Source organism: Lissotriton helveticus, chromosome 10, assembly GCF_964261635.1.
Source record: "Lissotriton helveticus chromosome 10, aLisHel1.1, whole genome shotgun sequence".
NCBI classification, from domain to species: domain Eukaryota; kingdom Metazoa; phylum Chordata; class Amphibia; order Caudata; family Salamandridae; genus Lissotriton; species Lissotriton helveticus.
This window is the reverse complement of record NC_136071.1, coordinates 1,130,386,238-1,130,530,416: the sequence shown is the minus strand read 5'-3', so window position 1 is coordinate 1,130,530,416 and position 144,179 is coordinate 1,130,386,238. Positions and strand designations below refer to the sequence as shown.

General features: G+C 47.1%; 1 protein-coding gene across 1 annotated transcript; it reads left to right on the top strand.

Moving 5' to 3' along the window:
• The first annotated feature begins 32,337 nt into the window (after positions 1 to 32,337).
• CMTM8 (CKLF like MARVEL transmembrane domain containing 8) lies at positions 32,338 to 113,643 on the top strand. Its single transcript, XM_078663934.1, has 4 exons — positions 32,338 to 33,215; positions 102,591 to 102,764; positions 107,379 to 107,501; positions 110,411 to 113,643. The coding sequence occupies exons 1-4, from the start codon at positions 33,072 to 33,074 to the stop codon at positions 110,486 to 110,488; spliced, it is 519 nt and encodes a 172-aa protein (XP_078520060.1). The 5' UTR covers positions 32,338 to 33,071; the 3' UTR covers positions 110,489 to 113,643.
• The last annotated feature ends 30,536 nt before the right edge of the window (positions 113,644 to 144,179 follow it).

Sequence of the window (144,179 nt, the reverse complement as noted above, 5' to 3'; positions counted from 1 at the left end):
TCAGTGCCACTTTCATGGTGGGGTAGTGGGTCTGCTCTCCCATGTCTGGGCATACCCGTCCCACTGGAGTCAGGCTATCCTGGCTGATGAGGGGTGAAACCCCGAAACCAGTCCTAGGATGCTTGTTTCCAGTACAGGGAGGACCTGGCCTGGCAGTTCGGGCTGGACTGTTCCCATTGCACACAGGGTCAAGGCTGATTTGCATATGGCTGGGTTCAAACTGGAATGGCACAGTGAGCAAAAAACTATGGATTTCTGCCCAGATCTCTGGACTGGGGTGAATGTATGACATTGTTCTGCATTCTGTCCATCAATTGTTGTTTTTGCAGTAACAAGGATACATTCTTGGCGTTCCCCATAGTCACTGATGGGCATTAGAGAGGCAGGGGTGAGGGCTGGTCACATTGGTCAGGGTAATGTAAGAAGTGGACAACAATAAAGCTTCATACCAGAACAAGTGGGCTGTAGATAGGACCTGAGTTTTTGTAATGATGCACAGCGACACTTATAAAAAACTTAGCACAACATTTTCAGAAGATTTGACAGGATTCACGGCCTCCACTACAGACCTTAAACATGACAGGAGCCCAGCCATAGCTGGGGTCAAGAATTGAAAAATAATATGCTATAGGCTTTTTTGAGACCTGTGACTATGTACTAACATTCCAACTGCAAATCCATTACATTCATGAAAATATAAAGTAAAAGATTTGGCATAATCAGGGTGTCCAAAGACAGATGTGGAGGCTAGTACCGGTCCCAGGATGCTTGGCAGTTCGGCTGGACTGTTCCCATGGGAGCAGGGTCAAGACTGATTTACATATGGCTGGGTCCAAACTGGGGCGACATTGTGAGAAAAACAACGACGGATTAAACCCAGCTCTGTGACTGGGGATAAATATTGATTTGTTCAGCATTCCATCCATCATTTGTACTTTTTGCTTCTGGCACCCTTAGTAGGAATGGGTAAGCCCAGATGTGGGTCCTTTACTCACTATGTCTCTGGATTCAAGCCAGCCTAGCTGATGAGGGGCGATATCTTGAAACCGGTCCCAGGATGCTTGTTTCCAGTCCAGGGAGGACCTGGCCTGGCAGTTCGGGCTGGACTGCTACCATGGGTAGCAGAGTCAAGAATGATTTGCATTCGGCTGGGTCCAAACCGGGGAGACGTTGTGAACAATAGAATGATGGATTAAACCCAGATCTGTGACAGGGTGAATATTGATTTGCTCAGCATTCCATACATCATTTGTTCTTTTTTGCTTTTAGCTACCTAAATGGGAAGGGTAAGCCCAGATGTGGGTCCCATGCTCACTGTGCCACTGGATTCAAGCTAGCCTGGCTGATATGGGGTGATACCCCAAAACCAGTCCCAAGATTCTTATTTCTGTTCCAGTGAGGACATGGACTGGCAGTTCAAGCTGGACTGTTCCCATGGGGGGCAGTGTCAAGACTGATTTGCATATGGCAAACTGCGATGAGTAAAGAAATGATGGACTGGGAGTGAATGTTTGATTTGTTGAGCAATCCGTCTATCATTTGTTATTTTTGCTCTTCAAGCCCTTAAACATAGCAGGACCCTAGCCACAGCTGGGGTCCAGAAGTGAAGAAGAATAATGATATGGGCTTTTTCTGAGACCTGTGACTCCGTACTAAAATTGAAAGGGCAAATCCATTACGTTCATGAAAATATAAAGTAAAATGTTTGGCATAATTAGGGAGTCCTAAGGCAGGTGTGGAGGCTAGTGCCTGCTTAGTTTTCACAAATTTATTTTTGGCTTCACTAGACCACTGCAAAGATTCAGGTGTGGCTTTTCTGACAGTGACAGAATCCAGCAAGGGCTCCACTCGTTGACATATTGGACCAAGGGGAGAAATCAACATATCTATATTATTCTTCAGGACCTGGGAAAAGTATCAGGGGACCCTGTAAATCCTTGAGGAATTTGGGTCCTTGAAAGGTGAGAGACTTGGAAGGTGAACGAGAAGAGATACTGCCTCGCATCATGTATGGAGAAAGACAAGAGGAGTGAAGGAAAGGAGAGTTGAGTCTGAATTTGTTTCCTGCTGATCCAAAGGTCTAAAGGAGGCATGGTTAGTCAAGCGACTTGCCCCATTAGAGCTTGCCTGTTGTGAAGCTGAGTACAGAAGGTAAGGAGAGAGAGTCCAAATCCCATGGAACTGGCCATTTCACCTTGTGAGCCCTTTATACATTCACTCCTGTAGATGGAAGCATCCTTCTGCACCAGAAGATCCAGGGATCATAGAACGCATGGCCTGTGTGCTGGAATTCCAGTGGAACAGCTGCAAATGGACATCTTCATGTGGACCTAAAAGCAGAGATGTGGGAGGCCTGCTGCAAGTTGTGAGTTTCAACTGGGGTTTGAGTAATCAGTAATGAATATCAGAAGAATTTTCTTCATGGTTGCAGTGTTACCTGAACTTGCACAAATGTTTCAAATTACAAAAATGTTCACATCTGAAGTACTAGAACAACCTGTCAAATAGGACATCAAAAGAATCGATTTAAGCCCTTGTGCAAGGGCGCGCGCTTAGGAGCCGAGGCGCCAAATGTCAAACCTCGTCATACTACACATACACACAACTGCACACACACACAACCACACACACTAACCACACACACACACAGCCATACCCACAGCCACACACACAACCACACACACACACAACCACACACACACAACCACCCACACAAGCACCCACACAACCACAACCACACACAACCACACGCACAACCACACAACCACACACACAACCTGTTAGAAAGGGAGATCCCGGGGGAGGCAGAAGATGTCTGACTGACCACCCCTAGGTCCACCTCTCCGTCGAGAAGCAGCCGAGCGTTATCGAGAGGCCTCCTGGGTGAGGGTCCTCTCCTAGGATCGTACAGCGGAGTAACCACAACACTACAAATGGACACCACACAAGAGGTTAAGTTCTTAAGCTTTATCAGGGATAAAGGTTGCTGATTCTCAGCGGTAGGTACAGGCAGATCGAGGGATCTGTAGAGTCTCGTAAAAGGGGTAGGGTAGCGGGACAGTCTCAATATGGGTGCAGGAAGGGATACCCTGCGCACAGCTCTCAATCCTCGAGCCGGGGGTCCCGAGAAGCCGAGCCGCGGCAGCGCCAGCAGGACTCAACAGGTGGTCGGTAATGGAGAGGAGGCCGCGGCAGCGCCAGCAGGCCTCGAGGTGGTTTCAGTGAGGATGGGCCGCGGCAGCGCCAGCAGGCTCTCAAGATGGTTCAGAAAAGGTGGGCCACGGCAGCGCCAGCAGGCTCTCAAGATGGTTCAGCAAAGGTGGGCCGCAGCAGCGCCAGCAGGCTCTCAAGATGGTTCAGCAAAGGCAGGCCGCGGCAGCGCCAGCAGGCTCTCAAGATGATTCAGCAAAGGTGGGCCGCGGCAGCGCCAGCAGGCTTTCAAGATGGTTCCGCAAAGGTGGGCCGCAGCAGCGCCAGCAGGCTCTCAGGGTATCTTCAGGTTACAGGGAAATGAGTTCTTCTGGTGTCGGCCGTGACAGCGTCAGCAGGGCATTCCAGTCCAGGATACAACTGGCGTCCTACTCCGGGGCTGGCCCAGATACAGGAATGGGGTCCTTTGATGTCCGGACCCTCGCGCCTGGGGACCAGAGGGGCCGGGATGATGGTGTCCAGACACCCAGCAGGGGGGTGGAGCCAGCGCCCAGGGAGGCCGGAGGGCGATCGATACCAGGCGTCCGGGGACAGCTGGAGGGCCATCGAAACTCCCCTTCCTCCGGGATCTGTCAAGTGGCCACTCGACCACCTGGGTGGATCCTGGTGCCTCGATGTCGGGCTTCGCTGGGGCCTGGGCCGGGGCCGAGGCCACGTGTTCGTGACGTGGTGGGCCCAAGATGGAGTCGGGCGAGGCCTCGTGCTCAGGACATGATGGGCCCAAGATGGAGTCAGGCCGGTAGGGGTAATCCGGGATGGTAACCGGACCGGCAGTGTTGGGGCGTGCAGGGTCGGGCAGACGGGGCTACCCGAGGCTCGGTGGAGGGCCGATGTCGGTCTGGGTCCGCCATGCGGGAGGGGTAGGACCACGCCATGAGGCCGGGTCCAACACGCGTCCCCCCCAGCTGAAGGCAGGGGAGAGTCACCAATCTTCTTGGGGATTCTCCTCGCCGAGGCGGAAGAATCGGGACAGGCCGTCAGCATTGGCGTGGTCGTTGCCGGGGCGATGCTCCACAGTGAAGTCCATCCCTTGCAGGGAGATGGACCATCGCAACAGTTTCGGGTTTTCTCCCCGCATCTGCATCAGCCACTGCAGGGGCCGGTGGTCGGTCTGGACCCGGAAGTGGGTGCCGAAGAGGTAGAGCCGGAGTTTCTTTAGAGCCCACACGACGGCGAAGGCTTCCCTCTCGATGGTGCTCCACCGTTGTTCTCTGGCCAGCAGTCGCCGGCTGATGAAGGCAACGGGAAGGTCGGCTCCCTCCGGATTTACTTGGGAGAGGACCGCCCCAATGCCGTGCTCCGAGGCGTCGGTTTGGACCACAAACTCTCGGCTGTAGTCGGGGGCTTGGAGCACAGGGGCGGTGCACATAGCGGTCTTTAGCGTGTCAAAGGCGACCTGGCACTCGCGGGGCCAGCGCACCTTTTGGGGTAGTCTCTTGGAGGTTAGTTCTGTGAGGGGCCCCACAATGCTTCCATAGTCCTTTATGAAGCGCTGATAATATCCTGTGAGCCCCAGGAAGGCTCGGACGGCTGTTTGGGTGACCGGGGGCTCCCAGGCCCGGATGGCGTCAATCTTTGGCTGGAGGGGAGCTACCTGGCCGCTCCCCACTTGGTGTCCCAGATAGGTCACGGACCCTTGGCCTATCTGGCACTTGCTGGCTTTGATTGTCAGTCCGGCCCGTCGGAGGGCCTAGAGGACCCCCCAGAGGTGGGTCAGGTGCTCGTCCCAGTGGAGGCTGTACACCGCAATGTTGTCTAGATAGGCGGCGCTGAACTCCTCCAGTCCGGCCAACACCCGATTCACGAGTCTCTGGAAGGTGGCCGGGGCGTTTTTCATGCCGAAGGGCATCACCTTGAAATGGTAGTGGCCATCAGGGGTCGAGAAGGCCGATCGTTCTTGTGCTCCAGGGGTGAGGCCGATCTGCCAATACCCGGCTGTGAGGTCGAAGGTGCTGAGATACTTTGCGGCCCCCAGGCGATCGATCAGTTCATCCGCCCGGGGGATGGGATGTGCGTCGGTCCTGGTGACTGCATTCAGCCCTCGGTAGTCAACACAGAACCGGAGCTCCGGGGGTGTGCCGGGGGCGGCGGCTTTGGGGACCAGGATGACGGGACTGGCCCAGGGCCTGTCGGAGGGTTCGACTACCCCCAGAGCTAGCATCTTGGCCACTTCGGATTTAATGCAGGCCCGAACTCGGTCGGGCACTCGGAAAGCTCGGTGTCTTACGGGCGGGCTGTCTCCGGTGTCCACATCGTGTACACACCACCGGGTGACTCCGGGAGTGAGGGAGAAGAGGTCTGCAAATTGTCCTAGCAGTTTCCGGCAGTCCTGGTGTTGTTCTGGGGTCAGGGTAGAGGAGAGCGTGACCCCTTCGATAGAGCCGTCTTTCTCGGTGGTGCTCATGAGATCTGGTAGTGGTTCGGAGTCGTCTTCCGCTCCGTCATCGGTCGCTAGCAGCAGACTTAGTTCAGTGCGGACAAAGTGTGGTTTGAGCCGGTTAGCGTGTAGGACCCGGAGGGGGTTTCTGGGGGACTCCATGTCCACCAGGTAGGTGACGGGGCTCTTGCGCTCCACCACTTTGAAGGGCTCCGTCCATTTGTCCTGGAGGGCACAAGGTTCAACCGGGGACATGACCCAGACTTGCTGGCCCGGCTCGAATTCGATGGACGAGGCGTTCTGGTCATACCAGCGTTTCATCTCCTCCTGGCTAGCCTCCAGGTTGGCCTCGGCCAGTTCCCGGAACTTCCGAGTCTGTTTGCGGAGTGTCAGGAGGTACTGGTAGACATCGGGTGGAGCCCCTCGGACAGCCGTCTCCCAGCCCTCCTTGACCAGGCTGAGGGGGCCTCGGACCGGGTGCCCATACAATAGTTCAAAGGGGCTGAACCCCAGGGACTTCTGGGGTACCTCGCGATATGCAAACAGGAGGCAGGGCAGCAGGACATCCTATTTGCGTCGTAGCGGCTCCTCTAGGCCCTTGATCATTCCCTTCAGTGTTCGGTTAAACCGCTCCACAAGTCCATTTCCTTGGGGGTGGTACGGGGTGGTGAACTTATACGTGACCCCGCACTGTTGCCACAGGGACCGCATATATTTAGATATAAAGTTGGTGCCCCGATCACTCACGACTTCTCGGGGGAAGCCGACTCTGGAGAAGATCCCCATGAGGGCTCGGCCTACTACTGGGGCCGTGATGGTTCGGAGGGGGATGGCTTCAGGATAGCGGGTGGCATGGTCCACTAGAACGAGGATGAAGCGGTGCCCCTGAGAGGTGCGGGGGTCCAAGGGTCCCACGATGTCGATTCCTACTCGCTCGATGGGGGTGGTGACCACGGGAAAAGGCTGGAGTGGAGCTTTGACTCTTCCCCCGCTCTTCCCGCTGGCTTGACAAGTCGGACAGGATCGGCAGTGATTATGCACATCGTTGCGCATTTTCGGCCAGTAGAAATGGGTCACCAGGCGGCTGTAAGTTTTGTCCTGCCCCAGGTGCCCGGCGAGGGGCACGTCATGTGCCAAGTTCAAGAGGAAGTCTCTAAATCGGAGGGGAACGACCAGCACCCAGCTGGCCCCTAATTCGGCAATCTTCTGCTCGCTGTAGAGAAGGTCGTGGTCCCAATAGACCCAGTGGGACCCCGAGGGGTCTCCAGCGGCTTGAGTGGCAGCTTGTTGTCGGATTCCCTCGAGGGAGGGACAGGTTCTCTGTTCCTGCCGGAATTGTTCGCGGGTGGGGCCACCTTCTTGGCGCCATTGAGCTAGTTCTGGAAGGTGGCCGAGCTCGGTGAGGTCTTCATGGCTGGGCCCCTGGGGGCCGGGTTCAGGGTCGGCGTCCTCGGGGACGGCGGGCGGTGGAGGTGCGGGCCACTCTGGTTCCTCGGTCGGGGCATCCTCCGTTGGGGCGGAGGCTCGGGCGGACATGGAGCGGGTGGTCGCACAGACCCACTCTGTAAGGCCTAGCATCCCCAGATGCTCTCTCCACTCGACGCCGGCCCAGGGGGAACTTTCCAGGTCGTTCCCGAGGAGGCAGTCCACGGGGGCATCGTCCCGGACGGTCACCTTCAGCATACCTGACACCCCGCCCCATTCAAAGGGGATACGGGCCATCTGGCATAAACTCTCGGAGTTGTCCGCCGTCCGCACTGGGCACAGGACATTGGGGAGAATTTGTTCTGGGGTCACCAAGTGGCAGCGGACCACCGTTACGCTGGCTCCAGTGTCACGGAGGGCTTCGGCCCGGCGTCCGTTGATGGTGACCCATTGGCAGTATTTCTGTGTGTTGCCTGGGATCGGGGCTCGGGGGATCAGGTCTCGACCACCCAGGCATGCCAAGATCATAGCGGCGGGCTCCCACTCGGCCTGTTCGGGGTTGTTGTCTTCTTCCTCGCCTCCTTCTGTACCCAGGATGGCTGCCGCGATCTGGCGGTTCGGGGGGGCGGTGGTGCCGGGTCGCTGGTTCATCGGGCAGAGGGGGTCATTCGCATAATGACCCTGTCGCTGGCATCGGTGGCACGTAACATTTGGGCGGGGCCCCGGTCTTGCTGGGGGGACCCCCCTTCGGCCCAGGGATGGCGAAGTGGAGGTAGGGGAGGACCCCGTGGGGGCGTCTCGGCCCCTGTTCTGGCCTCCTCCGCCGCCTCGTGGTCGGTGGTTCCCCGGGGATCCCCGGCCGTAGTCTCCCATCGGGCTCCGTGGGACTCGGGTGCTCACCCATCTATCCGCCTCGACAGCGAGTTTTCGTGGCTCTGTCAGTTTGCTGTCGAGGAGATGCTGCCGGAGTTCGATGAAGCAGTTGTTGGAAAGATGTTCCCATATAATGAGGTCGACCAACTGCTGGTAGGTGGTGACCTGGCTGCCTTTGATCCACCCCTCGAAGGCTCTGCTGTAAAAGTTCACGTACTCCACCCAAGTGGTACCGAGCATTTTTTTACAGTCTCGGAATCGCTGCCGGTACATTTCGGGGGTGAGACCGTAGCGGGTGAGGAGAGCGGTTTTCATGTGTTCATATGAGGTCATCTCGGCATCGGGAAGCTCTAGCAGGGCGTCCCTCCCTTCGTTGACGAACTTCCCCCACAGGCTGGCGCCCCAGTCCTTGAGGGGTACTCGATGGGCGGTCATGACTACTTCGTATGCTTTGAACCACTGTTGGATGTCGTCGTTCTTGTGGTACTCTTTGACGACATCCTTGGGTATGTGCACCTTCGTGTCCACCGGCGGGGGCGAGGTCTTGCCCCCGGAGGTGCTGGTCTCGTTGGTCTTGGCCTTGATTTCTAGTTCCTTTAAGCCGCGCTCATGCTCGAGCATGAGTCTCTTTTCCTCGAGGTCTATTTGTCTTCGTTTCTCCTCCAGGTCTCCTTCTAGCCGTAGTTGCTCGAGTGCTATTTTTCTTTCCGCCAGCTGCAGTTCTCCATCCAGCCGGAGTCGGGCGAGCTCCAATTCGTGGAGCCGGTTCCTCTCTCGTTCTCGGGCGTCTTCGTGGGGGCCCGTGCCTGGATTTGCGGGTCTCTCCCCCCCTGGGGTCGTGTCGGTCTCCGGGCTTCCGTTCGGGCCCGGGTTGTCTTCATTCTGGGGTGGCGTATCACCGGCGTCCGCCCATGCCTGTAGGGCCGATTTAAAGTCTTCCTTGGTGCTTAGACCCGTGGTAGCGATGCCCAGGTCTTTGCAGAATTGTTTTAATTCCTTGTGACTGTAGTCTTCCATTTTCTCTTTCTGGAATTCCGTAGTCGGTCTCGTTTCTTGCGTAGTCATGCTCGCGGTGTGTTTTTCTCGGTAGTGAGTGACTCACTCTCTGTACGATCTGCATCGGCTCGGATCCCGTCGCTTGCCACCACTGTTAGAAAGGGAGATCCCGGGGGAGGCAGAAGATGTCTGACTGACTACCCCTAGGTCCACCTCTCCGTCGAGAAGCAGCCGAGCGTTATCGAGAGGCCTCCTGGGTGAGGGTCCTCTCCTAGGATCGTACAGCGGAGTATCCACAACACTACAAATGGACACCACACAAGAGGTTAAGTTCTTAAGCTTTATCAGGGATAAAGGTTGCTGATTCTCAGCGGTAGGTACAGGCAGATCGAGGGATCTGTAGAATCTCGTAAAAGGGGTAGGGTAGCGGGACAGTCTCAATATGGGTGAAGGAAGGGATACCCTGCACACAGCTCTCAATCCTCGAGCCGGGGGTCCCGAGAAGCCGAGCCGCGGCAGCGCCAGCAGGACTCGACAGGTGGTCGGTAACGGAGAGGAGGCCGTGGCAGCGCCAGCAGGCCTCGAGGTGGTTTCGGTGAGGATGGGCCGCGGCAGTGCCAGCAGGCTCTCAAGATGGTTCAGAAAAGGTGGGCCGCGGCAGCGCCAGCAGGCTCTCAAGATGGTTCAGCAAAGGTGGGCCGCGGCAGCGCCAGCAGGCTCTCAAGATGGTTCAGTAAAGGCGGGCCGCGGCAGCGCCAGCAGGCTCTCAAGATGATTCAGCAAAGGTGGGCCGCGGCAGCGCCAGCAGGCTTTCAAGATGGTTCCGCAAAGGTGGGCCGCGGCAGCGCCAGCAGGCTCTCAGGGTATCTTCAGGTTACAGGGAAATGAGTTCTTCTGTTGTCGGCCGTGACAGCGTCAGCAGGGCTTTCCAGTCCAGGATACAACTGGCGTCCTACTCCGGGGCTGGCCCAGATATAGGACTGGGGTCCTTTGATGTCCGGACCCTCGCGCCTGGGGGCCAGAGGGGCCGGGATGATGGTGTCCAGACACCCAGCAGGGGGGTGGAGCCAGCGCCCAGGGAGGCCGGAGGGCGATCGATACCAGGCGTCCGGTGACGGCTGGAGGGCCATCGAAACTCCCCTTCCTCCGGGATCTGTCAAGTGGCCACTCGACCACCTGGGTGGATCCTGGTGCCTCGATGTCGGGCTTCGCTGGGGCCTGGGCCGGGGCCGACGCCACGTGTTCGTGACGTGGTGGGCCCAAGATGGAGTCGGGCGAGGCCTCGTGCTCAGGACATGATGGGCCCAAGATGGAGTCAGGCCGGTAGGGGTGGTCCGGGATGGTAACCGGACCGGCAGTGTTGGGGCGTGCAGTGTCGGGCAGACGGGGCTGCCCGAGGCTCGGTGGAGGTCCAATGTCGGTCTGGGCCCGCCATGCGGGAGGGGTAGGACCACGCCATGAGGCCAGGTCCAACACAACCACACACACAACCACACACACAAACACACCCGACCACACACATACAACCACACACACACACAACCACACACACAACCACACATGCAACCACACATACACACAATCACACCCAACCACACAAACAAACACACAACCACACACAAAACCACACACACAACCACACACTCAACCACAACCACACACACACAACCACATACACACAAACACACACAACAACACACACAACCACACACACAACCACACAAACAACCACAAGCACACACACAACCACACACACAACCACACACACAACCACCCACACAACCAAAACCACACACAACCACACAACCACACACACACAACCACAAACAACCACACACACACAACAAGCCCACACACAACCACACACAACCACACACACAACCACACGTACAACCACACACACAACCACACACACAACCACACACAACCACACAACCACACATACAACCACACACACAACAACACACAACCACACACACAACCACAAGCACAAACACAACCACCCACACGCAACCACCCACACAACCACAACCACACACAACCACACGCATGACCACACAACCACACACACACAACCACACACACAACCACACAACCACAAACACAACCACACACACAACCACACACACACACAACCACACACACAAACACACCCGACCACACACATAAACACACATAACCACACACACACACGCAACCACACACACAACCACACACATACACACAACCACACACAGACACACACAACCACACCCACAGCGATTCACATGCAACAACTACCACACAACCACAAGAAACCACAAACACAATCGCACACACAACCACACACACACACAACCACACACACAACAACCCCACTGTTAGAAGGGGCGATCCCAGGGGACAGGATGTACTCTCCCGATCACCCCGGAATCCTCCTCTCCCACAAATACTGCTGAGTCTTATCGTGGGGTCCCCGCCGGGGGAGGACTCTATGATCGTACACACTGAACTCACACCACACTGATGAACGGACACCACACCGTGAATCTTGAGTAAGCACGTTCTTTATCACAGATAAAAGGAATCAATATTTACAAAGCTTGATGGATCGCAAAGTCTTGGTTGGAAGAAATAGGGAAGCGGGACAGTCTCTGTAGTAGGCCAGTACGTCTCGTACCCTGCGCACAGCTCTCAATCCTCGAGCCGGGGGATACGGAAGTTGGAGGTGGTACTGTCGGTTCTACTCACTTCGGTTTGAGTCAGAGCGTGTTGGTAGCGTCGATGGTCCAGCCGGACCAGAGTACTCCTCAAGCCGTGACGAGGTCAGCAGGGCTCGATCCGGAGAGCACAGAGGTGTGGTTTGTTCGTGGGGAGCCGCGACAGCGTCAGCAGGGCTCAAGATGTTCAGCGAGTTCTTTTAGAGATCCAAGGATGAGCCGCGACGAGGTCAGCTGGGCTCCGGGATCTTAGTTCCTTTGGTTCGAGGGGGAGCCGCGACAGCGTCAGCAGGGCTCCGTGATCTTAGTCCCTTCTTTTCGAGAATGAGCCGCGACAGCGTCAGCAGGGCTCGCAGGGTACAGAGTTCGGTCTCTCCTCAAGGTCAGCCGCGATCAGATCAGCAGGGCTTTCTTGTCCAGGATACAACTGCCTGCTAGTTCTGATGCGGCCCTTCATATAGTCCAGTGGCCCTTTGATGTCCGGGCCCTCGCAGGAGGGGACCCAGTGGTCCGGGGACGGGTCAGCCGAGTGTTCCGTCGGCTGGCTCTTTGATGATACGAGGCCGCTTCCGACCTGTTGTCCTAGGTAGATCACTGATCCCTGTCCTATTTGGCATTTGCTGGCTTTAATGGTGAGGTTCGCTCGCCGCAGGGCCTCTAACACCTCCCAGAGGTGTTGTAGGTGTTTGGGCCAGTGGGCACTGAACACCGCGATATCATCGAGGTAGGCTGCACTGAACCCCTCCAACCCGGCCAGTACCTGGTTAACCAGCCTCTGGAAGGTGGCGGGGGCATTTTTCATACCGAAGGGCATCACTCTGAAGTGGTAGTGACCATCCGGGGTGGAGAAAGCGGATCTTTCCTTGGCTCCTTCTGCCAGTACCCACTGGTCAGATCAAAGGTACTGAGATATCGAGCCGACCCTAGGCGGTCGATGAGCTCGTCGGCCCGGGGAATGGGGTGTGCGTCGGTCCTGGTGACTGCGTCAGTCCGCGGTAGTCTACGCAGAACCTTAGCTCGGGAACAGCGCCGGGGGCGGCTGCCTTCGGAACCAGGACAATGGGGCTAGCCCATGGGCTGTCAGAGGCCTCGACCACTCCCAAGGCTAACATTTTGGAAACTTCCGCCTTGATGCAGGCTCGGACGCGGTCAGGGACACAGTAGGCTCTGTGCCGTACCGGAGGGCTGTCCCCGGTGTCTACGTCGTGGACGCACCAGCTGGTGACATCGGGGGTGAGGGAAAAGAGGTCAGAGAACTGTCTCAGCAACCGGTGACTCTCGTCACGTTGCTCGGGAGTGAGGGAGGAGGAGAGGCCTCCTCCCTCTACGGAGCCATCTTTTTCCTTCGCACACAGGAGATCGGGGAGAGGCTCCGTGTCCTCTTCCGCTCCGTCGTCGGTGGCGAGGAGCAAACCCAACTCGGACCGTACCAAGTGGGGTTTGAGGCGTTCACGTGGAGAACCCTTAGGGGGATTCGGGCTGACTGCATATCGATGAGATATGTGACCTGGCTTTTGCGTTCCACCACTTTGAAGGGCCCGGTCCACTTGTCCTGAAGGGCACAAGGTTCCACTGGGGCTATTACCCACACCTGTTGGCCCGGTTGAAACTCGACCAGAGTGGCGTTCTGGTCGTACCAGCATTTCATTTCTTCTTGGCTGGCCTCGAGGTTTGCCTCAGCCAGCTCGCGAAACTTTCGAGTCTGGTTCCGGAGGGCCAGAATGTAGGTGAATATATCTGGGGATGGACTCAGGGGGGCCGCTTCTCAACCTTCTTTGACCAGGCTGAGGGGTCCCCAGACGGGGTGTCCATAGAGGAGCTCGAAGGGGCTGAACCCCAGGGACTTTTGGGGGACTTCCCGGTAGGCGAACAGGAGGCAGGGTAGGAGGATGTCCCACTTGCGCCTCAGGGGCTCCTCGAGACCTATGATCATCCCTTTGAGGGTGCGGTTGAATCGCTCAACCAGGCCGTTACCTTGAGGGTGATATGGGGTGGTGAACTTGTACGTCACCCCACATTGTTGCCACAGGGACTTCATGTACTTCGAGATGAAGTTTGTACCTCGATCGCTCACCACTTCTCGCGGGAATCCCACCAGGGAGAAGATCCCCATGAGGGCCCGCCCCACTACAGGGGGCCGTCACCGTCCGGAGGGGAATGGTCTCGGGGTACCGGGTGGCGTGATCTACCAAGACAAGGATGAACCGGTGGCCTAAGGAGGTCCGGGGGTCCAGGGGTCCCACGATGTCGATCCGCACTCGTTCAAAAGGGGTACTGACCACAGGGAAGGGTTGGAGAGGAGCCTTGCGCTTCCCCCCGCTCTTTCCGCTGGCTTGGCACGTGGGGCAGGATTTGCAGTGAGTCTCCACATCGGCGCGCATGCGGGGCCAATAAAAATGGGTGACTAGGCGCTGATAGGTCTTGTCTTGGCCCAAGTGTCCCGCCAAGGGCACATCATGGGCCAGGTTCAGGAGGAAACCGCGGAAACGTAGGGGTACCACCAGCACCCGGGCTGACGCTAGTTCGGCGGTTTTCTGCTCGCTATATAATAGGCCATTTTCCCAATAGATGAAATGGGAGCCGGACTGGTCTCCGGCAGCCTGGGCGGCGGCCTGCTGCCACGGCCCAACTAAGGAAGGACAGGAGGTCTGTTTCAGGCAGAACTCTTCTCTGGAAGGTCCCCCTTCCTGCCGCCACTGGGCTAACTCAGGAAGGTTGTTCTGGGTTTGGTTCGGTTCGACGTAAGGCCCGAGGGGACCGTCGTCAGGGTCACTTTCTTCGCCTGGTGGAAGGTCGAGGACCTCAGGTCGCTCGTTGCCCTCCAAGGCGTCAGAGGCGGGGCTCGGGATCTCGGGTTCCACTTCCCCAGGGGTGGCCCTTCTGGCCATCATGGCTCGTGTGCTCATGCAGGCCCAGTTGGGCAGGCCCATCATCTCGAGATGAGTCCTTCGTTCTACCTGCTTCCATAGGGAGCTCTCCAGGTCATTCCCCAGTAGACTGTCCACTGGCATGTCAGTGTGGACCGCTACCCGTAAGACACCGGAGACTCCCCCCCACTCAAACGGGACCTGGGCTATCTGGCAGGTGCGGATAGAGTTGTCAGCTGCGATCACCCTGCAGGAGGCGTGGGGGATGATCTGGGATTCAGTGACCAGGGTGAACAGTACAGAAGTGACGCTGGCTCCCGTGTCGCGGAGGGACCCTACGCTGCGCCCGTTGATCATGACTTGTTGACGGTATTTCTCAGTGTTGTCGGGCAAGGGGTCTTCTGGGACCATCTCTCTATTCCCTAGGGAGACTAATACCATGGCTGCGGGCTCCCACCCCTGGGGTCCTCCATCCCTTCTTCCTCTATCGCTACGGAGGCTAGCTGGCTCGTGGGGGGGCTTGCAGCTACTGGTCTCTTGTTCAGGGGGCACTGGGGATCACCGGCATAATGCCCTGGTTGCTGACACTTGTAGCAGGCTACGCTGGCGCGGGGGACCTGTCTATTTGAGGGAGGAGCTGCCCTATTCAAGTGAGGGGAGTTGGGTGGCTGGTTTCGGGGGGGACTACGCTGGGGCCCTGACTGGGACCCTTGCTGCCTACCTCGACCCCCCCCCTCTCTGGCGGGAAGAGCCTTGGTCGTTCCTGTTGTAGTCCCCCACAGGCCCCCTCTGGACCCGGGTGTTCACCCAATGATCGGCCTCGACAGCCAGCTTCCGGGGGTGGGCTAGTTTGCTTTCCCGGAGGTGTTGTCTCAGTTCCACAAAGCAGTTGACGGAAAGGTTTTCATAGGCGATGAGGTCGACCAGGCCTTCGAAGGTAGTTACTTTGCTGCCCTTGATCCACCCTTCTAAGGCTCGGCTGTAGAAATTCACATACTCCAACCAGGTGGTGCCGGAGATTTTCTAAACCGCTGGAGATACATCTCGGGAGTGAGCCCGTAGTGGGCTAGTAGAGCATCCTTCATGTGTGGGTAGGAATTTAGTTTGGCTGCGGGCTGGTCCAGCAAAGTGTCTCTTCCCTCACTGAGGAAGCGTCCCCACAAGCCGGCCCCCCAATCTTTCTCTGGGATCCGGTGGGAGGACATGGCGACTTCGTACGCTTTAAACCATTGCTGGATGTCGTCTCCCTTGTAATATTCTTTCTGGGGGAGGCAGAAGATGTCTGACTGACCACCCCTAGGTCCACCCCTCCGTCGAGAAGTAGCCGAGCGTTATCGAGAGGCCTCCTGGGTGAAGGTCCTCTCCTAGGATCGTACAGCAGAGTAACCACAACACTACAAACGGACACCACACCAGAGGTTAAGTTCTTAGGCTTTATCAAGAATAAAGGTTGTTGAGTCTCAGCGGTATATACAGGCAGATCGAGGGATCTATAGAGTCTCGTAAAAGGGACAGGGTAGCGGGACAGTCTCGGTATGGATACAGGAAGGGATACCCTGCGCACAGCTCTCAATCCTCGAGCCGGGGGGTTCCGAGAGGTCGAGCCGCGGCCGCGCCAGCAGGACTCGACAGGTGGTCTTAACGGAGAGGAGGCCGCGGCAGCGCCAGCAGGCTCTCAAGATGGTTCAGCCGCGGCAGCGCCAGCAGGCTCTCAAGATGGTTCAGCCGTGGCAGCGCCAGCAGGCTCTCAGGTGGTTCAGCCGCGGCAGTGCCAGCAGGCTCTAAGGTGGTTCAGCCGCGGCAGCGCCAGCAGGCTCTCAAGATGGTTCAGCCACGGCAGCGCCAGCAGGCTCTCAGGTGGTTCAGCCGCGGCAGCGCCAGCAGGCTCTCAAGATGGTTCAGCCGCGGCAGCGCCAGCAGGCTCTCAGGTGGTTCAGCCGCGGCAGCGCCAGCAGCAGGCTCTCAAGATGGTTCAGCCGCGGCAGCGCCAGCAGGATCTTAGGGTCTCTTCAGGTTACAGGCAATGAGTTCTTCTGGTGTCGGCCGTGACAGCGTCAGAAAGGGCTTCCAGTCCAGGATACAACTTACGTCCTACTCCGGGGCTGGCCCAGATATAGGACTGGAGTCCTTTGATGTCCGGACCCTCTCGCCTGGGGGTTGGAGGGGCCGGGATGATGGTGTCCAGACACCCAGCAGGGGGGTGGAGCCAGCGCCCAGGGAGGCCGTAGGGCGATCGATACTAGGCGTCCGGGGACGGCTGGAGGGCCATCGAAACTCCCTTTTCTCCGGGATCTGTCGAGTGGCCACTCGACCACCTGGGTGGATCTTGGTGCCTTGATGTCTGGGCTTCGCTGGGGCCGGGGCCGGGGCCGAGGCCACGTGTTCATGACGTGGTGGGCCCAAGATGGAGTCGGGCGCGGCCTCGTGCTTAGGTCGTGAGGGGCCCACGATGGGGCCAGGCCGGTAGTGGGGGTCCGGGATGGTGACCGGACCAGCAATGTTGGGGCGTGCAGTGTCGGGCAAAAGGGCTGCCCGATGCTGGGTGGAGGGCCGCTGTCGTCCTGGGCCCGCCATGCGGGAGGGGTAGGACCACGCAATGAGGCCGGGTCCAACAGACATCTTTAGGGATGTGTACTTTGGCTTCCACCGGGGGAAGCGTTTCTCTGTTTACTGGGGGTCGGGTTTCTACAGTCCGGACTTTCAGTTCTATTTTTTTCAGGCCGCGCTCATGCTCGAGCTGGAGTTTTCTTTCTTCGTGCTCCCTCTGGAGCTTCTTTTCTTCTAGCTCTCCTTGCAACCTTAATTGTTCGACGGGCAATTTTTTCTCAGCCAGCTTGATCTCTCCTTCTATTTTGAGGCGCGCTAGCTCTAGTTCTTGGCTTCTGGTTCGTTCTCGGTCAGTCATCTCCTCTGATGACAGACCCCTCTCCGTGCTGGGGCTGCGGTCCAGGAGGTCGGTTCTCTCACCTCCCGTGGTGCTGGGTTCGGTCCGTGGTTTCCTCCCTTCGCCGTCGCCTTCTGGTGGGGGACGGGGGGTCCCGGACTCTACCCAGGCTGATAGAGCTTGTTGGAAGTCTCCCTTTGTGCTCAGACCTGTGCTAGCGATGCTGAGTTCTTTGCAGAACTGCTTTAGTTGTTTGTGGGTGTAATCTCCCAAAAGGTTTTTGTCGAAAGAGGTCTTCTCGCTCATTTCTGCGGAGATCATGGTTGCTTCGTTCTCTCGTTGCTGTTGTGCGTTCGTTCAGGTAGTGTGTCAGTGGTACGATCTTTTAGACGTAGGTTCGTATCGCGTCGCTGCCACAAATGTTACAAGGGGCGACCCCAGGGGACAGGATGTACTCTCCCGACCACCCCGGAAGCCTCCTCTCCCACAAATACTGCAGAGTCTTATTGTGCGGTCCCCGCCGGGGGAGGACTCTATGATCGTACACACAGAACTCACACCACACTGATGAACGGACACCACACCGTGAATCTTGAGTAAGCACGTTCTTTATCACAGTTAAAAGGAATCAATATTACAAAGCTTGATGGTCTTGGTTGGAAGGAATAGGGAAGCGGGACAGTCTCTGTAGTAGGCCAGTACGTCTCGTACCCTGCGCACAGCTCTCAATCCTCGAGCCGGGGGATACGGAAGTTGGAGGTGGTACTGTCGGTTCTACTCACTTCGGTTCGAGTCAGAGCGTGTTGGTAGTGTCGATGGTCCAGCCGGACCAGAGTACTCCTCAAGCCGCGACGAGGTCAGCAGGGATCGATCCGGAGGGCACAGAAGTGCGCTTTGTTCGTGGGGAGCCGCGACAGCGTCAGCAGGGCTCAAGATGTTCAGCGAGGTCTTTTAGCGTTCCAAGGATGAGCCGCGACGAGGTCAGCTGGGCTCCGGGATCTTGGTTCCTTTGGTTCGAGGGGGAGCCGCGACAGCGTCAGCAGGGCTCCGTGATCTTAGTCCCTTCTTTTCGAGAATGAGCCGCGACAGCGTCAGCAGGGATCGCAGGGTACAGAGTTCGGTCTCTCCTCAAAGTCAGCCGCGATCAGATCAGCAGGGCTTTCTTGTCCTGGATACAACTGCCCGCTAGTTCTGATGCGGCCCTTCATATAGTCCAGTGGCCCTTTGATGTCCGGGCCCTCGCAGGAGGGGACCCTGTTGTCCGGGGGCGGGTCAGCCGAGTGTTCCGTCGGCTGGCTCTTTGATGCTTTTAGAAGATGCGTCTGGGGATTCCCAGACACCCATCAAGGTCTGGAGCCAGCTCTCGGGGAGGCCAGAGGTGTGATCGAAACCAGCCCCCAGGGGCAGGCTAGAGGTGTGAGCGAAACCAGTCTCTCGGGAAGAGGCCGGACGGGCCATTGAAGTCTTTGGTCCCTCTACCCCCCAGCCGGGTCAGGCGCGTCTGCCGCCTACGTTTCTCCGGGGCCGGGGTCGGCCAAGGGTTGCCGAGCCAGGGCCGGTGGGAAGGGAAAATGGCGGCCGGAGGGCCTGTGTGGCTGTTGGACCTGGCCTCGTGGCATGGTCTTCCCCAATCCTCAGCACCCTGTGCGCACAGCCCTGCACCCCGAGAACCACTGGTCGGCCTGTCCCCGGTCCGCCAGAACCTTACACCACACCACCCGCATACCCTGACCCAGTGCTGGGTGACCCGCTCCTGCATCCCTACACGTGGCCACTGAACACCATTATGGCCACACAGGCCCTCCGGCCACCATTTTCCCTTCCCACAGGCCCTGGCTCGGCAACCCTTGGCCGACCCCGGCCACAGAGAAATGTAGGCGGCAGTCACGCCTGACCCGGCTGGGGGGTAGAGGGCCCTCCAAGTACCCCGGACCAAAGACTTCAATGGCCCCTCTGGCCTCCTCCCGAGAGACTGGTTTCGCTCACACCTCTAGCCTGCCCCTAGGGGCTGGTTTCGATCACACCTTTGGCCTCCCCGAGAGCTGGCTCCAGACCTTGATGGGCGTCTGGGAATCCCCGGACGCATCTTCTAAAAGCATCAAAGAGCCAGCCGACGGAACACTTGGCTGACCCGCCCCCGGACCACAGGGTCCCCTCCTGCGAGGGCCCGGACATCAAAGGGCAACTGGACTATATGAAGGGCCGCATCAGAACTAGCGGGCAGTTGTATCCTGGAAAAGAAAGCCCTGCTGATCTGATCGCGGCTGACCTTGAGGAGAGACCGAACTCTGTACCCTGCGAGCCCTGCTGACGCTGTCGCGGCTCATTCTCGAAAAGAAGGAACTAAGATCACGGAGCCCAGCTGAAGCTGTCGCGGCTCCCCCTCGAACCAAAGGAACTAAGATCTCGGAGCCCAGCTGACCTCGTCGCGGCTCATCCTTGGAACTCAGACCTCGCTGAACATCTTGAGCCCTGCTGATGCTGTCGCGGCTCCACACGAACGAACCGCACCTCTGTGCCCTCCGGATCGAGCCCTGCTGACCTCGTCGCGGCATGAGGAGTACTCTGGTCGGGCTGGACCATCGACGCTACCAACACGCTCTGACTCGAACCGAGGTGAGTAGAACCAACAGTACCACCTCCAACTTCCGTATCCCCCGGCTCGAGGATTGAGAGCTGTGCGCAGGGTACGAGGCGTACTGGCCTACTACAGAGACTGTCCCGCTTCCCTATTCCTTCCAACCAAGACTTTGCGATCCATCAAGCTTTGTAAATATTGATTCTTTTTAACTGTGATAAAAAACGTGCTTACTCAAGATTCACGGTGTGGTGTCCGTTCATCAGTGTGGGGTGAGTTCAGTGTGTACGATCATAGAGTCCTCCCCCGGCAGGGACCGCACTATAAGACTCGGCAGTATTTGTGGGAGAGGAGGATTCCGGGGTGGTCGGGAGAGTACATCCTGTCCCCTGGGGTCGCCCCTTCTAACAGTGGCCATAATGGTGTTCGGTGGCCACGTGTAGGGATGCAGGAGCGGGTCACCCAGCACTGGGTCAGGGTATGCGGGTGGTGTGGTGTAAGGTTCTGGCGGACCAGGGACAGGCCGACCAGTGGTTCTCGGGGTGCAGGGCTGTGCGCACAGGGTGCTGAGGATCGGAGGAGACCATGCCACGAGGTCAGGTCCAACAGCCACACACAACCACACACAACCACACCCACAACCACCCACACAACCACCCATACAACCACACACAACCACCCAACCACACAACCACACACACAACCACACATACAACCACACACACAACACACACAACCACACACAACCACACCCGACCACACACACAACCACAAACACACACAACCACACACAAACACACACAGCCACACACACACACACAACCACCACAAAAACACACACACACACACACACAACCACACACGACACATACAACCACACACAACCACACACAACCACACACACAACCACACTCACAACCACACACACAACTACAACCACACACACAACCACACACAACCACAGACACAACCACACACACAATCACACCCACATCCACACACACACAACCACAACCAAACAACCACACACACAACCACACACATAACAACACACATAACCACACACACAACAGCACATACAACCACACAGACATAAACACACACAACCACACACACAACCACACACAAACACACACAACCACACACACAACCACACACACACACAAACACACACACAACCACACATAAACACACACAACCACACACACAGCTGCACACAACCACACACATAACCCCACAGACAACCACACACAACCCCACACACAAACACACACAACCACACACACACCCACACACATACAACCACACAACCACCGTTACAACTACACAATCACACACATAACAGCACACACAATCACACAGACATAAACACACACAACCACACAAATAACCACACACACAACCACACACAGTCACACACAACCACACAAACAACCACATAGACATAAACACACACAACCACACACACAACCACACACAAACACACACAACCACACACAACCACACACACAGCCACACACACACCACACACACAACCACACACAATCATACACACAACCACACACACAACCACACACATACAACTACACACACAACCACACACACAACCACACACATAACCACACCCATACACCCATACATACACACAACCACACAAACAAACACACAACCACACAACAACAACCACACAACGACAACCACACACACAACTACAACCACACACAACCACACGCACACAACCACACACACACAACCACACCCACAACCACACAACCACAACCACACACACAACCACACACATAACAACACACACAACCCCACACACATAAACACGCACAATCACACACACAAACACACACAACCACACACAGACAACCCCACACAGCCACACACAACCACACACACAAACACACACACAAACACACACAACCACACACACACAACCACACACATACAACCACACACAACCACACACACACAACCACACAACTACACCTACAACCACACACATAACCACACCCACAACCACACATACACACAACCACAACCACACACAACCACACAAACACACAACCACACAACCACAACCACACACACAACCACACACACACAACCACATACACATAAACACACACAACCACACACAACCATGCACACAACCACACACATACACAACCACACACACAACCACAAGCACACACACAACCACACACACAACCACACGCAACCACACAACCACACACAACCCCACACACAACCACAAACACAACACACACAACCACACACACAACCACACACACAACCACACACACAGACAACCACAACCACAACCACACACAAACAAAACCACAACCACACACACAAACGCACACAAACACACACAACCACACACACACAACCAACCACACACACATAAACATGTAACCACAAACACATAAACACACACAACCACACACACAACCACACACACAACCACACACACAACCACACACACACACAACCACACAGACACACAACGACGTGCAACCACACAACCACAAACACAACACACACAACCACACACACAACCACACACACACAACCACACACAACCACACACACAAACACACAAAACCACACACACAAAACCACGCATACAACCAACCACACATAAACACACACAACCACGCATAAACACACACAACCAAACACAAACACACATAACCACACACACACAACCACACACACAATGATACACACAACCACACACACAACCACACACACAGCCACAAACACACAAACACAACCACACCCACAACCACACACACAACTACATGCACAACCACACACACAACCACACAATCACACACAACAACACACAACCACACACACAACCACACACACAAGCACACAACCACACACACACAACAACACACAACCACACACAACCACCCACAGCCACATACACACAAACACACAACCACACACCCTGCACACAACCACACACACAACACCACACACACAACCACACACACACAACCACACCCACAACCACACACACAACCACACACAACCACACACAACCACACACACAACCACACATACAACCACACACACAACACCACAAACAACCACACACACACAACCACACACAACCACACACACAACCACACACAACCACACACACGCCCACACACAACCACACACACACAAATCACACACACACAAACCACACACACAACCACACATACAACCACATCCACACACAACCACACACAAACACACACAACCATACACATGCCCACACCACAACCATATACAAACAACCACACACACAACCACACACAACCACACATACAACCATACATACAACCACACACACAACCACACACACACACAACACCACAAACAACCACACACACGCCCACACACACGCCCACACACACAACCACACACACAAAACCACACACAGACAACCACACACACACCTACACACACAACCACACACACACCCACACACACGCCCACACACACAACCACACACACACAACCACACACAAACAACCACACACACACAAACCACACATACAACCACAACCAAACACGAACACACACAACCATACACACGCCCACACACACACAACCACACACAACCACAACCACCCGCACAATCATACACACAACCACACACACAACCACATACACACAACCACGCACAACCACACACACAACCATAACCGCACACACAACCGCACACACAACCACACACACAACCACACACACACACACACAACCACACACACACAAGAACACACACAACCACACACAACCACACATACACACAACAACCACACCCAACCACACACAGCCACACAACCACACACACAACCACACATACAACCACACACACGCACCACACAAACATACAAACACACAACTGCACACACACACAACCACACACTTACACAACCACACCCACACAAACACACACAACCTCACACACAACCACACATACACACAACCACACCCAACCACACACACAAGAACACTCACAACCACACACAAAACCACACACAACCACATACAACAACACACACAACCACAACCACACACACAACCACACACACACACACACAACCACACACACACACAATCACAACCACACACAGAACCACAACCACACATACAACCACACTTACAACCACACACACAACCACAAACACACAAACACACACTCAACCAGACACACAACCACAACCACACACACACACACACAACTACACCCAACCACACAACCACACACAAGCACACACACTCACAAATAAACCCACTCCCACACACACAACCACATACACACAACCACTTACACACACAACCACACACGCAACCACAACCACACACAACCACACACACAACCACACATACAAACACACATACAACCGCACACACATACAACCACACACACAACCACACCCAGCCACACAACCACACACAACCACAACCACACACACACAACCACAACCACACACACAACCACACACAACCACACACACAAACACACCCAACCACACACACACACACAAACACATCCAACCACACAACCACAACAACACACATAACCACACACACAACCACACACACACACAACCACACACAGCCACACACACAACCACGCACATAACCACACACACAACCAGACATTCAACCACATACACACAACCACACTCGACCACACACACACACGCTTTTACCGGGCACAAACACCACCAGCCGTCAGTGCACGCTTCCACCAGGCACACACCACCAGACGTCAGTGCACGCTTTCACCAGGCACACACACACCATCAGCCGTCAGTGCACGCTTCCACCAGGCACACACACCACCAGCCGGCAGTGCACACTTCCACCAGGCACAAACACCACCAGCCATCAGTGCACAATTTCTACAGGCACACACATTACCAGCCATCAGTGCACACATCAATTGTTAACGCATGCACAATTAACTATTGTAGCAATCGCAGTATGGCGCACTTTACTTTTAAACATATTCATCTAAAGCGTAGCATGCCACCATTGCTACAAAAAGAAATACACATTTTTTGGGCCTACAATTTATAGCCTTTTGTTGCAATTGGTGTTGCAATATTTAGCAATGCCAATAGCTCAATCTTAATTAATGCGAGACCTATTGCATTGCAAATGCTTCTTTATTTAATCTGAAGGATGTTAGTTTTATTGATGGCATAGAGGTCTGCGGCTCTACTGCTAGCAAACGTCTCTTGTGGTGCAATCATTAATTGACACACCACAGGAAAGGCCCAAACAGGAAACAGAGGGGCAAATAAAGTCTGGCAGGGGGGCATTGAATGCTCAGCACTGGCAGAAGAAAAGACCAGGGAACTTATGTGATTTTACCGGCCAGAGTACTGTCAGATAAAATCTCGTCCCAACACCCGGGAAAATCAAGTGCAGGAATATTGGCCTACTTATTATTAGCAGGAGGAGCAGAACTATGTACACTAATTCCAGGCTCATAATCTGGGCCTTAATCAGAAAAAGTGTATTGTTGTAAAAGCTTTTCATCGTTACTTGGACATCCTATAACAAAGGCATTTTGGAGTACAAAAAGTAACACGCCTGTAGAACTCCTTTATGTACTCTCAGAAGCCTTCATAAATTGGCCCTAAAATATCTAAAATTGGAATCAAATGACACATTTATTTTCATGAAGAAAGACAATTGAGAAGGCCAGATATTGGTCTATTTAGCTTTTCCTATATGTCATAGTCAATATGCTGGCAATTGTATTAGACTTGTATCCGGGACTTTAGGGTTAGGGAAAGGCTAGACAGTGATCACAATGCCCTTGAACTTGACCTCACCCACCCCGGGCGCCGAACTCATGTGGCATCAGGGGAGGGGATCCAACCTGAACTTCTCCTGGAAAACAACAGGAGAAGGATCAGGTGGGAACAACTGGCCTCAAGTGAGGAACAACTTACGAGGTTTTATGCAGGGATATTACCCATTCTGGAAACTGTGGGAGACTTGGCTACCGAGGTGGGAATTAAGGACTCACAGGCCAAATTACACCAGGCCCATGAGGATCTCATAAAGGCTGTGGCTCCCGTCCTCTTTAGTAATGTGCAGAACTCAAGGAGGGGGCAGCCATGTAAATCCTCATGGTACAACGCAGCCTGTAGAAGAGCAAAGGGGGAACTCCTTAGAGCGATCAAGGAGGGTCTAGGCGGGGAACAGCTAAGAGAACGCAGATGGGCATATAAAAAACGTATTGCCCACGCCAAAACTGAATGGGAAGAGAGCCAATGGGAAGAGCTCACTAAGTCCCTAGTGACACAGGACCACCGAATGTTTTGGAGAATAGTAAGCGGGGGGTCGGGGAATCTACACTCGGCAATTGAGCCAAATATTGCACCAGAGGTGTGGCAGACACACTTTCAATCCCTTTACAGCTCTGAACCGGGAGAACCCACCACTGACACCGGTGTTGGTTGGCCTGATTATGAGGGAGATCCAATAACACTGGGCGAGGTTAGGGTTGCAATAGCAGGACTTACCTCTGGAAAGGCGCCAGGATTGGACGGCATACCCGGGGACCTGTTCAAGCAGGAGCCCAATGTTTGGGCGCCCTACCTTGCCACGTTGTTCAATGGAGTCCTCAGCGGTATGGAAATCCCTAGTACTTGGCTGGGGGCGGAGGTGGTCCCCATTTTCAAAAAGGGCTCGCCTCTTCTCCCAGCCTACTACAGACCAATCAGTTTAATTGATGTGGCACAGAAGCTGTTTGACAGGGTATTGTTGAATCGGCTCCAAGATTGGGCAGAAGAGTTGGGTGTCCTTAGCCCGTATCAGGCGGGATTTAGAAAGGGTGTTTCCACGGTGGACCAGGTTTTTCGATTGAATATTATTTACTGGAGGGCAGCGGTATTCGAAGGCGGCAGCCTATACACAATTTTTGTGGATCTGCGGGCCGCGTTCGACTTGGTGCCCAGAGGGAAACTGTGGAGCGTCTTGGCTGAGATGGGGGTTCCCCCGGACATCCTGATATTCTTGCAGAGACTGCATGAAAATAATTATGCTTGAGTGAGGTGCGGGAGGTCTGGGGCTCTGACAGATAGATTCCCCGTTGACCGAGGGGTTAGACAGGGTTGTGTGCTGGCACCGACCCTGTTCTGCCTCTTTGTCAACGGGGTGATCGCCCACTTAAATGCAACTGAATACACTGACGCCCCTAAACTAAACGGCAGTAGGGTGCCTGCAATTATGTTTGCAGATGACACCCTGCTGCTGTCCAAAACCCCAATGGGGATACAGAGGATCCTCGATTCATTTGTGGCCTTTTGCACTGACAGAGGCTTAGAAATTAATGCGGCCAAAACTAAGTTTATGGTTTTGAACCCAAGTCATAAATTGCGCCCAAATCCGCTATTGGGAGCCTCACGGCTCGAGAGAGTTTCCACTTTTGACTACCTTGGTGTAACTCTCAATGAAACTATGTCTTGGGGATCACACCAGAGCAGGGCCAATCTAAAATTGACACAGACCACAGGGGGTATCACGCGGATGTTAAATGGTTCCACATACCGACCACTGGGGTCGCTTATCCAGATCTACAAAGCGCAAGCCAGGGGTGCTACTATGTATGGGGCGGAATTGTGGGGACACACATCATGTCGTAGTCTGTCTCTAACAGAGAACAAATTCATCAGACAGATAGTCGCACTTCCACCCAGCACCCCGCTCCTCCCTCTGAGGCTAGATCTGGGCTTGCGCCCCATAGCTGACGAACTAGGCTTGAGACCTATAGCCTTCTGGCGAAGGCTGTGGAGTAGCAACGAACTTCTCGCCTATAGGGCGGAACTAATGGAGCTATTGACCCACCCGAAAGCGCTATTGATCCCCTGGATAAAATACATTCAAAATTCTTGTACGGTACTGGGGTTCCCCGACCTTTGGTCTAACCCTGCTAATGCCTCATTAAATATCTCAAGGAAAGGTCTGGCTAGCGCTTATCATGAACATAAAGTAGCCACGGCCTTAGACAGTCAGTGTGAAGGGTCACTAACTTCGGACTTTGTGCAAAGCAAGGATTTGTACAGGCAGGAGAGAGTTTTAGATGCCGTTCCTCCCGTGTTGGCCAGGAAGCTGTTTCTTCAATGGAGATACGGCACACTGCCTTTACGATCCTTTACCAGTTCCTGGTCATCGCCTCCCTCCACCAAGCAGTGCCCGGCTTGCACTGCGGCAGAGGAAAGTGATTTACACGTGGTTCTGTTCTGCCCAGCTTACAAGGCAGCGAGGAAATACTGGCTCTTACCATTGATCAGAAATCTGGGTGGTAGGGAGTACCTCCCAATGTATAGAATCCTAAAAACCGATGTCTCCAGTTTAACTGTATTTGCACTAGCAAAGTTCCTCACTAATGTTTGGCACACTCGCATTCGCATTTTGAAGATGCAGGCTCCCTCTTAATCTTAAGGTTCACAGTTTTTAACGTAGTTTTATTAGTATGTAATTTTAAGGCTTTATACTGTCATTGATTATGTATGTTGATTTTATAGTGACTATACATGTTTTACTGTATATCTTTGATGGCCAACGGCCGAAATAAAGATTGAATATTATAATTAGACTTGTATTATTCAATGAGAACAGTTGTTGCAATACATTTCATTTTTAACTGTAATGTTTGCTGTACATCAGCCTTTTGTTTGTATAGATGATGGTTAAAATCATGTGTTTGATTTCTTCTAGAAAATGAATCCCCAGATGAAGGTCCACACGAGGTCCAAATGCATTGGGATTGGTGTTAATACACGATGAGATTTATATATGGTGTCAACAAAGTTTGACGCTATCAAAAAGAATAAATAAATTGCAAAAGTCATTGGAAATGTATGACTTTAATTGGAAGGACAAATATTCAGTTCAAGAGATTCTTGACTACAGGAGAAGCTTTATGATGGCCACAATGTGATTTTTATTAAGTTCAAGTATTGAGGAACACCTTATTTGGGGGAACATTTGTAGTGCAGAGAGGAGACACTGCTCCCGACAAGGATCAGCGCAGTACTTACATATTCATTTACACCTAAGATCAGGAGGAGACACCTGTCTGCACACATAGCCCTCAACAAAGGTTTGAAGTATTCATTGTGAAAAAGGAGTGCACTGCCATTGACATTATTTTGGCTGCAGGTGTGTGTCAGTTGATGTGTTATGTATCTGGATGCAATAACAGAAAGTTTACAGAGGAACTAAAATACTGTTCGGGCGGCGCACTATGGGAGTCATGGAAATTAGTTTACATGTTCACGCCACACTCTTAATTTCATAGGCCGCGCCCCTTTTAGAGACCCCTTGCTTTTTTCATCCCACTTAAAGCCGTTCGTATCCGTAATGATTACTGATAGTCCTCGCGATCTCTGTTCCAGGGATGCGTTTTTTTTTTATATAGCGCAAACTCGACCCAAAGGTTTTGGAGCACTTTACACGAGCACCAGTTACATTACTACCACAAGGACGCATTCTTTCTTTTCTTTTTTCTTTTTTGGTAGGCACGGAGAGATTACGTGATATGCCCAGAATCACAAGATGTTGTCCTGAATCTGAGACTGAACCTGGTTCCCCAGCTCCAAAGTCAGCGGCTCTGGCCATTACGCCACAACCTCTCCCCTGATGTAAAACATCAGGTTGCAGGTCTCCTTTAGTTCCCTCTTGTGCACAAGGCCTGGTTTGGGAAGAGCTCAGGGCGCTGTGCTTAGAACCTCATGGGTTTAAAAGAGCCTGCTCAGAGTTCCTTGTGTGTCCAGCAGTTTTCAGGCATCAACAAAACTTTCCAGATCACCCTGGTGATTAAGGTTCCTGTGGAAGGGGAGTTTTGTCTCATGGCAGTTCTGACTCATCATGCAGCAGGGAGTGGGTTAATATGCCTGCTGCAAAGAACGTGTACCATGCATATCACAGAACTGTATTTTATGTGGATAGCTCAGTGGGTTACTGTCTTTGTCACAGAGATTGTTTTGTTACTTGCAGTTCTCAAATTACTATCCTAATATTGCACCGTGACCTATGAACTGTCATCAAAAAGCTGCATGCAAACTGCATGGTATAGGTTAGAACATTACGTTTATTTATCCAGCCTTTCATTAACCTAATGTTTCTATAAAAAAGGGGTTGTTTGTATAGAAATACATTCTTATTAGAAAATCCAACCCCAACTACTGTGGTACGTTTTAAATCCCGACCTTGTGCTTTTCCAGATCAAATACTCTTAAAATATATTACTTACTTTAATGGATGACTTAATTACTACATCTTGTAATGCTCATTGTCCTAAGTAACATTTTATATAAACTGATTTATACACTTATTATTCATGTCCTCTGTATAATGCATGTGATGTAAAGTGCCCTGACACCCTACACTAGTATGAACAGCACTATAAAGCAAATGTAATATTGTGAGAGATGGCTTTGGGGAGATGAGGGGCACTGCTGGAGGGTGGTAGTGAAGGAATCCGTCGGGACGGAAGTCATTGGAGGGGGCGCCCAAAAAGATGTTCGCACCGGCCGCCACCAGTGCTAACGACGGCCCTGGGTGTGCAAATGAACTATTGGAGATGAGAGGGGGGTCAAGGTGTGCTTCCGCAGTAAGGTCTGGATTGGGCACTTGTCCAATATGTTGGAACAACAAAAAAACGTTGAGGCGTGTGATTTTGAGGTCGGGGCGTGGGGGTAAGCGGCATCCGGTCGACCTGTCCCTCGGGCGGCGTCTGCATGGTGTGAATTGAGAGGCGACGTGAAGCAAGTGTTTTCGTGGGTCGTCTGACCCCAATCCACTGAACTCAGGCACCTCTCCAGACCCACCGACCCCTCCCCCCCCCAGCTCAATCCACTCACTGTCACAATATGCACCATTGTGCTGACTTTTCCAAAGCATTTCAGGACAGAATTTTGGCGCTTTTGTTTTTCAGTATTACGCAGTAGCGCTCCGAAGTCCAGAGAAAGTGCGCTTTGTAAATAATACCCAATTCGTTATGTTCATTACGATTTTTACTGTGCGCAAACTTAAACCTAAAAGACATCGATTCCACCAAGTGTACAGGAAATCGCAGGCTCATTGGAATTAACTGGGCACCTAAGTGACACTACAATGAAATTCCAAAATTCATCTGGGCAACTAGTGACGTCTCGAAAAAGGAGTATTTAATGGTGAGATGGGAGTCTTTTCATATCAGATAGATGTATATAGATCGCGATGGATTTCCTTAAGGGTAGAGTTATAGAATTTGGGTGTCTATCAGGAAAAGTCTAGCTAACCTCGTGAATACAAGCCTCGAGTCTAACCTTGTCAATAGGCCTCGAGACAAGTACAAGTCAAGCATAATACTATCACAGAGCATTGATCCCCCGCCCCTTTAACTGTATCATATAGATTGCTGGTGATCAATGGAGGGAGTTAGTAGAATGGTGTTCACGTGATCAGCCTCAGAAGGATTAAATGTCAAGTGTCACCTGCAGTACTATTTTTTATCGACCTCGGAAAGATGACATGCCAGATTTGAATTATGATATGTATTATCTCCTAGGCCACTCGAATGACGCAAAAAGGGAGGACCAAAATAAGGCAAATAATGCAGTATGATGAGGCACAATCTTTCTAATGTTGTTGGCTCATTATTTTGTGTTTTTACACTTGCCAACACTTTCTGGGCAAAGATTTTAACTCATTGGTGCCATTTTAACAACGACATATGGTCCTAAACAACTGAAGGATGACCTGTCAACCTTTGCGTATGGCATTCCATTGCGCGGAAACAGCCACATATTTAGTAACTTTTGATCCGAATTAGCTAGACACATTTTTTGGGTTATAATCTGCAGACACAGTCGATGATGGATTAAGTGGCAAAACTCTATAATTACGCAGAAAACGCTTCGGCTGCAGAATCGCATAATTCAAGTGGCCCTGAGTATATTGACCTCCGAAGGATAACAGGTTGAGTATCGCATACGACTGTAAATATATCGACCTCGTAAGGATTGCGGCCTATATCTGCCCAATCATGACAGCCTGGGTTTAACGGTACTCTTTGCAGTAGGGTCCCAACACACTGAGCTGTCTTTAGCAGGTTGACCTATAGCGCCTTGCCCATCACACGAGGGCGCTGTGGGAGGTGCCAAGACTTGAAGGTTGGCCACCGCAGCGCCTCATGAATAAGGCACGTCCTCCCAGCCTGGCAGAGTCTGGCGGCTCTTAAATTGCATCAGACGCTTGTTAGCAAACAATAGAGCGCACGAGGGGCCGGGAGGGGCCGCGGGGGGGGGGGGGGGGGTGGAAATGGCGCTGTAATTGGATAGGGCGGATGCACTGTACTTAAAGGTGGGGGGGAGGATCCGTGTCAAGCACCGGTGCTGTGCCATAGCTGAGAGCTCCGCGAGGCTACCTGCAGGGGAAGAAGGGTGCACCTGTGTCACCCCGCACACTCACCTCGCCCTCCCAGCTGGACCCGCGAGGAGCGGGCAGTGCCCCTGGGGTGCCAGGGCACCGCGCCCACTCTTCAGAGGAGCCTTCCTTCGCCACCCACGCCGCCGAGGGTGCACAGAGGAGGCAGGGGGCGCACAAGGAGAGGCGCGGGAGGGACCGACCCTGGGACCTCGCTTCTGCAGCTCTGCCAGCACCGAGGACATCCCGGGGTACGGGGGACCCCGACAGTGCGGCCCCAGTGCAGGAGCATGCAGCCTTCCAAGATAAGGCTTAATACTGGAGCTTAGACCGTTCCCAGGGAATACGCAACTTTGCACCGGGAGTTAAAGTGGTTTGCGCAAGATCACACGGTTGGTGCCAAGTGGAGAAACCAGGATTTATACGTGTTATGGTTTGTGACTTGAGCTGGAAACGTAAACATCGGAGCGCACCTCACAAGCTCCAGGTTGTAGTGACTGTAAGCCGCCAGTGACCTCCCAGGCGTCTCGAAGTCTGCTCCGGGGTAAGAGGCGCTGTGAACACTCCCAGGAATTCATAGCGGCGCACTGCACTACAGTGCGGACTCTGGACACCGTGCAGTGTGAGCGTCTTGCTAGTGCTCGAGGCAAGTGGCCCCTCTGCAGTGCCACTGCTTCATCGCAACTTACACTGGTCCTGCCGCAAGAAGAGAATGGGGGACCCGGAGCAGCCGCGCCCCAACACCGTGAGCACCGCGTCCAGCACCCCGAGTGACAGCTTCTCCACCACCGCCAGCATCGCTTACGACCGGGGCTTCTTGAAGACGCCCCAGGGCATCCTCCTGCTGGCCGAAATAGTGAGTACCCACACACCGCTCCTGCACGCGCCTGTCTTTATAGCGCTGCGAGGAGTACTTCTGTTACAGTGCTTGCAAACCATGTCGTTTCGTGCAGTTGTAAAAAGCATGCATGTGTTCCCAGTCCGAAAGGGAAGATGAAAGGTGAAGTCAACCTGCCGCGTTTGAATTTGTGACTTGTTGATTACACACTGATCTTTGCAGCAGCTGCAGCAGTTTATAGTTTTGACGCCTTACATCACAGGCACAAACACACTGACACACACACACACACATACATACACACATACACACATATATAGATATATCTGTATATATATGTATATAGATAGATATATAGATAGCTATATCGATAGATAGATAGATAGATAGATAGATAGATAGCTATATCGATAGATAGATAGATAGATAGATAGATAGATAGATAGATAGATAGATAGATAGCTATATCGATAGATAGATAGATAGATAGATAGATAGATAGATAGATAGATAGATAGCTATATCGATAGATAGATAGATAGATAGATAGATAGATAGATAGATAGATAGATAGATAGATAGATAGATAGATAGATAGATAGATAGATAGATAGATAGATAGCTATATCGATAGATAGATAGATAGATAGAGAGAGAGAGAGATAGATAGATAGATAGATAGATAGATAGATAGATAGATAGATAGATAGATAGATAGATAGATAGATAGATAGATAGATAGATAGATAGATAGATAGATAGATAGATAGATAGATAGAGTGAGTGAGATAGATAGCTATATCGATAGATAGATAGATAGATAGGTAGATAGATAGATAGATAGATAGATAGATAGATAGATAGATAGATAGATAGATAGATAGATAGATAGATAGATAGATAGATAGATAGATAGCTATATCGATAGATAGATAGATAGATAGAGAGAGAGAGAGATAGATAGATAGATAGATAGATAGATAGATAGATAGATAGATAGATAGATAGATAGATAGATAGATAGATAGATAGATAGATAGATAGATAGATAGATAGATAGATAGATAGATAGATAGATAGATAGATAGAGTGAGTGAGATAGATAGCTATATCGATAGATAGATAGATAGATAGGTAGATAGATAGATAGATAGATAGATAGATAGATAGATAGATAGATAGATAGATAGATAGATAGATAGATAGATAGATAGGTATTTGCGCACAAGTTTAATTTGGGTAAAACACGTGGGTAAACATGTAAACTATATTTCTGTGATTGCCATCCTGCGCCACCACCCAGTATTTTTGTTCCTCTCTGAGCTTTCTATTATCACATCAAGCTATATAACACAACTGAAATATACCTAACACCAACCAAGACTATTTTCTTTGTCAGTGGTTGCTATCTGTTGAAGAGAAATGAGTAACAACAGTAATTTTGCCGTAAATCATATTGAAAATTGCGAATTTCAGATGTGACTTAAAAATGAGTGAGGTCTGTGGAAGGGAGAGCAGTCTTCAGAGTGTCTCAGTCTGTTTGTACCCTTTATGTAAAGCATGTAATCCTAAATCCTTATGTTTTTCAACTGGTTCTTATGTAAAGCGCTCTGCCACCTTCGGGTAAAGTTCGCGCTATATAAAATCGCATAAATAAAGTCACTCCCTCCTGTTATGTTCCCTCTGTGTTAGACATGTAAGCCCTCTTCTGCTCATATCTTGCACCACATCTCTTTCCTTTTTTGGACTCTTTTCACTCTCTCCTGAATGCAGCTCCTCGCATCCCCTCTCATGCCCCCACCAAACACACAACACACCCACTCACCTGTAAACACTTCATTTTCTTTTACTTTTGCTTGTGAACATTTTGACAACTGTGTCCCTTCTTACCACTTATTTTAACAGAATCACAAATGCAGCTGCAATGTGTGACTACTGCTCTGTAGACGGGCCCGGGATTGAATGACCATGTAGTCTGAAAACCTTTTGGACCCACTCGCTTCAGCCATGACTCAAGAGCTCTTCTTTGCGGCCCGTTATAAACACTAGGGTCCATTATACATATAAACAGGGCCACTGGGATTATGCGCTTATAAAGCCGCAACAATTTTCGCATAGTTATAGATTTGCCACATAATCCATCATCTGTTGCATAATCTGCAGATTTTAACAAAAATAAATGTTTTCTAGCTCCAACAGTTCACTGTTACTAAAAACGCAGCATCGTGTGTTGCTGCACAGTGGCATGCCCTTTGCAAAGCTTGACTGGTTACCTTTCTGTTGCTTATTGCTATATTTGGGTGTTAAACTGTTACTAATGAGGTGCACCCAATGCCCAGACGGCAGGGCCGGCTTTAGTGCTTGTGGCGCCCTATGCGACCATTTTTGTTGGCGCCCCCAATGAACACCTGTCTCAGATTCCCTCACTAGCACCCTCTAACAGTGCCTTTCGAGTCTCCAGAACCACTGTGTCTCAGATTCATTTAGTTTTATAGCGCCACTCATACCAGTGTAAGGTGTCACAGCACTTTACATCACATACACACATTGCACAGAGACAATCATGGGTGTGTAAATCAGTGTATAGGAAATGTTACATCAGACAGGACTACAAGGTGTAGTGTAGGAGGGACATGTCATTGACACTAGTGGGCATTATAGTTTAAGAGTCCTTATTCTGGAAAAGCACAAATTCAGAATTTAAAATGTACCACCATTGTTAGGGGTTCTCTTTAATATCAAGAATTGTTTTCCACCCAAATGAACACTTTTGGCAAGATTAGGATAATGAAAGACTGATCAAAAAAAAAAATAGCTCAACATATACCTTGCAGTTTGCATGTAGCTCTTTGATGACAGTCAATAGCTCAATGTTCTCTTTTACGATTTTGACTTACAAAAGACAAGTAACAAAATGAACTCTCTTACCAATAACCCACTGACCTCTTTACATCACATGCACTTTGTGGTCTGCATGTTACACACTCTTAGCAGCAGGCAATTTAACCCTCTGCGCTACCTTTGTATGAGTCAAAACTTCCACTAGACAAACCTCCAGTCTCTTTCCAGGTACATGATAAATCACCTGAGTTATCTTGACGTTTTAATTGATGCCTACAAAAACTGCTGGAACCCAGGAAGGCACCAGCAGGTTGGTGCTTTTAAAATTATAATATTACTTGTAAAATTGACCTCCCCCCCCCCCACCCTAAGTCAGCTCCCGCTGCAGTGGCACCGATCGCACCGCCCTAGAGCCGGCCCTGCCAGACAGTGTTCACAAATGCAAAAAGTACAAATTAATGTAGCAATACTTTAAAAAAAAGTAGCCACATTACGCCGCGTAATTTGGCTTTTCTTGACACATAATTTACTCAACCCTGCCACATAATTTGGTTTTTCCCCTGCCACATAATTCCAGTGGCCCTTCATATAGGGCGCACAGTCCATTGCATCAATGGGGCACTGTGCAATGCGGCCCCTGGAGGTAAAATAAATGCCCTCGTTCTGCACTCAGAAGCCTTTCCCTCCGCCTGGAAGGGAGTGATTGTTACTCCTTTGCTGAAAAAACTGAATGCGGACCCGGAGGATCGAAAAAAGTTCCGTCCTATTTCCTTTCTTCCAGCGTCGGACAAGATTCTTGAAAAATGTGTTACCCAAGAACTTGTCAAATTCACTGAAGGTCATGATATACTCGTTCCTTCGCAGAATGGCTTCAGGAGCGGCCACAGTACAGAATCTGCTCTTCTAATGGCTGCTGACAGCACTCACCACCAGGTAGTTCGGAGTGGGGGCAGTCTTTCTTGTGCTGCTTCATTAATCAGCAAAACACACAAGATGATGGACGGAATGTTGCTCAATGGCAAAACATTCACCCCCAGTCACAGATCTGAGTTTAATCCATCGTTATTTTGCTCACCACGCCACCCCAGTTCAGACATGGCCTTATGCAAATCAGTCTTGACCCTGTGCCTCATGGGAACAGTCCAGCCCGAACTGCCAAGCCATGTCTTCCCTGGACCGGAGTCAAGCATCCTTAATCAGCAGTATTCAATACCGTTTCTCCGTTATGGATGATTGAGCGGCTGCAGCGAATCGGCGTTGACGGGTCTGCTCTCAAGCTCCTCCACTCTTTTGTCACCAACAGAGTTCAACTAGTTGGTTAGCTGTGGGGGCTTCAAGGCGGAAGCTTTCTGCCTTCCTTGCTGAGTCCCTCAGGGCTGATCCCTGAGTCTGACTCTGTTTACTATTTATATTGACCCTTTGGCTGATTTGGTGCGCTCTTTTGGGTTCCAAATATTGTCGGACGTGGATGACTCCCAGATCATCATGTCTAAACCCCTGGCAGGAGTCGAGTCGTCCCCACCCCTGCCTTGCTTCTAAAACTGCGTTTCTAATGTCCCTCAAATCAAACCACTGACAACGTGCTTTGGTGCCTTAAAAGGTCGCAGTTTATTCAACATAACATGTTTATACATTTGCAAATTCATGGTTATCCTATTGCTCTCTTAATATTCATGCCAACATAATTTATTGTCTTTGCAATTATTTTTTGTTGCTGTGTGGACCCAGTCTCCTCAATTTCCAGGGAAGGGAGGGGTAACCCGTCTGGGCCTCTGATTCACGGGTCGAGGCTTCAACTAGCTACCGATTTGGAGGGTGTCCGCCGGTACCTGCCCGGGCTGCAAGTGGCATCCTGCTTGCCCTGGGCCCTTTCGTGGGCCCTCCCTGCTCCCAAGGGTCCTTGCCGTGTGGCATCCCAAGGACCTTCTTAAGCATCTACTCTATCTATCCTGAGGCGGAGTGTTTCCATTTTTGCTCCCTCTGAACCCCTGCCGTGAGGCATCCCAAGGGTCCTGCAGGAGCATCACATCTACTCTTTCTATGGCGGTAAGCCGCCCTTGGCTCCCTGAGTGCCCCTGCTGTGAGCCTTCCATCTACCTTTTAGTAATTCTCTCTTTTTTTCTACCTTTCTTCTGTTCCTTCCACCTCGCCTCTCCCCACGTGGCTGCCACGCCCCTTCCTTCTGGTGTGGGTGGAATTCCTTCTCCACTGCGAGGGGGGGGTTGTGCCTAATTGGGCCTGTTGCCCCTTATTTATCCCTCCCTCGCTTTCTCAGCTCGCCCCCGGATTGGGGGGGTTCGAGCTTGCCCTGGGGCGACCAATCTTGGTCGCCCCTTCTAGCGGGCTATGCATATGAGCGGAGGGAAGGAGTTTCCCGCCTCCGGCCGGCATATGGCCCGGGCCCCTAATGGGTCCGACTTCACCTTACCCGGCCAGGGTTACTTTCTAAGGACCTGACTCCTGTAGCCGAGAAGTTCAATCACTGTATTTGCAGCATTAGGAGGTGGATGAAAGACAACGCCCTTAAACCTATCGCTAACTAGGCTGAGGTCTTTGTCTATGGCACTCAGGAGTCTTTTGGTCTAACATCTGGTGGCCAAAGGATTGTGGGTGGCTTCCCACCCGGTCAGATCCTCCAAAAACCTGGGTGTCTTGTGTGACATTACCCTCAGCTTTGAGTCTCAGCTCAGTCGTACCACGAGTACTCGCATTCTCATTATAAGGGCTCTGAGAAAGATTTTGCCCTGCATTCCAATGGACTTGCGCCAATCAGCCATTATCGCAGTTATCACCTTGCGATTGGATTATTCCAACTCTTTGTACCTCCATATCAATGTTTATTGTGTAAACAAACTGCAAGTTGCTCAGAACGATGTAGTCCGACTTATCTCGGACATTCAGTGGCAGCATTCAGTCCCTTCACTGGCTTCCAGTTAAAAAAAATGGATTATGTTTAAGTGTCTCAGTATGTTTTTTTTTGTTTGTTTTATATAGCGCAAACTAGACCCAAAGGTATCAGAGCGCTTTACATGCGCACCAGTTGCATTACAGACGGATACATTCATCTTGTTAGGCACATGGAGATTCCAGGATTTGCCCAGAATCATAGGATGTTGAGCATCCCTGCTGAGAATCCAATCCTGTTCCTCAGCTTCGAGGTCGACCGCTCTGGCCGTTATGCCACATCCTCTCACTTTGCATCAGAAAGGCTCTTGCCAGCTTAATTCCCTTTTTCAGTGGTATTCCCCGAGTAGGTCTCTCAGATCTTCCTCTCGCAGGCAGGTGCTTCTTCCCAGATTCCACAAGTCCTGATGGGGAGGTCAGTCAATCTCAGTGGCTGCTGCCAAAACTGTGGAATACCCTGCCACCTACATACCAGAAGCTCATACTTTTGTCGGATTTAAAAAACTCGGCTTGTCTCTCTCCATCTTCCTTAGTCAGGGGGTTCTTTTCTTTCTGTTTGGTACTGGGTGCTCTCCGCTAGCGCATTGACACCTTAGGGTATAGTGTGCTCTATAAGTTCCCATAACATAACAAATGCACTAAATAAGAGTAGTATACTATATGGAGAAAAAAAATCCTACATCATCCTAAAAATAGCGAGCGCTGTTAGTGAGTACAAGATTAAATAAAACGTGAAATAGGAACAGGAACTAAATTGCTGACACGGATTAATTTAACTTTTGTTTTACATTCATTGCTCAGAAATCGATCAGTGTTTTTGACAGTAGAGTTAAGCACAAGCATAAAGGGCCCGATGGGGACCCGTTTCATTGTCTACAGGTCTGACATCCGGGGGGACCCGGCCCACTTAAGGCACTATATTTCAAAGTCAGGTTTAGCAACTTTTTAGTTAAGGGCACCATTATTCTACAGAATGATGACTAGGACCAGACAGATGGATAGACAGACAGACGGACAGTGAGACAGATGGACACATAACAGTCCACACGCTGGTAAAATGTTTTAGTAGCTTTAGGGAGAGCCTTGTAACACTTATGTAAACGTTGTTTGGCGCAAAACTGTTCTTGTGTAAATCTTGCCCGGTGAAAAGTGGAGGAAAAGTGTCTGCAGTGAGTGTGCAAAGCTTGCACACTTCATTAATGGGACTCTGAGGTGTGCCAGGACAGGTTTGTAGCTCTTGCACCGTTTAAAAGCAGGAAAGAGTTAGTGTGCAAACACTGCCCTGTGTGCAGGCGGAACATGCTGGTGTGTTTGTTTTTCGTCTGCTTCTTACGAAGGCTAGTTGGGTAAACAGAGCACTGATTGCACACACCGAAGAAGTTAAAAGGTGGGCTGTCATTGGCTCCTCTGCACTGCGTTCTAACAGGTATTTAAAATGTTCTGCATCAGCTCAATGAGGTATAAATGTGAATGAGTGAGATAGCGGGTAGGTTGGCTCCTGGAGTGTGGGCGAGAGGGTGTGTAGACTCAGTGGGTGAGTGCATACGTGGACGGTGTGGGCCAGTGGGCTCGTGGAGTGTGTAGGTCAATGGGTGTGTGGGCTCGTGGGTTTGTGGAATGTGCGGGTGAGTGGGTCTGTGGACTGTGTGGGTGAGTGAGAACTTGATTGTGTGGGTCAGTGGACTTGTGGAGTATGTGAGTGAGAGAGTGTGTGGGCTCATGGAGTGTGCGGGTGAGGGTACGTTCACAGTGTGGGAGAGTGGGCTCATGGAGTGTGCGGGTGAGAGGGTACGTGGACAGTGTGCGCGAGTGGACTCATGGAGTGTGCGGGTGTGAGGGTACGTGGACAGTGTGGGTGAGTGGGCTCATGGAGTGTGCGGTTGAGAGGGTGCGTGGACAGTGTGGGTGAGTGGGCGCATGGAGAGTGCGGGTGAGAGGGTACGTGGACAGTGTGGGTGAGTGGGTGCATGGAGGGTGTCGGTGAGAGGCTATGTGGACAGTGTGGGTGAGTGGGCTCATGGAGTGTGCGGGTGAGAGGGTACGTGGACAGTGTGCGCGAGTGGACTCATGGAGTGTGCGGGTGAGAGGGTACGTGGACCGTGTGAGTGAGTGGGCTCATGGAGTGTGCGAGTGAGAGGGTACGTGGGCAGTGTGGGTGAGTGGGCTCATGGAGTGTGCGAGTGAGAGGGTACGTGGGCAGTGTGGGTGAGTGGGCTCATGGAGTGTGCGGGAGAGAGGGTACGTGGACAGTGTGGGTGAGTGGGCTCATGGAGTGTGCGAGTGAGAGGGTACGTGGGCAGTGTGGGTGAGTGGGCTCATGGAGTGTGCGGGAGAGAGGGTACGTGGACAGTGTGGGTGAGTGGGCTCATGGAGTGTGCGGGTAAGAGGGTACGTGGACAGTGTGGGTGAGTGGGCTCATGGAGTGTGCGGGTAAGAGGGTACGTGGACAGTGTGGGTGAGTGGGCTCATGGAGTGTGCGGTTGAGAGGGTACGTGGACAGTGTGGGTGAGTGGGCTCATGGAGTGTGCGGGTGAGAGGGTACATGGACAGTGTGGGTGAGTGGACTCATGGAGTGTGCGGGTGAGAGGGTACGTGGACCGTGTGGGTGAGTGGGCGCATGGAGTGTGCGGGTGAGAGGGTACGTGGACAGTGTGGGTGAGTGGGCTCATGGAGTGTGCGGGTGAGAGGGTACGTGGACAGTGTGGGTGAGTGGGCTCATGGAGTGTGCGGGTGAGAGGTTACATGGACAGTGTGGGTGAGTGGACTCATGGAGTGTGCGAGTGAGAGGGTACGTGGACAGTGTGGGAGAGTGGGTGCATGGAGTGTGCGGGTGAGAGGGTGCGTGGACAGTGTGGGAGAGTGGGCTCATGGAGTGTGCGGGTGAGAGGGTACGTGGGCAGTGTGGGTGAGTGGGTGCATGGAGTGTGCGGGTGAGAGGGTGCGTGGACAGTGTGGGTGAGTGGGCTCATGGGGTGTGCGGGTGAGAGGTTACATGGACCGTGTGGGTGAGTGGGCGCATGGAGTGTGCGGGTGAGAGGGTACGTGGACAGTGTGGGTGAGTGGGCTCATGGAGTGTGCGGGTGAGAGGGTACGTGGACAGTGTGGGTGAGTGGGCTCATGGAGTGTGCGGGTGAGAGGTTACATGGACAGTGTGGGTGAGTGGGCTCATGGAGTGTGCTGGTGAGAGGGTACGTGGACCGTGTGGGTGAGTGGGCGCATGGAGTGTGCGGGTGAGAGGGTACGTGGACAGTGTGGGTGAGTGGGCTCATGGAGTGTGCGGGTGAGAGGGTACGTGGACAGTGTGGGTGAGTGGGCTCATGGAGTGTGCGGGTGAGAGGTTACATGGACAGTGTGGGTGAGTGGGCTCATGGAGTGTGCGGGTGAGAGGGTACGTGGGCAGTGTGGGTGAGTGGGTGCATGGAGTGTGCGGGTGAGAGGGTGCGTGGACAGTGTGGGTGAGTGGGCTCATGGGGTGTGCCGGTGAGAGGGTACGTGGACAGTGTGGGTGTGTGGGCTCATGGAGTGTGCGGGTGAGAGGGTGCGTGGACAGTGTGGGTGAGTGGGTGCATGGAGTGTGCGGGTGAGAGGGTGCGTGGACAGTGTGGGTGAGTGGGCTCATGGAGTGTGCGGGTGAGAGGGTGCGTGGACAGTGTGGGTGAGTGGGCTCATGAAGTGTGCGGGTGAGAGGGTACATGGACAGTGTGGGTGAGTGGGCTCATGGAGTGTGCGGGTGAGAGGGTACGTGGGCAGTGTGGGTGAGTGGGTGCATGGAGTGTGCGGGTGAGAGGGTGCGTGGACAGTGTGGGTGAGTGGGCTCATGGAGTGTGCGGGTGAGAGGGTACGTGCACAGTGTGGGCTGTGTGGGATCATGGAGTGTGCGGGTGAGAGGGTGCGTGGACAGTGTGGGTGTGTGGGCTCATGAAGTCTGCGGGTGTGAGGGTACATGGGCAGTGTGGGTGAGTGGGCTCATGAAGTGTGCGGGTGAGCGGGTACATGGACAGTGTGGGTGAGTGGGCTCATGGAGTGTGCGGGTGAGAGGGTACATGGGCAGTGTGGGTGAGTGGGCTCATGGAGTGTGCTGGTGAGAGGGTGCGTGGACAGTGTGGGAGAGTGGGCTCATGGAGTGTGCGGGTGAGAGGGTACATGGGCAGTGTGGGTGAGTGGGCTCATGGAGTGTGCGGGTGAGAGGGTACGTGGGCAGTGTGGGTGAGTGGGCTCATGGAGTGTGCGGGTGAGAGGGTACGTGGGCAGTGTGGGTGAGTGGGCTCATGGAGTGTGCGGGTGAGAGGGTACGTGGACAGTGTGGGAGAGTGGGCTCATGGAGTGTGCCGGTGAGAGGGTACGTGGACAGTGTGGGTGAGTGGGCTCATGGAGTGTGCGAGTGATAGGGTACGTGGACAGTGTGGGTGAGTGGGTTCATGGAGTGTGCGGGTGAGAGGGTACGTGGGCAGTGTGGGTGAGTGGGCTCATGGAGTGTGCGGGTGAGAGGTTACATGGACAGTGTGGGTGAGTGGACTCATGGAGTGTGCGAGTGAGAGGGTACGTGGACAGTGTGGGTGAGTGGGCTCATGGAGTGTGCGGGTGAGAGGGTACGTGGACAGTGTGGGTGAGTGGGTGCATGGAGTGTGCGGGTGAGAGGGTGCGTGGACAGTGTGGGAGAATGGGCTCATGGAGTGTGCGGGTGAGAAGGTACGTTCACAGTGTGGGAGAGTGGGCTCATGGAGTGTGCGGGTGAGAGGGTACGTGGGCAGTGTGGGTGAGTGGGCTCATGGAATGTGCGGGTGAGAGGGTACGTGGACAGTGTGGGTGAGTGGGTGCATGGAGTGTGCGGGTGAGAGGGTGCGTGGACAGTGTGGGTGTGTGGGCTCATGAAGTCTGCGGGTGTGAGGGTACGTGGACAGTGTGGGTGTGTGGGCTCACGGAGTGTGCGGGTGAGAGGGTACGTGGGCAGTGTGGGCTCATGGAGTGTGCGGTTGAGAGGGTACGTGGACAGTGTGGGTGAGTGGGTTCATGGAGTGTGCGGGTGAGAGGGTACGTGGACAGTGTGGGTGAGTGGGTTCATGGAGTGTGCGGGTGAGAGGGTACTTGGACAGTGTGGGTGAGTGGGCTCATGGGGTGTGCCGGTGAGAGGGTACGTGGACAGTGTGGGTGAGTGGGCTCATGGAGTGTGCGGGTGAGAAGGTACGTTCACAGTGTGGGAGAGTGGGCTCATGGAGGGTGCGGGTGAGAGGGTACGTGGACAGTGTGGGTGAGTGGGCTCATGGAGTGTGCGGGTGAGAGGGTACGTGGGCAGTGTGAGTGAGTGAACTCAAGGAGTGTGCCGGTGAGAGGGTACTTGGACAGTGTGGATGAGTGGGCTCATGGAGTGTGCCGGTGAGAGGGTACTTGGACAGTGTGGATGAGTGGGCTCATGGAGTGTGCCGGTGAGAGGGTACGTGGACAGTGTGGGCTGTGTGGGATCATGGAGTGTGCGGTTGAGAGGGTGCGTGGACAGTGTGGGAGAGTGGGCTCATGGAGTGTGCGGGTGAGAGGGTACATGGGCAGTGTGGGTGAGTGGGCTCATGGAGTGTGCGGGTGAGAGGGTACATGGGCAGTGTGGGTGAGTGGGCTCATGGAGTGTGCGGGTGAGAGGGTACGTGGACAGTGTGGGTGAGTGGGTGCATGGAGTGTGCGGGTGAGAGGGTACGTGGACAGTGTGGGTGAGTGGGCTCATGGAGTGTGCGGTTGAGAGGGTGCGTGGACAGTGTGGGAGAGTGGGCTCATGGAGTGTGCCGGTGAGAGGGTACGTGGACAGTGTGGGTGAGTGGGCTCATGGAGTGTGCGGTTGAGAGGGTACGCGGACAGTGTGGGTGAGTGGGCTCACGGAGTGTGCGGTTTAGAGGGTACGTGGACAGTGTGGGTGAGTGGGCTCATGGAGTGTGTGGGTGAGAGGGTACGTGGACAGTGTGGGTGAGTGGGTGAGTGGAGTGTGCCGGTGAGAGGGTACGTGGACAGTGTGCGCGAGTGGGCTCATGGAGTGTGCGGGTGAGAGGGTACATGGGCAGTGTGGGTGAGTGGGCTCATGGAGTGTGCGGGTGAGAGGGTACATGGGCAGTGTGGGTGAGTGGGCTCATGGAGTGTGCGGGTGAGCGGGTACATGGACAGTGTGGGTGAGTGGGCTCATGGAGTGTGCGGGTGAGAGGGTACATGGGCAGTGTGGGTGAGTGGGCTCATGGAGTGTGCGGGTGAGAGGGTACGTGGACAGTGTGGGTGAGTGGGCGCATGGAGAGTGCGGGTGAGAGGGTACGTGGACAGTGTGAGTGAGTGGGCTCATGGAGTGTGCGGGTGAGAGGGTACGTGGACAGTGTGGGAGAGTTCGCTCATGAAGTGTGCGGGTGAGAGGGTACGTGGACAGTGTGGGTGAGTGGGTGCATGGAGTGTGCGGGTGAGAGGGTGCGTGGACAGTGTGGGAGAGTGGGCTCATGGAGTGTGCGGGTGAGAGGGTACATGGGCAGTGTGGGTGAGTGGGCTCATGGAGTGTGCGGGTGAGAGGGTACATGGGCAGTGTGGGTGAGTGGGCTCATGGAGTGTGCGGGTGAGAGGGTACGTGGACAGTGTGGGAAAGTGGGCTTATGGAGTGTGTGGGTGTGAGGGTACGTGGACAGTGTGGGTGAGTGGGCTCATGGAGTGTGCGGGTGAGAGGGTACGTGGACAGTGTGGGTGAGTGGGTGCATGGAGTGTGCGGGTGAGAGGGTACGTGGACAGTGTGGGTGAGTGGGCTCATGAAGTGTGCGGGTGAGAGGGTACGTGGACAGTGTGGGAAAGTGGGCTTATGGAGTGTGTGGGTGTGAGGGTACGTGGACAGTGTGGGTGAGTGGGCTTATGGAGTGTGTGGGTGTGAGGGTACGTGGACAGTGTGGGTGAGTGGGCTCATGGAGTGTGCCGGTGAGAGGGTACTTGGACAGTGTGGATGAGTGGGCTCATGGAGTGTGCCGGTGAGAGGGTACGTGGACAGTGTGGGAGAGTTCGCTCATGAAGTGTGCGGGTGAGAGGGTACGTGGACAGTGTGGGAAAGTGGGCTTATGGAGTGTGTGGGTGTGAGGGTACGTGGACAGTGTGGGTGAGTGGGCTCATGGAGTGTGCGGGTGAGAGGGTGCGTGGACAGTGTGGGTGAGTGGGCTCATGGAGTGTGCCGGTGAGAGGGTACTTGGACAGTGTGGATGAGTGGGCTCATGGAGTGTGCTGGTGAGAGGGTACGTGGACAGTGTGGGTGAGTGGGCTCATGGAGTATGCGGGGGAGAGGATATGTGGACAGTGTGGGTGAGTGGTGCATTGAGTGTGCGGGTGAGTGGCTTTGTGAAGTGTTTGGTTGATACATTGAGTGTATGGGTGAAGGAGGTACATGGAGTGTGTGGGTGAAGGGTACGTGTGGAGTGAGTGAGTCAATACGTTTTCTGTGTGAGTGGGTGAGGGAGGTGAGTGAGTGAGCGAGTGAGATAGTTTGAGCCATGCCAATGTATATCATTCACTCTGCAACTCTGTGACAAAAAAGAACCCATGAATGAAGAGATATCTTTGTAAAGAATTGATTATGAAGAAATCATTATAAAGAATCTAAGAGTTAAGAAAATCTATGAAAATCCTCTTAAAACTAACCATCATCCTTCCCAAATCCACAATTTAATCGTCATCCTCAAAGTAGCCCAAATTCAACTCTACCTCTGATCCCAAGCATATTCATGACCGAACTCTGACCCTAACCCTCCCCCTACCATAAGCATAAACCTAACATTCAAACTAGCACAGCCAGCCTAAGGCTAACCCTAAATATAATCATGGCCCTAACGCTCAAACTAACAGACCCTTAATCCTTAAATGTAAATATAACCCTTAGCACAAACTGAGCACAAACTCTAATTGTAAGAGCCACAAACGAACGCAAACTTACCATTAACTCAGACCAAATGCATACTTATGACCCTAAACCTACCCAAACCACAACCCTAACCTGGAAATTACACAAACTTAATACTAACACTGGCCCGAAACCTAATCATAAAGCTATGCGCAAACCTAACTCTGACCCTGAGCCTAACCCTACATAAACCTCAACTTTCAGCATAACCCTAACAGACTAACAAAACCTTAAACTTAAGCATAACCTAAGCACAAACTTAAAACTGACTCAATCTCCAGATGTAATCATGACCCTAAAAGGCTAAATCATACCCTAACTTTACAGGTAACACTAAGCACAAACCTAAATGTCGCCCTAATCCTAAACTGAAAACAACCTAAGGACTTTGAAATACTAACCCAAAAGCCTAAACACAATCCTAATTCTAAATCCAACTTTAAATAAAATACAAAGCACAAGTGTAACTCTAAACCTAAACGTAAACAAAACACCAATCACATACATAATACTAACCTTAAGCTCAAGCCTAACCATAATGCTGAAACTTAACCCTAAACTCATGCATATCACCAATACTAGTTGTAAATATACCCTAGGGGCAAGCAGAATGCTAATTCTGGCCTAAGTATAGCCATCAACGCAAGCCTAACACTACCTTTATCTCTAAAGATAACCGTAAACCTAATGCTAAACACAAGCCTAACTCTAACTCTATCTTTAATTTTAGTACTAAACCAAAGCCTAACACAAACTATGACCCTACACATATGCACAAGCCTAAACCTAATCCCAAATGTAAAGATGTTGCTGGGCACAAACCAGTGCTAACTTTAACCTTACTGCTAAATGTAAACATAACCCTGACTACACTTCTGAAGGAAACTATATCTGAACATTTGAGCAAACACATACTAGTAATCCCAGAGTGCTGTGATACCAGTGGTAGAAGGGTACAATGCAAGCATCAAACAATTTAACATAACATAATGTGGTAAACAGCAATCATTTCAAGTAAGCATCTCATTGGTCTTATATGACCAGTTAGCACACCCTTGCCAGCTCCCTAAATTATTGCAGTTTCCCTTATGCCCAGTTAGCACATTGTCAAATTCCCTAGGATCCACCATTCATATTTCTCTTCCCCTTTCTCCAATGTTGTACTTCACTCCTTTTACAGCCATCGACTCTGAGTCTTGTGGGATTGTGTCTGATGACCTGCAGACGGGGAACAGCGTTTACAACGCAACTTTTACCACGCACTACCTTTACTACGCAACTTTTACAACGCAAGTCGTTACAACGACTTGCGCTGGGGGGCGCTGTAGGATAGGGAATAGTTTAATTTACTATCCAAAACCTTCCCTACTATCCACGGGGACTGGAGTTGGAATAGTAAATTAAACTATTCACTATCCAGCGCCCCCCAACGCAAGTCGTTGTAACGACTTGCGTTGTAAAAGTTGCGTGGTAAAGGCATGCGTTGTAAAAGCATGCGTAGTAACGACATACATCCCCTGCAGACAGAAGGGTGCCCACACAGCAATAATTAGGCGTTTGTGTGTAACAATCAGCTTTGCCAATGAAGATCTAGGTCTTTTTGCTGAAGCTGTTCACCATCAGCAAAACAGCGCCACACACATGTTCCATCACGCATGCGCACGTGTGTTGTGACACTAGTGCCCATTGTAGTTCCTGATGAGGAAGTTCACTACACCACTGAGTGATAGTTCTGGCCTCACAAAGCTATCACCGCCTGTTGCTCGGAGAAAGATCGCTGGAGCTTACAGAACAGGGTGCAGCTTGGCAGCCATTTCTCTTCGTTTCGCACACAGCAGAGTGCTTGTGTGGTCAAGCAGGGCTGGGACAGGATCACCCAGGACATTTTTGTGAGGTAGTTTTGTTTTTGTGTTACTATTTATCACACAAGTGTTTGTAGCTCTCCACAATGGCTGGCTCCAAAAAGGTAATTGAGCTGCACAATGGATAAAAAACGTTTTCCAAATAGAACACACTATTTGCAGGCTTGGCCAGCACATGAGTGGTGGGCGGGGTGGGGGGAGAGTCGACAGATGACGGGGTAGGTAAAATTGAATAAAAAAATAAATAAAACCACTTACCTTACGCTCGCCGCATCACCGACTCGCAAGGTAAGTGGTTTTATAAATTTAAAAATGTTATTTGACCTGTCCCATCTTCTGTCAACTTCCCTTCCCACACCGCTCTTACCTGTGCCGGCCGCGCCTGACTATTTGCCCTGCTTACATGTTTCAGTCTGAAACAGTGTTAGTCTGCAGACTTCTTTGGGTTAGAATGAAGAACACTCATGGTGACCACATGAACAGAGAGAGGTGTCTGAAACTCAAATATGTATCTGTGTAGACTCAGAGTTCTTTTTTTAGAGGTTTGTAAATATCACATATGTTGCAAAGTTTTTCTGACTGCTCTAATCAAACCCGCAAAAGTGGACTTTGTGTGAAAAAAATCTCAGCAACAAACTGCTGTTTTAATATGTTTATTGAATTTTATTATATACATAACAATTCTCAACAAGTACTGGAAAAGCCAGTCAGTTTCGCCTTCTGGCTTTACCAATGCAGACCTATTAGCTTTGCCAAAGCCTTTTGCAGAAGCTGTTCACTATCAGCAAAAAGGCGGAATGATGCATGCAGACACATGTTCTATCGTGCATGCGCACGTACGCAGCATGATACTACGACATCAGCACACATGCATACACGTATTATGCACCATGATGCTGCAGCCTTTTTATTTTTATTAATCAGTCCAAGATGGCAGACACCCATCTCAGTGCCAGGACACCCTAGGGTAAACGTGAGCTATATAAGCTTAAATAACATAATATAACATATTGGAAAGGTAAACTAATAAACCTTTTAGAAGTGTAAATGTAAATGTTGGATACTTGTAAAGCGCACTGTTACTCTACCCGAGTGTCCTGGCGCTGTAGACCGCTGGGGAACCCGTCCTGGTTTTCCCTGTGAGATGGTCCCTTTCTGGGTATCTCCAGGGTGAAACCAGGCATCCCCGGCGTCTGTGGGGGGCCGTTGTAGAGATGAGGCAAGCTTAATGCCCAGAGTTACCGAGTGTGTTCCCTGGTTAGAGTAGGCACTGAGGCGAGAATTATCGAGTCTGTTGACCCTGGTCCAAGACCCTGCTGCGTCGGGAATTGAACCCTGGTCCCGGGCCGTTCTCTGCTTACAGGTCTGCCGCCTCTAACCAGTGAGCCACACTCTCCACCTCTGTGCCCTAACACTTGATTTTTTGTTGAGAAAGAGGCAACCTAGCAAGAAATTGCCCATCAAAAAAGATAGTATGAGACAGGAAGTGTGGAGAAACAGTGGAGTGGGGGAGGGTTGTTAGTGCGATAAAGTGAGTACCGACGAGTTATAGGGGCAGCGGGGAGGGAAACAATAGAGAAGCAGTACAGCAAGTGCAAAAAAAACAAAATAGAACAAGCATTGTCAATGCCAATAGGTCTGACTTTAAAGGAATGCTGTATGGTAATTAAGTAAGAATTCAGGGGTGGATCGAACTGAATAATATACTTTCCCCTATGCAGGCAGGATTTAGATTTGGTACCAGCACCATAGATCAGGTGTTTCGATTTACCATGTTTTTTTGGAAGGTGGTTTTTCTGGGTGGCGGAGTTATTTATGCCGCATTTGTCGACCTCAAGTCGGCTTTTGACTTAGTCCCAAGGGGGAAACTTTGGGAGGCTCTTAGACTAATGGGCCTTCCACTAGAACTCTTGAGTCTAGTCCGGCGATTACATGAGGATAATTTCGCTCAGGTAAGGTGGGGTAGTCAGGGACAGGTGACCAACAGTTTCCCAGTCCAACGAGGGGTGCGCCAAGGCTGTGTCTTGGCTCCCACCTTGTTCCTTCTGTTTATTAACCAGGTGGTCCAATTTTTTAATAACACACAGTCAGACACACCCACCCTGGGCGGATCTAAATATCCCATGTTAATCTTCGCCGATGATACCCTGCTCCTTTCAAAAACTAGGAGCGGATTACAGGTAGCCCTGAATAGATTTTCAGAGTTCTGTAGAAATAACGACTTACAGATTAACGTTGACAAAACTAAATTTATGGTCTTTTGCAAGAAAACCCCTCCGAAATGTTTGGTCACTCTAAATGGCGTCTCAATTGAGCAGGTCAAGGTCATGACGTACTTGGGTGTGACCCTAGACCACCAACTAAACTAGAACCCCCAACTGGAGACATCCAAGCTCAAATTTACTCGCCTTGCTGGTTGTCTAGTGCAAGAACAAAAAAAATCTCTTACCAAACGTATCACTCCTGCATTAAAAATCTATGAGGCCAAGGTTACTGCAGCAACCCTATATGGCGCAGACGTTTGGGGACATAAGGACTTATCAGGTTTGGCCGTTGCGCAGAACAGGTTCCTACGGAACCTGATAGGACTCCCGCAGTCCTCACCTATAAAACCTCTGTTATTAGACCTTGGATGTAGACCCATAGATGAGCTGGCTCAGTATCGCCTTGTGGCACTATGGCGTCGGCTCTGGACCACTCCAGAGCTTAGCCTTTTCTCTCGTGAGCTAGATGAGGTAAAATCACTGTGGGGTGCGCAAAAAATACCTTGGCTCAGGGAAGTCAAACGCATCCTGTACAAGATGGGCCTGCCAGAGCTTTGGTCAAATCCTGGGGGGTTCATCTTTCCATCAAAACCTGAGTTCAAGGCCCTTTTTTGGGCCTGGAAAAAATCCATATTAGTAACTCAATCCTCGGACAATAATCTAACTGGTCTATTTTTAACGCACAAGGTCAATCCGTCCCTTGAGCCCTTTTGGGATTTGATCTGCAAGGTGCTAGACCGCAAACTGTATTATCAGTTCCGTACTGGTACATTGCCTATCAATTCCTTTACTGCAAAGTGGGAGACGAAAACAAGCAACAAATGTTTTTGGTGTCCCGACCAGGTAGAAAGTATTGGTCATTTATTTTTCGGTTGTCCTGCCTATCGTTGCCCTCGAAACAAATGGTTGAAACCCTTATGTGCAATTTTGGATTGTGGTGGTCATCGAGAAGCACTGATAAAACCACGTGATATCAGATCTGAAATGTTTGTGGTTTGTGTAGCTAAATTTTTGGGTTGGGCCTGGTTGATTCGAACAAAAAAAACTGAATATACTTTTAAACTGATTGATATTACTATATGTAATTCTTGTAATATGTTTTGTTAGCAAATTGTGGATTGTCAGTGGTATTTTAATTATGTGTTTTTTGTATTATGGTTTGTTAGCATATTGTGGATTGTTAGTGGTATTTTTAATCATGAATGGCTTGTATGTCGTCTTTTATGAATTTTTTATTCGAAATAAAGACTCAATGAACTGAACTGAACTGTATGGTAATGTGAGTCATTGCAAGCAAATCGCATCGGAAAGGATATGTTTTTGCATCAAAACAAAGAACTGTAGAATAATGTTGCTGTAGGTTAAAAGGTCAGGTGACAGTTGACCTGTCAAGCCAGAGATAAAGATCCATGTAGGTTAATGACTGCCCCCCTCTCATCTGTGCTGCTGCCAGATTAAAACACCATACACTATCTAATTTTCTAAGAGGCTTTATTAGCATCATCATGTGATGTGTGTCACCCTGAAAGTTCAAGCTCAGACAGCTGCATAAATAAACAAATTGATCACAGCTGTGTGATAGTCAAGAACCTTTTTTGTGGAAGTGCACACCTTCTGTCCAATCATAATGTACTGCCTCCCAACATGTGGGCGGATCCAAAGGCCATCTCTAATGATGCTCACATAATTGTCTGGCAACAGGTGTGCTGTCAAGCCAGACTATAAATACTGAGCATGATGAGGCAGGCAGGGGAAAAACAGTGGAGCAACATTAGCCCCCACAGCCCCCGTAATGTGTGGGGGGGGCGAGCTCCCGGGGGATCCCTCAGCAAAAGCGTTAAGTGGTTGGCAAGGGAGGCGGGGGGTGGTGCATGCACTTTGGAGGCGGGCCCCTGCACGTTTTGTTACGCCACTGGAGAAAAGCAAAGGCAGACAGTGGTGAAAGTGCAAAATGTTTGAAAAAACACTAAACCCAGTGGCATGGGCAAGGGCAGGGGAATGGGGAATCAACAGATGAGCTAGAGAGGAGGGGTGAGTAATCCAGAAGTGCGGTGTCTGTGTAGGGAATGGTAAGCAATTGGCTGAACCAAAGCAGACTTAAGCACTGGTATTGTTCACAAGAGGGCTTTGTCAACAGGCTGCTCATCATTAAAACATGCTGTAGCTAACACAAGAATAAAGCTGATGGAGCTCGAGAAGTGGAAACAAAGGCGGGAGTGCAGACAAGAAAGTGAGGTGATTAAAAACAACACAGCAGACAAGTACAATTTCCTTCTCTGTGGCGACTTGCAGAAAAACTGCAAACATTTTTTGCAAGAAAGCAAAAATTTGCAAATTTGAAAAACTTCACAGTATTTGTTTGCAGTTAGTACATTTTGCAGCTTTGCAGACAACATAGTTATTGTGTGCACAAAACCTGTGACATAGCACAAAGCTGCCTGCCGTGTTTCCTTATTATCTCTCCAAACTCTGGTATTATAACACTGGAGCCTTATATTTACCATAAACAAACCCATCCTGTAATACTCTCGACATTTGTCCCCCTTTTCAACACTTTCTCTGCTTATTCTCACTTTTAGCAATCTACCTCTATGGTAATCCATCATTTAACGTGACACGGTTCATATCCACCTTGCATTTCCCCCCCCGAACATCCTGAATATAGAGGTTCCATGCACACACACTTCAGACCTCTTCTTTTTCTCCCACATGATATACATCTCCCAAAGCCATTCAATGATCACAATTCACGTTGTAGTTACTGTTTTCTCACCCACTTTCTCACTGCTTCCATGTTTTTCCCCTCGTCTTTCTCCTTCCTTGGACCTGATGTTTTTGTCCCAGTTGAGCACAAACGACTCCTCCCTCTGCTGTTGAATAGGTCGATAATATCTATTCCAGCACCTCTTTTCATGGCAACCGACTGGCGTTGATTTGTTCCAAGCCACCCTCCATGACTGTTTGTTCTCTCCAGTAATCAATTACTTTGTGGGTTATACATTCAAGTACATCTCTCTAAAATACTCTGCATCTCATCTGAGTATAATGGCACATCATTGCCCCCACAATTTGCGCTGGATTACCTAATTTCAAAAGACCTTGTACAAAAACTCATCTACTCTAGATGTTGCCTAAACCAGTGGCACTGGAAGTAAGGGTGTGGCGGGTGCTGTAGAAACTCCCAGATAAACTGCAGACAGCTGTGCAGGAGAATAGGCAATACAAATCTGTTTAATGTATCTTTTTCTTTAAGCAAGCACCATACTTCTAAATGCAGTCACAGGTTCGATTTAATTAAGACAGGCTACAACAGTTGGCAACAAACTGATACATTATTCAGATTTATTTGTACAATTGTCTGCCTGCAAGCTTTGTGTGTTCTACTTGAATTCATACATGTTCATTGAGATATTAGGTATGACAAAATGTATATCAAATCAGAATTAAGATATTTTTGCAATCATATATTACATTATGTGCTGATTTAAAAACTCAGTCCTCATGTACAATGATTTGGCATACAGCAGAGCTGCAAGTCTTTTTGCTGCGCTGCCCCGATGCCATATTGAGAGGGCATGAATGCACCGTAAATACGAGATACAGTGCATTCCTATCCTTTCAGCCGGTGGACAATTTGGTGGCTAGTGCGAACGTCGGCACCCTTGTATCGTGGTGCAAAGGTGTCTGCATTGTTGGCAGGATTGTTTTTGTGCAGGAAGGGACACCTTCCTGCACAAAAACAATCAGGGCCGGACTGACTACCGGGCAGTTTGGAATGCTGCTGGCGGATTTTACTGCAGTGGGGGCTGGTTTCGTTCATGGAGACCTGCGTGTGCTTTGAAATAATGAAAGCAAAACAAATTTAGTTTAGTACACGCAGGTCCCCATCAACGAAATCAGCCCACAGCTCAGCAGCATTCCAAACTTCCCGGTAGCCAGTCCGGCCCTGAAAACAATCCATGAAGGTGTTTCCACTTTCTATGTGTGCTGCAGAATGCAGCGCACATAGAAAGCGGGGAAAACATGGAAAAATAAAGATATTTACCATATATAAGCCTGCACTTGGAAGGTGTACAGTTTTGACACAATCCAAGGTTAACAGATCCTTGTAAATCTGGGAATGCGTCAAAACTCATGAATGTTGTGTGGGAATACCCACCGCAATGTCCATAGAACACCTTCCAGCCGCAGTGGCGGATTCCAACTCTCCCCAGGCGCTGGTGCTCCTTGATCTTTCCGCTGCCTTTGACACGGTCGACCATTCCATCCTTCTCGGCCGTGTCAGGGCAGCGGGCATCCAGGGCACCGCCCTCTCCTGGCTCTCCTCTTTCCTCCAGGGCAGAACGCATGCCGTCCGTCTTTCCGGTTTCTCTGCTCCCCCCCGGGCTGTGCCTTGTGGGGTCCCCCAGGGCTCGTCCCTGTCCCCTCCTATTTTTAATCTTTATATTTACCCCCTTATCATTTCTTTACTCAAGATGGAGGTCTCGGTGTACAACTACGCCGACGACCTTCAACTTGTTTTTGACCTCGCCCCTATGTCTGGCTCTCTCTCCAAATTCCAATCTGTTCTTATCTTTATTTCCGACTGGATGAACCAAAATTTCCTCACGCTCAACCCTGACAAAACGGAGCTGGTCCTGACTGGTGGTGCCAATAGTCCCTGGACATCTGCCTTCTGGCCTTCCACCTTCGTCCCTCCTCCGGCTCCCTCTGGGACAGTCAGGACCCTGGGCATCAAAATCAGTCAGGACCTCTCCATGCGCCCCCAGGTCAGCTCTGTTGTTTCATCCTGCTTTCTCTCCCTTAGGATCATCCGCAAGATCTCCCGTTTCTTTTCTACTGATGCCCTCAAAATAATTGTCCTGGCCATGATCCTCTCACGGTTAGACTATGGGAATTGCCTTTACGTGGGCATCCCTGCCTACGAGCTCCGGCGCCTTCAGACCATCCAGAACCAGGCTGCCCGCCTTATCCATCGGCTTCCCAAGTCTCACCACACCACTCCTCTCCTTAAATCCCTTCACTGGCTTCCCATCCTACAGAGATCTCTCTTTAAGATGGGATGCCTAGTTTTCAAGGCCCGAGACCGCACTGCCCCCGCTTTCATTAATTCCTTGATCACTCATTATCACCCTTGCCGCAGTCTTCGCTCCTCCAGCCAGGCCCTCCTTTGCATCCCTCGCTTCCGTAAATCCAGAACTGGTGGCACCAGATTTTCCATTCTTGCCCACCGCTTCTGGAATAGCCTCCCCCCCACCATTAGGTCAATCACTGCTTACCTGCAATTCCGTAAGGCGCTTAAAACCTATCTGTACGCCCAAGCTTTTACCAACCTGTAATTCCCTGGCCGCCTCCTCCCTCTGACACTATCATCTTTCCAGCGCCAGCAAGCCGCTTGGTCACAGAGCTCTTTACAAATACTTTCAGCTTCAGCTTCAGCTTCAGTGTAAGGCAATGCAGAGACTTGTGCTGCGTTGCCTGACACCATATTTACGCAGCCATAAAAAGCCACGCAAAGTGGCTTTGCGTGCCATCATAGATATGGGTCTGAACTCTGCGCCGCCGGAGTATCATAAAAAGTGATGCATGGGCGGCACAAGGGGCTTGTAAATAAGTCCCTCAATATATTACCACTAGCAGATCAGGTGAGACAGCGGCACTCAATGCTCAATTTTGTCGCGGCAAGAGTGCCTCAAACATGAGATGCTGTACATAGGATAGTGTACTGTTTGTTTTACCCAAATCTTTAAGAAAAATATAATTCGAAATGCACTGCTGGGCCCCATGCTATGATAAACGTCCTTGGAGAACCCTCCACATTCAAGATGGGGCTAGAATGGATTATTCGCTACTCCCTATAAGAGGAATCAACTTCTAACTGAGTTTTAGAGGAAGCTGTGAATTCTTTTCAGACTCCAAAAATATATTTTGAGATAATATGTTGCTGAAATAATACTCCTTAATATAATAATTTGCGTCTAAGTAGCTGGTGGTGGAGCTTTACACCAATAGGATCATACTAGCGCCTTCACTGGGTTCAGTAACAACCATTTGTAATTGGTCAACTGGAACTTCCACTGGAGTCAGCAAAGATTGATTGGAGTCCTCTTGGCTGCTCCCAGCATGCCTCTGTTCCACGCACACTGACGGTCTGCGCGAGACACTCCTGTAGCCACGCACAGGTACGCAGCGCGCCGCAGATCAGGCGTTGCGTCACCTCAGGTAACAATGGCTGACACTCTGCAGCTCCTCGGCTCTCTTTGTTTAAGTCACGAAGAGCTCAGGTCTTCTCTCCTGGGATTACTGTCGCGGAGTCACATTTCTGAAGATATTTACTGTACGCAGCTGAGACGCATATAGTTTTAGTGAGCGGCCATGTCCTAGGCCTCACCTTCATGACATGGCGCGCGCTTCAGGAGAAACAAGGGCCCTGTTTATACCAAAATAAAATGCATGTTTAGAGAGACACTGCTGGGGCTGCTTATAAACTGAGGCCAGACGTGATTAAATATGGTATTTCATCTGTAGGGCAGAAAATCATATTTCCGAAAGGTAAGTTCTCCGATTTCACAGCGTGCATGTATAATTTAGCAGAAGGCCACGCAGGAGTTTGAAAGCCTGTATGTAAATATTGGAAACATGGAGGGGGGGGCGGTAAGGGAGGGTGGAGGGGACGTGTCTGTAGTCACGTGGAATCCAAGTTACTACCTGTACAGCCCCTGTCACTATTACTAAAGCCACGGGACCAGATAACACAAATTTGCACCTGTGAAGGGCACTGTAAAAAATTACATTTTCACCAACTGGCCAGTGAAAAAATATGTTTTTGCATTAGCACTCTGTGCAAATAAATGTTATGCTTGTATGTCTGTGCAAAAATGCCTTTGCACTGTGTAAATGTATGTTATTTGTAGGTTGGCGTTTCATGAACGTCACAGGTTAACCTGAGAATTGTGCGTGTTTCTTATATTTTGCGGTAACTTTCTTTTTTTTAAAGCATAACAAAACTTTGGTATTCGTCCCATTTATGCAGTTCATAATATATACATGTCGCAAAGCTTCCGATGGAATAAAACACTCCTCACATCGGCGGCGTCGGTGAGCAGCACACACGACACTCTGGGGCAGATTTACAAGCCCAATGCGCCACTGGTGCATCACGTTGCGTGACGCACTGGTGGCGCAGCCTGCTAAGGGATATTTACAAGCACAGGTAAAGTCACCCTGCATGACTTAACCTGTGCTTGTAAATATCGCCCCTGTTCATGCAGCACTTCGCGTGTTAGGGGCGGGACATGGGTGTTGCTGTGGGTGTTCCCACGCAACACCCATGTCCACTGATGCATTTCCAGATTTACGTGAAATCGTAAACCTGGAAATGCATCAGTTTACTGCGCCACCATAGCGGCGGCGGAGCCAAGCGTAACGAGGAGAAATGTTTTCATTTCTCCTCGTTTTTTCCTCTTTCAATGCGTGCTGCATTCTACAGCATGCATTGAAAGAGGAAAATGCCTGCAGTGATTGCTTTTGTGCAGGAAGGAGCCCCTTCCTGCACAAAAGCAATCTCCCCATGGTGCAGGCATCCTTGCGCCATGGTGCAAGGGTGCCTGCGTCGGCGCATGGCAGCTGTTTGTGCGCCAGCGCTGGGGAGAGCACTGGAATGCGACATATCATTGTAGATATGTTGCATTCCTGTGCTCTGAAAGTGCCGCAGCGTAGCGCAGCCAAAGGGCTTGCGGTGCCGCGCTGTGTGTTTTGCCTCCTTCACCCTTCTTACTTTTCCTAGTGACACACGTGGACGCACCCGGAAGCTGTCTATAAGCAACAGAACACACATATCTGGAACCAAAACAGTGCATTTGGAGCGTCTCTTCCTCCTTTCATAAGATGCCGTTTCTCCTCTGTGTCTTCCCTGTTCCGGCTGTCCGTCGTCGATTTGAATCCAGCCAGAGAATGATCATTAACACAATATCCTGGGAACTTTCGTAAAAAAAAAGTAAATCTGGGACTCAATAGCACACAATCTCACTCACTACCTGTCACTGACTCTCACTTACATAGAGACACACGCGCTCACACGTATGTACGCTCTCTCGCACAAAAACACTCACGTGCAAACACAGCAGCAACCAACATTTAAAACAAATGTTTACATACCGCAGCCCAAAGGTCCCTTTTCAGTTAAGTGAGCTTAATTTTGTTTACTGTACAGTAGTGAATAATAAAATAATATTCACTGTTAGTGTACTGAAAAACGTGCAGAAATATGGAATCCCCCTTGTTCTTGGCACTGATTTCGCAACCTCTGAGGCCAGGGGTCGCTAAAGTTAGTTCTTCGGGTCGCAAGGAGCAAGCCAGGGGTCGCAGCTGCGGCCCCAGGTGATCCCTAAATGAGGTCTGTGATTCCATTATGCTGGAGTGAATGTCTTCTAATGTTTAACCTTGAAGTTTGTCTCACAAGTGAGATGCATTGGGGTGCCCTTTTGTTTGGCATCAAAAGAAGTTGGAATCAAGCTATCCTGGCTGATGAGGGGGGAAACCCCGAAACCGGCCCTAGGATGCTTGTTTCCGGTCCAGGGAGGTCCTGGCTTGGCAGTTCGGGCTCGACTGTAAATGCATGGCTACTGTTACAGCCTTAGGTCAACCTGAAAAGAAAGCACAGCGCCTCAAAGGCTAGCTAAATCCTCTAATCTCAGTTGCCTTTTGATGAAAGATCAGCTCCCTCAAGGAACTCTTGGTGCCCTGAATTTTTACTATTACAATACTTCCATCTGTATGATCTATCAGTTTGCTTGATTCTTTTGTTGTTGGCAGTTATAGCCATTTTAAGGTCTGTCTTGACAGAACACTTATATGCCACCTATTGTTATCGATTCCTTAAAACATACAGAGTGGGCTTCTGCTCGGCCAGGTAGGGCATATCTCACTCACCTCATGCTGTTGAATGTTTGGTGTATCATTCCGCCTCTAAGAAGTGCTTCTGTTGGGAGGCACGAGGGACTATTTTACTACTGAAAAATACACACACTCCTCGCACACTTCTTGGCACATCTAATTTTGTATCTCCTTTATGCAATCTATACAGAGTGCAAACCCATACCCTTGTTACAATGGCGGAACACAAAATGATGGGGCCCCTTGCAGAATGTAATGAGGGGCCCTGAATCTCCCATGAATCACAGATAATCATTAGCCTAGAGCTGAATGCCTTCTGATGGTTGAGTGTCCCCTAAAGGGTTGGGGGCTCCCATGCGCTGCAGAGCGGTAGGTTCCTGCGTTACGCCCCTGGCTTGTTATTACTTTTTTCCTGCAGCATTGGCAAATCACATGTATTCATGAAAACAGCTCCAATGACTTGAGGGAGCGGATTCCACTTCGTATAAGTATCACAGGGTCAAAGTTTGTTGATTTCCAAATTTTCACTTTATTCAAATATCAGACACAAAATGACGACAGCTTCCAAATTAAATTTAAATGTTTCTAGTAAGTCTAAAAAATCATCCATTAATCAAAACATTAAACAGCCGACGCGTTTCGTCCGGTGGCGGACATCATCAGGGCTGTTGAAAATAAATCAAAAAAGAAAAATACATTACATCACTGAATCCACATCTTTTGTATTTACATGATTCACAATACTCCTTTGAAACTTAAATGATAATTAATTAAACGTATATTCAATTACACCTGCCTAATTAATTCACAATCTAATATTCATCAATATACATTTAGATGACCCAGAAAACGCATTGACAGAACTCGGAAAATGTTTAAAAAATAACACGCCTACCTCTCAATTTGTGAATCCCCCATGCCTGCATTATCACATCAAAGTCACAGCTATTGACCAAGCTAATGCCTGTTATATTAGAACCCTGTGTTTATTATGAAGATTCAGGAAAAGCAAAAAACGAGACATTTTTCTATTTCTGCAGCAAAAAGAAGAAACTCAAGTTGTTATTTGAACCAGCCAGGTGGTATAAGTTTCACCTAGACACAGTGTACATTGCTGCCTTAGAGCAAATATTTGCAGGTAGGGGATATGTGGATCAAATATTTGTAAAGGCTTTAGAGTAAAAGATAAGTTTGTTTCCACGTGCATTCATGAGGAATTCATGGTTGGCGTACATCTAATATAAGCTGAGTACCCACTCACGGCAGTGGGCCGCTTCAAAAAGTGTGTACCAAAGGTTGCCACTCAAAGGGCCACATACTTCTGTTGCTGAACTGACACAGCTCCTGTCACAGCTACACTACAGGTCACGCGTGCATTTAGAGGTACAGGCAACCCTTTTATTGTGAGAAAGCTTCCATACTATTGCTATGTCCACCATGTCTGGATCTCCGTTAGACCCTCTCGCTCCCAGAGTGGAAAAAGTGGGCAGATGAGTTAGTGTCACCAATGCTGCAACTCTGTAACCAATCCTTGAAATCTCGTCTGGTACCTCGAAGTTGGAAAAAGGCTAGTTACGCCTTTGTTGAAAAAGCCATCAGTAGATCCTGCGGTTCTAGGTAACTATAGGCCTATTTCTCTCCTCCTTTTCATGGTGAAAATACTGGAAGGCCATGTCAGTAGGATTTTATCTCAATATTTGGAGTTTCAGTCCCTGCTAGAGAAGGAACAAATTGGCTTTAGACCTGGCCATGGCACAGAGACGGCTCTATTGATTGCTATGGACAAGATGTGTATGAGGGTAGGTAGCACTCAGTCCACAGTGTTAATTTTGCTTGATTTGTCGGCTTCCTTTGATACGGTCAACCACCACACCCTGCTAGCTAGACTAGCATCCATGGGTGTTAGTGGCACCGTTCTGAAGTGGATGGAATCCTATCTGCAGGATCGGTGCGCAATGGTGGCTTTACCTCCTTACTGCTCGGACTTTAGATGCATCCAACATAGAGTGCCGCAAGGCTCAGCACTTAATCTGGTGTTGTGTAACATCTATACGATGCCACTAATCTCTCTAATAAAACCCACACCATCACTTTAATTAATTATGCGGATGACACACAGCTATCCTGTCACTTAACTATAGTCAGCAGGATGCTGCAAAAACCTTTCCGACCTGTTTAGTAGATATCTTAAAATGGATGAATGCAGACTCCCTCAAACTAAATGGGAATAAAACTGAATTTCTCTGCTGCTCAGTAAACAAGATTCCAATGCCTTTACATTTTTGGCCAGTACCTACAGAGACTGGCCTGCGTCCATCGAAGGCTGTACGCATTCTTGAAGTCACCTTTGATTAACATCTTTCCCTAGAGACGCATGTTAATAAACTGGCTGGTGTTAGTTTTGCATTGCTTCGTGGCCTTAGAAAGCGTTTCCCAGTACTACCTGTACATGCAAAATCCTTAATTGCACGGAGTGTTATACTCAGTAAACTTGATTATTGTAATGCCCTCCTCATTGGAGCCCCTGACTACCTGTTTAAGAGACTGCAAAGAGTCCAAGTAGCTGCAGCTAAACTGACGCTACACAGATCTCGTAGATTCTCTGCATCTAAAGTCCTTACGGAACTCTGTTGACTTACGGAACTCTGTTGACTTACGGAACTCTGTTGACTTACTGAATTCTGTTGACTTACGGAACTCTGTTGACTTACGGAAATCTGTTGACTTACGGAAATCTGTTGACTTACGGAATTCTGTTGACTTACGGAACTCTGTTGACTTACGGAAACCTGTTGACTTACGGAAACCTGTTGACTTACGGAACTCTGTTGACTTACGGAAACCTGTTGACTTACGGAAACCTGTTGACTTACGGAAACCTGTTGACTTACGGAACTCTGTTGACTTACGGAACTCTGTTGACTAACGGAACTCTGTTGACTTACGGAAACCTGTTGACTTACGGAACTCTGTTGACTTACGGAACTCTGTTGACTTACGGAACTCTGTTGACTTACTGTGGAGCAGAGGATCCTTTTCGCGTCTATGCGCATTGTCTTCAAGGCCCTTCGGAATGAGGGGCCTGTATTGCTGCAATGCAGATTGGAAAGATATGCCCCGAGGAGGACTGTACGGTCTGTTACTGTCAATCCCATTCAGGAGCACAGGTTCCGAAAGGTTCGACAAGGTGGACGAGCCTTTTCAGTGAAAGCTGCTCAGATATGGAATAGGCTTCCGCCTACTCCGAGAGCGCTTACGGACCTGCTGAAATTTAGGAAAGCTTCGAAGACATGCTTGTTCTCTGAAGAGTGGATGCCTGTACTGGTGTATCACTCCCTGCCATTACCTTCCTCTAGACAATGAAAGTTCATTGTATTGTATTGTATTGTAATTGCATTTGTATAGCGCTTACTACCAAAGCGCCAAGATACCAGTCTGGTCACAGTGTGCTCTACAAATGCAACAAAAAATAAAAAATAAATGTTTATTGTATCATCCACTGGAATAAAGTATGTAGCAATCAGAGCAGGTGGACGTGGGGATCGGGATGGTTGAGTCCCAGCAAGCCCCAGCTCAAAATAAGCACCACCGAGAGTTTAATTAGTGTGCGGAAATCTTTCCAAAATACAGAATCTGGAGCTCTTTCAACATGAAATGATGATGGAAGCAGAAGAGGGGTCAGATGTTGGAGGGGCAGATACAGAGAAATACAATGATGATTTTAACTGATTAAAATGACCCTATTATAACAAGAAATGTCCCAGAGCATTGTTTTTCTTACGAACATGCACCAGATTGGGGCCGCATGTGACATTGTTGGAGACACCAGGTAGATGTAGTGATGTTGAACCGATATTAGGAGCTGAGAGAATCTTGACCAGTCTCGAAAAAGCCCTTTTCATCAGGGGAGATCTGGGCGGGTTGAAGGAAGTCAGTATCATTAGGCAACTGGTAAGCCCACTCCCCCCCCCCCTCTTCCCCCCCCCTCCCCCGCCCCACCCACGTAGGGTGGTTCCTGCATGCACTGCGGGTTTCGATGTGCAGAAAAAAGAAAAAAGAAAATTCTGAGAAAGCTGCAACTGATGTTGCTTCAAAGTGTATGACGTCAGTGGACCATTCCTGTCTCAAGGAAGTGGGGAATGAAAGCCCTTTTGTTCGGACGAGTTACTGAGCATCTTATTAAAAAGTCTTTGAACTTTGGGAACTAACGCGTGGAGCCAAGAGCAATAGCGAGATTGCAATCCTGGCTGGATACCTCTAGTCACTGGAGCGTTCAGGGCTCCCTCGACAGCCAGGACAGGAAAGTGGCCTCTCTGAGCAGAGCTCTCCAGGACCTGCTGTATGAAGAGAACTGCACATACAGTGGGTAGTAGGAAAGCAGTTCATTGCAAAAGGTATTAAACTTCCTAACAATACACGAATCACACATTACAAATCTGTTGGAAGTTTGGAAAGATTAATAAAAATAGAAAATTGCTTCAAAGATTCTCCCATCATACTGGCTCTTTTTTTTTTAACAGAAAGTAAAATATCCACTAATGGAGTTATTCAATAAAACAGTTGTGAAAACATGCAAAATAAGGGGCCATAGTATCAAGAAAGGGCGATACATTATCGCCGCTTTTATTGGCAGGAAACTGCCGCTAAAGCGGCGATAATGGGCTTGATAATATGCCCTTGTGAATTCCCATGGTAGCCCACGTTCTGGTGTGAACCTGGGCTTCTATGGGAATTCACAAGGGCATATTATCAAGACCATTATCGCCGCTTTATCGGCAGTTTCCTGCCGATAAAGCGGCGATAATGTATCGCCCTTTCTTGATAATCCATCCCCAGTAATGAATGAACAATTCTCATAAATGTAATTATTGTCCCTCAAGTTATAGTAACTCTACTAACTTTACCTACATCTGGCTTCCAGGATATTGGCCTAAAATATTTTAGCGAAGCTAAGATACTTCAGACCAGAGGACAGACGTGTTCCAATGTATCCTGATAAATATCAGATAGTCGACATCAGCAGATATTCGGGAGGCGCGTGCTGGTGAGCAGTGGAAGACCCTTCACAAAGGTTGATTGGCCATCATTCTGCTGCTTATTGCTGTTTTTGGGTGTCAGACGGGTACTTAGCGGATGAAACTTTTGTCCAGATAGTGTTAGTATTTGTAAAATTGACAACATAATGAGGCAATACCATCACAAAATGTGCTGCATTATGCAGCATAATTTGGCTTTTCTTACCGCATAATTTAGTAAATCCTGATGCATAATTTGGTCCTCCCCTGCCGCACAATTCCAGTAGCCCTGGTAATACAGCATGCCAAGAGTCCTCAAGTTGCCTGTCACTGGTGCAATTTTCGTGTTCTGACCACAGCTCGGTTGGTTTGATAACAGAATCAAAGCGATTTTTTATGCACCTAGACGCTTGGTTCCTATATGCATAGGAGCATCCACCATAAGATCTTGGGCTGGACATATTGAAGACTGCAACAGCTGCTGTCCAAAGCCGGGTACCATGAATGCACAGATATGAAGCCAGGGGAGTTAAAATTAAGATTTATATCTAGCTTTTAACGTAAGCTAGATCTCGTGAGAACCTTCAAATCAAAGCAGTGCAGACACAAATAAATAATCACTGTAGAAGCAGAGGAAAGAATCATTAGGGAAGCAGAGGGCTGGAAATACAATTCTGCCAAATCTTGGCAATATAAACTGACCAAAACTCATATGGGCATTTAAAAATATGGAAAATTTGTTTTAAGAATCCGTAGCAGTGCTCTCAATGTTTACATCAGTTTATATAGAGTCATGAAGTAGAACCTAGGGGGCCCATTATGATCGCGGACGGACTTGAGGCCGTCCGCGACCATAGAGGAGGAGGGAACCTCCGCATGGCCTGCGGAGTTCCCTCCTGTCCAATTAGGATGTGACCGCCACCCTGGCGGTCACATCCTCTATTTTTACCATTGCGGCGGGTGCGGCTTCAAGCTACACCCGCCGCAATGGTAAAAATGCATACATTGCATTTGTATGCAGAAAGCGGCAGGCACTGTGCGGTGCCTGCCGATTTCTGCATACAAATGCAGGGGGGTACCACAGGTACCCCCCACCCCCCCTTCAACCAAGGGGGCCCGCAAAGCCCGCCGCGGAAAAGCATTTTTTTACGCCCATCCTAATATGGCTGGCGGTGTCTGAGAGACACCGCCACCATATTAGAGCTTTTCCGCCGCGGTTGTAAGCCAACCGCGGCGGAAAAGCTGCGGACGGAAACCAGGACCCACCAGCCATCATAATGTGGCGGTGGGTCTATGGTGGGTCCGCTGCGGTTTTTCCGCATCCTCCGGGCCGGCGGTGGCTTCCGCCGGCCCGGAGGATGCGGAAAAACCGCAATCGTAACAGGCCCCTATATGTGTACATATGTGTCTCGATGATATGCAGTTTGTACCAGTAGTTAGCATCTGTTCTTTTGGTGCCTGAAATAGTTAACCGTAATTGAACGAATAGATAAGCGTGCACATGTTTAGTTTTGGAAATACAGAGCAAGTCATTTCCAGAAGTCACGTCGCTTGGGAGTGTCCATAGCTTTAAAAAGTCAAACGCTGCTCTGCCTAAGACCTGTGTATAAGTGAGAGCTGTAGCAGGTCACAGGGCCAGGGCCCTTATGCATTAACATCAGGTCCTTAGACACATGGGTAAAACCTTTCATACCTCAGGCCCCAGGTGGGCCCACCAGGCTCAGCTCAATGTCAGTGGCAGGTTCTCTGTGTTAATTTTTTTTTTATTTCAAAGTACTTTATTGATTTTCAATAAGAACAATGCAATGAATAATACTGTAACAGGGTTAGCATATCATATGTGTAAGGTGAAAATATCACGTATAGAAACATAAAGTGAGGTCATTACGCCTATGAGAATTGAGAATATCGAGAGACTAACCGAAGTGATCTATAGAGAAAGAAGAAAGACAGGCAGAAAGAAAGGAAAAGGAGAAGAGACTTTTGAAGGACTAGTTACAGCACTGCCCAGTTCTGCCTGGAAACTATCAGCTCCCTTCAATGTTTAAAACCTGCATTTCTAGGCTCATAGCCTAGAAACCCACCATATACAAAAGTGAAGTATTTCAATTCTAAACTTAATAATAATGATATCATGTAATGTTAATAACACCAACGTTTTTGCCATTTTAAGCAGTGTATATCATGTTACTGCTACTCAGATTAATGGTATGGTTCTCAAATGATCACCCATTGAAGGATGAAAGGCTGTCTTGGGACTGGTGACCTTCAGGTCACACTTTAAGCTTCAAAATGTATCACTTTTGTATATCAGGCATGAAGCGTATATACGTGGCTACATTTGTACCAGAGCAATTTGAAAAATCACCTTTCCATAGTAGGTTTCGCCCCGGAACATCAGGAGTAAAAGGCCTCGACCCCCATGGTTGAGCCCAGTGTCCCTCTGAAAGGGGATCCTGATGACAAGCATCTATTAATAAAGACAGTCAGCCAACTCCCATCTCTCCTCTTGTGTCCATTCCTCCAACATGTATCTTTCTATCATGTATACATTCATTCTTCACACATTTTTCATCGAGGTACCATCTACACCATTGTTCACTTTTTTGGGACCTAAACTTTGGTTCCCCCACCTTCTGTTTTTGATGCTTGATTCTGAGATTTGTTTGGTTTTGGGGGAGCTTTAAACCAAAGGGGATAGTGAACTCATTCAAATATCAATTCATCCATGCATATATCTATGAGTCTATCCCTCAGTCATTCGTATAAGACATTATTGCCCGCATTCAGGTTTGATTTGACACTAATTTTTACTAGTTCTCTATATATACGTGTCTGTACTTTATTTGTTTAGAGGTTTTTTAAGGCAGCATGTCATCTGCTAGACTCTTTAGAGTGCTCTAAGATGCACCCTCTTGTATTTCGAGTCTGTGCTCGAAGGTTATAGGCTAGTTATACTTTTTCACTATTTATTTCTTGTGAACAATGCCAGAGCATGTTGGTTGGCCTTGTTCAGCGACTTAGTGATTTCAACTCCTTTGTGAAACGATATTCTTACAGAAACACAAAGACAACAGTACTCATCATCTGAAGAGCATTGCTTACAGCTGGCGTCACTCTTTCAAAGGACGCTTAACTCACCTGTACCTAGAAAAGCACCTATAACAAGGAAGTGGAACTTGTCAGAGTTTGTAAAACTCCCGTGTGTCAGGGCTATAGGACAGAAAACAGTGTACGCAAAATGCTTCTGCAGTAAAAGAACAGATGTAGCAATTGTGTAGTTTTCGCGATGCAGCTGCCTTCACATTACAATGAGTATTGGCCAGGTACTAAATGCTACAGTCATCTAACACTGGGAGATACACCAGGTCAAACGGTATCACCTTTTCAAATTACATTGTGGTGAAAAAAATGAGATGTTGAATTGGGAATGAGGTGTTGTACATAGATAAAGTCAGCCTCCAGTTTATGACACTAGAAAGAAAGGTTGTGAGTAAACAATGTCCTCTTGAATGCCAGAAAATTATCATCTCTGTCAGAAACACGTCGGCAGTCAAGGGAACATAATAACACTTTCAAACTTTAAATGAAAGTCAAGAGACCACAAATATAAAAGTACTGAAAAGTATTAAAGGCGATGACGGCCTCATTTTTATTTTATTTTTTTGATAGATGTTCGTTTTCTTACTTCTACTCCTTTTATTCATTTCTTGCTTCCCGATTAAATGAGGATTAAACAGACGAAGGCTAGACTCGGGTGCTGATTCTGATGCGGTTTGGAAGGCCACCTAACAGCATTTGCTCAATCCTAATCGGATCGGGAACGTGTCTTTCTGAGCGAATCGTAAAGGTTTCCGACTGACCAATTACGATGCGAGTTAGGCATTAGGAATACATATCCTAATATGAACCATACAGCATTCGGAATGACCGAACCGTACAGAGCAGACTCGTATGTCTCTAAGGGCCTACTGGATTTGGACAGCCTCTCCAAATCGTGCTGTCTGACTCGATTCGGCAGTCAGAATCAGACTTTCGGGGCCCGTAGCAGGCCCCCCTGCACCTGGAGCCTTCCCAATCGGGCCTGTTGGGTTACCATTGGGTCCCCTCACCAACCATACACAGTGTGGTAGGCACCAGGGGGTGCCTGCCACAGGAAGCCTGATTTTCCCCGGCCACCCCTTTCTTCGATGGGTGCCTATGCATTCGGTCGGAACATAGGCTCCAATTGAATTCAATGGTAGTCCGACTGAATCGTATCTGGAAGCATCCGGATGCATCGTAATCGGTCAGTCGGACTCTCCTGATTCGAGTCGGTCGGAAACCATTCCCAAACCGATCTGGTCGGAATGATTTCCGAACTGCATCGGAATCAGCCCCTCAGTTGTAACTTCACCTCTACAACGGTTAGGCAGGGCGGCTGGTGGGTGGCAAACTATTATGACAATGCCATTATACTGCTGAGAAAATATTGCAATTCACATAGAGGTTGTCAAGTTTTTTTTTCTCTCAATTTGAAGGAACGTAAATGTGTACTGACCCAATCTCAATTTTTTTTTCGGACAGTTTATGTCAATATTGCTTCTGGTTACATTGTGTTGTTGTTTTTTTATGTACCCTACACAAATTAATTTTTGATTGATACTACATTTTGTTTGAATATACACACCTGTGTTCTCTCTCTTTTTTTCTTGTCTCATGTTCTTTGATGATTGACTCAACGACAATTGAATGTTATCCTTTTGATTGAATTTTTGATTCATCTTATTGTAAGCTACTAGAATAAGAACTTACCTAAAATCACCTTTAAGAATTGCAAAGTTTTTTTAAACAAATCCCTTGTAGGCATACCTACCCACTTATTGGCAATCTCATTAAGGCACAACCAGAATAACCAGACATTCCAACCCTGCTAAACAGGGTGATGACAAAGTGGTTGGGTGTGGAATGGGACCAATTTTGGTAGTTTATTGAAGGACAAGAAGAGAACTGTCTTAACCTGGTAATGATAACCTAATGGAAATCCATAAACGAGCATTGTCAAAAGTAGAACACAGTAAGTAGGAGAGGCACTACAATAGAACTAAAAAAATAAAACGTGGCACATTTTGTATGTGAAAAATTGGCAGAGGCCAGTCATAGGGAAAATTCTGTCTGGAAAAATTGGGGTCCAATGACTACAAATTATTTTATTAGCATTAAATATATTTGTTAATATCCTGCTGATACCGCCATTGAAATAATACTGCGCTGTGATGGAATATAAACAAGCAAAATCACAAGTTGGTCAGGATAAAGCTTCTGGGGCAAAAAGGGGACAGTTTATCACCCAAGTTTAGAGATATGTTGTTACTGTCTCATATTGTGCGTGTGGTCATACAGCAGTTGTGAACTCGTGGTTCTGCTAATCTCCTTGTTGAGTTCATTTCATTTTTGTATAACTGGAGGACTAAACGTTTAGCTGTGGGTAATGTGGAAAATATGGCAAAGTAAATATATTGACTCAAGAAATTGAGGCATTTCATTGACTAGCTAGTGTATGTTTTTGGTCCTGCAAATCAGAGCTGGAGACCTGCTTGCAGTAATATAGAAGTACCGATTTCAATATTCCGACCACTATGTTTTCTAGCCACCCCCCTTTTCCTTCTGTCTCGCGTGACTAACGCGCCACAGTTTCTTGTAAGCCGGCGTGCTCGCATGGACATTTTTAGTACCCAGATAAGCCATGAGGCAGATCCGCTGTCGGCTACAACCAAACCACCCAGATACCCCTTGGAAACGCTTCACATCTTATGGCCACCGGTGGCTGTTTTTGAATCTGATAAAAAGTCAGCCATAGAGAGATGCCACCTGCGACACCCATCGAAGTTAGTTGAGCCCTGCCCGCTCACAGTGGTAGCCATAAGCAACTTCCTACCCTCTCAGATAAGGACTCCATAATATTGTGGCAGGATTTTGGTGAAGTAATGTACTAGTAAATATCACTAAAGTAACACAAAGTACAAAATGAGCTGCTTTGCACTAATTTGAGGTGCCCCGTGGTTGCTACATTGTCGTTCCCATGCAACCAGCCATGGTTTTTGATGCAAAACCCGATCTACCAACATTTGTACTCAAGGCCTTGTGCCAAAAAATGATGTCTCCCTGAAGCAAGCCTAATGATGGAGAAAAAGTTTATCAGCTTTCTGCAAACTTTTCAAACTGCATGTGTGCTGTTACAGTACACCTACAAAGATGGAAACGTTTTAAAATATGTCTAAGCATAGTTTTTGGTACAACACCTGTGATAGACATTGCACACACACACACCTGCATTAGGGTTTGGTTGTCTCACACAGCAGCCTAAAGTGAGCCACTGCCGCAGTAAAAAAAAGAAAAAAAAAACTTATCTTAACTCGTCAACAGCGGCACAAATTCCGCTGCGGTGCGGAAGTTCTAATGAGTGGGCGGGCTGCGTCGGCCAACAGACGTGCGCAGCACTAGCGAGGTAGTGCTCGCAACGGCCGTTGGCCGATGGGAGCACAGAAAGGGTTAATAAAAATGGCGCTGTCCTGCTCTCTTCCTTTTAATAATGCAGTGCCGCACCATAAGTGCAGACTTTGGTGCAGATTTAAATATGGTTTACCTTGTTACCCTGCTGCAGGAAACTTGATCATGTGGGGATTTGAGACCTCTTCTCGCATAGATCTAATCTTTTCTATCCAGCAGGGACAAACTGTAGTGATTTACCTGTTTTTGGAGCTGATATGTAGGGTGCGATATTTACGTTAGATGATATTCTGACAGCGATATTCTGGTACCATACCTAGTCATGGTTCACTAAGATCCTTTCCTCCCCGCTTCTCTTTCACCTGTATCTTTCCCTTCAATAGAATTGTTTATCTTATATTTGTACAACTTCGCAGACGATAAACAACTTCTGCTGAAGCTAAAGCCTTGTTCTTATGAATTTAGACTAAGGGCCCGATTCACAGAACTAACTTAAGACAAAATCCTAAACTTACTACCATTTTCGTATTCACAGAAGGCACTTACTCATTTTGGTATTCAGAGAACACACTTACTCATTTCGGTATTCACAGAAGTTAGGAGTCCTAACTTTAGGACTCCTAAATGCCTTCTGTGAATACCGAAAGTCTTAAAATTAGTATTTTTCTCAGTTTAGTAGTAGTAAAGTTGAGTAAAATCCTAATTTTAAGACTTTCGGTATTCACAGAAGGCATTTAAGAGTCCTAAAGTTAGGACTACTAACTTCTGTGAATACCGAAATGAGTAAGTGCCTTCTGTGAATACCAAAATGAGTAAGTGCCTTCTGTGAATACCAAAATGAGTAAGTGCCTTCTGTGAATAGCAAAATGGTAGTAAGTTTAAGATTTTGTCTTAAGTTAGTTCTGTGAATCGGACCCACTGTTCGCAAATGGTAACTGGCACGTGTTGATAAAAACAGCCAGGGGACAGGTCATTGTATGATGTGTGAAACATAAAGGGTCAGATCACCCTTCAGGCATGATGATTATTATTATTAGCAATTATTATTTAGGGAATGGATGTAGTACAGACCTGGCTCCAAGGAGCAGGAGGGTGGTTTCCCAACAACATCCTTATTTTAGCAGGAGTAGCTCCAGCATGAAATATTTTTATGTTTAGAGGCTCCACTTGAGAACAGAGTTGGCGGGGTGGGACAGGCAGCCATAGAATCGTTTACAGTCTCAGTGGACAGGAGAGAGAGAAAGAAAGAGAGAGAAAGAGGGAGGGAGGGAGGAAGGTAGGGAAGGAGAGAGAGAGGGAGGGAGGGAAGTAGGAAGGAAGGTAGGGAAGGAGAAAAAGAGAGAGAGGGAGAGAGGAAGGTAGGGAAGGAGAGAGGGAGGGAGGAAGGTAGGGAAGGAGAGAGAGAGCGAGAGAGAGGGAGGGAGGGAGAAGGGAAGGAGAGAGAGCGAGAGAGGGAGGGAGGGAGAAGGGAAGGAGAGAGAGCGAGAGAGAGGGAGGGAGCGAGAAGGGAGGGAGAAGGGAGGGAGAGAGTGAAGGAGAGAGGGAGGGAGGTAGTGAAGGAGAGAGGGAGGGAGGTAGGGAGGGAGGCGGAAGGGAGGAAGGGAGAGAGCGTGGGAGGAAAGTAGTGAAGGAGAGATGGAGGGTGGAAGGGCGGTAGGGAAGGAGCGAGGCAGGGAGGGAGGAAGGTAGGGAAGGAGGGAGAGAGAGAGAGAGGGAGGAAGTGAGGGAAGAGGGAGGGAGTGTAGGAGGGAGGAGGGTAGGGAAGGAGAAAGAGCATGAGTGTGTGTGTGTAACTTCCGTAGGTGCAGCAGGTGCAGTGCACCGACGCCCAGAGGTTTGAGGTGCCCACTGACCCATGATCTTCGCTGCATTATACACTTCAAACAGCAGCCGGGGGGGGGGGGCACACTTCCATCTTTGCACTAGGGTCCATGGCACACTGGCTACGCTACTGTGTGAGGCAGACAGATAATAAAAGTAATTCTAGAAATATATATGTATTTAAATGTGTCTCAAAAAATGGAGGGTGCAGAGGTCCAAGCAGTGGGAGCAGGATGAGGGAAAGGGGCTTTAGAGCTGATTTAAAGAAAAAAGCACAGTGTTGTCGCTCTTTGTTTACTTCCAGCACCGACTTCCGGTGACAGTAGCTATAATTAGCCACTTTTTATGCCTTCCAGCAGCGGATGGAGTTTTAATAATACCAGCGCAAGGGGCATCGCCCACAATTGTGTTTGTTGCAGGACTCTTCCGGCAGTGACCACACAATGCAATCAAATCTGGCTTCCTACACAGACCCACACAGCATCGTGTGTCCTCCCCGCCTCAAAAACAGGCGGGCAGGCGCACAATACGGTTTCTTTTTATGTAGGTTATCGGAGGTGACCTGGGGCATGCACTGGAACTCTCAAACAGTTTAGGGTCAGTTTCACTCCTAATATTTTGTGTCTCACAAGCTGTGTCTGTGGGGATCTTTACATTCTGTGACTCAGCTTTATGTACATTTGAATATTGTATTGTATTGTAATTGCATTTATATAGCGCTTACTACCCCTGACGAGGCGTCAAAGCGCTTTTTCGGCGGGTAGCACGCTACTCCGGGACCCACAGAGGATTAGTGTTGAATTAGTGAAACATGCAAGTACATTTTAAGTGGTGGATAGGTTAATCAGTTATTTGGATTTGGAATGATAGCAGAAGGATAGAGTAGGACAAAGGTTTGTATTTATTTATTGCTCGCTTGTTGACGCATGCTATGGTGGAAATGTACATAAAGCTCTGTGAACAAGATCCTTTAAATCATGGGTGCTCACAAACATTTTCCCGGGGACGCTAAGTTTGGCCCATATGTGTCCGAGGGCCGCACTGATGCTAGCGAGGGGTGTAAAGTGGGTGTAGAGAAAGCAGGGCCGGACTGGGACCCAAAACCGGCCCTGGCAAAGTGCTTGGCCAGCCCCCCAGGGGTTTGGGGGTGGACCGAGCTGTTTACCAGGGCCGGTTTCTGCCGAATTCGTTACTGCGGCCGATATTGCAGCTATGCTGCAAAAACGGCCCTGTAACAAAATCGCCCCCCAGTGGCCCAAAACCGGACCCCAACCCCGGCAGCCCACCGGGGAAATGCCCGGTGCCCTCTATGGGCAGTCCGGCCCTGAGGGAAACCAAAGCATGTACATCTAGTGGCTGTATTTAGAAATCTAGGTGTTCCAAAAGTTAAGGGCCTAGCTACGTCCTTTCCCTAACTGCAATTAACCTTTAAATCAGGGATTTCTGTATATTAAAAAAATATTCCATGTTAGTGCTGCTGCTGCCCAGGGGGCCGGATGTAAAGGTCAGGAGGGCTGCGTGCGCCCCCCGGGCCGTACTTTGAGTGTCACTGCTTTAAATCAACCCAAGATGAGGTCTACTGGCCCCTGAATGTTACAGAGATGAAGCAGGAATGGGGTTTAACTGCTCCAGGCAAAATAAAATACTCCTCCATACACACACACACCAAAATCGTAATCATAATAATCGTAATCATACACTCTCGTATAGCGCCATATCACTGTAAGGTCTCAAGTCGCTTGCTTTGGGAACCCATCCTGGTCTTTCCCTGCAAGATTACCCCTACTGGGCATCCCCAAGGTGAAGACCAGGCATCCCATCACGGTGGGGCTGTAGTGGAGATTAAGCAAGCTATTGCCCAGAGTTGCAGAGTGTGAACCCACAATTCAAGTAGGCACCAAGGCGAGAATTATCAAGTCCGTGGACATTATGAGCTCAAGACCCTGCCATGTCGGGAATTGAACCCTGGTCCCGGGTCTGACCTCTGCATCAGGGTCTGCCTCCTCTAACCGGTGAGCCACACTTCTCCTCCAAGAATACCAATTTTCAGGTATGCATTAATTTCACACCACCAATGGGTGGCACCCTAAATCTGAGGCTTTAAGTCGGTTTATGAAAGCGCTGATCCCGAGATTAAGGTGAAAAGTTCCTTACATCAAGCACGAGACATGCAAGGGGTAAAGGTCTTTGATACTAGCAGAAACTAGCATCCAGAGCCACTGGAATTATGAGGCAGGCCACCAAATTGTGAGGCAGGGTTGACTAAATTATGAGGCAAGAAAGGCACATTATGCAGCATAATGGTTTTAAAAGACATTGTGGGCCACCAAGAACATACAGGAACTTGGAGAACTTGTTCTGCAGAAGAGGGTTGAGGCCCTGTGCAAAGCTTTTATTATACAAGAATCAGGTTTGAATCTGAAACTTGCTCAGCACCAAGTATGCTGGAACCACGCCTATCTACCTTTGGAAGTGTGTCCCCTCAGTAGTTAATGATTTTTCTACTTATTCCAGGTATTTTCACAGACCCATCATGCCACCTCCAAAAGGCAAGTGAGATAATGTAAAGATGCAGACTGCACAAACAACTGCAGAATTTGTAGAGCACAAGGTAGTCACATTTAACGGAGAGCTCATTGTGCAGGAAGGGTCTCAGCGAGATGGTCAGCAGAGGGCGTGTACCACTGGGTAAACAGATGCACTCCTATTTCACATACATTTATAGGAAGTAAGGTCAGGAGAACACTGGCCCCTTCGGTCTGCCCATGGAAGCGAAAGAAAAGTCTGTGCTTCATAGTCAATTGATGGGACTCAACAACAAGCTTTCCCCACATGGTATCCCAACCAGGGCTACTAACACGCTTCATGGAGAACATAGCATATGTTATTGCATTGATACGCGAGTACTTAAAAGAGTACTCCAGCAGTACTCCTTTCCGTAGTCGTACCTGCCTTTGTTAAATGGCCCCAAAACATCTTAAATGGGAATAATTGGGAATATTTATGGAATATTCATATACAGTTAGTACAACTAGAAAGCCCTCTGCCATCTTACCCCTGTTTACTACTAGAGAGTTAGTTGTTTCAGGTGCACAAGAGCTTGTAGGAGTACGTAAATGGCTACTCCTGGAGCACTACTTCCCGGACTCCTAGTTCTGTGATTCAGCCCATAGTGTTCACTCCACCTCTGTCGTCATTGATGAGCGTCATCGCTCCTCTGTAGGCACCCACAGGCCATGTCCTGTCGTACTTCAGTGCTCTCACCGATGTGCTCTTTCTGCGTCACTCCAAGGCGCTGGCACCGCACTTCTCTGCGTTGCAGCACTTCGACGAACTCCTGCCTATCCATCCTTTAATTGCAGGTAGTGAGGAGAGGTGGGCGGCGGGCATGAGACACATGAGGATATAAAGGTGCATCTCTGGAGTGTGTTCAGGGAAGTGCCAGATCAACATATGATATGTGTCATTTATTGCATGGGAACTGGAATGGAGAGGGAATTAGCAAATTCAAAAGTTGAATCCCTCTTAAAGACTCAACATATGATATGTGTCATTTATTGCATGGGAACTGAAATGGAGAGGGAATTAGCAAATTCAAAAGTTGAATCCCTCTTAAAGACTAAACATATGATATGTGTCATTTATTGCATGGGAACTGGAATGGAGAGGGAATTAGCAAATTCAAAAGTTGAATCCCTCTTAAAGACTAAAGGTACTGCCTGCTCCAAGTGATAAGATGTCCTCCCACTGACAGGTCAGCTCTGAAAAAGTGCTGGCAAAGCCTACTGGTCGCAGTTTAATATGCTAAATCATGAAGAGCGAGCCCGCTAGAGACGACAGAGCAGGGTATGGTGGTAAAGTTGCCCCTCATGCTACATAAACAAGTGGAAGCACAATACACTCAAGCGGGCAATAGGTGGGAGAAGAAGACTTCACTGGTCGAAGCCAAGATGTGAGTGATGCTGCGTTGTGTTTCTCAGCTGTATGTCTCTTTGCCAAAGCGCCGGGACGCCCTTCGGGGCAGCCGTGCGCTATAGAAGAGACTTTTTAACATAACATAACATAACATAACAAAGACTCAAGCCAACCGCAGAAAGAGACTGGTCTAAGAAAGCCAATGGTTGAAAGGGGCTGACCCAGAGCCCTCTCGGTATATCGTTAGCAATAAGTCATTTGGAAACTGTGCAAACCCAGAACCAGAACGCATCAGTTTACAAGCTAGAGCATTGTCAAGCCCCCTAGCTTATGCTAAAATGGATGCTGATGAGGCACTCTACGTTCCCTGCTTAAATGGGGTCACATAGGGAGGCTCTCTTGGAAGACCTTTGGGTGGTTTCTATGGAAATAATTTAGAAAATTCTGAACATTAAACTGAAAATTCCTTGGAGCGCGCTAAGCACAAGGCTGGATATTGTTCTGGATGCCTTCCCTTCTGTTTTCAAACATCAGAGCACAGGTCTTTATTCTAAACTAGTTTGTCCACAATGGAGACCAAGGCATTGTTTGCTGTTCAATAACTAACCCTCTGGCTAGGGAGAGGGCAGACAAAGGCGGTCCTTCTTCTGTTTCAGATCCGCAGCCTTACATCCGGGTGCTGAAGAAACTTATCCAACTCATTAAAAACTCACAGACGTTGATTTAAGGCAGGGGAAGAGCAAGCTGAGCACGGCATGTAACACATAGATAAATTATAGTTTCCTATCACAAAATAAAGATGCACACGGACAAGTTGCAAAACAAGAAATCGTGTTCTGTCCTGAGACGCCCCCCACTCTGTTTTGTTCATTATTATCAGGGCTTCCGGTTTAATGGTATTTATTTGTTTAATATTCCTTCTGTATATATTCATATTTCTTTGTTGGGCCATTTTATCTCTATCCTTATTTATTTTATGTTTTGTGTATAAATGAAGTTGTAAAATTGTACATTTTCATATTTATTTAACTGATAGACGCACTCATACTTTGATGTCTGTTGTGATTTAGCTGCCAAATATTACGCACCAATAAATCCACTAAATATTAGCGTTGTACCACAAACATATGTTTACATATGCCATTATTTAAAGAAATTGCATACTGATTTTTAATTCCCCATTCTGTCCATTTGCTCAGCTATTGGGCTACAATTCATGAAAGCAAACACGGGGAGTCACTCAAAAGAAGCACCATTTTCTGTATTTAACACATTGTTTTCTGTCTGTATTTATCTGTAAAAATCCGTAAAAACTGAAAACAGGGAGCCATAATTATTATCTACTGCAATGAAGTTGTTGTCAGTGTAATCGCACTCAGCCAGCTAACCTCGTAGAATAATATTTAGGTCTGGTTCAACAGAGCTTCAGCTCTCGGAGGAGTTTGACCTTTTGTTACTAGAAGCAGGGGCGTAGCTTGATCAGTAAGGGGGGTGAGCTCCAGATTTTGCCAACAATCACGTTGGCATAGAATGTTAAAATACATTATAGGAGGAGCAGGGTGTATGAGAGGGGCTAAGGGGGCAGTGGAAAGGGAGAGGAATGCGGATTGGGAGGGGCATAAGTGAGAGAAAACACATGATCCCACAGCCAATACTATGACCACAGCGCTCTTTCTATTGTGCCGGCCGGGTCCAGTGGTGTCTTTCAGGGAGTGTTCAATGATGGCAGATGATAGAGAGAGAGAACTTGACCTGGTCAATGCATCTGCAGTGCACTTGTTCGGTTGATTGTCTGTTTTGGGCTGTCCAACCTGACATGCGCACTTGAAGCCTCTCAAATACACGCAATATTAGGAGTCGGGGAGAACACAGATGTAGCTCCCCAGTCTCCCATGGAGCGCTGGCTTTGCCTGACCAAACCAATCCTGGTGCTGCTCTCAAACAGTATGAGAGTAGCATCGAGATTGGTTGTAGAGATTGCCCTGTATTCTCAATGGCCACGGCTCAAGATGCAATGTGGGAGCAGGAGAATTGCGCAACATGGCCAATCACTGCGTGACTTTGTTTTGAAGCCACACAGTGATTGGCTATTTAACCAATGACAGCTTCTCTTTCTCTCTCTGGCTGTTTGCTCTCTCCCTTTGCGCTGCACAGCTGACAACACCCGCAGCGGCTGGCACAGGTAAGCGCGGCGGGCTGGCGGGTGGGAGGGGGGGGAAGTCGACAGACGACAGAATAGGTATCATTAAATAAATAAATAATGACTATTCTGTCGTCTGTCGCTTCCCCACTACCCCACACTGCCCCACTGCGCTTACCTGTGCCGGCCGCGGCTGTGAGAGGGAAGGAAAATGAGAGCTGTCTGTTGGCGCAGTCTGCGCGGGGCAGGCCCAACTAGGCATTCAGCCTCCCCGGGCTGCAGCACGTGAGTTTCTATTGGCAACTTCAGAGTCTATTGTATAGGAAATTAAATTACATGAAGCGTTTTAAGATTGAATAGTATTTCTTCCAGGGTGTTGTCTTTGAATGGATGAGTTTTGGAATTCTGAAAGGCGGCTTCCATCTTAAACATGCTGCATTAGTACAGTTCTTGCTTTCCATCTGAAGCTTTGCTTGTTTTCCTTGGGCAGCCATTCTGACTCCTATTTTAATGTTACTCAGCTGCTGGCCCTTGTGTAAATAGTATTCATATTTTAAACACAACATTTTCATTTCTTTCTTGACTTCTAGTGATTGAGGATTAGTCTGCTTTATTTTGCTTTGTTGATCAGAGTCAGTTCTCTCCACTTTATATGTCCTCAGCTTGCACCGATTCCTTTTAGTGAGGTCTTCTGCACATGAACTAGACTTGGTTGTGCAGGGCATACAGGCTGGCACACTAGTGCAGTAGTTATTGGTTTCTGAAGGCCAGCGCGCCTACTTCTTTACGCTACATGCTTTTACAAATTACATTTTATCGAAAAATTAGCCACTCACAATTGGTTGTGCTTTTTAACCAAATATCTTTACAACATTTATTGGAAAATGCATTATTTTGTCCTCATTAATCCCCCAATCGGCGAAAGGACTTGCTCGTTTGGTTCGTTCCATCGACAGCCTCGTTTACGCCTCACCACTTTCAAAAGTCACATCCGCCACTGTACAGAGCTAACAAGAAATGAATAGCGGAGAAGTGCCGCCCTCAATCTCCTGCAGTCTGGTATGCACTATCTGGAATCAAGCTACACTCTGTTTTTAGGAGGAACACACCAACAGACTAAAAATTCATTCAATAGGCATTAAAATCTAAATAATGCTAGCTTAGCCAGGGCTGGCTGGAGCAGTGGGCGGGGCAAAATGTAGTCGCCTCTGGTTAATACCTTGGGCCCTAGAGCTTCAGTTTTTAAAAATTAAGCACTGGGCAATTCTCAGTTTTGCTTATTAAACTGAAGTGTCCACTGATAAGTAACCATTTTTAATAAAATGATAACTTAAAAAGACTACCATTGTCAGAGGGATTAGGTGTCCCCTGGCACAACCAATAGCAAGAGAATTGTTCCTGCTCCGTCTCTGTTACACACACGATATCTTTGACAGCATTGTTTTCTGCAAGTGATTACGTTGCACAACTGTAATCTGGCACAAACTAAACACAAACACATATTCGTGTCCAACCCACAAAGCTGTGCACTATAAGAGCAATTGTTGGCTCTGATGAGCACTGTTTTGGTTTGTGTTTAGATTTATTCGTAGACAACGAGAGGCTTGAACCCCTGCCAAAGGCAACCACAGGCAACGCAGGTAATCCCCTGCAGTCCTCGCCCACGTCGACCACATAGGCTCAGAAAGGTGCACCACAAGCGTTTCTGACACTTCATAATGCTGCAGGGTTTGAAAACGGTTCTCACGACCTGGAATTTGCAGGGATTAACATATATCTTTCTACCGATGTGCAAAGTGTATAGGGGACACTTGCGTCTAGCGAGGAGGCTGCAGCAAGTGTGGAACATGCCATCTAGAACGCTGAGACGAGTCTTGGTTTTAGATGCCCCCTCCCACAACTCCACTGTCATTGGTCCGCCCTGGCTGCCATTGTATTTCAGAATCAGACGCAAGATGGCTGCCATCTTGATTCAAGTGTATCACTCCCACAACTCCACTGTCATTGGTCCGCCCTGGCTGCCAGTGTATTTCAGAATCAGACGCAAGATGGCTGCCATCTTGATTCAAGTGTATCACCCCCACAACTCCACTGTCATTGGTCCACACTGGCTGCCAGTGTATTTCAGAATCAGATGCAAGATGGCTGCCATCTTGATTCAAGTGTATCACCCCCACAGCTCCACTGTCATTGGTCCGCCCTGGCTGCCAGTGTATTACAGAATCAGACACAAGATGGCTCCCATCTTGATTCAAGTGTATCACCCTCACAACTCCACTATCATTGGTCCGCCCTGGCTGCCAGTGTATTTCAGAAACAGACGCAAGATGGCTGCCATCTTGATTCAAGTGTATCACCCCCACAACTCCACTATCATTGGTCTGCACTGGCTGCCAGTGTATTTCAGAATCAGATGCAAGATGGCTGCCATCTTGATTCATGTGTATCACCCCCACAGCTACACTGTCATTGGTCTGCGTTGGTTGCCAGGGTATTCAGAATCAGATGCGTAGAGTTTCTGTCCCCCATTAAATAATTTTTTTAATGAGGCCAAAAAATTGGATTTATGGTGCAAATTTCAAGCTATATTGGCTAAAAAAGCTATTTATTTTGCAGTCATTTCTGAGAGAAATGTATACGGTATTCAGGTTCGTTGGTGCCTGCCACACGGCATGTGACCCTCTCTCTCTGCAGCAGTAGTAAATCATGCCTGTGTACATAAAGAAAGCTCCCACATGACTGCTTTTGTGGCTGGGCAGGCAGAGCAGCTCAAGCACACTTTGCCCACAGCAAACAAGGGCATTTTCTGGGTTCATGCGACCAGTCCAACTCTGAAAAGAGGTCTGCCCCTCTGGCCTATCCAAAATTGAACTTCACTTAAATTATTGTCATTCTGGAGGGCATGTCCTGGTGTGAGTGACACCTGCCCTTCCTTTCTGGTCCTTATCAGCACTGGGCTTGTTCCATATTTGTTGTAATTGTACAGCCAGACAGGGCAGTGCCAGGAGCTGTGTGTCCTAGGGATCCACTGGCTTTCCGTTAGTACTGGTCGCAGCAGGTCAGGGGGTTAACACCCTTTTAATTCTTTCCTGACCAGGAGAAGTAGCCCTTTCCAGATCTACACAGCATCCTCCTTTCGCCTTTTCCAAACACGAAAGGCAGTACGAGTGCTCACTGGTTTAGGAATAGAGTTTGGCTCATTGAGCAACAACCAGTAAAATCCAACCATGTTTTCAGAATATCAGCAATGAATATGAATGGAGCGAATTTACATGCAATTATTCTTAGTTGAGATTATTTGTATGTTTGTGGGTCACTCTGAAAACTGGGTTGGCTGATAATATTATTTATTCATCTGATACCCAAAGGTTGTCCTAATGCTTAAAACAGATTATCACTAACGTCCATAAACTGAGCACAGGAAAAACAAGTTGAAATCTTTTGTGAAGCCATGTCTTAGGGCAGTGATACTCAAAGTAGGGTTCGGGGGGGCGCATGCGGTCCTCCTAAACTCTATATATGGCCCCCTGGGCAGCAGCAGCACATGGCTAATGTTTACTTCACTCAGAACTAACAAAAAATGTTACATATAAAACAAGCACTTATGTATAGGTTAATTGCAGTTAGAGAAAGGAAGTAACTAGGCCCTTGACTTTAAGAATACCTTGATTTTGAAAGACAGCAAATGTGTACAAATATGGTAGTCTTTTCAAAACTCAAAAAGTGTATTTCATTGTCCTGTAGAACCATTTAACCTTAGTAAATCACATTATGGTAGTGCATTCAAAAGTATTATTTTTAAGTGATGGTTTTCAAACATGCATTTAAAAACGTTCAAACTTCCCACCTCTACCCCACCTCCCCCCAACATCAATGCCATTAGTGATTACATCCAAGCACAGGAGATAGTTTTGTACACCACACATCCTGAAGTCATGTATTTTGAGGTCCTGTTATATGTGATACTGAAGAAAAAAGAGGGAAATTGAAATAAAACAATTGCTCAGTGTCACACAATTCGGTCAAGTGGAAAAGCCGGGATTCATCCCAGGTTTTCGGGCTTTACATTGCGCAATTGAATTCAGCCACTAGACATACATGCTTCACTTCCCCTACACCCACTTTACACCTGCTTACCCCCACTGGCATCAGTGCGTCCCTCGGTCACACCAAAGACCAAACTCTGCAGCCCCCGGGAAAATGTTTGTGAGTACCCATGTCTTAGGGGCTGTTCAGCTACGATCCTCCAACCAAGCCCTTGCCACTGTACCTCGCATCAACAAAACCACCATGGGAGGCAGATCCTTCTCCTACCTGGCAGCTAAAACTTGGAACTCTCTTCCTACTCACCTTCGCCTTACTCAGAACCACCTAGCATTCAGAAAGCAACTTAAAACTTGGATATTCGACAAGTAATTCCCCACCCCTCCTCAAGCGCCTTGAGACCCTATGGGTATGTAGCGCGCTATATAAATCTTTAACTTGACTTAACTTGACTTCTAAATGTTAAATGATCTGACGTCATTCTAAGAGATTCTGGTAGAGGCTCCTGCTCCTTAGTACTTACCTGCCAAGGTCAGTGCTTAATTTGAGCCGCTGGTTTCCAGTGCTCGGCACAGGCATTTATTTGTCAACACCCGCGCTTCTGACAGTCTGCCACAATGTGGTGCTGTCTGGCTAATTTAAAGATGACCACAACAACAGCTAATTATTAATTCAATATACATTAAAAATGACTATTACATGCATGGAACCATAGGCAGACCCACCCTTACATCCTTCCAGATCACAAGAGTACGGCAGAAACATGTCAACCATATACATCATGGATAGAGGAGTCATAATACACCCATTCCCCAATCTTAGTGTTTTTGATCTTGTATAAGTACGGAGGCATATAAAATAGACAAATTCTTCCCCTTTACTGCATACAGCCTGCATCACTTGGGCATGAGTCTCAGATTTAAAGAAATTTCTGTCCACAGATATCAATAGGTTGTCTCTGGCACAGACTGCAGGAGGGAGTGACCCAGTGATTTTTTTATAAAAAAATAAATAAAAAAGTGCCATGGCCCTTGTCAGGAGGCCACTGCAGCTAGCACCACCCATTGGCACTGCCGGTAACAGTACAAGCACACCTCGTAACCATCACACTCCTACAAGTGTGACAATTCAAGCTATTCAAGGGCCCAAAGCTATAAGAATGGCTTGGGTGGCAGGTATTAGTCATTTTAGATGTACATTGAATTAATAAACAACTGTTTTCTGCTCATCTCTAAAAAAAAGAAAAAAGAAGCAGTGCCACCATGTGGCAGACTGTCATAAGAGCTGGTGTTGGCAATTAAGTGTTGGTGCCGAGCATTGGAAACCACCGGCTCAAATTTAGCACGAGGGTGACCAGAGGTACAGGAAATGGGACAGGGACGCTTACCTGCAAAAACTTGAGGGAAAGTCGGATGATAAACCACCTTCAAATCCTGCCTCGTCTGTACAGGTTGCTGCAATGCTTATTGGAGGGAGCGGATGCCGAGATATATAGCACAGAACTATCCTGTGGATGTGGTTTGTCCTCATGTCCTATTGATTGGCTACATTACTTTGTTATATTTTTCATTGTTTTGTATATTTGATTCACCATTTACTTTACACAGACAGAATCGTGGTCAGGTATAGTGAAATAGCACTGGACCCATGCAAACACATTTCCCTGTTTAAGAACTTTACAATGTTAATCACTCCTCACAATACACTACAGTGCCTGCCAACTTGCAAAATATTTTCATAGAGTGAAGAGAGGCGGGCATGGCCTGGTGCCGAGAGCTATCTAAGAGGCACTCTGCCCCTACTAAGCCCTCCACCCCTGCCAAAAAAGGGTCATGGGGCTGTCGCTGATGTTTTTTGGGTGTTGTCATATCTTTGTGTGGACATCAGCTGCTTACAGACTCCGAAAACGAGCTGGAAAGCCACTGTTTGTAGTGGTTTTCATCTTGTTTTCCCTTCCACCGTGTGATTTTTGTTTCTCACTGTGAAGGGAGCCAAAATCGAGTGAGACACAGTGGCACCGCACCACGTGAGTTGGCAGGTCTATGTTTGTTTTGTATACGAAATGTTGACAGAGTATGCATTTTTGTTTGTAAGGCTAACACAAAAAGACTATTAAGAAATATTGAGAAGAAACATATTAGACGCCGGGGAAGCAATGCCTCTATGAGCCGGGTCCGGTGGCTCAGTGGACTAATGCGTCCACTGCAAGGGCCTGTGTTCGACCTCATGGAAACAAAACCAAAGGTGGTGATGGACGGAGTGTTGACAATACAAGCACTCACCCCCAGTCAACTGATCTGGGTTTAATCCATCACTGTTCTTTAGCCCACTCTGCCACCCCAGTTCAGACATGGCCATATGCAAATCAGTCTGACCCTGTGCCTCATGGGAACAGTCCAGCCCGAACTGCCAAGCCATGCCTTCCCTGGACCGGAAACAAGCTTCCGAGGACCGTTTTCTGGCATTACAGCCGTCTTCAGCCCGGCTTGCTTGAATCCAGTTGCAAAGTGAGCAAGGGTCTCACGTCTGAGCATACCCTGCCAACTCATGGCGAACAAAGCAAAACCAAAGGTGGTGATGGACGGAGTGTTGACAATACAAGCACTCACCCTCAGTCAACTGATCTGGGTTTAATCCATCACAGTTCTTTAGCCCACTCTGCCACCCCAGTTCAGACATGGCCATATGCAAATCAGTCTGACCCTGTGCCTCATGGGAACAGTCCAGCCCGAACTGCCATGCCATGCCTTCCCTGGACCGGAAACAAGCTTCCGAGGACCGGTTTCTGGCATTACAGCCGTCTTCAGCCCGGCTTGCTTGAATCCAGTGGCAAAGTGAGCAAGGGACTCACGTCTGAGCATACCCTGCCAACTTATGGCGAACAAAGCAAAACCAAAGGTGGTGATGGACGGAGTGTTGAGAATACAAGAAATGTTGACAGAGTATGCATTTTTGTTTGTAAGGCTAACACAAAAAGACTATAAAGAAATATTGAAAAGAAAAATATTAGACGCCGGGGAAGCAATGCCTCTATGAGCCGGGTCCGGTGGCTCAGTGGACTAATGCGTCCACTGCAAGGGCCTGTGTTCGACCTCATGGACACAGATTCAAATCCCAGCAGGTACACTCCGCCTTTCATCCTTCTGAGGTCGATAAAATGAGTACCATTGAGTTGTGTAACAATAAACATCTGTTATTCAGTGTCAAGATACCCCTGGGTGAATGTGCACTTTACAAATACACGTTATGTTATGTTATGTTATGTTATGATATGAGGAAGAATGCCACATGCTGTGTCAGCTGGCTTGCAACCATTTTTTATAAAAATCATTTATCAAAAGGCAGGGAAATCTGATTTACTCTTGAGGACTTCTAGGTAGGGGACTTTTTTCCCTAAAGGCAAGCAATATAATATTTTAAAGCAACTTTCCTGACTCCCCATAGGCCAGTCAGCCGCTTGACCCCCATGCTGCACCGGCCCTGGAGCCTGCAGAGCCACCCACCCACCCACCCACCCGGCCTGAGAACTCCGGCGAGCTGGCATCCATGCCAAGATTAGAAGCATCCGCTGGGAGACAATGCCAAGGGCATGTTTACCAAGAGAGCTAATAAAAGCCAACAATACACTCAAAGGTCAGGCAGGGCCGGCGCTGCCAGATTTAGCTCCGTGAAGACAGGAGAAAGGCGCTGCATTGTTCTGCTGATTACAGCTGATGTTATCTCCACCCACCCATCTCAGGAGCGGATCAGGGTTCAGAGTGGGCCAGGACCCCTCCCCCCGCCTTCTTTGTCCATCTACATCTTGTGTCTTGCAAAGGAAATGGAGTCCATCCCTTTAAAGTAGTTTTATGTCTGACTAAGGAGGGCTTTAGCTTTCCTGGCAGTGATCAGTTCTACCTGAGCACGTGAGGCTGCACCTGGACAGAAAAGGCTGCACCTGGCACCAAAAGGCAGCGCCTGAAATATGATGGCTGTAGCTGGGCCTATGACGACAGTAGCAGGATACATGGGCCTGAAGTTGATGTCAACCCTCTGCAGTGTCTCCTAGCTTGACCTCTGAGTCACTCTGATGCATCCATCCTCATATAAAGGAAGGCAAAATGAGGCCAAGTGGGAAATCCATCATTAGAACTCATATGACTTTGAGCCACTGTTGAAAACATAACCGGACTATGAGCCGGGTCTGGTGGCTCAGTGGTCTAATGCATCCACTGTAGGGGCCTGTGTTCAACCTCATGGTCACAGGTTCAAATCCCGGCGGGTCTACTCAGGCTTTCATCCATCCGAGGTCAATAAAATGAATACCATTGAGTTGGGTAACAATAAACATCTGGTATTCAGCGCCTTGAGACCCATGGGTGATAAGTGTGCTTTACAAATACACGTGTTAGGTTTATGTTATATGAAATGGTCATGCGGCCTGCCCACCATGGACGTCATTTGTAAGTAGGCAGGGGTTGCACCTGTGATCCCAAGCTTGGTCTCTGCTACTCCTGGCACTGCATTTGTGACCCATGGCCTCTGAGGGGCCAAGTTGTGCCCCCTCTGAGGCCAGGGGTCTCACGAGAAGTGCTAGGAGTACCAGGGCGCAAGAGGTCAGCGCTGCGACCCCTGTCTACCTCCAAATGACTTCAAGCTGACTCTGTTTCAGTCCGGGATCTGGAATTGGGATCTAAACTCAGGGCCAGAGGCAGTATTTATTAGTTTACCCCACACATTTCCTAGTCATGAGCACTTTTTGGCGTTCTGAATGCGTTGATATGTAGTTAATATGATGCATAGTCCAGCATTGCCCCGTTATACAGCACCCACCTAATTGCTCGGTCCTTTGTGCCTATAAAATAGTCGCTATTGCCTTCGAGGTCAAAGATATGAATTACGTCAACTATGAAGGATGAAAGGCAGTCAGACCTGTGTAAGTAGATTACCAATATGGATGTATGATGGTACAACGCGTACCATTACAACGCGTCCCTTTACGATGCAGTTTTAACAACGCAAGTCGTTACAACGACTTGCGTTGGGGGGGCGCTGATAGTGAATAGTTTAATTTACTATTCCAACACCAGTCCCCGTGGATAGTAAATTAAACTATCCCCTATCCTAGAGCGCCCTCCAGCGAAAGTCGTTGTAACGACTTTCGTTGTTAAAACTGCGTCGTAACGGTACCGCGTAAAGGATGTTTCCCTACCAATATATGTCTGCCACAAGAATTCAATCCATTTAGCTACTTTACTGCCATCTGGCTCTGGTAAGACTGGAAGCACAAGATATTTTTCTAGGTACTTGATAGGCACTACTTCACTAAACTCCAGATGATCATGAACAACGCCGCCAGACTGATCTTCAGACTCCCAAGGAGGACCCACGTCACCCCCCTATTGCAACAGCTGCACTGGCTCACAGTCAGGCAGCGAACCAGATTCAAGGGCCTTTGCATCGCGCATAAAGCCATCTATGGCCAGGCCCCAACTTACATTAAATTGGCTCAATGAAAAGACGCTTACCTGATGAAGGCCGAGAAGCCGAAACGCGCGTAGTTCCCATCTACCGCATTGCCTCCATCGTTTTCTAGTCTAATGCCATGTTTATGTCTGTCATGTTTTTTTACGAGTTTCTATGATTCTGTCATGTAAATAGTGGATCACTCCCAAAAAGTCAAAAGTAATGTTTATGATCTTTATCTAAAAGTCTATGCAAAAAATAAGTATTTGATTAATAAAACTAAAAGTAATTCTCTACCAATTTTGTCATAAGTCCCTTTCCCTTCATGTGGGCTCTCTTTATTGCTTATTCACCAAGCTTGATTATTGTTGTTCTTTGTCTAACTTAGCTATAGACTTTTTTCAAATTTAATTTACCCAACTTACATTAAAGACCGGCTGGTAAACTACCTGCCTGGCAGGTCCCTCCACTCTTCGGACGCTGGCTTGCTGGCCTGCCCCTTGCTTTAGCACCTCCACCAAAGGAGGCAGGGCCTTTTCCACCATAATCCAACAACTGTGGAACAAGCTGCCTGCAAATCTTTGGAAGGAACCCGCCCTCCTCCCATTTAGGAAGAAGCTAAAAACACTTCTCTTTGCGGAAGCCTGGGGCACAACCTAACCAAACCACAACACTCTCCGGCAGACACGCCATGGTTGGGCTCTCTCTCACATTGCTTAGAGACCTAGCAGTGATTATGCGCTGCAGAAATCCCAATTACAACTACCTAGGCAACATGTGGGGAGCATAGCATGTCCATGTGTTGCAGCTCAGGTCACAGGATGCCTGAATGTAGTAAGGCTTGAAAGGTCAAATGCCAACCGTGGCAAGCACGATAACAGGAAATCAAAATTCAGCCCCTGGCTGGGATAATCATTGCAGGCTTTCTGGTGATGGTACAGAAGAGCCAGATCCTGGCTGTTGTTTATGTCCTGCAGTGATGCCAGATGACCATGTGGAGGGCCGGGCGTGGCACACATTTATGTTAGCTGCAGGGCGGAAGTCATGTGTGTTTTCAGAGATGTTTTGACACTATTAGTCACAACGCTGCTCCCTAACAGCCAGAGCAGAGTCAGTTATACGCTCCTAATTGCGGGGCTGCTCAAGCAGTAGCACAGCAGGTGCTGGCAGTGGCTGCTTTTGTTATAATACGAAGTCCCATGTTGTGATTCTCCCAGGAGATATAGTATACCTGACTAACTCATTTTAGTGCAGTGATGCAGACATCATCAGTACAAAAAAGCTTTAGTCCAACCCCTGATGAGTAGTTCCTGGCAGGACAGTAATATGCCTGCTACAAAGGATGTGTGCCATGCACATGAGAGAACAATATTTTATATGCACAGCTCAGTGGGTTACTGCTTGCTGTTACTGTGCAGTTCATAAGTTACAGTCGTAATCTAGCACAGTGAGCTATCAACTACCATCTAAAAGTTACATCGTACAGGTTAGAAAGTTCTGGTTTTTCCCAGTCTTTCTATCCTGATTTTGCTAAGAAAGGTTTGCTTTGGAAGAAATACATTCTATTAAAGTCGACCCTAACCACTGCTATGTTCTAAATCCTGAGTTTGTCCTTCTCCAGATCACGCGCTCTTAAAAAGTGCCTACCAGTATGGGTGGCATGTGAATTTGACACCTTTTGTTCTCCTTTGCCTTATGTAACATTTTCTCTACACTGATTTACAACTAATGATTCATTCTCTCTGTATGTGTGTGTGATGGATTTTGAAAATGTAGAAAGTGTTGCTTTAGGACCAGTGATTAATGGGGTTGTTTTAAAATGGGGACTGTAACATCTGCATTTGTAAAGCGAACATTCATGCCTTCGGGAATTCTGATAATTAGAATAGATGTTTGTTGCTGATGAGGTATGTTTCACACCAGATCCCTTTTAGGCACATTATTTCATACCACCTTTAATTCTAAACTGCTTTTGAGGCACCATGTTTGTTTAACCGCATGCGCGCTAGCGGAATTCTGCTCCTGTGCTGAGTTTTTTAAAACCGCACTTTACATGACGAGCTGGGCTCGTCATGAGCGTGCGAGGAGGCTACCTCATGACGAGCCCAGCTCGTCATGAGCGTCGAAGGGGTTAAGAGACCAGGCGTGGTAGGACAGCACATGCAAAGAAGGTGGGACTATGACAAAGGGTGTTTAAAATGCACTGGAGAAAGTTTAATATTATACATTTCGAATAAATGAATGATGATGTATAAAGCGCAATAATGTATGAGATGCCATACATGCTAGACAGCACCTCGGCTGTGATAACTCATGTAGAGGCGGGCATATGCCATATGCCACACACACACCTCCACAACGAGGTGCCTTCTGTTTCCATCTTCTTTGTCTCACAGCAGTAATAGTTATGGATGTCTCTCAGCCTTGCCAATTGCATTATCCCATACATACTAGATGGTACCTCTACCTTGGCACTCTCATGCAGATTCATGCACCGTATGCCGTATATACGTGCAGCACTCTCCAGTGCGGCTCTCATTCTGTTTAAACCTTCTTTCTCTAAGGGCAGAAGCAAGCAGGAGTGTCTCAGAGCTGAGCCAGTAGCATTCTTCCATACACACTAAAGTACAGTATCTGGCAGAGGTGACTCAGAGCTGAGCCAGTAGCATTCTTCCATACACACTAAATGGTACCCTTGCTTTGAGAGATCTCCTGAAGAACATGCACCATAAGTAGCATACGCACACACAGTACTCTCTAGAGCTGGCCCCATTCTGTTTGCCCTATCATTCTCCCAGTACAATATCTAGCAGAGGTGTCTCTGAGCTTAGCCAGTAGTCTTCTTCCATATGTTCTAAATGATGGGGATATCATGTAAAACATTCACCATAAGCAGTATGCAACTCAATACTCCTCAGAGGCGCCCCCATTATGTTTGCATTTAAACAGAACAAAGAGAACCCTATATGCCCACGAGAACCAGGGTAATTGTAACATATTCAAACAATAGTCCTGTGGGACTAATTTATATATTACACTTCAACCTTATTTAAAAACAAATGCGTGTAGACTCAATTCTATCAGTCAGGAGAAAGGTACAGGGCACCTTCTTATTTGAATAGAAGAAAATGTGTTGTCGAGGAACAATATAGCTCATAAATCGCAAAATTGAAAAAATACTCTTAGGTAATGTAAGTTGTAATGAAGATAAACTATAAACATCTACGTCATTGACGCAGTGCTTTGTACGGCAAGCATGATCTGCGTTGCTGTTATGGATTACCTTAGGGTTTTATTTTATGGCCATTATTGAGAAAGGTGTATATATTTATTTGTTCACACTTTGAGCATTATTGAGAAATTGATCCCTGCTTTTGCCTTGAAGTTAAAGGACCTGAATATAGATTCCATTAGTGATCCATTGCAAAGTCAGTGCTAGGAGCTTTTCTGCTTAAAGCCATGAGCGACTGATAGGTTTAAAGGAGTTTCACAACCTAATGAGATTTCACTAATCAGTGGTGATATGAGAGACCAACAGTGTGAATGATGAAGGTGAATGGAACTGAATGGGACAAGTGGAGCGATGACAGTGTCATCCAACTTGAGGGAGCACTAGTGTTACGATTGTGGGGAAGAGTATTACCTCAGGTTTTTGGAAAGAAGTCGTTTTCCTGTCCACTCCAGTTAATTTCAATTGGACCCCGCACAAACCCATCTGCTTCTTGCCAAGACTGGGGCCTTTAGTCAAGCCTTTGCTGGAACACAAGGCAATGACATAGGTTCTGTTTAACTTTTAGTGCCACAGTATATGGTCATGGGGAAAGACTTTGCAGTGGAGGGCAGGCAGTAATCAGAGTAGGTGACTCTCCTATTTGGCCTTGGTACATTTTAACTGGAGGGAGTGGGCCTCTAATTGCAGCTTGCTACACAAGTTGTGCTGAAATTGCTTTAATACCAAGGTGGTTACTTTGTATGTGCATCACTGTGTGGTGTTAACCATGTGAGATCCATGAAATGCATTAAATGCCCTGCTTGAGGAGCTACATGATACAGAGTTTCAACTTTTCAGCATTTGGACTTCACTAAAATGGGTTACTCTCTGTTCTTGTAAAGTTTGTTCATCAATGCCAGGTTCAGGTATGGATTTGTGGTGAATAAAGCGACAGGTCCTAATGGGACCGATCTTCAAAATCAGTAGTTACTAATCGAATTGGAACATGATTGCAGCAGTGCATAGGTGACCATTGAACCTCCTCCCACTATAAGCATATTGAATAGAAAATAGGATTATGCATAAAATGTTTCCTGAAGGCTGATTTTGCAACTTTAGGTTGGTTTGTGGGCTGAAACTGGTCTGCGTTGGGCTGAATTCGGACTTAAACTTAGACAGCATTGGGTTGGGATGGGCATCAAAATCTGGCAACACTGTTCACAGCTTGCAGTTAGTTCAGACGAGCAATGGTGACGAAGACAAACGGGCATGTCCGTGTGTGTCTTCTGCCTAACCTTGAGCTAGCCAGACCTAGCACCTTCTAACCCTGGTTTGCCCCTTTGTACCTTCAGCCTTGCCCTTGCTGCCCCTGACATCAGGAGTCAGGTACACAGAATCAGGAATTGAAAGCCAAGCAAAGCTCAGACATGCCCATGTAATATCCGTATTTGGTGTTCTACCACAATATCAGTATTTTATTATCGACCCGCAAACATATCAACCCCAGATTTAAGGTAGTCTATTTAGGTCAAGTACAGATTTACTGTTCTAAACTCCACATCTACGTGTTCCTTCCACATCCATAGGTAGGTACCTTAAGGATATAGATATGTCTATAAAATCCACATGTATATCTTTAAGATACATAGCGTAACAGTGGAGTTAAGAATAGTTAATCTGTACTTACCTTTATGTACTTGCCCTGAGAAAATACATGTTGTCGATATTGTGATGTCAGTATTTTGTACCTCACCCAGTTTTGAACTGTCTAATCGGCAAGTCATGCATGTGTATGCATATGTGTGGGTGCAATGTGTGTGCACATGTGTTACTGTGTGTGATTGAATATGTGACTGTGTGTGTGTGTGCCTGTCCATCTCCCACCAACGCATACTCAGCTCTTTTTGCATACTATATATGGATAACAAATTGGGTTGTAGTTATGTCCATGTTAACCATGCATTAAGACCAAAACATTTCACGAATAGAGTCAGTAAACAGTGAACAAGAACCATCTGGGGTATTCTTGTTAATATTCCCTTCCCACTGTTTCTTTTGTTCTTCGGCTATCTGCATGGAACTGGATTGCGTCTTGCGGATATATATCGAATGACACAAATAACACACAAGCTTTTCCCATGAAAATCTGCACTCACAACTCTCATTCAGTCAGACTAGCTTTCAGATGTTGCCATCTCCTTTACATTGCCGGCTGTGTACACTCTTTTGTCCAAATCTGGCATCGGTAGTCACCCAGGAGAAGGAAGTGTTCAGTGAATGTTTACATACTCTGCTGCCCTGATTTTATAGCAGCTCTGGTTGCCTAGTGTCCCTGTTTTGCCTGGCACACGGTTTAACTTCTGACAGCACCAGTATGAAAGAAGCCGCATTCATCGCCCTCATTTGTGGATCAAGGAACTAGAACACGGGATCCATGAGCCGACTGTTCTATTTCATCGAGTCCTTGCCCTGCCCTGAACTCACATCTAGTGAGATTCCTAATAATTGAGGTGTTTTATCAAAACACACAGGGCCCAATTCACAAAGGTAAACTTAGATCTGAAGTCTAAGTTTAGACATGAAGTCTAACTTTAAACCTGAAGTTTAAGGGTACAATTCACAAAGGTAAACTTAGATCTGAAGTCTGAGTTTAGACTTGAAGTCTGACTTTAAACCTGAAGTTTAAGGGTACAATTCACAAAGTTAAACTTAGATCTGAAGTCTGAGTTTAGACTTGAAGTCTAACTTTAAACCTGAAGTTTAAGGGTACAATTCACAAACATAAACTTAGATCTGAAGTCTGAGTTTAGACTTGAAGTCTAACTTTAAACCTGAAGTTTAAGGGTACAATTGACAAAGGTAAACTTAGATCTGAAGTCTGAGTTTAGACTTGAAGTCTAACTTTAAACCTGAAGTTTAAGGGCACACTTCACAAATATAAACTTAGACTTCAGGTCAAAGTTTACCTTTATGAATTGGGCCCTTAGACTTTAAAGGCTTGTACGCTTCTAAGACCCTCAATATGAGTGGCCCGATGATAGGTGTGAAATTCAGCACAAATGATAAATAACAGTACTGTGAGTTACATTATTTATCGAGTATGATAAACAGCACCTACTAGGGTTTTGTTTCCCTAAAATGAGGCATAACGTAGGGATGCTGGTACCACACTGAAATGTGCATCTTGCTTATTATGGGCCTTTTCTGTCTTTAACCTGTGGCAGGTTTGGTTTGCTGAAATTTTAACTGGGAAGCACTTTTTATCACACCCAGTATGTACCGAGTGCAGTAAAAAATGTTAAACCCAATATATCGATATGTGTAGTAACAGGAGCTACTGCACATACTGGAAGTTACCGGACTACTCTTAATGAGGGTCTAAGTCGTCAGTTTAATTGCACCAAAAAAGTTCCTTCTTCTTGATGCTTTAATGTCTGGTCCCAGAGTCCTTCATCCTCTTGAATTCAGACACAGGGTGTACCCCACAACTGGTGCAGACCTCTGAACTTCTCACACCAGGGAACTGGGATAGGGTGAATTACCCAGCAGCCTCAAGTAGATCTGCTCCTTACATATGAACCAGCAGTGCAGCTAGGAACACCACCAGACAAGCAGCTGTTCCCAGTGGGCATCTATCTAAATCTGCTTAACGACCAGGTCAGCAGGTTGTCTTTCCTAGGTCTTTCAAGCAGATCTTGGGATGAGAGTCTGAAGCCAGAAAGGACGGTTCACAGGGGTTCGAATTAGTGGTGGGTGGAATCATTGTGTTCGCCGTCGGACTTAGAGGAATTGAGGGGCATATTGTCAAGGAACGGCGTTAAAATTATCCCCACTTTAGCGGCAGGAAACTGCCGCTAAAACGGCGATAATGGGCTTGATAATATGCCGTAGAGAATTCCAATAGAAGCCCATGTTAACACCAGAACATGGGCTTCTATTGGAATTCTCAAGAGCATATTATCAAGCCCATTATCGCTGCTTTAGCGGCGGCAATAATTTTACCGCCGTTCCTTGATAATATGCCCCTGAGTAAGCCGAAGGGGTAGGCACAGCAGTGCATATCCCTCGACTGCCTCCCTCGGCCCCCTTACATACTCTGCACTGATTACTGCAAAGTATGTAAGGCCACTGAGGGGTATGCACAACAGTGCCAAATATCAAATCCTGCCAACTTTGCCCACCCCTAGTTCCACCTTTACAAACCGTTCAGCGCTGGGATGCCTTCTGGTAGCTACATGCTTTAGAAGTGCTATTTCTTCCACTCATTCATTCAATCCCATCCTCCTTGCAAGGGATAAAATAAAAAATAAGAAATCACCGTAATATAAAGAGTATTTACTACCATCTATGTCCAGGCTCGCCTCTGTAGGGTCTGAAGTACAGCATGAACATTCTAATCTAAACTGTCAAAACTTTGTGGAACATTCAATGAGAAGGGCAGGGGTGTCTCAGAGAGGGATAAACCATTAAGGCACATATATACATGCAGTTGAAATAAAGAAAACATTCATGAATGACAGCACCTTCCATTGTCGCTCTAACAGGCAGCATGGGTTCTTGTTTCACAGCAGGCAGGAGCCTTCTGAAGTGTTAGTGGGCCAAGTGTGAAGTTTTGAAGGAACTGTCTCTTTTATATTGGCCGGTGTCTGTAGAAAAATCCCTAGTCGACAATAAAAGAAACAGCTGGAATTTTCACCACGATCACCTACTGCAACCATCTTTTAAGTTAGGACAATGGTAACAATGTTTCAGATGATCACAGATTAAAAATTCGAAATATTTCCCTCCTAGTCAAAGCTCTTCTAAAAGTAGTAATAAAGTTCTGTTCAAAAGACTTCACCATGCTACTTAATGGTGGAGGAGGCAGTATCTAGGAAAGGACTGCTGCTTAAACACTCACTGCCAAAACCAATAGGTCTGGGATTGGCAAGCTGGTGAGAGATGTTTATTATTTTTAAGATCTTGCATAGAAACAGTTTTAGCTGTGCTTGCCACCTTAATATAATAAATAAATTATAAAATAAAAAATACATCCATATATATATATATATATATATATAACAGTGATATAACAGGGGTTTACCAATGTATACACCGCTAATGTGAAGAGTATTTTTTCCATGCCCATAGTGAAAGTAACTCACGTGATTCATTGACTCAATGCACTGTCACTTTAAAACTGCTTCCCGAGTTCAAACAAACTGTCGAGTGAACAAGCGGCGTTCGCGCTGCGAAACGCGTCTCTGACTCTTGGGTAAATAAAATCCTAAGCACGAATTTTGGGTCCGTGTCCTGTTTGCCGGCGTGCGTGAGTGAAGACGTGGTGGCCGTGCAGAGAGGATTCCGTATATATATATATATATATATATATATATATATATATATATATATATATATATATATATATATATATATGACAGGACTTTGGTTGAGCTCTCTTCATCCATTTGTCTATTCAACTGTCATTTACACTTTACTTCTGACAGCCAAAGCATACAGGAAAAGGGTCAACCTACTTCAGCCACTGGTTCTCTTGCACTAAGTGGCAGTATTTTTTTATTACATGTGCACATTGATCTAAGAAAATGCACTTCAATGCTAGGGATTAGAAGCACAATCTTTACTGACCTTGCCAATGCTTTTTTTCTTTCCCTTCTTTATCCTTGTATAGGTCTGCCAGCCCTCTTTAGCCATTGATCTGTTGTTGTGCGATTCACATTTTTGTTCCACCAATCACAGAATACAACATGGGCAGCCCAAGTTAGCCATTGGTTTAATTTTCCTGTGATTGTTGACAATTTACTCTTTCACAATAAAGAAGTTCCCTTCAGTGCAAAGGACTACCATGGGAATGTGTGCTTTTTGAAATCAAAAAAAATTATGGCGTTTGCTAATATTTTCTTTATATTGATAAGCAGCTAGCAGCTCACCAACAATAAAGTACAAATATGATGATAAAACAAAAAAAGCAAAGAGCAAGCCAAAGGGCCATATCTATTGGCTTTACCAATGCTTGTTTCTTTTTTGTAATCCTTGTGTGTTTAAACTTTATCTTCAGTTTCTACAGTAGTTAAAAGACAATGCTACATTTTCTTTGCGCCATATGAATCATATTTTCTTGTGGTGTTCATCTGCCTGGTACATTTCAATACTGTAGCGCGAAGAGACGAGAGTGATTGTAGAGCTCCACAATATCCTACATAACATGACATCAACTAATAGGAGTTTCTATACCTATTCTAAACGCATCTGCCTGATGAGAAGAGTCTGAACTCTTCCAGTGAAATTAAATGTGCTGATTATTTTTTTTTTTTTAAATAAAGTTAACCTTTTATTTCAACGTTACAACCACAAGGTTTGGGTGGCATCTTTCTTTTTTTCCTTTTGCCTGCTGGCAGTAACAAAATAAAAAATTAACCATCGCTTCACCTTGCCACGGTCAGACCCATTGGCTTTGCTAGTGTAGTGCCTGTTTTTAATTGCAAGTGTATGACACACAAATATAAAGAAGAAAAAAAGAAACATGCCACCGCTGAAACTAAACAGTTTAAAAGACCAATGAATGAAGAGGACTGACTCAAAGCCCTCTATTTCTGTGTGCATTTATTATCAAGAAGTTAACAAAACAGGTAAGTCTGTTTCTACTAAACCTAAAAGACGATTACAATGTTGGCATCTGACAACTGATCTCTGGGCTCCCTCTAGAGTTTTGATCGGAAATGTCACTCCATGAACTAAATACTATTAAAATTATTATAATTAAAAAATAAGTGACTATCCAGGGGTGACCCTTTACTGGGCTATCTCACATGCATGAGAACTAAAGCAGGATAGTTTAAAGGGGGGGGGGTAGAGAGAGGCAGGCCCCTTCACGTCACCTTTTGATTGTCACTCCACCACCCCTATAAGCAAACACTCGTCCATCTTCCCCGAGATTCTCACCTGGGAACCGACAGGTGCAAATATTTGCTCCTCTCCCCTCCCAGCAGGTTCTGTTTTGAAACCAGTGAGGATTACCTTCTGTTTACTGGGCAAGGCTGGAATTCCAGTGGGGTCCATGGTGGACCAGGCCGACTCTCACCCGGGGAGTCTTGGCCTAGCTGTAAGGAGAGCATGGGGTCCGAGGGGCGGGAACAGGGTGGGGACACCTGGGGTCAGGGTTCAAGAGGACCGAAAACCGGCTTGCTCGAAAATTCCACCGACCAGCAGCTCCTAAGCTTCCTGGCACTACAGTGGAGAGTCTGTGAATTAAGGTGCGAGACCTGCTGTCACGACCTGACCCTGTGCACAGCTCTAAATGTGAAATAATTCCTTCTATTCACAATTTAAATGTAAATCAACATATTCTAAAACAATTCTTTTCGTGATTATCTTCTCTGATAATTTTTATTTTTCAAATGATTTTTGTTCTGAGTTGTTCAACAAATTCAACTTTTGTCACAATTCTGAATTGTACATTCATTCTTAAAATTATGACTTCAAAATTTCAACATAATGTTTCTTTAACAAGAACTCATGATACATATTGTATATCATAGATCCATCGAAGGGTACAGTGTTGATATGATGGCCCGATGCATTTCGGGACCTTGAGTCCCTTCTTCAGGGGCCACTGTAAATAAAGACATTCAATATTTTATTTTACAATATATACATTCACATCTTTTCAGTTTTCTATGCGTTTCGAGTCTGGTTCGGTGAACAAAGCATTGAGGTGTTTCATTGTCACAAATTTCGTTTTGGCATTAATGGAGTTTAGCAAGGTGTAGAGATTGTAAATGATACATTAAAGTACAAAGAAACTGCAAGAGTAAATATTCCCATGCATCATGATGTTTTAGAATATGTAGATTTACATTTAAATTGTGAATAGAAGGAATTATTTCACATTTAGAGCTGTGCACAGGGTCAGGTCGTGACAGCAGGTCTCGCACCTTAATTCACAGATTGTATTATCCTAGGGACAGGCAGCCCTCTGACACCCTATAGCACGCTAAAGACAGAATAGTTTTGATCAATTGGTTAAGCCAAGTCACTTCAGAGCTATATTATAAAAGGAGTGCTAGTGATCCATCCTATCCATTAGACTACAGTGGAGAGTCCGAACACAGTACACTGTGGGCATCAGGCAGACACACGGGCACCTCTGAGGCAAGTGACTGTGTGAGTGCCAGCTACACAACCACATAGATGCACTGGCACCTTTGTGGCAAGTGCCTGGTTCAGTCTGTACCTTACGCTGAGCCACATAAAGTGACTGAGTGAGTAAAGTGTACTGTGAGCGCCAGACAGACAGACACACAGATATCTCAGTGGCAAGTGACTGAGGGGCAAATTCATGAAAGAGGGATGCAGCAAGCCACCTTACTGAGCTGCACTGCTACTGAGAGGAATATTCGGAAGAGGAAGAAACATGAAGAAATAAAGTTATTTCTCCTTGTTGCACCTCTCCTGGGGGGGGGCGTATGTTTTTGGCGCATTCCCCGGTTTACACCCACGCAATGCCCATGGAACGCCTTCTCTGTGCAGAGTAACACAACACAGTGATTTGCACTGCATTCCATTAGCCTAGATGCTTTGGTGCCATTCAAAGCTATGCAGTGGTTTTGCGTGGCTTAAAAAATCTGACTTAGAGGTTCACATTGCACATGTACCATGTTGTGTAGTGCAAACATGACACAACCATCTCATAAATATGCTCCTGAGTGAGGAAAGTGCACTGTGAGTACCAGCCAGATACACAGGCACCTCAGTGGCAAGTGACTGAGTGAGGAAAGTGTACTGTGAGCTTCAGCCAGGCGCACTGGCACCTCGGTGGCAAGTGCCTGAGTGAGAAAAATGCACTGTGAGTAGCAGACAGACAGACACTAAGGCACCTCCGTGGCAAGTGCCTGTGTGAGTACAGTGACCTGTCAGCAGCAGACACACAGGACATCAGTATCATTCACTGTGAACAGCAGCCAGACACACAGAAAACACAATGGCAAGAGAGGCAAGAAGCATTTCCTCATTTTAGGGATTTGGAACATAATGTTCCTAAACACCGTCCATGATAGATATTGTTTTTTTTTGTTTGCCCTACAAAGAAACAGTACAATGGGGAAACATATATTTGTGTAGTGCCATGTTATCTTATGCATGTTGTGTTACTTTGCGTCGTGGTATATTATGGAATGTCATTTAAAAAAAAAATGAATTTTGCCTGGGGTCATGTTGCCTTATTGCTAACCCTGGGCGAAGTACTACACTACGCTTGCGTAGTTTGTGAAGTTTGCGCTACTTCGCACTACGCGAATTGTAGGTAGCACAGTACTAACACGCGTAGCGGTCATTTTTTGCTCGCTCGCGGTCCTCAACGTCAAGTTGGCAACCGCGAGCGAGCAAAATGACATCCCAGCGTGACTTTTTCCTCGTTCGCGATCAGCAACATCAAGTTGTCAATCGCGAGCTTGGAAAATAAACCTCCCAGCGAGATTCTCAACGTGGGGAGGTCAGGTTTCTCATTGCGAGTGGTTGCGTATGCTCGCGATGGCTCGCGATGAGAAACTGCCAGTCCGCGTTGATAAAGTTGTCGCTTGAGTAGAAATCTACTCGAGCAGCAGAAAACGACCGCTTGCACTGTGCAAGATGCGGTTTGCACAGTGCGGACAAGCATCCAGAACTGCGCAATCAGTGCGAACAGCATTTTGCACTGTGCACTACGCAGTTCGCGTAGCTCGCGTAGTGCGAAGTGCACTTCCCGTAGCAACGCGGAGTGCTACTACGCGAACTACGCCCAGGGTTACTTATTGCATGGGATAACGTTTTCTTATATCATTTTGGCTCATTTCATGAGATCATGCTGTCGAACATTGTTGTATGTCCTGCTGTTGTATTCTGTTCTCATATGTCACTGTTGTATGACATTTATATGTGCTGTTCTTATGTAATGTTGTCATGTCAAACTACCACACAGGCTTATACTTACGTCACCCTGACATAATATATATTGTAGTCTTATATTACACTGTGAACTGTGCCGTTCACCTTCTTATATGTCACACTTTCATGTTGTGATATCCTATGGTATCACTTTATTATTACCCTTAATAACACTGTCTAGACAAAGATCTCACCTTACTGGTACCAGCTTAACACACACATGGAACAATAAGCAACTGAAAACTATCAGTCAACCTATGGAAACTATCTTTCGCTTTGCAGAAACACGTTTTAGTAGCTTTTAATCCATTTTCCTTATAAACAAGTTTTTGTTAACATCTGCAGATTATGCAGAAGATGACTGGTTATGCGGCAAATGTGGCAAATCCATAAGTAAGCAGAAAACGCAGTAGTAGCAGATTCACATATTTCCAAGTGTCCCTGACAATATTAGAGCAGGAGTACTGACTCCGTGGCATAACTTGCTCACTTCAGAATCCTACAGCCAAACCTGCTGTTTCATTGTTCTTAGCTGTGAATCCATTTCTGGAATATGCAGGGTGTGTTGGGGTTTCATGCTGTCTGGTATTATATGTACCTTTGGTTGGCCTCGTTTGACCAACAGCAAGGATTGGATCTTCTTTCATGTCTTATATTGAAAATATAAATGAAAAGTGTCTCTCCCAGGAAAGAAAGTCCTTGCAAATGCCCGTTTCCTCTTCTCTCCTCCAGGTGCTGGGCATGCTGGTGTGGGCACTGATCGCGGGCACGGAATATTTCCGCTTTCCTGGCTTTGGTTGGGTGATGTTCGTAGCTGTCTGTTACTGGGTCCTGACCGTCTTCTTCCTCATCCTTTACATCACCATGGCTTACACCAGGATTTCACACGTGCCGTGGGCTACGGTGGTGAGTACAGAATGAGTATAATCGCGCTCATCATTATTTACTTATTTATTTATTATATTTGTATATCACACATTTACATGAAGTCGTCTTGGTTCTGACCAGACCTAAAACCACAGCTTCGCGCACAGTGACTAGCAGAAGGAGCTAGGCTGTAAATAGCGACCGTTTAACGGCTTCCAAAAAGTTGGAGGGCCCACTGGCAGGTGAAGGCTGAGAGGAACGGAGTCCCAAAGTTGAGCAGTTTCGACCCCCCTTCTGCTGCCATTGACTACTTCAGGTCGGGGATGATTAGATGCCTAAAACAAACCCATCCCCTTTATGTGCATACCCGTGTTCTATAAATTCTAATACTTTATATCTACTTACCAGTGTTTCAGCACATTGAGGATATTTTGCTCTTATACAACTATATGTGTCTTCTAAATAAATAAATACATATGTGCCCTGCCCTCAGTGTGCACCCTGTCCAAGGCTGGAGTTTGCAAGAGTGTGGGAACAGAAGCTCCATTTAAGAGAGTTATAATGGAATCTTTAGGCCCATATCTATGGCATCAGCGTTTATGAGCTATTAGAACATTGGAATGTTGAGCACTCCATTGAAGACAATGGAGTGCGCCATGCTTTTATGGGCCGGTTAAGGCCCGCAAAGCAACGTTCCAATGTTGTTTTCACAAAGGCCTCTCGGAGCCCGAGGGAATTTAAACCCCCTTGGGCTTCGAGAGGCCTTTGTTTTATTTGTGAGAACATACTGCCCTCTAGTGGCAGAATGTTCTAATAGCCTTATAGCCCTTCGTAGCTAGAATATACCGGTTATTAAAGTCCAGCTCCCTTGTTAAAGGCCTTCGCCTTCGGCCCTTTAACGCTGGAGCGGGCCTTTAATAGCCGGTATAGCCTGCTAAGGTGGGCTATAAGGCTATACCGGAACATTGGAATGTTGAGAGCTCCATTGAAGACAATAGAATAGCTCTGGGCTTTTAATAGCTGGTATAAGCCCGAAGCTCCAACATTACAATGTTTGTCTTCATGTAGTTTTCCCTTTTTAATTTAGAACATTCTACCTCTAGTAGAATTCCGAGACCTTCCAACTCGGTCTCGGAGGTTAAAAATCTGGGTGTCTGGTTAGACTCTGCCCTTAGTTTTTGAAATCACACAAAAAAGTGGCAGCTACTTGCTTCGGAATTCTGAGAGGGCTCAGGCCCATCTTGAAGTTTGTCGATGCCCCCACCAGGCAGCTGATTTTGCAGGCCACTATTCTATCACGGTTCGATTACGCCAGCTCGCTCCTGTTGGGGGCCAATCAGGCGGCAGTCACGCGGCTGCAGCGTGTTCAAAACGCTGCTGCTAGAGCCTTGGTGGGTCTACCGAGGTTTTGTTCCACGAAAGAAACTATCCGGACACTACACTGGTTGCCTATGGCACAACGGACTTTATGTCTGTCTTTTAAGATCCTTAAACTGTCTTCCCCTCAGATCCTTGAGAACCTTCTTATTTTTTATGTACCATCTCGTTCATTGAGGTCTCTGGGTCAAAACTTGGTTGTGGTCCCGCGGTTTAAGCTCTGCCGTGCTGGGGGACGCTCATTTCAAGTTTTAGCTGCTAAGTTATGGAATTCACTTCCATTCCAGATTCGTGCACTGGACGACCTGTTGGATTTCAGGAGGGCCATTAAAACCCATATGTTCCCTTCTGCATTTTAATACTCTGCCCTTTTACTATCTGATTTCCTAATTTTTGTGTGTTATGTCTTGCCTATCCAATGCGCCGGGACGCCCCTTTGCTGGGGCAGCTGTGCGCTATTAAAAGTGCTTATAACATAACATAACATACCATAGTGGGTGAAATATTTAAATAGCCCTTCTGCCTCGGGCTATACCAGTTGTTAAAGGCCCTCTCCCTCACCATATACCCTCACCTGCGGCTTGGGGGCCTTTAACAAAGGGTATATAGCCTTATAGCCCTCGGCAGCGGGTTATATGGATATAATAAGAAACCCAACACACCTTGCACCGGTCCTACGGGGCTAAGAGATGAGTAAGATGCAGAAATGAAACACATTATCGGCCTTATTTAGAATTTGGTTGGAAACTAACATCCTCCAGTTTTATGAGTAGAATCCACTGGCTGAATTTTCTTCTCCATAGGTTGGTTTCTACTCCAAATGTAGAGTTTTCTTCACAAATGAAGCCCCAATTTTCCTAAGTTCACTAATGGAATCAGGCAGCTATTTCCCAAGCTGGGGAGCTGAAAAAGAAAATAAACAACCATCAGCTCAGGATTAAGTTTTTCAAGAGCGTCTGTAAGTAAAGGTTTCATGTCAGAATATCAACCACAAAAATGTTGGGTGTGATATTTAGAAGTCAATATTTCAGAAATACACCAAAAGTAAATTCTTTCCAAGGCATATGGTTCTTTTGGAACGTTAACTATTACATTGATAATTTCTGTTTTCGGTGAGAATAAATATTCAGACCAAAGTCAATGTCTTAAGACATTGTCTTTTGCACTGCCTTCGCAGTGCAGTTTGACAGTAAAATATAGCACTGCCATAAATTCACTGCCAGACTGCACCCAGGCAGTTTATGACAAGTTCCGGTGTAGCAGGGCTTTAAGAACTGTAGTAATACGTTAACAAACCCTTGAAATAAAAATGTATTTGTTATATTGTCAATTTGAAATGCGCAGCAGTCGAAGAAATACCACAATGTGATAATTGCTTTGGCACAACCAGTAATCGTGACATTATCGCTTTATTGCACATTTTGCATTAAACGCGAAATAACATGCGAAATAACATGCGAAATAACATGCAACATGCAAAGACACATTTCCTGCATTTAAAGTGGCGAATTTAGCACTAGTCTTTTGCTGGGGCTAAAATCAGATATTCTATGCTTTGAAGTAGTGTTTCTCCATTGTTCGATGCATTAGATGCTACTTTAATTTAAAATTGAAATAACATACTAAATTCACAGAAATCCACCCACTCCACATTTACCATGTTCTTTTTCCACTTTCCTCATTCTCTGAGTGAGGGTCTCAGCTACTTCTGCTTTCTACTCTACATGAGCTGCTCCCTGTCAGGCACTCCATGTCAGCCATTCAGACACTCAGGGTCAGCTACGCTGTATCAACTAGCCACTCCTGTCTAGTGCTGTCCTTGCACTGAGTGTGTGTCAGCCACCTAGTGTCAGCCACTCTAGCATCTCGCTGGTGTAGGCTGATGCTCACCTAGCTACTCTGAGTCAGCCCTTTCTGCCATTCTCTCTGGGCCTGATTCACAAAGGTACACTTACACTTTTGTGTATGTTTACTATTTGTGTGCATTTCACACACTATGAGTTTAATTTTACTTGTAGTCATTTTACAACTGCGTAGACACCGCTCTCGTGGCTGAGACTCTACACATAGATAGGTCTGTCCTCTCTTTTTATATGCAGAGCTCTCATCCCCGACTGCAGAGTCCCTACAGTCATAAAATTACTGTTAGTAAAATTAAACTTGAAGTTTGTGAATGCTAAAAAAAAAGTAAACATACACAAAAGTGTAAGTGTACCTTTGTGAATCAGCCCTCTGTGTCAACCACTCAGTGTTAGCTGCACAGTGCCAGTATGGCTACTCTAGCCTGCTACTGTTTGTTAACTACTTTGTGTCGGGCACTCTGTGTTCTTTTTCCACCGCACTACGACTGCTTATAAAGGCTCCGTGCCAGGCACCTTTCTTGGTCATTCAGTACTCCATTCCGTGTCAGCCACTCTGTGTGATTTTAGCCTATGGTTGCCTGCAAGCTCCTCTGTCTGGCCGTCTGTAGACACCTTTAGCATCGGCCACTCCATGCCAGTCACTGTTAGCCCCACCCCGTGCACCCCTAAATGTGCATGTATTTATATGTAAATGTGCATGTATTTATATAGCGCAAATCACCGACCCGGTATCTAAGCGCTTGCTTAGGGAACCCGTCCTGGTATTCCCCTGTGAGATACCCCGGAAGGGTATCCACAAGGTGAAAGCCAGGCATCCCGCCGCGAGGGGCCGTAGTGGAGATTAAGCAAGCTATTGCCCAGAGTCGCAGATTGTGACCCCGTGAGTCGAGTAGGCACCGGAGCGAGAATTAACTAAAGAATAACTTCTCTCTCTGCTTTGACGGGGTTCTGAAGACACCTCACCAGGGCCGGATGGCTGTAGCGGGCATCAGGCATTTCCCCAGGAGGCTGGCAGGGTGGGGGCCGGTTTTGCGTGGTGGAGGCCAGTTTTGCTACTGGGGGCAGTTTTGCCGGAGTGCAGCAATATCGGCCCCCAGTAAAAAAAAAAAAGCAGCAGCACTTTCCCCCGGGGGAGGGCTGGTCTGATAAAATTGCCAGGGCTGCTTTGGGCTCCCAGTCTGGCCCTGTACCTCACTGTCTTCTTTCACACACCACTCAGAAATGTGTCATGGGGTCACAGAGCCTGAGATCCATGGACATCATTTTAAAATTACAATTCCCAGACTTTACAATGACTCTACATAAAGTGCTGCAGCGTTCGGGCGGATGCAGGGTACACTGAAGGGGTGCATGGTCTCCAGTGTCAGGTGCATGGTATGACCCATTCTGCTCTTCTCTCCTCTATTTCTTCCAGGATCTGTGCTTCAACGGAAGCGCCTTCGTTTTATACCTCATCGCGGCCATAGTGAACGCGTTTTCTGTCACTAGGGGGAAGTCGCACGGACATCACAACTACAACAGCTGGGCGGCATCTACGGTGAGTAGCTACAATAGTTGTATATTTACATCTGGTTTTACAAACTCCACCATGGCAACGTAGCTTAAAGGGGCAGCTCATCTTTGAAGTGACTACAGGCACATAAGGATGAGGATGTCCTGATCTTATCCTACACATTAGAACAAGTCAGCATTTTCTAGCTGTGTTAATATTCAGAAATATAGTGCCTAGAAGAAAATATAGCTATAAGGTGTCTAGCCACGTCCACTCTCCTGTTACCGTTGCTAACGCCTCATGCGCTGTTCGTGTCTCCTCAATGAAGTATATTTCTGATTCTGACCATAGTTCTAAAGCAAATAAAAGTAATTAAAAAATGGGGCTCATTAAGATGTCGGGCAGAAAGCCTGCGACCAGCTGTTGGAGGCTTTCCACCCTACATCGTAGGTTTCAGTCTGACCGGTGTATTAGGATGACAATGTTCGGAGTGAAACGGAGCGTCAGAAGCCACCATAATTCCCTAATGATGGTCGAGCCCGGCTCAGCCCCACCATCAGGATTATAATGGCACTTTCCGACACCCTTTTCTAAGGCAACTAAAAGTAATTAAAAATGGGGCCCATTAAGATGTTGGCTTTTCCGATATGGGATGGCTGTAGGAAAATGTCTTTAGGGGCCCTTAGCAGGGCCCTCTTTCCCTCTGGCCCCCTGCTATGGGGCCTGGGGGCAACGATGGTGCCCCCCTACACATCCCTGCACCGTGTGGCAGGCACCTTATGGTGCAGGGATGTTTAAAAACATCCATTTTACAATGGCAGCTTGTGCTTGTGGGTGCCTCCTCTGAGGTTTGTAGTGTTATACTACAGGTCTGAGGCAGTTGCCTCATCTGAGTTGTGTAGGGTTATACTATAAACAGGGCTGGGATGGTTGTCTTCTCTGAGTTATATAAGATTATACTATAAACAGGGCTGGGTGGTTGTCTCTTATGGGTTGTGTAAGGTTGTACTATAAGCAGGGCTAGGGTGGTTGTCTCTTCTGGGTTGTGTGAGGTTGTCCTATAAACAGGGCTAGGGTGGTTGTCTCTTCTGGGTTGTACGAGGTTGTACTATAAACAGGGCTAGGGTGGTTGTCTATTCTGGGCTGTGTGAGGTTGTACTATAAGCAGGGCTGGGGTGGTTGTCTCTTCTGGGTTGTGTAAGGTTGTACTCTAAACAGTTCTCTGGTGGTTGTCTCTTCTGGGTTGTATAAGGTTGTACTATAAACAGGGCTGGGGTGGTTGTCTCTTCCGGGTTGTGTAAGGTTGTATTATAAGCAGGGCTGGGTGGTTGTCTCTTCTGGGCTGTGTAAGGTTGTACTATAAGCAGGCCTGGGGTGGTTGTCTCTTCTGGGTTGTGAAGGTTGTACTATAAACAGTTTGTGGGTGGTTGTCTCTTCTGGGTTGTGTAAGGTTGTACTATAAGCAGGGCTGGGGTGGTTGTCTCTTCTGGGTTGTGTAAGGTTGTATTATAAACAGTTCTCGGGTGGTTGTCTCTTCTGGGTTCTGTAAGATTGTACTATAAGCAGGGCTGGGGGGTTGTCTCTTCTGGGTTGTGTAAGGGTGTACTATAAGCAGGGCTGGGGTGGTTGTCTCTTCTGGGTTGTGAAGGTTGTACTATAAACAGTTTGTGGGTGGTTGTCTCTTCCGGGTTGTGTAAGGTTGTACTATAAGCAGGGCTGGGGTGGTTGTCTCTTCTGGGTTGTGTAAGGTTGTATTATAAACAGTTCTCGGTGGTTGTCTCTTCTGGGTTGTGTAAGATTGTACTATAAGCAGGGCTGGGGTGGTTGTCTCTTCTGGGCTGTGTAAGGTTGTACTATAAGCAGGGCTGGGGGGTTGTCTCTTCTGGGTTGTGTAAGGTTGTACTATAAACAGTTCTCGGATGGTTGTCTCTTCTGGGTTGTGTAAGGTTGTACTATAAACAGTTCTCGGGTGGTTGTCTCTTCTGGGTTGTGTAAGGTTGTATTATAAACAGTTCTCGGGTGGTTGTCTCTTCTGGGTTGTGTAAGATTGTACTATAAGCAGGGCTGGGGTGGTTGTCTCTTCTGGGCTGTGTAAGGTTGTACTATAAGCAGGGCTGGGGGGTTGTCTCTTCTGGGTTGTGTAAGGTTGTACTATAAACAGTTCTCGGATGGTTGTCTCTTCTGGGTTGTGTAAGGTTGTACTATAAACAGTTCTCGGGTGGTTGTCTCTTCTGGGTTGTGTAAGGTTGTACAATAAACAGGGCTGGGGTGGTTGGCTTTGCTGAGTTATGTAGGGTTCTATTTTATAACAAAGCTGGAATGGTCGCATTCTAAATTGTGTAGATTTGTACTATAAACAAGGCTGCGGTGGTTGCCATCTTTGAATTATGTAAGGTATACTATAAAACGGCTTGGTTATTTGCCTCCTGAATTGTGTAGTGTTTTACCATAAGCTGGACTGGGGTGGTTGCTTCCTCTTAGTGATGTAATGCTATACACAAGGCTATTGGAATTATGCGAATCAGCAGTCATGGAATTTCCACATAAGTATGCATTTCCTCATTTGCCACATAATCCACCAAACCATACTTGCAGATTTTAGCAAAAACAATGTTCAGCTTAAACGGTTCAAAAGATACCAAAATAATATGCTGTACATGGTGCCACACCGCAGCAGACCCCTTGCAGAGGTGAGCAGGTCACCCTTAGGTTGTAGAATATTGTATTCTCTGCTAAACTTGTTTTACTGAGGCAAACGCCTTTTCTCAGCCCATATTATGAGTCTTAAGATGAGGGTGGGTTGATTCTCTGCTCAGAGTTATATAGTGTTGGACTATTATTGGGGTGTGTGCTTCTCACATTTGAGCTGTGCCACGGACTCTTGCAAGGAAGAACTTACAAAATGTGTGCTCTGACAGGCCCTTCTTTCATTAATTCTTCTCTTTTCTTTTCAGTTCTTTGCCTTCGTGGTCACCCTCTGCTACGCTGGACATACATATTTTTGTTTTATGGCTTGGAGATCAAGGACTTGAGCCGCCAGGCAAAATTATTTCAGATCCTAATCTCTCCACAAGTGAGACCACATCAAAGAGGGATGCAGATGTTTTAAAAAAGGAACGCTGCTGTGCCGCATTTTTGTTTTCTTATATTTTTTGAGTGTGTTCCTGCTCAGGGACAATGTTGTGACTTGAGCAATTCCGAATGATCACGGTGCTGCCACCAAGTGCAGGACTCAAAATGATGGTGTTGTTTGAGAGGCATGCGGCTTCAAGCATACAGAAGTGGCTACTTTGGACAGAATGTGCTCCATGTTGAAACATAGGATGGAAGATCCTTTAAAAGACACAAGCTTCTCTCTGCTGGAAGGCGTGGTGAGCGGACTGCTTCTGAGTAGGTCTGGTGCCAGTAGCGCACTCTTGCTCAAGTTTTTTAAACTTTCCGATGGTGCTGTCTATGCCCTTGAGATCCACTGTAAGAATACATTATTATTATGAGGATAAGACAATAATGGGATGCTGCTAAGGTTGTGCCTAGAGGACACATGCACACTTTTGCAAACACCACAAGGCCTATAAAGAGGAATCACATTCAGACGCTGCACCAGTGATCATTGTGTTACAGGTTTCGGGGTCGTAGGCTTTTTACTCCACCAATTTCCTACAACTATGAATGTTGGGTGGAGGCGATGGGTCAAAACACAAGGTCTTCAAAATGTAATTGCTTGTGCTAAGATGTTATGTTTTGGTAATGTTTTCTGGAGAACTGTGGTTACTGCACAGTACTGAGTAATTGCTCTTATCCAGTTCTTTTGAGACTGACACAACTCAAACGGGGGCTGATTAAGCACCACAGAAGGTGGTATGCTTCGTTTGAGGTGTGTCTATCTCAACAGAACTTCATGTTGAATTACTCAATGTGTCCTCAGGAAAGTCGCATCCGCATCAACACGCATGGAGAGAGACACCGGGATCATTATGAACAAGAATGTGCAACATGCAACATTTAACAACTACATAAGATGTCTCACGAACAGGGTCATCGACATGCAATTGACCAGAGGCAAGTAGACAACTTCTATTTGCCAAGTAATTGCTGCCACTCTCTTAGGACCTACCTCTGGAAACCTTTACAGATCTCTGCTGAATAGGTTGAACACTGCAATGTCACCCATCCCTCTCCTGCCAGGATTAAACCTCCTCCTCAGCAAACATGAAGAACAGGTAAAAATATTCCTGGGCATCCTACCTTGGGTCACCAGAGTCAATGCGGTGATATCAACACCAAAGATGAACGTTTCAAACCCTATGACCAGAGAATTGCTCCAAACCGGTGTGATAAACATGCCTGGATTAGAAGCAGGCCTGACCTCAGTCACGCGATGCCTGCTAGCTCCACGCCTGAAGTAAGGAGGCTGCACCTTTGCCTGATGTTTACTGTCTGGCATGCTACCCTACTAACATATGAGTAGCAGAAAAACAAGTAACCTTCTTCTGGGTCTCCTGGGAACAGTAAATCAATGTCTTATGGTTGATTCCCGGGCCTGGCCTTCCCACAGTCTTAGCCTGGTTCCATATACTGTACATTTACAGTATAAGCACATCTCACCTGTGCGGCTGTCACTGAGACCCACGCTCCAGGCTAGAAATTGCTCACCAATGTGGTTTTGGTTAACTGGGATTCCTCACGGTTGCACAGTTGGCCCTATAACTCTAGAGCCCCCTTACCTTGTGTCCTAAGTCCTAAACACTGCCACCTATTCTTCATTTAAGACAGTGTTGCAGGAGCCGAATATCCTCGGAATACAGTCTGTCCTTTCTTTCCTGTTAGACAGAAGACCCTTTGTTAAATGTTCAACATTGCCACTGAGTCTGCCTTTTATATCCATGGGTAGTTGGGACTCGTGATATAGTTTCCTCACTGTTTATCGCCTCAAACACAGTCTTTCTTTCATGTTCATGCATCCACATTAGCAAGAAGATTCTTCACGTTTTTATCAGGTGAACAGTAGGTCTGATTGTAGCTCGAGATAAAACGTCCAACAGATATGAAAACCAAGAGATAACAGGAGATAACTGTTCACAAGTTCAAAGAAAACTTTCGGATCTAGAATACTCTTCAGTAAGTGTTCCACAGTGAAAATTACATGAGACCAAACAAGGGCCTATCTAGCATGTTGCCAACTGCTAATCATGTCTTCACATTTTGCTGTTCTTACACAACACTTTTTATGAGGGTGAACATTCCAGGAATGCTGCATCTAGTTTAGAATCCTGTCATGTATGCATGCCAATGTGGATGCATGAACATGAAAGAAAGACTGTGTTTGATGCCATAAACTGTCATGTATGGTGAACCTGAAACTCACAGATGGCTTCCCCGAAGGAAAGTCTCTTGTCTTGGGCGCAGTCTGACGACACAGGTACTGCAATACAAACATATATCAGCAAGTAGGCGGAGTTGCTACTGGTGCTGGTTTACAGTGATTGGTCACATACAGAAGCTGCCGCTATATAGCGAGGTACAGTTACTGAAAATATCCTGTGTGGGGAGACACAGATTCGACTGGCAGCAACAAGATGTAATAGCTGGTCAAACACAGAAAAAGTGCTGCCCCTGGAGGTGGAGCAGATATAGGCTGAAATAGCAAATCACTTAGGTTTTTTTTATGTGCAGGCAGGGTGGGGTTTGCCTTTGGAGCTAACCCTGGTGATAAGACAAAAAGAGTAGACAGATGAGGGTGTTTCGTTACACCTGGAAAAGGTAATACTGTGAACATAGCAGCAGGCAGAGCCTTCTACAACAGAAAAGCATAATGGCCAGATACAAAGAGTGGGTCTGAAGCTAATCTTGGTGGTAGCATGGACCCAGTCAGTAAAATTCCTACAGAAGTACATGAAGAATATTTCACACAAGAAAACAATGTACACTTTCTTTAAAATCATATTATTTGTTTTTAATGTCATGATTGTATTATTTTTATTTTTGTTGTAGAAAAGAAATCATTGTCGCACAAAATTGGTCTGATTCTTGTGTCAAAAGGGGTTTATGCAATGCAGGCAAAACATTTCAATAGAAGAATATAAAACTCTGCAATGCGCAACCCATTTCAAATGCTCTCATAAAATTACTACCACCGCCAAAACAGCATTTCCTTTTGCTGATTAAAATGTTTCTGATGCAAGGTGAATATTTTCTTTTGTGTTCTGTAATCCTCTATCGTTCGGCCTTTGTGGGCTCCAGCTGGTGCATGGACAGGTATTTTCTGCCCACAGCAGAGTATAGATGACACAGGAGTATATGTGACATCATTATACTTCAAAATATTGCAGGACTGGATAAAGAATACGTGAAATCTACCCCTTGACTTTCTATGGACAGACTTCACTTTTTAATTTTTTCTTTTCTTAGCACAGGAGTATAATTGCCAATATTCACAAACAATTTTACATATATATATATATATACATATATATATATATATACATATATATATATATATATATATATATATATATATATATATATATATATATATATATATATATATACATGTTTGAGGCGTCGATTCGGAGATGATATCCAGAAATATGACAGTGGACCCAAATTTTCAAAGGTGCGTTTTATTCGTGCATGAAACCCCACACCTCAGCCATGACGCGTTTCGGGCCTCCCTGGCCCTTGATCACATGACGCGTTTTGGAGTACAAATCAGATATTTAAAGTGACAATGCAGTTACGTTTTGTTAGTGTCATCATAGACATAGAAAAGTGATTTGATGTTTATCAACTCGCCGTAAATTCAAGGCATGAACAGTATTAATATTAAAACCTGATTGTATGTAATGACATATAACAACACTTAAATAGTGCATATTATAAAAAGGTAAGGGTCAGTAAAATTATAGCTAAAATAGCAATAGGTCTATTACAATACTGACTGACTGTATATATATATATAGTCTACCTTTTTGTCATTACGCCTGGAAGATTATTTGTAAAATACAATAAGTTGAGTAAAGGCTTGCTTAGTCTAGTAATGAAAACAACCCTTAATGACATCGCTGATTTCTTGAGTATTAAAAACAACTCGTAGCTAGCAAAGATACATACAGTTAATAAATAGATAGAAGAAACCTGTGCAAACCGCAAAAATGTGCAAAAAAGTGCTGATAAAATATATAGGTAACCATTTAAAAGCCTTTAAATAGTAAAATTACCTGTATATGATATTGCAATAAGAAAAAACAATTTATATATATTTATCTTTTTTGATAAATAATTAAATGAACAATCTGTATCAAAAAATTACCTAAAAAAACTAGAAAATACACATACAAACATTCATGAGGACAGATAGACTCGAATAAAATACCAGCAATGAATGAGAGATTAGTAAATGCTCACAACAATGATATAGCCTTATTTTATAGACATGTGTACATATCCTCCCATGCATTCAAACCGTTAGGTTGTTTGCTATCCAGATTGAGAATGTAGTGGGTTTCCAGTCTGCGGAGAATTCCCTCTCTATCGCCGCCTCTTCTGAGTGGCATAACAGCATCCAATACATAATATTGGAGTAACTGGAGATCTCTATTATGGCAGGCATTAAAATGTCTTGCAACAGGATAAGCCTCATCACAATGAGTAATAGCCCTCATGTGTTGAAGTATCCTCCTGTGGACAGGGAGCTTAGTACTCCCTATGTACCTTAGTCCAAAAGGGCACTCCAACACATAGATTGCAAATTCAGTTTTGCAAGTTAGGTATTTAGAAATGATGATCTGTCTATCTGAGAACGGGGAAATATAGCTTTTTTTGTTAACCCCATGCTGGCAGGCTTTACAAGTGGTGCATTTATAGAAGCCTTTACGGCTACTCAGCCAGTCGGTCTTGGCCAAGACCTCCGGACAACTGCTAACCAGGCTATTCTGCATTGACCTCGACTTTCTGTAGGTAATGGTGGGTGACCTAACAGTTCCCATGTTAAGTACTGGATCATTCTGAATTAATGACCAATGCTTGCTCATAATTTTTCTTATAGACTGGTGTTGTTGACTGTAGGCGGTAATAAACCGAATGGTATTATCTTCATTCGCAGGTTGGTTATCTTGTCTCATGGCTCTGGTAATGAGGGCTTCATTCCTAGATACAGTCTGAGTACGTGCCATAGCTGACTTGATGGTTTTCTCACTATACCCCCTTGCCAAAAAGTGTAAACGAGAGGCAGATTGTGCCTCTTTCAGACCTTCTGCTCTGCTACAGATACACTTAATACGCAGCATCTCCCCATAGGGGATGCTGTGGATCAAGTGACTGGGGTGATGACTAGTGACATGTAACACCGTGTTACCCGCAGTGGCCTTGCGATGCAATCTAGTATGTATTGTCTGTTGGTCAATAAACACTTCAACATCTAAAAAGTTCACTAATATATATATTACCTACTGGCGGTCGCCAGTAGGTAGTTATAGTTAGGACCTACTTTCCATAGGAAATCCACAACATTCTATTTGGAATAACTTTGGCGCCGGTGGACAAATCTTCGTGAATTTCTGCAAGAAAATGGCCTGCTCGGTTCCGCTCCTTCCCTGAAAGTTTGGGGGTGATTCGTCAAGTGGGGGCTGAGAAAAAAAGGGGGGCCCAAAACGTGTTTTCCCCATGCAATTTTCCATAGGGACCTTTAGCCAGGGCTACAGCCCGAACGGCTGAACGGAATTACACCAAATTTGGCAGAGAGGTAGAGTTCGGTTCGTAGATTGTGCTTTTTGTTAAATGGTGTAAATCCGTTCAGTAGTTTCTGAGAAAATTACAAGTAAAATCATAACGATATCTAGAGACGGAGTTCTACACGCGGACGGAGATCCGTTCAATTACGAGCGCGAGCTGCATGCTGATTGGCTGTGAACTGTCTGTCAACACTCAAAACCAGGAAGTGTTGGCAGCCATCTTGTTCATGGCTAGAACCGAGTCACAAGAAAACAGTAAAACAAAGTTGAGAAATAAGGGAAGGGGGCAGGCTAGAAACATTCTGACCCTCTAGGCTTGCTCAGGGGGTCGTACATGAATGTTTAGGCTCTATTTTTTAATTTAAAAAAAATTAAAAATGGCGAGGTACTCGTGCAGTACTTGTACGCGGTGGAAAAGGTGAAAGAAAACTAGAAGTCTGTTTTATTCATTAGATCCCTGGGGCAAATTACGGGGGCATTTTTTTGCATAATGGGGGCTTGTAAGGTGCCCCGAGCACTGGAGAACGGCGCTCCTCTGGTTTTATTTTGAAGTATGCGGGGGGGGAGTTACTGCCCTACTCCCGCAGTCTCGGGGAGCGTCACCCCTCGGGTCTTTTAAAAAAAAAATGTTTTGAGCTCTCCCTCTCTCTCTCCCCGTACACGTCGCGGGGAACGCCACCTTTCTGGGGTAGTAATATGTAAAATGACCTTCCAGCTCCGGGTACCTGCATTGTCTGGGGTTTTTTATTAATGTTGGGAGGGTGGGCTTGATAATACGTCCTTGTTAATTCCCATAGAAGCCTATGTTCTGGTGTTTACATGGGCTTCTATGGGAAATAACAAGGCCGTATTATCAAGCTCACTATCGCCATTTTATCGGCAGGTTCCTGCCAATAAAATGGCGATAATTTTAACACCGGTCCTTGATAATGTGCACCTAAGTTTACTGGTCAAAAAAAGAGCAATGGGCCATATTATCAACAAAAGGCGATACATTATCGCCGCTTTTATCGGCAGGAAACTGCCGATAAAGCGCCGATAATGGGCTTGATAATATGCTCTTGTGAATAACCATAGCAGCCCAGGTTAACAGCAGAACCTGGGCTGCTATGGGAATTTACAAGGGCCTATGGTTTTTTATTAATGTTGGGAGGGTGGGCTTGATAATACGTCCTTGTTAATTCCCATAGAAGCCTATGTTCTGGTGTTAACATGGGCTTCTATGGGAAATAAGGCCGTATTATCAAGCTCATTATCGCCGTTTTATCGGTAGTTTCCTGCCAATAAAACGGCGATAATTTTAACACCGGTCCTTGATAATATGAACTGAAATGTGATTAATCTTTAATATGTACGCTTTTATGATTGCTTTTTTAACAATCGAATAAAGCTATATTTGAATTGAATTGAATATGCACCTAAGTTTACTGGTCAAAAAAAGAGCAATGGGCCATATTATCAACAAAAGGCGACACATTATCGCCGCTTTTACCGATAAAGCGGCGATAGTGGGCTTGATAATATGCCCTTGTGAATAACCATACAAAAGGGGGTGGTGATGGACGATCACCACCCCCTTTTGTACCGCTTTGGCCACCATAAGTGTGGCAGGGTATGCTCAGACGTGAGTCCCTTGCTCACTTTGCCACTGGATTCAAGCAAGCCGGGCTGAAGAAGGCTGGAATGCCAGAAACCGGTCCTCGGAAGCTTGTTTCCGGTCCAGGGAGGGCATGGCTTGGCAGTTCGGGCTGGACTGTTCCCATGAGGCACAGGGTCGGACTGATTTGCATATAGCCATGTCTGAACTGGGGTGGCAGAGTGGGCTAAAGAACGGTGATGGATCAAACCCAGATCTTTTGACTGGGTGTGAGTGTTTGATTGGTTCAGATGCTCCGTCCATCACCACCCCCTTTTGTACCGCTTGTGAATAACCATAGCAGCCCAGGTCAACATCAGAACCTGGGCTGCTATGGGAATTTACAAGGGCCTATTATCAAGCCCATTATCGCCGCTTTATCGGCAGTTTCCTGCCGATAGAAGCGGCGATAATGTATCGGCTTTTGTTGATAATATGCACCCTCATTTCTATGATAGTATGTAAAACTTTCCTTTTTTTGTGTGTAGCAGTTGTACTCTCTACGCATGCGCAGCCCCGTTTCGAAGCCCACTTTTTTCCTTTTTCTATATTTATTTGAAAGGTAGTGCCGAGGTGCCAAACGTTGATTACGTACTCCGTCCACCACCATTTTAGTAGTTTTTCACCGTTATTTTTATTATATATGTTACTTAGAACTCAGTAGTTTTCAATCCTAGTCTTGAATGTCTTACTATAGTATTTCACATTATTTTTATTGTGGACCGTCATACCCCCCCCCCACAAAATAAAAGAAGTATGTAGTTTTTTAAAATTAACTTTTATTAAAACAATAAATGTAAACGAAAGTCAATTTTAACTATATTAGAAGCAACCAGAAAAATAACTTTAACAACAAACAATATTGTAAACAAATTGTTAAATGGACTCCAAAAGATGTCCGATTGTTAATCTGCAAAACAAAAAAGAAAATTAGAGTTTAGAATTATGTAGATGTGAGTAAGTGAGCTGAAGCATTACAAGTCTTGGTAACTCTACGGTTTTACGTGTGCAGTGTGCCTCGTACATTTCAGTTCTATTATAGTGCCACATTCAAGTGGTGTCTATATGGAAGTGCCTACTGCGTTACTGACGCAAAAGTGGCATAACGGGATTTTAAATATGCCGGCTTATTTCTAATGCATTGCATGAAGGCATTGTATATGTAGGCTGCTGTGCTTACCGTTGTATAAACACTGTGGACAAACACTTCGGCCAGTTGAATTCACAACTTCTTTTCAGCAATTGTTCTACACGTCCAAGCAGACAGCAGTGTCTATAAGTTTAAGAGAGAAAGAGAAATGATGTCACAGAGAGGGAGAGAGAGAAAGAGAGAGAAAACAACATTAAAACTGTGTCGCAGAGTCTGGAGTTGAGTTTTTTTCTTGAAAAGTCAGACGTAGATTTACAAGCTCCTTGCGTCACTTGACTTTACCTATGTTAAAAGTGACTCAAAAGTGGCGTAATAAGGTTGTGGATCTGTTTGTCAGACTGTTGTAACCGATCTGTTGTCACTGCTCGGAGGTAATTATAGATTTTACAGAGAAGCTGCTGTACACTACGCGCTCTCTCCTTTCACAAATAAAGGTAACACTACAGTTTTACGAGTGCCGTGTACCTGGTACATTTCACTTGTTATGGTGCCGCGTTCAAGTGGTGTTTATATGGAAGTGTCTACTGCGTTACTGACGCAAAAGTGGCATAACGGGATTGTAAATATGGCTATGCCGACTTATTTCTAATGCATTGCTATGAAGGCTTTGTAGATCTAGGCCTCTGTGCTTACCGTTGTATAAACACTGCGGCCAAACACTTCAGCCAGTTGGATTCACAACTTCTTTTCACCAATTCTTCTACACGTCCAAGCAGACAGCAGTGTCTATAAGTTTAAGAGAGAAAGAGAAATGATGTCATAGAGAGTGAGAGAGAGATCATTAAAACTGTGTCGCAGAGTCTGTTGTTGAGATTTTTTCTTGAAAAGTCAGATGTAGATTTACAAGCTCCTTGCGTCACTTTACCCATGTTAAAAGTGACTCAAAAGTGGCGTAATAAGGTTGTGGATCTGTTTGTCAGACTGTTGTAACCTATCTGTTGTCACTGCTCGGAGGTAATTGTAGATTTTACAGAGAAGCTGCTGTACACTACGCACTCTGGGCCATATTATCAAGCCTGGGCGATAAAATTAGGCTGAATAAAGGGTCTGCATTTTGAATTTAAATTAATTTTAGAATAATTCATGACTCCAGCCAAGAAAGGCAGCAAGTGTGCACATTTTCCACTGCCTTTGGATGGGGTAGTGTTTACAACAAAAAAGTTTGATGAATGTCTAATAACTAATGTTAAGGACAGTGACGCTTCTGTTTGTTGTTTTTGATGAGGTTGATAGACTGTTTCGTGTAACACAAAAGTTATTCGCAATAAATGCATAGAAATTTAAGTTCACCAAATTGAAGATCAATATGTGAGTATGGACTGTTTGCTGAAGATGCTGTTGCAGTAGTTGATGTGCTTGATGCAGCAGCAAGTGGGTTGTTCTACAATCTCTGTGTTGCCGTGAAGCAAAGTTGTTGGGGTGCAAGTTGTTTAAGTGTTGCACTATATTTGCTGTGCCAAAGGAGGATTTTTGGGATTAATCACACCTTGAAAGAGTTGTTTGGTAAATTTAACAGGTTACTAATGGTTGGTGTGTTTCAGTTAGTATGTGTCTGGACTTTGCTGGAATCTTTAAGGGACACATTAGAGCTTTCATAATACAGAAACACTTTGTACTTAGTGACATCCAATTCTATTTTGTGAAGAACGGTTGAATTCTACATCCGCCTTTAGAACTAGTGGGAGGGTAGCATTTTAAAGTGTTTGACAGGTTACACTACATGTGTGCATGCAGCTAAAGAAAACTTAGCATTGTTATGCATGGGCATCCTTTCACAGAAAACGTAGTATTCAGGATTGTAAAAGCTTGACATAGAAGTGACTGATGAGTTTATATATGTCAGTGACAAAAGAAAAACAAGTATGATTGTTTTACATTACAGATATACAGACCTGAAAGACTATGCATGTAAATCCATGAAATCGTTTTTGAAGGTATGGAGGAAAGCAGTGAACGGGTGTTTAGAAGCAACACTGTCTAGCATAAAAAGTGCATAAGTATGTTTTTAAGTAACATATGATCACTTGCAAGATATCATTAGATATTTGCACACTCCTGCAGTCTAGTCTTGTGTCCAAATTATCTTAAAAAGTAATGTTGAGACACACTTTTTTTCACCTGATACGATTTGCACAAGCCTTTTAGAGTTGGACCAGAGTTCCTCTAACATTCCTACTTAATTTTCTTTTTGAAATTGAGCAATTATTTTGTTTACCTGTTGAAATATACATTTAAATCTCCCTCTTTGAAGGTCAAGAAGCAACACCGCTCCTCTACACAATATTGTTCAATGGTAGCCTAAAAAGTAGTGGTAATTCCACTGTCACCAAGGTAGATATCTGACAATAGAATGAATGATATTTTTACACCAGTATTTCATAGTCCTAATGCAGCCTTATAGCCCATTGGAGAGGACTATACCGGCTATAAAAGGCGCTCTCCAGCGTTAAAGGCCCCAAGCCGAAGGCGAGGGCCTTTAACAAGGGAGAGGGACTTTAATAGCCGGTATAGCCCAGCTACGAAGGGCTATAAGGCTATTAGAACATTCTGCCACTAGAGGGTAGAATGCTCTAACAAAAAAGAACAAAGCCTTATGGGAGCGTGAAGGGATTGGAATCCCCTCAGGGTCCTTGAAGCCTTTGTTCACAGCCAGAGCTGTGAACAAAGAAACATTGGAATGTTGGAGCTCCAGGCTTATACCAGCCATTATAAGCCCAAAGCACTCCATTGTTTTCAATAGAGCTCCCCGCATTCCATTGTTCTAATAGCCGGTATAGCCCTCTACGGCGGGCTATAAGGCTATAATAAAGAGATAAGGAACATTTTTTGTAGGGAAAAGTTATCTTCTATTTAATAAAAACTCTTGATAGGTCTGAATTTTGTTACTCCGTGAATCATGACCGATTGTCTTTGTTAAAGGTTTGGAAGTGTATAGAAAATATGATAGAAATATGATTTTTAGCATGGAGAGATGTCTACACTAGATACATTACAAAATTATTTAAAAAGATTACCCTTTAAATTATTTGATATCAAAATGTAAATAGTTTAAACTATTACAACCAGTTATATTTTCCAAGAATAACTTTGAAAACAGACTAATAAATGTTGAAAAACTTGCACTTACCAGAACTATCCAATGACAGGCAGTATTTGTCGGACTAAGAAGAATGTCCATTTTCTCAAAAGGTACCTGTAGAGTTAAAATGCAATCATTAATAGCTTTACATTACAACCCAATTACATTCGTTTAGACTTACAAGTATTCGAAAAAGGGAATGTTAATGAACATATTTTCAAAATAAACAATCTTCCCTTGAAAAAGTTTTAAAAACATCTTACATTTGTCATAGTCTTCTAAACGTTACTCGATTCTACTCTTAAACATTAATTCAAATAGAGGTCTGAGAGGGCCATATGATGCAGCAATAAATATTACAACCATGTACGCATCATTTAAAAGAATACAGGCTTGGGAGTGTCACGTGACACAGTAATAAATATTAAAACTAATGGAAGAATTAGGAGGGGCAAATACGATGAGCTAGAAAGCATTTATTCCACAAAAATAAAGCAAAACAGAGCGGGGAGGGCCACGTGACGGATTAAAAAAAATAATACTATTATGAACGCACAATTTATATGAATACAGGCTAAAGCACGTGCAGTTCAAAAATACGAAAGCAACATTTATGCACGGAGAATTTTTAAAAATAGAGGTCTGGAGGACCTCGTTGTCGTACTGCTGCTCACAGCGCCAAGCAACCAATCGGTGATAGTGCGCTCTAGAAATATTTTATAACATAACATAACATAACATAACGTAAATTGACAACGATTACGTTAGCATTCGCTGAAGCTAATGCACCTTTCAATGTTATGTTGCCCGTTTTCAGAGACCATTTTGTATTACTATCCACCATTTTGTATGCCTTCCATTGCCTCGTGCTCGCCATGTGCGTTGTCCTACCTCTCTGATTACTTGCTCACTTATTCTACTTAGCAACAAGTTTTTTTTTGCTTTCTATCAAATATGCACATGCTCTATCGAGCAACATCTGTTTATGATAAACCATTGTTGAGATGTGTTTACTCCAAACTGATTAAATCGTCAGCTCCTTCCACTTTTTGAATGTGCTTCGAAAAATACCCTTATATGTACATGAATTTGTCTTCTGTTTGTGCCGCCTATTTTCCGAAACCCCTGTGTGGGTATAAAAGGACCATTTGCCTTCCTACCTGGGGGTGACTCTGGACTCTAAACTCAGCTGGCGAAACCACATAGAGAAGACCTGCCAGAAAGCAGCAGCCAAACTGGCTGCATTATACCCACTCCTGAAGACCAAGTCGATGCCCATGCAGAGCAAGGTGCGAGCAATCACCGCAATAATTCGACCAACTATGACATACGCTTCACCAGTTTGGAGTAGTGCAGCTCACAGCTTCGGAAAGACCTACAGAGACTACAGAGCAAGGCCCTACGGATTGCAGCAGGTGCTCCTATGATCTCACGAACAGCAGACCTCCACAGAGACCTTGGCATTGAGATGTTGGACGACCTTTTCCTCAAACTCAACAGGGCATTCTACAAAGGATTGGATCAAAAAGAAAACCCACTGATCAGGAAATTCGCAGACATCTCTACAAACCAATTTGACCGTTACCCGCGGCCCATCGAAGCGCTAACCCTGTGAAACTGAAACGGCAACGCAGCATCCAAAAACTCATCAGTGCCTGAAGGCAAACGCCCGGCAGGTACGCAAAACTCATCACTGCCTGACGGTATAATCGCCTCGGCAGGCAACCAAAACCCTTTCACTGTCTGACGGCATAATCGCCTCAGCAGGCACCCAAAACTGAACACTATCAGAAGGTACTAGATAGACAAAGACGAGACTCTTTGAGGAAACATGCTGACAACTCTGCAAACTCAATTGACCGCTACCTGTGGCCTATCACTGAGCGGCCCCTATGATACAACCTCAACTGTAACAAAGCATCACACATCAATAAGACAGCCTAAACAGCGACTAAAAAATTCAAAATGAATGTGGAGTAATGAGGCTACTGCCTCGGTATCCAAAAACTCACCACTGTCAGAAGGAATCTTACAGACGAAAACAAGACGGTAGACGTTCAGTGTGCTACTTCATGCATTGCCGAAGGGTATTGTCTGAATGTAGTTCCACCCCATGGGGTCTTAATAAACTTTGTCTTTTCTATTCCAGTTTCCGTGCCAACTTCTATTTTAAGATTCACAGGTTTTAGTGGCATGACTAGGCCTTGCTGAAAGTGCATACAACATTGTGACGCAGAAAGAAACATTTATACTATGTGCATACAATTTAAAACCATTGAGGGGCAGGAAAGCCATATGATGGAGAAAAAAATAGCATCATGCATATACAATTTACAGTGGAGGCTGATGTTTAGACGGCTTCTCTTACCTATGCTTCTGTCGTGTTTTGTCGTGTCTTGAAAGGCTGCGGTTTTGCTGAGTCTGGGGTGTTTTGGGTGCGGGCGCCTCCGCCTCTGCGCCTATGGTATTGTGGCTGGGCGGCAGCAGCAGTGACACCACGTCGAGTGTCAGGAGTCCTCCTCCGCTCGAGCAATCCGTTCGTAGTAAAATCGATGACGACACTCTGTTTGTCACTGCAGCACAGGCAAGCAAAAGAGAGCGTGCTCACTTCAGTGCCCGCATTATATGGGAACCGCGGGGGCTGACCAAACCAAGCCCAGGGCCTTTATTGGTAGAATTTTCGCGGTGTATAAGAAGGATGGTCTTAGGAGACATCTCATTGGCTAATGTTGGGGATAGTGTGCACGCGCTAGTCCTCTCTCTAGGAGGCGATCAGTGCATAAAATCAGCCATGTTTACGCGCAGCGGGGACGCGCAGCGGGGACGCCGGAACGACGCCGGAGTTTCGCCAGAGTCAAGCCCGTCTGTGCCCGTCCGGGCCCAGACGGGCCTAGGGCATGGTATTCTGCTCAACTCTGCTGTACCAGTGGTTTCCACTCTCAGGTATTCTAGGGAGTCTCTGCTGTCGTTACGTGTGTTTAAACATCCCAGCTGCTGCTACTATTGGGTTGAAGGTATTCCGTTTGCACAATGTCATGTGTGCTGTTCTGGTAATACCAGCATGGACCAGACTTCGTTCTCGATGGCTCTGCTTAATTGCAGGTCGATACCTCGCCATGCCACGGAAATTAACTCCCTCCTTTTAGACCACTGCTTGGATGCCTTGTTCCTTACGGAAACTTGGCTGACCACGTGCTCTGGTCCTGATATCGTTAAAGCTCTCCCTTCGGGCTACCTTATATTTCATCTGGACAGGCCGGATGGGAGGGGGGGAGGAGTGGCTATTGTGTATAGAGACAAATTCGTATGCAAAGCGGTAGATTGCGGCATTAACAACTCTGAAAGCTGTCAATTCTCCCTTGGCATATCGTCTACTGCCTCTATCTCCGGCCTTCTTGTGTATCGGCCCCCTGCAACGTTGGGAAATTTTGTAGACTCCTTCATTGAGGCAGTGATTCCATTGGCTGCCGCCTCCTCCAACTTTGTGATCCTCGGGGACCTCAACCTACATTTTGATGACCCCGATGATGTAGTGGCAAGAGACCTACAAGGTATGCTGGGCGCATTGGACTTACATCTCGCCAATGTAGGAGTCACCCATAATAGGGGTCATCAGCTGGATGTTGCTTTTGCCAATTCTGAGAACTTGCAAGCCCTCCAGACGCTGGCTCTCCCCTTGACGGACCATTATTTAATCCCTTTTAGATGGCAGCTGGGGAATCGGAGAGATCCCGTACCCAGACAGTACACAGTAGAACGACTTTGGTCGAAGCTGCCGGTGGACAACTGGGCGGCAGAGCTGGCAAGAACCTGTCCTCCCCCTGTCGTTGACCCCATTATTGCTGATCAGCATATGGGGAAATGGCTGACTAATGCTTTGGACTCGCTGATTCCAAAAAAAAGGAGGCCTGTCAGGGAAAGAAGAATTGGTTCCGCCCCCTGGTATACCCCCGAACTTAGGGGTTTCAGAACTTCATGTAAAAGGTTAGAACGTGCATGGAGGAGAGAGCGGACGGAAGAAAGTCGGGAAAATTACAAGAGAGAGATGAGGAAGTACAAAAATGCGTTGAAGGATGCCAAAAGGAACTTCTTCAGTGATAGGATTGAGAGGGCAAGTAATTTACCAGGGGAAGCATTTAACATTTTTAAGGAACTTCTGAAGGTTCCGGTCCCGCCAGTCGTGCATGATAACCCTAAAGAAAAATGCGAAGAACTGGCTTATTTCTTTCATTCAAAAATAGAGAAGATTTTGTCCTCACTGCCTGTGTCCCCTCAGATCCCGGAGTTGGTCGTCAGCCCAGCATTATGCCCTGCTGAGCTTTCCTCCTTCGGCCCTTTTTCGGAGGAGGAGGTTGTAAAAGTGTTGAAAGAGATGAAGAGCGGATCTCCTAGTGATCCAGTGCCCATGAAATACCTTAAACTAGTGGTGAACACTCTGTCCACCCCGCTGACTGACCTTATTAATCTCTCACTCTCGCATGGTACAGTGCCCCAGAGATGGAAAAAGGCAGTGGTAAAAGCTTTACTGAAAAAACCAGGATTAGATTCCTCCAATTTGGCCAACTTTAGGCCTATTTCACTTCTGCCTGGTTTTTCAAAGGTTGCAGAGAAGTTGGTCAACCGTCAGCTCTCTTATCATCTAGAGTCCCACCACCTGTTGGGAGATTCTCAGACTGGTTTCCGCCCTGGTCAGGGAACGGACACAGCCCTACTGGCAGTAGTGGAGGAAGCAAGGAGCACTCTTGATTCAGGAGGGTCAGTGGCAGTGATCCTCCTGGACCTGAGTGCTGCCTTTGACACCGTAAGTCATCAGGTGCTCCTCCAACGCCTGTCAGAGGTGGGTGTGTCAGGGACGGCCTTGAAATGGCTGGAATCCTTCCTCTCCAACCGCTTTTATCAAGTCTGGGAAGGGGCAGAGCAGTCGACCCTGTTCCCTCTTCAATGTGGAGTCCCGCAGGGCTCATCGCTGAGCCCTACCTTATTTAATATATACATGACTCCGCTTGAAAGAGTGGTCGCCCCTTCAGGAGTGAAGATTATCAGCTACGCTGATGATACTCAGCTGGTGGTGGGCCTCACCCAGCTGGCGGAACAACCTGAAGTTTTGCACGACTGCCTTGCTAATGTCCATCGTTGGATGTCTCACTCTGCCCTAAAGCTTAATGGGGAAAAAACTGAGCTGATGCTCCTGGGTAAATCCAGTCCTTCCATTATTTCTATCTGTTGGCCCCGGTCTCTGGGTGACCCTCCATCTCCCAAGAAGGAGATCAAGACCTTGGGAGTTTGGTTGGAGGAAGATCTGTCCTTCAGGACTCACGCCAGGAAGACCGCGGGGATTTGCTTTGGTCTGCTGCGGTCAGCCCGCAAGGTGCTACCACTGCTCCCTGATTCAGCAAGGAAGCTTCTGTTGCGTGGTTTAATCCTGTCGAGGCTCGACTACGGGAACGCGATGTTTCTCGGTGCTCCCGAAGCGACTTTTAAAACCCTCCAACAGGTACAAAATGCAGCCGCTAGAGTGTTAATGGATGTTCCCAGAAGACAATCTGCTGCCCCGGCCCTGAAAACGCTTCACTGGCTCCCTGTGAAGGAGCGGGTGAAATTTAAAGCGCTATGCACGGCCCATAAAATCCTGCATGGTAAGGGCCCCCCGATCCTCTCTACTATGGCACGCCCTTATAAGCCCACACGTTCTTTGCGCTCGGACCAAAAACATCTTCTGCAGTCAGCTAGAGTAAGGAGAGCTCGCTCGGGTGGCAGGCGTTTCTCAGTGCAAGTGGCGACTTTATGGAACTCCTTGCCCCTTAAGATCCGCTCAGAGCCCAAGATCTTACTCTTTAGGAAACTTCTGAAGACTCATTTGTTTCCATTGTAGTGATTGAGCTGAGCCTCTCCTTTGGTCTGTTTCGCGCCGGGATGCCCCTGGGTAACTGAGCGCGCTATAATTTTTTATATATAAATATAAATGTATTAGTTTCCAGGCTTAGTGATAGCAAGCATGCTAGGTGGTGGCATGTGGGGAGTGTAGGCGGGCGTTCACCGCGCATGTGCAAGTGTGAGTGTGCGCACTAACAATTAACAACAGAGAGAGATGGGGGCGGTGTTATAATGTGCGCAGAGGCAGGCCAGGAATCGGATCTGCAATGAGTGACCACTTCTAATCATTCTCCTTAGTGCGCCCTGAGCTCTGATTTGTCAGTGAGAGGGTGATCGCACCATACTTTGTACTGCTAATCATACTCAGCGCGTACCCGCGGATACGGTATGAATATGCTTTGACGTTACGCGTCGCATTAAAGCTTCCGTGTGACGTCATGTACAGCGTTCTGTACGCGAAAGGCGGCAATGTTTCTACTTGGTTTAAAACATTTATTTATGTATTTAATGTAGATACTAAGGGCAGACATTTGGGATGACTATGAATTTTTTTATACTTTTAACAATCATATATTACTTTTAAAAACAATTACACAAATCGCGGTAGAGCATCATGCGTACTCGTATCGAAAGAGCTGCGCAAGCCCATCATAAGCGTACGCAAAGCCATGTGACTTTAAAAGTAGAGAATTGATTGGTTCGTAACTTTTCCTATTGCGACTGTTGAAAGTTCCGTCCCATTATAATTATTCGACTTTGACTTTCTAAGAAGAAGTATTTCTTCTGAGAATCTTCTCAAATAGAAGGAAGATCACCATAATAAGAGCAATGGACTCATCTTCCAGCAGTTCTTCAGAGGGATATTTCATTCCTGAATAACCTCCAAAGAAGAGGATAGAAGCTCTAATTTGGAAGTTTTTTACTTTTCCAGAAGGGCAAAAAAGGTTAACGCTCCAAAAGTAACCTGTAAAATTTGCCAAACAACTCTTTCAAGGGGTGATCCATGTAAAAAATACTCCTTTGGCACAGCAAATATGGTGCGACACGTGAATAACTTGCACCCCAACAACTTTGCTCGAGCTGCAAGGCGTAAGTTGCGCGATAACCCACCTGCTGCTACACCAAGCACATCAACTGCTGCAGCAGCATTTTCAGCAAGCAGTCCACACCCACAAATTGATTCTGACTTTGCTAAAGTTAAAATTGTATGCATTTATTGCGATAAACTTTTGTGTTATGGGGAACAGTCTATGGACCTGATAAAACGCAGGCTGCAGGATCATTGGTGTCCTCGACATTAATTATTTTTTTTTTCATTCTTTTGTTCCGCTTGGAATTTGTTGAGAAAACACAAAAAAAATACAAAACTAAAAAAACAAAAACAAAAAGTTCTTTTTAGAACTACCTTCACTGGTCAAAGAAAGAACTATATTTCTATGTTAGTGTGTAAAAGTTTGTCAGAATGAATGTGTAGTTCATAAATGAATGAATGAATATATTACTAGTGTATGGAGAATGTGAAAGTGCAAAAGTGCTACAGCATAAATCTATAAGGTGTTTACCTATAGTATACTGTAGTATGTCTGAAGCACTTGAATGTAACATATGTACATAAATATGTTACAAGTCTATGCTTCAATTTGCGCTGCTGGTGAAACTGCATGGGTGAATTTGTATGTGTTAGGGGCGGATTTACAATCCCCTTGTGCCTCTTTTACACAGCCGTTGCGTCACTTTTGTGACACAGCGGTGGTGCAAAAGATGTGCCATTAATAATGTAACGCATCTGGAGGGTGCATTACATTGTAAAGCCCTGCACCAGAAGAGGCTTTCATGTGCAGAAGGGGGTGCAGCAACGCCTCCTAAAAGTGACTGAGTGAAATGTATAACATTTCATTCAGTCACTTTTGAGCTTATGCTGCGTCAAAACCTTGCACATGCTTGAAGCAGATGTGAGGATTGATACAGCATTGTGAGCATAGGGCCCCAAGAGCATTGCTGGAGCTGTGTTATGAGCATTGCTGGAGCTGTGTAATACTTGCAACCGAAGTCAAGCAATAATTAATCCAAAAATTACTTTGCAATTTAGTTTTGTTATTATTTTAGAATAAGAATATGAAATATAATCTAAAAAATAAAATAAATATAAATATTTATAGTAAAAATATAAGAAATTAGTATAAAAAGAAAGACATAATTAATACATTTATAAATTATCATTTACAAAACCTTTGAAATTCACTCACGTTATAGTTAGGAATTAGCATTTAAAAAACCTTGCAAATTCATTGACCATAGGTTTCACACATGTTATAGTTAGCTGAACATTTCTCTCATACAAAACCTTTGAAATTCCTCCGTTATAGTTAGCTCAGCTAACTATAACTTGCGCGCCCGCAATGCACTGCTGATGACGACACATATTACATCACTCATGACATGGTCAGTGACATCACTCATGACATCACTGATGACATCTCAAATGACTTCACTGATGACATCATCCTTGTGAAAGAGTGGCAGACCTCCTCTCAGCATAATATAACCCTTGATACACACATTCAAAAATAGAAACTAAAATTTACAAAAAAATGGAGATAACAATACCAGTTAGAACAACCTATTCAGTAATTCCAAAATCTACATACACATCCAGTCATTCACTAACAGTTCTATATAGGCACTCATACCTGTACTCACTCATCATATGTACTCATACACTTATACATCTTATTACACACCGACACTCATCTATAGAGTTACTCACACATGCAAATAAACTATCAAACCTCCATTTGCTTGCATATACAGCTATACACCCACCACTACACTTACTTCTACAGAATCATACACATACTTACTCTCTTAAACAATCACTTATAGAAACACATACTTATTTATAGAGGAACTCTTACAATCTCTCGCTCTCACATGTACTCACTTATATACATCAATACTCACATGTACTAGTTTAAAACATATGTAGTTACTCATAAAGATACTATTGAGACAGTGATTTACTCACCAACACACCCATACACAAACTCATCCACTCATACAGTCCTGCACACATGCTGTCTTCAAAACACATACAAACAGTGAGTCACCCATTCATGCATCTATGCGGTAAGTACTACCCGCCACCAAACCATACAGACACTCATACTGATACTCTAAAAACCAACTAATAACCCATATCGACACTCATTTAGCTTGTCACCAACCCATGCAGCCACTTATACACAAAGTGAGACACTGATACAGATATTTACATATTTAAACATTACTCGCTAATACATGTATTCACTAAGATACACTTAATAAGTCAGTTATACAATCATTTTTTTTTAAAAAACATCCATTTAGACCACGGGTACTCATAGTACGGCCCGCGGGACGGCCCGGCAAGCCTTCCCTGGCGGCCCGCGGACTTTCCAGACATCGTACCCATGTTGTATTTTTAAAAAAAAGGAAATCGTGTCTTCAAACACTGCTGGTTGCTGCAGCGCCAGTCTAAGAGACTCTGCTACTCTGTGGGGGCCGGCCGCCGGGTGATTCCAATTATAGTGGAGCTGCAGTGGCCTAAGAAGAGGTTAAGTACAGCAAGGCCTCATTAACATACAAATGGTCTTTCTAAAGACCTGTGAAGTGCTCGGGTGGGGCTGTGTGTGCCAGGAGGCTGTCTCAGCCCAGGCTGACACACGCAGGGTGAGGTGAAGAGGGTGACAGAGGGAGGTAGTGGGACTTCCCACGTGGCATAAACTAAAGGCACACTTTGCATTTATACAGATGTTTTACATCGGGTATCCCAACAGAGGAAGCAAAATCATTTTTAGAAAGAAGATTGCAGGAGCACTAGGGGTGTCATGGCCCGTTGTACTAATTCAGTCTTAACTTCCACATGTTATATTATTCGGGAAACCTTAAAATGAGACGTGTTTGACAGAATCATTGATTATGTTTATACATTTGTAAAAGAATGTATGATTGTTCGACTGCGGTCTCAGAGAGGTAAAGCGTCAGCACTGGTAAATAAAAACTGTGCAGGAACATGCTGGCCATCATTGTACTGGCATATGATGATGAGTGTGTGCGTTTATGATGAGGCTGGACGTGTCGGCATTCGCAGGTGTGTGTATGGATATGTTTGTGGGTGTATGAAAAGTGGTTGTCTGAAGGGTGGGAGTGGGCGTATACTTGTGGCTAATAGCACATAATGGAACCTGAGTGGTCATATATAACTTTTAGCGGGCGGCTGTACGATGGTGGATGTGCTATCGTAAGATGTTAGGTGGACACATCTACAGTGAGTGTGAGAGACAGGGAGGAAGACAGAGGGAGGGAGACAGAGGGTGACAGAGGGAGACAGACAGAGGGAGACAGACAGATGGAGAGAGGGAGACAGACAGATGGAGGGAGGGAGAGGAAGACAGACAGATGGAGGGAGGAAGAGGGAGACGGAGGGAGGGAGGGAGACAGAGAGAGGGGGAGGGAGACAGAGAGAGAGAGAAAGAGGGAGACAGAGAGAGGGAGACAGAGAGGGAGAGGGAAGGAGTGAGACAGTCAGAGTGAGTGAGACGGAGAGGGAGAGGGAGTGAGTGAGACAGTCAGAGTGAGTGAGACAGAGAGGGAGAGAGAGGGAGTGAGACAGTCAGAGTGAGACAGAAGGAGAGAGAGTGAGTGAGACAGTCAGAGTGAGTGATACAGAGGGAGACAGGGAGAGAGGGAGGGAGAGAGAGCTAGAGAGAGGGAGGGAGACAGAGAGAGTGATAGAGAGAGAGATAGAGCGAGATAGAGATAAAGAAAGAGAGAGAGAGAGAGAGAGATGTGTGTATGCGGGGTCTGGTGGCTCAGTGGACGAAGGCGTCCGCTGCAGGGACCTGTGATCAACCTCATGGTCACAGTTTTTTTTGTTGCTCTAGCCCCGCCCCCTCCCCCACTGACCCCGCCCCCACTGGTGCGGCCCTCCGACACAAACCACACTGTAAATTTGGCCCCCGAGAGAAAGTTTGTGAGTACCCATGATTTAGACACTTATTTACACGTTTATTCTTCCATCGACCTTTAGATATACATATATAAAACATATTTATTTTTCAGAAAGACACACATTCACTGGATGATGTCATCAGTGATGTCATTTGAGATGTCATCAGTGATGTCATGAGTGATGTCACTGACCATGTCATGAGTGATGTAATATTTGACGTCATCAGCAGTGCATTGCGGGCGCGCAAGTTATAGTTAGCTGAGCTAACTATAACGGAGGAATTTCAAAGGTTTTGTATGAGAGAAATGTTCAGCTAACTATAACGTGTGAAACCTATGTTTTTTTCAATTAATTTGCATGGTTTTTAAATGCTAATTCCTAACTATAACGTGTGTGAAACCTATGGGTTTTTCAATACATATATATATATATATATATATATATATATATATATATATATATATATATATATGTGTATATATATATATATATATATATATATATGAAAGCTCCAAGGTACCCACAGGTTAAGGATGCACTCATCCAGCAGCCCTTGTTTCAAACGGGTAAAGACATCACCGCACCCCAGTCTGCAACTTCTCATGTCTCGATTAAAAGCCTGACGCGTTTCTGAGCCTACGCTCGTCTTCAGAGGCTCGACTTGAGTTTTACGCTTTGACACTCCCACTATTTAACCGCCCTCAGATGAGCAAACTCGTATGAGTTGGAACGCACTGCCTTGTGGGACTTGTAGTTCGTGTCTCTTCCCTGTATGGGTGCGTATTCTGCCATTTCATAGCCCTGGATGGGCCCCGGGTTGCAGATGTCCATAGATCCCTCGGCTGCTGCTTCACAACAGGTTCGGCGACTTCCGACCCGTGACCCCCATAGATCTTCTGCGGGGGGGTGCACCCTTCGCGGCTGGGCTGCCGCGTGTAAATGAAAGCGCCAAGGTACCCACAGGTTAAGGATGCACTCATCCAGCAGCCCTTGTTTCAAACGGGTAAAGACATCACCGCACCCCAGTCTGCAACTTCTCATGTCTCGATTAAAAGCCTGACGCGTTTCTGAGCCTACGCTCGTCTTCAGAGGCTCGACTTGAGTTTTACGCTTTGACACTCCCACTATTTAACCGCCCTCAGATGAGCAAACTCGTATGAGTTGGAACGCACTGCCTTGTGGGACTTGTAGTTCGTGTCTCTTCCCTGTATGGGTGCATATTCTGCCATTTCATAGCCCTGGATGGGCCCCGGGTTGCAGATGTCCATAGATCCCTCGGCTGCTGCTTCACAACAGGTTCGGCGACTTCCGACCCGTGACCCCCATAGATCTTCTGCGGGGGGGTGCACCCTTCGCGGCTGGGCTGCCGCGTGTAAATGAAAGCTCCAAGGTACCCACAGGTTAAGGATGCACTCATCCAGCAGCCCTTGTTTCAAACGGGTAAAGACATCACCGCACCCCAGTCTGCAACTTCTCATGTCTCGATTAAAAGCCTGACGCGTTTCTGAGCCTACGCTCGTCTTCAGAGGCTCGACTTGAGTTTTACGCTTTGACACTCCCACTATTTAACCGCCCTCCAAGGAGTCTCGTATGTGGAGCTGCGTGATGGATGAGGACAGAAGTGATGTTTGGGGCTCATGGTAGAGCCTTGGAACGAGCAGTAATTTGAGAGTGCATCCATCCAGGATATATGGACTACATCTCCCACAAGCACAATATGTGTTTTCATACAGGGAGATGGTAGACGTCCTGCACTTTACTGCTGGCCCCTGATGAGGAAAATAAATTTCCGAAACGCGTCGGGCCTATTTCAAACACGCAACTGCCCATACCAACTAACGCTTTGGGGAAGGCGCACGCAGGCTCGGGTGCTACCCGCTACTTGGACAACCCCATGGAGCGTAATACATTAGCGGTGGTCCTGCCGCTGGGTTGCACCACCCCGAAGAAACGGGGGCCACGAGACTCGCTATCCAAGGAGTCTCGTATGTGGAGCTGCGTGATGGATGGGGACAGAAGTGATGTTTGGGGCTCATGGTAGAGCCTTGGAACGAGCAGTAATTTGAGAGTGCATCCATCCAGGATATATGGACTACATCTCCCACAAGCACAATATGTGTTTTCATACAGGGAGATGGTAGACGTCCTGCACTTTACTGCTGGCCCCTGATGAGGAAAATAAATTTCCGAAACGCGTCGGGCCTATTTCAAACACGCAACTGCCCATACCAACTAACGCTTTGGGGAAGGCGCACGCAGGCTCGGGTGCTACCCGCTACTTGGACAACCCCATGGAGCGTAATACATTAGCGGTGGTCCTGCCGCTGGGTTGCACCACCCCGAAGAAACGGGGGCCACGAGACTCGCTATCCAAGGAGTCTCGTATGTGGAGCTGCGTGATGGATGAGGACAGAAGTGATGTTTGGGGCTCATGGTAGAGCCTTGGAACGAGCAGTAATTTGAGAGTGCATCCATCCAGGATATATGGACTACATCTCCCACAAGCACAATATGTGTTTTCATACAGGGAGATGGTAGACGTCCTGCACTTTACTGCTGGCCCCTGATGAGGAAAATAAATTTCCGAAACGCGTCGGGCCTATTTCAAACACGCAACTGCCCATACCAACTAACGCTTTGGGGAAGGCGCACGCAGGCTCGGGTGCTACCCGCTACTTGGACAACCCCATGGAGCGTAATACATTAGCGGTGGTCCTGCCGCTGGGTTGCACCACCCCGAAGAAACGGGGGCCACGAGACTCGCTATGCAAGGAGTCTCGTATGTGGAGCTGCGTGATGGATGAGGACAGAAGTGATGTTTGGGGCTCATGGTAGAGCCTTGGAACGAGCAGTAATTTGAGAGTGCATCCATCCAGGATATATGGACTACATCTCCCACAAGCACAATATGTGTTTTCATACAGGGAGATGGTAGACGTCCTGCACTTTACTGCTTGCCCCTGATGAGGAAAATAAATTTCCGAAACGCGTCGGGCCTATTTCAAACACGCAACTGCCCATACCAACTAACGCTTTGGGGAAGGCGCACGCAGGCTCGGGTGCTACCCGCTACTTGGACAACCCCATGGAGCGTAATATATATATATATATATATATATATGTTTTCAGCAAACGCCCTTGAGCTTTTGAAAAGGCACACAACGCTTTCTCGTACCATCCGGCTTTCTTTGCCTTTCTGCAACATGCCTTCTGTCTTCCTCGAGTGAAATAAAAATCCGACGCGTTTCAAGGCAGTACGCCCCGTATTCATGGATAGGTGCGGGGGATGTGATGTCTCCGTGCTTTTGTTCATTTCAGTTGATGAACACTCCTCCCTAAGTGGGTGTGGGCTTCTGGTTGCATGCTACGCATGCTGGTTGTTGAAGTCCTTTCACACGCAGTTTGATTAAAACCTTGAGTAGGCTCAAATCCCCCACCTTTTTCTCTTCCGTTGATGTCCTTGAGTAGGAACAGGAATTCAGGCAGCAATTAGACTCCTATTCGAGATTGCGTGCTTGACAGAAAAGGAAAAGTTCGTCTCTGTAGCCGCTTCCTATCTGACTATGAAGTCTTAGAGGTGCTGGTGCTCTTTCCCACGGCCAAGGCAGCAGTGTAAGTATGTGTTTTCAGCAAACGCCCTTGAGCTTTTGAAAAGGCACACAACGCTTTCTCGTACCATCCGGCTTTCTTTGCCTTTCTGCAACATGCCTTCTGTCTTCCTCGAGTGAAATAAAAATCCGACGCGTTTCAAGGCAGTACGCCCCGTATTCATTGATAGGTGCGGGGGATGTGATGTCTCCGTGCTTTTGTTCATTTCAGTTGATGAACACTCCTCCCTAAGTGGGTGTGGGCTTCTGGTTGCATGCTACGCATGCTGGTTGTTGAAGTCCTTTCACACGCAGTTTGATTAAAACCTTGAGTAGGCTCAAATCCCCCACCTTTTTCTCTTCCGTTGATGTCCTTGAGTAGGAACAGGAATTCAGGCAGCAATTAGACTCCTATTCGAGATTGCGTGCTTGACAGAAAAGGAAAAGTTCGTCTCTGTAGCCGCTTCCTATCTGACTATGAAGTCTTAGAGGTGCTGGTGCTCTTTCCCACGGCCAAGGCAGCCGTGTAAGTATGTGTTTTCAGCAAACGCCCTTGAGCTTTTGAAAAGGCACACAACGCTTTCTCGTACCATCCGGCTTTCTTTGCCTTTCTGCAACATGCCTTCTGTCTTCCTCGAGTGAAATAAAAATCCGACGCGTTTCAAGGCAGTACGCCCCGTATTCATGGATAGGTGCGGGGGATGTGATGTCTCCGTGCTTTTGTTCATTTCAGTTGATGAACACTCCTCCCTAAGTGGGTGTGGGCTTCTGGTTGCATGCTATGCATGCTGGTTGTTGAAGTCCTTTCACACGCAGTTTGATTAAAACCTTGAGTAGGCTCAAATCCCCCACCTTTTTCTCTTCCGTTGATGTCCTTGAGTAGGAACAGGAATTCAGGCAGCAATTAGACTCCTATTCGAGATTGCGTGCTTGACAGAAAAGGAAAAGTTCGTCTCTGTAGCCGCTTCCTATCTGACTATGAAGTCTTAGAGGTGCTGGTGCTCTTTCCCACGGCCAAGGCAGCCGTGTAAGTATGTGTTTTCAGCAAACGCCCTTGAGCTTTTGAAAAGGCACACAACGCTTTCTCGTACCATCCGGCTTTCTTTGCCTTTCTGCAACATGCCTTCTGTCTTCCTCGAGTGAAATAAAAATCCGACGCGTTTCAAGGCAGTACGCCCCGTATTCATGGATAGGTGCGGGGGATGTGATGTCTCCGTGCTTTTGTTCATTTCAGTTGATGAACACTCCTCCCTAAGTGGGTGTGGGCTTCTGGTTGCATGCTACGCATGCTGGTTGTTGAAGTCCTTTCACACGCAGTTTGATTAAAACCTTGAGTAGGCTCAAATCCCCCACCTTTTTCTCTTCCGTTGATGTCCTTGAGTAGGAACAGGAATTCAGGCAGCAATTAGACTCCTATTCGAGATTGCGTGCTTGACAGAAAAGGAAAAGTTTGTCTCTGTAGCCGCTTCCTATCTGACTATGAAGTCTTAGAGGTGCTGGTGCTCTTTCCCACGGCCAAGGCAGCCGTGTAAGTATGTGTTTTCAGCAAACGCCCTTGAGCTTTTGAAAAGGCACACAACGCTTTCTCGTACCATCCGGCTTTCTTTGCCTTTCTGCAACATTCCTTCTGTCTTCCTCGTGTGAAATAAAAATCCGACGTCTTTCAAGGCAGTACGCCCCGTATTCATGGATAGGTGCGGGGGATGTGATGTCTCCGTGCTTTTGTTCATTTCAGTTGATGAACACTCCTCCCTAAGTGGGTGTGGGCTTCTGGTTGCATGCTACGCATGCTGGTTGTTGAAGTCCTTTCACACGCAGTTTGATTAAAACCTTGAGTAGGCTCAAATCCCCCACCTTTTTCTCTTCCGTTGATGTCCTTGAGTAGGAACAGGAATTCAGGCAGCAATTAGACTCCTATTCGAGATTGCGTGCTTGACAGAAAAGGAAAAGTTCGTCTCTGTAGCCGCTTCCTATCTGACTATGAAGTCTTAGAGGTGCTGGTGCTCTTTCCCACGGCCAAGGCAGCCGTGTAAGTATGTGTTTTCAGCAAACGCCCTTGAGCTTTTGAAAAGGCACACAACGCTTTCTCGTACCATCCGGCTTTCTTTGCCTTTCTGCAACATGCCTTCTGTCTTCCTCGAGTGAAATAAAAATCCGACGCGTTTCAAGGCAGTACGCCCCGTATTCATGGATAGGTGCGGGGGATGTGATGTCTCCGTGCTTTTGTTCATTTCAGTTGATGAACACTCCTCCCTAAGTGGGTGTGGGCTTCTGGTTGCATGCTACGCATGCTGGTTGTTGAAGTCCTTTCACACGCAGTTTGATTAAAACCTTGAGTAGGCTCAAATCCCCCACCTTTTTCTCTTCCGTTGATGTCCTTGAGTAGGAACAGGAATTCAGGCAGCAATTAGACTCCTATTCGAGATTGCGTGCTTGACAGAAAAGGAAAAGTTCGTCTCTGTAGCCGCTTCCTATCTGACTATGAAGTTGATGAACACTCCTCCCTGAATTCCTGTTCCTACATCCCCCGCACCTATCCATGAATATGGGGCGTACTGCCTTGAAACGCGTCGGATTTTTATTTCACTCGAGGAAGACAGAAGGCATGTTGCAGAAAGGCAAAGAAAGCCGGATGGTACGAGAAAGCGTTGTGTGCCTTTTCAAAAGCTCAAGGGCGTTTGCTGAAAACACATACTTACACGGCTGCCTTGGCCGTGGGAAAGAGCACCAGCACCTCTAAGACTTCATAGTCAGATAGGAAGCGGCTACAGAGACGAACTTTTCCTTTTCTGTCAAGCACGCAATCTCGAATAGGACTCTAATTGCTGCCTGAATTCCTGTTCCTACTCAAGGACATCAACGGAAGAGAAAAAGGTGGGGGATTTGAGCCTACTCAAGGTTTTAATCAAACTGCGTGTGAAAGGACTTCAACAACCAGCATGCGTAGCATGCAACCAGAAGCCCACACCCACTTAGGGAGGAGTGTTCATCAACTGAAATTAACAAAAGCACGGAGACATCACATCCCCCGCACCTATCCATGAATACGGGGCGTACTGCCTTGAAACGCGTCGGATTTTTATTTCACTCGAGGAAGACAGAAGGCATGTTGCAGAAAGGCAAAGAAAGCCGGATGGTACGAGAAAGCGTTGTGTGCCTTTTCAAAAGCTCAAGGGCGTTTGCTGAAAACATATATATATATATATATATATATATATATAATTTTTTTTTTGCAACTAAACAACTTGCCCTGAAGCAAAGGCGCACTCAACAGTGAAATCTTCCATCCAAAGCTTTAATGATAAAACCAACACTTGCATTCCAAAGGATTTCTTTACCTTGCCTGACACGTTTCGGAGCTCCTGCCCCTTAATCATAGGCATTGACTGTCGGTCCACTCGGCATGCTGATAAAAATTGCCCTTTGGTGGGCCTCACAGGTGAGTTCAATTTGTTTTGCATGTTGGGAGTTGTAGTACGTGTTTGCGCAGATTCTACCCTTCTGTGTCCTTTCAGTAATTTCTTTTAAAATATACACTGCCCCAGTGGGCCTTAGATTGCAAATCCGTTTTTTAAATTAAATATTCACTGTGCTGTTCAGAGGCTGACACAATTCCAAGCCCCTGCATCCCCACATTACTTTTCAGTGGTGGTGCAGTCTTTCACGGCCAGGCTGCTGTGCTAAAATCCAACCAAGCAACTTGCCCTGAAGCAAAGACACACTCAACAGTGAAATCTTCCATCCGAAGCTGTATTGATAAAACCAGCACTTGCATCCTAAAGGATTTCTTTACCTTGCCTGAAGCGTTTCTAGACTCCGGCCCCTTAATCATAGGCATTGACTGTCAGTCCACAGCAGCACTCTCACGCATTTTCCCCTTGGGGGCTGGTTGGCCAACAGGGACACTCAAGATGCAACGGACTTCATCCCCCAACCAAGAGTACACCAGGAGGTGAGTTAGCAGAGTGGTGGAGAAAGGGGGCGAGGCCTGCTATCAGAATTCAGCAACCCTGCTGTGCGGGACTTACTGGAGGTAATAGGAGGGGTAGTTGGTCCCCCAAGGACGCCCTTAGGGGCCAACTACCCCTCATGTTACCTCCAGTAAGTCCCACACAGTGGAATTGCTAAGAGGTCTTCGGAGGTCTTCCCCCCTTCCTCCACCACTCTGCAAACGCGCTTCCTGGCGCACTACCGGTTGGGGGATGAAGTCCAGTTTACTCCTGAGGGAGCTTAGGGGCAAAGAAGCCCTCCTGATACCTCCTGTAAATCCTAAGCAGCGGAATTCCTGAGAGTTTGGTTGGAGGCCTAGCCTCTTTCTACACCACTCTGCAAACGTGACTGCTTGTTAAAAAACCTCAGAAATGCACTAAAGAAACCAAAGGTTACAGGGATGTTATAGTTAGGAATTACATTTATAATAAACAGAAAAATTCACTGAAAAAAACAAAGGTTACAAGGACATTATAGTTAGCAAATAAAATTTAAAAAAACTCAGAAATTCACTGAAAAAGACAAAGGTTACAGGGACGTTATAGTTAGAGTCAGATTTTACTCATACAAAACCAGAGAAATTCAGCTGTTATAGTTAGCTGAGTTAACTATAACTCACGCCCCACAATGCACTGCTTATGACCTCACATATTACATCACTCATGACATGGTCAGTGACATCACTGATGACATCTTAAATGACATCACTCATGACATCAGTGATGACATCCGCCACGGCATCTCTGATGCAACCACTAACACCACTGTAGAATCTTTTATACACCCACTGCCAAACCCACAAACCCATTTACAAACCCTTTTACAGACCCATACTAGTACTTACACACCCACTGTCTGATTCATAGATCTACACACACATCCACTTGCTCACCCATACTGCCACTCATACACTTGTTCACTCACTAATACAGCCATTGACATATCCACTCATACGCCCATACAGGGACCAAACACTGAGTGAGTCACCCATAGAACTTCTCACACTCCTACACACTCACTTATACAGTCAATCACACAGGTATGAACTCACCCAAACAGTTAGATACACACCCACTTACTTACTCATACAAATACTAACACATACTCACTCACCTATACAGTCACAGACAGAAGCATGCCTTCATCCATATAGCCACTCTCATATTTACTAAGTCACGCATACAGTCACTCATATACCACTTCACTCACCTATACTGCCTTTCATATACCCAGTTACTCACCCATACTGATACATGCACTCAATCACCGACACAGCCACACAGACACTCACTCACTCACCCATACAACTTCTCACATACGCACTTAGTATCCCATACAGCCACTGACTCATCCATACAGGCAGTCACACACCTCCTCACCCACACACACAGACACACAGACAACCAATCACCCATATAGCCACTCAGGTACCCACTAGCACATGCTTACACCCACTTAGACATCAACTGACAGACAGATACACACATTCACAGTCACTCATCCATACATTCACTGAGGCTCCTAATCACTCACTTATACAGTCAGTCACGCACCTACTGAGTCATCCATACAGTTACTCATACACCCACTGATTCACCAATACACCTTGGTATATATATTTAACACTCAAAGGAGCATATTCTCAAGGAGGTATCGCCGAGTTAATGGCACTTAATCGCAGCCAAAGTCGTGATAAAGTTATAACCTCATTCACAAGCTGGTGCTAATAGCCCATAGAACCAGTTTACCCGCGATAGCAGCTGCAAAAAACTTCGCCACAGACGACCCCGGCAACTATCGCTAATGAGATGCAGAGTAGGCATTCCAGTGCAAAAAGCAGCGATAACACCTGCTCTGACCTGGTGCAAAGCCGGACGGCAGCCTTCCCCACAAAAGGGAGCACAGCCCACAGCCACACCGGAAGAACAACAGATGCCATGGAGCTACTGATCATGCAGCTCGGAGCCCCAACAGGCCCACAACACCCACTGCCACCCCCCCCCCGCACCAACCCCGCGGACCACCACAGAGGCAGCGCAGACACAGACCACGGACCTTCAGAAAACACACCAGCCTCACAGACATGACACCAGAGTATGTCATTGCCCACTACAGGCTCAAATGGACAACCATCCTCCGCATCCTGAACATCATTGCCCACAGGCTGACGATACCAACACAGCGGACAACCAACATCCCTCCACAGGCAAAGCTTCTGGTTGTGCTGCATCTGTTGGCCTCTGGTACCTTCCAACCAACAACTGTCAGAGTCGGAGGAGTCTCACAGCCAGCCCTATCAAAGTTCCTCAAACCAGTCCTGGATGCCATCATCAGCTTAGTACCCCAGTACCTAAACTTCCGCCACACCGTGCAGGAACAGCTGGAGACCAAGCAAGGCTTCTACGCCAAAGCTGTATTCCCGCATGTTTTGGGGGCAATAGACTGCACACATGTTCTACTTGTGCCCCCTACCGACACTGCACACAATTACTGCAACAGAAAGCACACCTATTCCATCAATGTACAGGCTATAGTGGACTACCGGGGACTCTTCACCAATGTCGTCGCCAACTACCCAGGCAGTGTGCATGATTCCTTCATCTTCTGACAGTCCATCATCAACTGGCGCTTCCAGGATGGCACCTACGGAACAGCACTGCTCGATAGTAAGTACCAAATGAACACACCACACACCTCAACTTCACAATCATGCAACTTAAATCTCTGTGAATGCACATGTTACAAACTCACATACAACATGCCAAATAACATGCCCACCCACTAGACACAACAGCACAACTTACTGTGGGAACCTGGGCTAGCCATGTACACAAGCCATCAACGGCATGGCACCTCAGCCACACAATAGCAGATTTTGGGGAGAGGTGGGAACCAGGCATGTGCGAAGGAGGCAAGTGACCTATGAATAAGCATGTACACAATGCCAAGTGTGGCATGGATGCTAGCCAGACTGCAGTATGCAGACCACACCCATATCCATGTCAACACACACCGCTGGTATTTGGAGTGTAGTGGACAGTGGATGCAACCATGTCACCCCAGCCAGTGGGGAAGATTGCAGAAATGTAGCTTGTTACGTCCCCCCCTGTAAGCGTGAGCGGAGTGGGCTGGCCCGGCATACGCCAGGCCAGCGTAGGGGTGTGAATAAAAAGCAAGTAGAACCAGGCGTGGTTCTTTTCTGGAATGCCCAACGTCTCTGCCAGGGCGGCGCGGATGTATGACGTTACAACGCATACTTTTACAACGCCTACCTTTACATCGCAAGTTTTACAACGCATACCATTACAACGCATAATGCTTTTGGGCACTGGATAGTGAATAGTTTAATTTACTATTCCAACTCCAGTCCCCGTGGATAGTAGGGAAGGTGTTGGATAGTACATTAAACCTATTCCCTATCCTAGAGCACCCCCCAGCGCTATGCGTTGTAATGGCTTGCGTTGTAAAAGTTGCGTTGTAATGGTAGTTCGTTGTAAAAGTTCCGTTGTAAAGGCTGTATACCGGGCGGCGCCTCTCAACCTGCCATGAGGCCGACACCGTGAGCAGTGTTGCCTGGGATCCTGTGTGCCTGCTGCACCCCGGGCCGCTCGTCCCCGAACCTGTTTTGCCCGCCCCTGCGCACCCAGGCCTCAATGCCCAACTGCCGACACCGGCGTGTGTCGGAGAG

Bases quoted from the DNA above. Each gene is read 5' to 3' on its own strand.
- CMTM8 (XM_078663934.1), top strand. From the start codon at position 33,072: ATGGGGGACCCGGAGCAGCCGCGCCCCAACACCGTGAGCACCGCGTCC. The intron at 33,216-102,590 runs GTGAGTACCCAC...TCTCTCCTCCAG, and splicing joins TCCTCCTGCTGGCCGAAATA to GTGCTGGGCATGCTGGTGTG. The intron at 107,502-110,410 runs GTGAGTAGCTAC...TTTTCTTTTCAG, and splicing joins ACAGCTGGGCGGCATCTACG to TTCTTTGCCTTCGTGGTCAC.